The following is a 144,179-nucleotide window of genomic DNA, read 5'->3' as shown; positions in this document are numbered from 1 at the left end:
CACTTAAGTGCTAAATCTGCAACTTCATCAGCTGCAACTAAGGGCTTTGGACATAAACCTCAATGTCCCCTCAAACACTCATGACATGTATGTAAAACATAAAATGCAGCACAAAGGAGCCACCCTCAGCCATGGTAACACATCTGGTTTTAATTTTCTCCATCATAAGGTCACACAAAATGAAAGCAAAACATTTTTCAACCATAAACAAATAATAATTCCCAAATCTAGGGCCAAAGCACCAGTGAGAAACCCATGGTGTGCCGAAGGTGCCTTATACTTACATTTACGGGTGCTACATCTTGATGCTGCCCCATCGCTCGGAATGGCTTCTGAGACAGCCTGCTGACTCTGCTGTCCTCCTGGCCTCGATGACCTTTGTGGTCGTCCTCTGGCCCATGGAGCCATCGAGGGCAGCAGACGGTTCTTGGCCACGGGACCTTGAGGCTCCCCTTCCACCATCTCATCACCGTGAATAGGACATGTGTTGGAGTTCTGAGTTGCATCCCCTGCAGGTTGCCCCCAGACTAGTTATGTGCGACTAAGAGCAACACATGGTATGGAGGAGAACTCATCTCCTTGTGAACCACTCAGGCTGATGTAAGCATGGGCACTATCTGCTTGCCCACCCAGTGTACGAGAATGGCCAACATGATTCAATGCAGTCACGACATTAAGACTTCGGGGGGGGTGCCTCAAAGGCTAAGGCTACCTGCTGGGTTAAATGCCCAATGCTAACATGGTACTCACCCTTCCAGAGCGCAACAAATCGTTGAAGTGCTTGCGGCATTGGATCCAGGCACGCCGCACCACGTCGCAGGATCTCACCACCTCCGCCACCTGCTCCCAAGCATGTTAGGTGATGTGGGGGGGCCTCCTCCTCCCATCCTGGGAGACCAACACCTCCCGCCGTACTGCCACCTCCCCAAGGAGGGCAGCAAGGCAATCATCAGAAAAGCAAGGGGCACACTGGCCCCTCTGCTGGCCTACCTTGCAGCCTGCCCTGCTCCTGCGGCAGACCCTGCAGTCTGCCCTGCTCCTCTTCCCTTCCCTCCAGCGTGCCCTGCTGGGCAGACCCTCTGCGGTTGCATCTCCAGCTGGCCATTATGAGCAGCCTACAGGAGGCTGCCAGGCCTTCCTTTAAACAGACTGCCGGGCCACCATTGGACCCAGCAGTCTGTGCACGCCCACCGCCGCCCACACACTCCCGCTATTCATGGGAATCAGAAATGCGCTAGACTGACCTTAATTGGCCCACCCGTGCAAAATGGCGGCGCAGCCTCAACCACGGGCGCCGATCGGGTCCGCACCCACCCGTGTCCGCTCCTGCTCCGCCCACCCGCCAAACGGAAAATTATGCCCTAAGTCCCAAACTTTTAAAATAGCTCGAACCTTCTTGTCAGCATCGGAAACTCTGGGCAGGGTTTTGTCCTTGGCAGGGGTGCTCAACGGGGGCGAGCAGGGGCAGTCTGAAAGCTGACTGGTGACCGCGACCAGCGGTTTCACACTGGTGGGCCAATTACGGCCCACCCAGCATCAAACATGAGCGGCAGTGCTCAGCGCTGCCTGTGAGGGGGGAGGGGAGGCGTGCGAGCTGGCTGAGCATGTACTTCGCACATGCACGCGAATGAGCGCTTCATAATCTCCCTGAGGCACAGAGTTGCCTCAGGAAGATGAAGAAATATTTTTAAATAATTTTAAAAATAAAAATGTAATAAAACATGTCCCCTCATGCGTCCCTGTCACATGAGCAGGGACATGTTTTTAATGAAAAATTAAAGTTTTTACTTTTATTTGCTTTTGGAAACCCCATCCCCTCCCCCCACTTTGGTTGAGGTTTCCAAAAAAATACAAAGGCCGCTTGGCCTTTCCGCCTACCTGCCAACCATTAGGTTGGACAGGAAGCAAAAACTTTAAATTAATTGATAACTTAATGGCCTTAACAGACCTTTTAATTGTCGGTGGATGGGCTGCCGGCTCCGGTGCGCGCCCACCAACCAAACTATCATGTGACTGCGCCTTGACGTCAGCACACTTGGCCAACGAGGGTCATTTCACACTCGAGCAGGTCAGGCCCGCACCAGGCCACTGAGCGAAAATTTCTGTGCCCTCTTTCTGACTCTGACAAGACAAAAAATTACCCACTTACCTTCCTCTGATTTTACTGACCAACCTTTCAAAGGAGGATTCTGCAGAAGTCACTGAGTGCAGGAAACCTCGGAGGCATCAGCGAAAGGAATCTGCGTGGAAGGTCATGCCCCATTTTATAGCCCTAGCTGCTGTATTCTGGTAAGTAAAGTTTATTGGTGTATTAGTGAATCGGGATAAAAAAATCGCTACCAAACACAATTCGAAAATGTAAAAATCATGGAAAGAGACAAATCTGTCACATTAAACATGCAGAGACATATCGGATAACATTAATTGAATTTCTACTTTACCGCATGAACTAGGCAATTAAAATGCTCCAGCCTCAGATGTTGTAAAATAATGAGCCAGTCGATGATTGAGAAAGGTTATATTGATTAAAGGAAGAGTTATTCTAGGAAATTGCCATCATAAGATAGTAGCGCAAAATGGGCCATCCATTAACAATACAGCGTCGGAATAAACTTGTAACAGGAGGTCTAAAAGAGAATGCATTCACGATGAGAATACCTATTCTGGCTGCCTCACTATTAAGTCAGTTGTATACTTGTTCATGGTCATTCGCCCTTAGATTAGATTTCTCCTTTCTCATTATCAGTATTAATAGACCCTTCTGACCTTATTCTATCCTCAGATATTATCTGACCCATATAATTAATTAATTAAACCTAAAACATTATAGATTATTAAAAATAGCATAACTAATAGTGTAATACCTCAAGCTGTCAAATTGTCTTCCTTGGTCTTATCAGGCTTGGACACCCGGTGTCACATCATCTCCCATCACGATAGGCAATTGTCAGATTGTACCAGTGTCAGAGTTTATTTAAAACCTTTAACAAAGAGGACTGCTTATAGTCACTCTCTACACTTCCTCTCAATAACTTCCAAACATGCTGCAGTGGGGCGTGTGTGCTGGGGCCAGGGGAGGAAATAAGTGAGAGGACTGGGGGAAGAGAGAGTTTCCAGAGCACAAGGCCTGAATTTTACCTTTGGCGGGCATCCGCAATCAGTGGTAGGGGTCAGGAAACGGGCCCCTGACTGCGATCGGCTCCCGACCACGATTTCACACTGGCTGGCCAATTAACAGCCAGCCAGCGTGAAATGCGTGCTGAAAAGCTCAGCGCTGCCGGGGTGAGGGTGGGAAGAGGGTGGGCGATGAAGTTTCCGTGGGTGCAGCTGAGCACTGCGAGAAAGCTCCCTGAAGACAGACAGCTGCCTCATGGAGCTGCAGACCTGAAAATGCTAAAATAAAGGTTTAAAAAGCTGCAGAAAAATGCATCATACTCAATCACCTGAAAATAAAGGTGACAAAAATGCTGTCCACAGATGTTTATTTTTATTTTATTTCATAACGCAAATTTCATCCCGCCCTTGGATGAGGTTTGATGAAAAATGCAAAGTCCGCCTGGCCAATTCACCCGCCCGCCAACTGTAAGGTAGGACAGGCCATGAAAAATCAGAGATAATTGCGCCATTAATGGGCTTAATTGCCCTCTTAATTGTCAGTGGGCGCGCTTCCAACTTTTGCGTGCACCTACCAAGCAAAATATCGCGTGAGTACACGATGATGTGGGGACACTTGCCCGACGTCTTCTCGCGAGATTTTACACCTGATCGGGTCAGGTCCGTGCTCGCCCGCAGTTGTAAAATTCAGCCCCAAGACCTTGTTTTATTTTTTCTCACCCCTCAATAGCCTTTCTGGATCACTGGATTTTAAGATCTTCAGAGGGTTTCGAGGGGTAAGTGGGTAAGGGGGCAGGGTGGTGAGGTCAGGGGATTGGGGAGTCAGGGGCTCAGGGGGGAGGGAGGGAGTTGGTGGGGTAGTCGGAATGTGTGTTGGAGGTAAATTCAATCATGGCTTTCAAAAGGAAATTGGATAAGCTTCTGAAGAGAAGAAACTTGAAGCGCTATTGGGAGAGGGCGGGAGAGTGGGACTAGCTGAATTGCTCTTGCTGAGATCCAGCTCCGAGACAATGGGCTGAATAGCACCCTTCTGTGCTTTAAACATCGGGGCTGAATGATACATCCCGCGGGCAGGCACACACCCGATCCGATCGGGTGTAAAATTGCGCGAGAAGACATTAGGCGAGTGTCCTGGCGTCATCGCGCACTCGCGCGATATTTCACTCAACGGGCATGAGCCAAAGTTGGAACATGCCCGCCGACAATTAAGAGGGTAATTAAGCCCATTAATGGCGCAATTGTCTCCACTTTTTCATGGCCTGGCAGCCTTTGCATTTTTCATCAAACCTCATCCAAGAGCGGGATGAAATTTCTGTTATGAAATAGAATAAAAATAAATATTTGTGGACAGCATTTTCATCACCTTAATTTTCAGGTGATTGATTATGATGCATGGACACTTTTTTTGCAGCTTTTTAAACCTTTATTTGATCATTTTCAGGACTGCAGCTCCATGAGGCAGCTGCCTGTCTTCAGGGGGCTTTCTCGCAGCGCTTACCTGCGCCCACGGAAACATCCTCGCCCGCCCTCTTCCCACTCTCACCCCAGCAGCGCTGAGCTTTTCAGTGAGCATTTCCCGCTGGCTGGCAAGCATGAAATCGCGGTTGGCTGCCGATCGCGGTCGGAGCCGCCGATCATGCATGCCCACCAGAGATAAAATTCAGGCCTCCATAATTTTACGATAGGGGAAACATGTAGCCACATTGTACATGGAAAATCAAGCCAACCTTTATTTTTGCTGTGTTATTAACAGTATCAAATTAAGTATTCTTAATCTAGTTTATTAAATATGACATTCTGTTTTGGTGGAAGCTCAACGAACGTATTACAGGCTTAGGTGATATCACAAGGTGGAAATGCACCTTCATGATGAAGCTTATTGAAATTCACTGTCAGACCAGCCGAACCTGTTATCTAAAACTGAAGTCCAAAAAGAAACCAAAATTGGTGCCCATAAAGCCCACTTTTCGCGCTCCAAAATCTGATATTTTTTTCTGAAGAAGTGCCATAGGGACTTGAAACATTAACGCTGTTTCTCTCCACAGATGCTTCCAGACTTGCTGAGTTTTTCTAGAATTTTCTGTTTTTATTCCAAAAGAAACCTTTGCTACCTTTAACCAATGTTTCACCTTGGCTCAGTGGTAGCATTCTTATTGCCTCGGAGTTAGATGTATGTTCAAGCCCCACTGCAGAGACTTAAGTCCATAAGCTACTTTATTTGAAAGAGAAGTTAAACGGAGACCCCACCTGAACACTCAGGTGGATGGAAAGGTTCTTATGGTGTATTATTTATTTAAATGCTATTTGTTGGTTGCCATGTTTTCAACAATACGACAAGTGCTTTCACTTCCAACGTACTTCATTGCTGCAAAGAGCATTAGTTTGCCTAATCATGATGTAAATGTAAGTTATTTCATTACCCACACTATATTGAGGATTTTAAGATTAATTTCAGTTTGCAAGATTGGGGGAGCTATATAATTCAGTTGGCAACTAAATTCTTCCTAGAATCTTTCCTATTTCCATTAGCGATTAAATGTATATCTCTATTTTAGAGAGGGTTAATAACTATCATAAGTGGAAACAAGTGTTAAGCAGTCTGGCACTGTTCAGCTGCTAAATTGATGATTTACATGTGACTCACTTCACAGATGTAGAACATTTGAACAAGATTTTGAAACAGGGTGAGTCAATCTTTCCTTCCATTCTCTTTAACAACATTTATAATCATAAATCTTTTCCATTTATTCTGCCTTAATTGTTTCTCCCTAATATTACAGAATATGGGCGTGTATGCCAGCAAAAGAGAATTCTTCTATGTACGTACAATACCACACAGAAAAGCTTTGCTGTAATCTGTTTTTATTGTTCAACCAACACTCAAGGGATCTGGTTACTGGATGTGGTGACTTCAATTATACCCTCAGCCCTTGGCTAGATTGATTACCAGGGGGATGGAATAAAACAGTGTGAGGTTGCACCCTAAACCACACATCTGTGTCATTCAATCTGTTTGATTCTGTCTACCAGACACAGAATCCACAAGACAGGAATTAAACCCTTTTACATCATCCTTAAGAGACTTGCCCCAAAACATTACTTATTCCTAAAATTTAACCAGAAATATTTTAATTCTTGACTGCATTTTGGTGATCCCAATCAAAGCTGTGATGTCCTCAGGTCCAGACAATGCAGGCTGAATCAGAGTGAGTTCTATTTCACTTCTACCCCATTTTACAGCATGAATGGGACAGTATTAAGATGACAATTTTTTAAAAAAAACCTTAGTGTTGACATCCTACCCACCACTCACCCAGAGTAGTTCCTGAGCAGTCTACGATTTAGGCAGCCAGCCCACCTGCCCAAAATAGATGAGAGCTTTATTAAAATATTTAAATCAGGTTCTTAAATTTGTTTAGGCCCCCATACAATGCGGATCTCCCACTGGGCGGAGCTTGCAGTGAGCCTGCTCCAACCCATGTTCCTCTGGGCTGCATAACAATTATCCTGCCTACTGCTGGTCTCCCTGGTCAACTTGACCCCCTTGGGGGAGTCACTGGATTTCCCTCCCAGGCTGACACTGCTGGCATTAATTAAAAAAAGGACTTTCTGTGTATGAAGATTTTTTTAATTGGGTGATAGTAAGAGAATCTACCCTGTGAGATAAATATTTTACAACAATGGAACAGCTTCAGCAACTGTTCATTGGTATTCCAGCAAAACGTCAATGTCCTTACCTGAATTAAAAACAAATCTGTCAGGAAGCAAAAATTACACACTGAAATCAACTCAGAGTTTGCCTGTCTCTATAAACAAATTATAGACAGATAATAGCCAGATTTATCATAAGATGTCCCTAAATGTCAAATGCTAGAGTAAAGCCAATTATAGGATGACATTTATCCTGCTGGCAAAAAATAGGAAAATTCATGTTTTTCTCCATAATTAGCGACTCACTCACAGAGCTACATTCTCAAAAGCAAATGTTTCAAAATTACACATTTCTGCAATTTTTTAAATGGGTCACTAATTATGGGCAAATCATTTTTACAATTTTGTAATGAGGAATTTTGATTACATTCAAAGGATGACAGAAGGATCCTAGAATTTCTAATAAAAATTATGTGGATTATTAGAGTTATTAAGGCCAGATGATTAGTAAAAATCTGATATCCAAAAGTCTCACATAAGATCATTGTAAAAAGCTTATTTGTCATCACTCCTGTCGACCTGCAGTAGATTATTGTTTGAATGCATCAATGTCATTGCATTCCCCAAAATGTTTTCTCGGGTTTATCATGTGAGGCAGTGACAGTAGTTTCCAATTTGGAAATGTACTACCCGCCAGATAATTACTCTGCTGAGGTGCTGATTGAAGCAATATTATCCAAGATCGAAAAAATGGCTAAGCTGGCTTATGTATATTTTGCAAATTACACACTTAAATAATTCAATAAGCTGAAGGAAGAATATTGCCTTGACAATCTTGATGTATATTGCTATTTCCAAGTCCAAACTTTACCTTGCATTAATAAAAAAATAATCTGTGCACACAGAAACTTCCTTTTTATTATTCTATAATAGCAATAGCAAAAAGCTATTCTCCAAGTGGTGTGGATTAGTCATGAACATGCACAAGTTAGATATACCCTCGATTAATGATATTTTGGAAGGAGGAATTAAGTGAAATAGTGGTAGTTGAAGTGAGGGAGGACATGTGGGAGATGATCCATTCAGTCTAAAAGAAATGCAGCTCAAAATTGTGAATTGTAGCTATTATCTCTTTGCAACAATTCATTACAATTTTATAGCTTTCCATGGATTATATTTCATATTGCACCTCCGCTTTCTGTGATAACCAATTGAATTACATCATCAAGTTTCATCCACATTTGCTTCATAAAATGCATTCCACATTGCCTTAAGAATTCCAGACTGAGTTATCTCTAAGAGAGAGGCAGTTTTATAAATACAAGCATGTATTTGAGGCTACTATGACAATTTATTGAAGCCAGTGATGGAAGTACTTTATTTGCTTTGATTAAGTAGACTGTAAATATAAATACTCTGTGTAATTTATATTCCACTGTCAACCTGCAGTACATTATTGTTTAAATGCATCAATGTCATTCCTTCTGCCATAAAATGTTATTAAAAAATTCTCAAAACATGACAGATTTTTTTAATATTGCAGAAGTTGCCCATAATACATCACTTGAATATAGTCCATGAAGTGCAATAAATGTACTTTACAGCATGGACTAAAAGAACAAAGTGTTGACAGAGCAGTCAGGGAGCTGATTCACGCCTATGAGTTCAACTGCTGCTGAAGGTTAATATTGTGTCAGGGTGTGAATAAGGCAGTGTTCTCTCTTAAATAAATGATTGAAGTACTGTGCATCTCATTGCAGAATGCCTGAGAGTCAATTCTCACCCTTGTTCTAAGCTGTCGGTTAAAAATCGTCAAAGTTTGAATCAAAAGCAAGTTCTGCGTCTTATTTGTACTGGTGGCTTGGGTCAGATTTGCTGTGAAATGTACTAAAAACTGGAAAATCTTCTTCTATTAATCAGTGTTCAGCCAAATTTCATGTACTGAGCAATTCAACTAATTTTCATATACCTTGAAGACTTCACTGCAGTTTGTCCCTTGGGATGAGTTTACAATACAATACTTCTACTTCAGGCTATTTTTTACTTCTTTATTTGGCCATGGCTTTAGTGTTTGCTTTGGTTTTCTTTATTCTTGTTGGAATATACATACTTTCTATGTTGCTTATGATAGTCTTAAAATGTTCAATTATTCTTGCGTTGTTTACTTCAGTTTCTATGTAGTGATGACTCCTGATATTAAGAAATTGCAATATTTTTATTATAATGATGCCTTCGGACTTGGGTCACCAATTCTGTGGACACATTCCAGTAAGTTTTCTCATACGATGTTCCACCTCTCTTATGCTCTCCCATTAGTCTCTCAATACATCTAGCCCTGCGGAGCACTGCCTTGCCCCCTGCAAATTGGAAAGGCTCCTGATTGGGCGATAATTGACTTTTCCCAGCTCCAACGATTTTATCACTGATCAAATATATTTGGCCGGGATTTTCCAGCCCCGGGACTGGAAATTCCCATCCGAAGTCAATGGACTTTTGGCTGGTCCATCAAATTTTCCATCCCACCCGCAATGATTTCCACCACGGATGGGACTGGAAAATCCTGGTCTTAAGTGTTCAAAGAAAGTTTTAAAAGGCATGGGCCTTTTTGATGTCTCTATGCTTTTTCCTACCAGCTATTTGCAACAGTGTACCAGAGAATAATCTTTAATTCTTGGGTACTCCATGATGATCCTGGATGGCAGGCAAACCTACTCCAGAGGACTAAATTGCCACAAAGGGAAATTCTGCATCGAAATTGCTGCTGATAACAAAAGTAAAAACCATGGCAGCCATTGCTATTATTTTTGGGGTGCATTTGAACTGAGATATCATCTTGTTTGTACAGGCTGGTAATTTGGTTTTTAGAGTGCAGGCCTGGTAAGGTTTCCCTGATAAATAAGAACATAAAAGATAGGAGCAGGAGCAGACTATGTGGCCCTTTGAGCCTCCTCCAACTTTCAATATGGTCATGATTGACCTGCCTCAACTCCACTTTCCCGCCCACTCTCCTTATCCCTTGATACCCTCAGAGAATAAAAATCTGCCTAGCTCAGCTTTGAATATACTCAACGATGGAGCATCCACAACCCTCTAAGTAGACAATCCCAAAGATTCACAACCCTCTGAGTGAAGAAATTTCCCCTCACTCAGTCCTAAATGATTGACCCCTTATCCTGAGACTGTGCTCCGTTCCACAACCAGGGGAAACAACCATTCAGTGTCTACTCTGTCAAGACCCTTCAGAATCTTGTATGTTTCAATGAGATCACCTCTTATTCTCCTAAATTCCAGAAAACATAAACCCAATTTCCCCACCTCTCATCACAAGGCAACTCTCTCATCCCAGGAACCAATTTAGTGAATGTTCTCCAAAGCAAGTATATTCTTCTTTAACTATGGAGAGAAATCCATACAATACTCCAGGTGTGGTCTCACCAAAGTTCTAGGAAATTGTAGCTAGACTTCCTTATTCTTGTACTCTAATCCCTCCCCATAACGACCAATGTGACATTTGCCTTCCTAATTGCTTGCTGTACCTGCATGCTAACTTTCTGTGTTCCTGTAAATGTGCACCTAAGTCTCTCTGAACATCAACATTTACAAGTTTCACTCCTTTTAAAAAATATTCCGTTTTTCTATTCTTGTTACCAGACTAATAACTTCACACTTCCCCACATTATACTCCATCTGCCATCTTGTCACTTAATCTGTCTATATCTATTTGAAGCTTCCTTTTATCCTCCTCACTGCTTACTTTCTCACCAAGCTTTGTATCATCAACAATCTTGGATGCATTACACTTGGTCTCTTCATCTAAGTCATTAATATAGGTTGTAAATGGCTGAGGCTCAGCACTGATCCTTTCAGCACTCCACTAGTTACAGTCTGCCAACCTGAAAATACTCATTTGTCCCTACTCCATTTCCTGTCCATTCACCAATCATCTCTCCATGTTAATATATTATCCCTAATTCCATGTATTCTTATTGTGCGCATTAACCTCTCGAATGGAATCTTATCAAATGTCTTTTGAAAATACTACATCCAATGGCTCCCCTTTAGCTACCCTATTAGTTACATCCTCAAAAAACTCTAATAAATTTATCAAACATGTTTCCCTTTTGTAAAACTAGTTGACCCAGTCTGATCATACTATGATTTTCTAAGTGTATAGTTAACACTTCATTAATAATAGATTCCAATATTTTCCCAAAGACTGATATCAGGTTAACTAGCCTGCAGCTTCTTGTTTTCTCCCCCGCCCTTTTCTTAAATAAAGGTGTTACATATGTTAACTTCCAATCTGATGGGACTGTTCTAGAATCTAGGGAATTTTGGAAAATCATGACTAGTGCATTCACTATCTCTGCAGCTGCCTCTTTTAGAACCCTAGGGTGTAGGCCATCAGGTCCCAGGGATTTGTTGGATTTTAGTTCCTTTTAAGTTCTTCAACGCAATTTCTCCACTGATATTAATTACCTTAAGTTCCTCGCTCTTATTAGTTCATTGGTTACCCTCTAAAGAACACTCAAAATATTTGTTCAACATCTCTGTCATTTCCTCATTCCCCATGATAATTTCAGCTGTCTTTACCTCTAACAGACAAATGTTTACTTTAGCTACTCTGCTGCTTTATATATACTTGTAAAAGTTTTCACAATCTGTTTTTATGTTCCTGGCTAGTTGAATCTCATATTCCATGTTGCCCCCATTTACTATATTTTTGGTCACCCTTTGCTGGAGCTGGATTTTCAAAATGGTGTTGAGAGCCTTACATTCAGTTGAATTCTAGGACCTGACTCCATGCCTGAACTGCATTGCTATTGTGATGCTATTTTTAATTGTAAATGGGCTGATTGGGCATGAGGTGAGCTTGGCCTAATTAGAGGCACTGAGCACCTCTAGGAGGTGAGAGCTGCCTGTCTGGCGCCAGCAGCAAAGCCAGATGGCAGCCATGTCAGGGTCTGCTGCTGCCTTGCTGAGGAGAGCAGGCAGCTCATCAAAGGGCTAGGAGGATAAAGATGGAGCAGAGGGGCCTTGGACACGAAGTTGAGGTACAGTGCTCGACCCGGTGCAAGATGACCCCTCAAATTTCAAATTCTTTGCCACATTATAAGCATTTCCTTTTAATCCAGTACTATCCTTAACTTCCTTAATCAGCCACAGATGGATCTTTTTTGCTGCGTTTTGTTTTTAATGGAATGTATTTTTATTGTACATTTTGAATCACTGTATCACCATTCCTACAGACCTGTTAGCCTTATATTAGTAGTTGGGATAATACTAGAATTTATTATAAGGGTTGTGATAAATGGACATTTAGATAATAATGATCTGATTGGGCATAGTCAACATGGATTTATGAATGGGAAATCATGTTTGACGAACCTGTTAGAGTTTTTTGAGGATGTTACTAACAGAATTGATAAAGGGGAATCAGTGGATGGAGTATACTTGGATTTTCAGAAAACTTTTGATAAAGTCCCCCACAGGAGGCTGGTTATCAAATTTAAAGCACATGGGATAGGAGGTAATATACAGGCATGATTAATGATTGGTTAACAGGCAGAAAACAGAGAGTAGGAACAAATGTGTTATTCTCATGTTGGCAGGCTGTGACTAGTGGAGTACCACAAGGACCAGTACTTGAGACCCAACTGTTCATAATATATATCAATGATTTGGATTTGGGGACCAAATGTAATATTTGCAAATTTGTGGATGACACAAAGCTAGTTGGGGATGTATGTTGTGAAGAAGATGCAAAGCAGCTTCAAGAGGAATTGGACAGACTTAGTGGGTGGCATTTTCCATGCCCGCTTGCGTCGGGCATCATGGCGGATGTGAGCGGACAATATGGTGGGAAGACCAAAAATCGATTTCACACTGTCGCTAAACATGTTTGCAACCATCCGCTCCACCCATCAGTGGCGAGTTGCGTCTCCGCCAGATGTCGGGAACTTCATTGTAATACATCTGCATATCATTATAAGCCCAGCTTGCCAGAATCATCTTCCCATGTTGGATCATCCGAACACATTGGTGTGACTGCATTCCACATGTTTCACAACAGCATTTTTAAGGCATGCAACTGGCGAGCTACACTTCGTGGGGAACCCGGAGGTGAGTGCACAGTAGCGTTACACAGCACTCGCAAGGATCACCTGTTGAACCTCAAGATTGAGGCACCGTGCATTCATGCAAGGGCACAGACAAGTCACTTTTTCTCAGCTGGCTGACAGTGCGATGCCGGGGCACAGGCTGCACTGCGGTTGAGGCGAGATGGTGGGGGGCAAGGGCTGCACTGTGGTTGGGGCGTGTTGAGCAGGGCAAGGGCTGCACTATGGTTGGGGCGTGTTGAGCAGGGCAAGGGCTGCACTGCGGTTGGGGCAAGTTGTGGAGGGCAAGGGCTGCACTGTGGCTGGGGCGTGTTGAGCAGGGCAAGGGCTGCACTGCGGTTGGGGCAAGTTGTGGAGGGCAAGGGCTGCACTGTGGTTGGGGCGTGTTGAGCAGGGCAAGGGCTGCACTGCAGTTGGGGCAAGTTGTGGAGGGCAAGGGCTGCACTGTGGTTGGGGTGTGTTGAGCAGGGTGAGGGCTGCACTGCAGTTGGGGCAAGTTGTGGAGGGCAAGGGCTGCACTGCGGTTGGGGCAAGTTGTGGAGGGCAAGGGCTGCACTGTTGTTGGGGCAAGTTGTGGAGGGCAAGGGCTGCACTGCGGTTGGGGCAAGTTGTGGAGGGCAAGGGCTGCACTGTGGTTGGGGCAAGTTGTGGAGGGCAAGGGCTGCACTGCGGTTGGGGCGGGTTGAGCAGGGCAAGGGCTGCACTGCGGTTGGGGCGTGTTGAGCAGGGCAAGGGCTGCACTGCGGTTGAGGCAAGTTGTGGAGGGCCACGATTGCACTGCGGTTGAGGAGATTTAAGGGGAGTAAGGGCTGCACTGTGTTTGAGGCAAGTTGGGGGGTGCAAAGACTGCACTGCAGTTGATGATGTTGCATAAGCACGTGCAAGGGTGGAGTGGGAAGTGGCCAAGCATTAGGGAAACCTTGTATAATGTGACCATTCTCCGCAGCTGAGACAGTTCAGACACAGCCACATTGACATGCTTGGAGTCGGGCCTCCAGCTTATCTGCCCAGTCAAGTAACGCAGAGGCATGAAAGTGCCACCAAATGCTCCAGAACTTTTCACCTCTCAAGAGCATTTTAGTAGACTGCAGAACAACTGGGCACATTGCACAATCTCCTTGTGAAAGCTGGCCATGGAGCAGTCACTGGTGGAGGCGCTCACAGCCCCTTGCAATGTCATCATCCCGGTTCGGACCAGCCTCCCCCATGGTTCAAGCTAACAGTGCAGCCTTGCAGCGTGGGTTAGGAGAATTCCTGCACCTGAGCTAAGAGCACAGCATGCAGACCAATGGGCAAAGCTGCCGCCAATCGGTCAGGTGGAGAGGGGTGGAAGTGAGTGGGGTTTCAGGCAGCTGTGCAGCAGTCTCTAGGATGCAATGAAGGGCCTTCATGCTTAATCAAACAAGGTTCTTAGAGCACCCAAGCTAACCCACGCTTCTCTTTCATCCTGCAGGAGGAGTACATCAGAGCATGGAGCCTGGTGACCTAGCTGTATGCCTAATGGCTTACAGAGATCAGAGACGAAGGAGAAGAGAGTGACAGAGGGAGGAGCAGCATGTTCAGAAATAAGAGATGGCTGGGGCTCCTGCTCATGCCGCTGAAGAGCCACAGTGAGCCATCACTGGTCAGCGCCTAGCTAGATCCAAGGGCTACAGACGGTGCTTGTCATTCCTGCAGATGACCAGGAACCAGTGTTGCTGAAGACTGCGCATGTCCAGGGAACTGTTCAGTCACATCTGCCAGCTACTGCAGGATTGAATGCCATGGGGACATGGAGGGCATCGACTGCCAGTGGCCATGAAAGTGACAGTGGCACTCAATTTTTACACAAGTGGCTCCTTTCAGAGCTCCACATGTGGCCTCTTAGGGATTTCACAAGCGTCCACTCACAAATGCATCCATGGGGTCACGGATACCATCCTCGCAAAGACACAAAACTTTGTGCATTTCACCCGGGACCAGGAAAGCCAGGTCAACTATGTCGACCGTAAGGGCTTCCACTCGCTGAATGTTCAGCTGGTGTGCAACCACCACAAGCGCATCCTGCAGGTCTGCGCATGGTTCCCAGGAAGTGGCCACTATAAGTCAATGCCCTCCATGTCCCCGTGGTGCCCAATCCTGCCACAGCTGGCAGACGTGACCAAACAGTTCCCTGGACATGCACAGTCTTCGGGGGCACTGGTTCCTGGTTATCTGCAGGAAAGAGAAGCGCTGGGTCTAGCTAGACTCCTACATTCTTAGCAGGTCTCAGATCCCTGGCATCCTCCAGGGCTCACAGAGGATCTACGGTTGGCTCCTCGGGGACAAGGGCTACCCGCAGAGAATGTGGCTGATGACATCCGTGCGGTGGCCTCAGATTATAGCAGAGCGAAAGTACAAAGTGACTCATGCTGCAACTTTCACCTTAGTAGTACAAACCATCAGGATGTTGAAAATGAGGTTCTGGTGCCTGGACCGGTCTGGTGGAGCCCTGCAATATAGTCCACAAAGAGTGTCACACATCGTCGTCACCTGCTGCGCTCTTTACAACCTGGCGCTGCGATGGGGAGAGGAGCTGGCTGAGGAGTTGGAGGAGCTGCGCATCTCATCCGATGAGGAGAACATCGACAGGGATGAGGGTGTGGAGGTCGTCGAAGGCCAGGATGCCGGTGATGAGGTCATCGCACTGGCCAGATGAGGCAAGCGCGCTTGGGAGGCCCTCATAGATGCTAGATTTGTGAAGGATGATGACAACATGCAGTGAGTAGACACCATTGATCCTCACATAGAATTTGTGAATGTTTGACTCCAGTCTGGCTGGTGGCAGTTTTCTTGAGCTCTATGATTAGGGTCATATCATGGAGACGCAGCTGTGAACCTTTAAATACACTTGACCCTTTGTTTGCCTTCAGCACCTGACCCCTTCAGGTGCACAGCGTCACCAGTCACATATGCTGACAAGATGGGGGCCAGCCCCACCTCAAAGGTGCTGACAGCACACAGAGAGAATGATGGAACTCTGTGATGCCTGCCCACTACATTCTGGCAGCAATGACAAGCTTCAAGGTGCAGGCATCATTAATGTGTCCAGGGAGTGTAAGGCTGGACCATCACTTTGGTCTGAAGGTTACACACTGCACAGGGTAGAAACCCTGGTCTGAGACACCTGCCTTTATCTTGTGAGGGAACCAAGGTTTCACATCTGAGTGACATGAACATTGCTCATCATAACAAGGAGCCATATGCAGGGAGACATTCTTGGGAGTTTATTTACAATAGTGAACATTATGTACATGTGATTAACACCCATGCCCAGGCTGTGCAACTACATCTTCTTCATCTTCCTAACCCTGCTGTTACATCTTGGTGCTCTCCGGACAGCGGAGGTGGAGGCAGCCTGCTGACTGCTACGCCCTGTCTGTAATGACCTCGGACCTCGTTAGGTGTCCTCTGGAGGGCCGAGATCTGGAGGGCCCCGGCCTGCTTTCAGGGTCCTACAATGTGGCAATGGCACCCTCCTTGGCCTGTGGAGCTGGAGCTGCTGGGGTCACAGGAAGAGGGGATTCGGATGGACTGGGTGCTCCAGGAGTCACCTGGGTAGATGGCCCCAGGGTGTGCACCTGCTGATCCTCCTCCTTGTAGGTGCTCGAGGACCCCAGGCTGACTCCTTGAGGAGAAGGGGTAGCTGGAGTAAGATCAAGCTGCCTTACACCCCTCTCGTGTTGACACTGTTGGAGGCCAACTATGGCATCAACAATGGAGTTGAGCTTGCGCAGCAGTGTAGTACTGATGTCCTGGATCAAGGTCTCTATGGTGGCCGCCTCCTACCAATGTTGACCTCGGTGCATTGCAATCCCGGCGCTATCAGTTCAGACTGAAGGCCGAATGGACTCCTCCATTGTGCCTTGCAAACTGAAGAGTGCAGTGGACACCCCTTCCTGATGTTCCCGAGCTTGCCTTTGCAGCTCCAGCAACTGAGGTATGACAAGTCCAGGGGCTCATCATGTGACTCGGACTCAGCAGATTTCTGGCCTCCTCTGAGTGCCGGACACCTGGGAATTCCCTGTTGTGGATCAGACAGTGTGATGTGTTCACCAGCTTGTGACCCCGAGGCTACTCTCCAACTAGCTCCCATTGAGGTGTGTGTCTCTGTGTTGGTGGAGGGTGTGTAGGTGAGCGCTGTGATGGGTCTTCAATTGGGGTTTCAGCAGATTCCTTTTCTGAATTGTCTTTGGGGCTTGAATTGAGGACCGGGGTCATGGACTCTCTTGGTTGTTTCCCAGATATGCCTGCGAAAGAAAGGAGAGATAATTATTGCATGGCAGTGGCCTGTGAGAGAGAACACATCACTCAGAGAATGGTTGTCTGATGGATGTTGTGATGTTGGATCCTCACTTGGTAGAGCAGTGCCGACCTCACCATCAGCACAGGACCCGTCTTCGCCAGCCAGCTGGATGACTCTGGGCTGGATTTTGCCGTCAGTGAACAGGGGGGCGGGGCCCCCTCTCCGATGTGCAAAATGATGCTGGATGACGTCGGGTGGTACCCCCGACATCATCCCACCCCATTTAAATTTTCAGGAAGGCAGGGGCGCAGCAAAATCAGCTGTGCACCCGCCGACCTGTCAATGGCCAATTGAAGCCATTGACAGGATAATTAAAACAATTAAAGGGCCTGCCCGTCCAACCTTAAGGCTGGCAGGCAGGCCGGGAGCCCCAGCGGGCTTCTGAAAAAACATGAAACCTCATCCACCGGCGGGATGAGGTTTCATGTAGGGTTTTAAAAACTTTAATAAAGTTTCAGTGAAATTTATTAACATGTCCCATCTCGTGTGACATTGTCACATGAGGGGGACATGTTAAGGATTTTTTTACTTATCTATTTTTAATGTTTGAACAAGTGGAAGCAATCTCCCTGAGGCAGCACTTAGCCTCAGGGAAATGTGCGCTCTTTGGTGCACATGCGCGAAAGAGCGCACTCTCGCATTTGGGGAATCCGCCCCCCCCCCGCCCACACAGGAAGTGCATAGCACTTCCCACCGGGCGTCACGCTGGGTGGGCCTTAATTGGCCTGCCCACTTAAAATGGCGGTGGGGCCCGCTTCTCCGGCGGTGATCGGCTCCCCGCCCTCCGGAGATTGGGTCGGGCCCGCCCGCCTGACAGGCAGAAAATTCTGCCCTCTATTTTCAAAGACCGTGAGGACTTTGATTTCGGGCATTCCTCCACCGGTCCACAGCATCCCTCTTTTGTTGTGGACCAGCTTGTCCTGCATGGACAGAAATAGAGAGAGTGTAAGCAGGACGCCATCTAGGCCAGAAGATAAGTATGCCTGGCACCCTGGCTAAGCAGGTTAGGCCTTTATTCATTAGAGTTTAGAAGAATGAGGGGCGATCTTATTGAAACGTACAAGATTCTGAGGGGGCTTGACAGGGTAGATGTTGAGAAGGTGTTTCCACTAGTGGGGGAATCTTGAACTAGGGGACATAGTTACAGAATAAGGGGACACTCATTTAAAACTGAGATGTGAAGGAATTTCTTCTCTCAGAAGGTAGTGAATGTCTGGAATTCTGGACACCAGAGAGCTGTAGAGGCTAGATTGCTGAAAGTATTTAAAGAGGTGATAGATAGATTTTTGAAATATCAGGGAGTTGAGGGCTATGAGGAGCTGGCACATAAGAGGAGTTGAGGCCTGGGGCAAATCAGCCATGATCTTATTGAATGGCGGGCAGGCTTCAGGGGCTGAATGGCCTACTCCTGCTCCTATTTCTTATGTTCTTATGTGTGGGTGGTAAGTGGTGTCATGGATGGGATGAGGACAATGACGGTGTGTGTGAGAGAGTGAATGGTGATGTCCCTTGAACTGGTAGTGAGTGCGTTCCCTGTGGGTGCGTGATGGGTTTGTGAGTGTGTGAGTTGAGAGTAATGAGAAGAGTGACTTACTCTGGTTAAATGGAGGAGACCATTCATCCTCTTGCAACACTGGGTGACTGTCCTCTTTTACAGGGCATTGGCACTGATCACTGCTGCCACCGCTTCCCAAGACAGATTGGTGATGTTGCTGCCGCTCCTACAGACAGACCGGGGCTAGGGGACATCCCGGCGGGCCTCCTTGGAGTCCAAAAGGGTTTTCAGAGACACGTCACTGAATCGGGGGGCTGCAATCTTCTTGCCTTTCAGGGCCATGTCTTCTGCGCAGCAGTCCTGGGCTGGAAGCACTGAGGGATGTGGAGCAGCTGCATTTTAAATATGGGGCTTGGTGTGAGGAAGCGGCAAGGTGACAGTGTGGCGGGCCTGTTTCCCGGGAATGCATGATTAATGAGGCGGGTTTGCACAATACAGAATACAGAAAAGCCACCATTGTAGCCAGCGGGCAAATATTCTTTTTCCCACCCACTACCACATTTAGTGCAAATCTGGGATGATTCCACTCAGTGAGTGGGCATGTACATTGCAGCTGGAATATAATGTGGAAAAATGTGAGGTTACCCACTTTTGTAGGAGGAATGGATGTGCAGAGTATTTCTTAAATGATAAGAGATTAGAAAGTGTTGATGCACAAAGGGACCTGGTTACCCTTCTCAATAAGTCACTGAAAGCTTAATATGCTTTAGCAATTAGGTATATTAGACTTTATTGCAAGGGGATTTGAGTACAGGAGTAGCAAACTCTTGCTTCAATTGTACAGAACCCTGGTTAGGCCACACCTGGAGTAGTGTGTGCAGTTTTGGCCCCTTCATGTTAGGAAGGATATTAATTCCATAGAGGGAGTGCAACAAAGATTCACTAGACTTGTTTCGGGGATGGCAGGACTGTCTTATAAAGAGAGATATGGGAAACTGGGCTTATATTCTCTAGAGTTCTGAAGAATGAGAGTTAATCTCATTGAAAGCTACAAAATACTTAAAGACAGGGTAGATGCAAGTAAAATGTTTCCCCAGGTTGGGGAGTCTAGAACCAGGGAATGCAATTTCAAAATAAGAGGGAAGCCACTTAGGACTGAGATGAGGAGAATTTTTTTTACACACAGGGTTGTGAATCTTTGGAATTCTCTCTCCTAGAGGCTATGGAAGCTTAGTCATTGAGTATGTTTAAAGCAGAGATTGACAGAATTCTAAATATCAATTACATAAAGGGATATGGGGATAGTGTGTGAAAAGCATTGAAGTGGATGATCAGCCACAATCGTATTGAATGGCGGAACAAGTTTGATGGGCTGAATGGCTTATGCTTGCCCTGATGTTCCTATGATTTTATGGCAGATAGCTGAAGACAGGGAGAGCAGGGATTGTGTAGACAAGACCATCACTGCTGTTGTTTCAGTTGTGCTAGAGTCAACTAGATGATTTAAAGGGATGGAGAAGGGAGTCTCTGGGTATTCTGTACCATCAAAACTGTTGTGAGCCTACCTGGGGAAATTCTGCAAGGATGTGCTGTTTGGGTGTCAACTGTATCCAGGAACTTCAAATGGAATACAGTGTTGGTGAAAGCGACACAAGGGCCAAATCCATTGAATCAGGAGTGAGCGATCCTACTTACTGGAGGCCGAGTTGAGTGAGGAGTGACTGTGAGGTTGCACATGGTGCCACATTTGTGTAGGAAGTGATGCAGGCACTTGTAGCTACATGAGGTGTATCTTTGCTATATCGACTCATTCATTCTCTGCCCAAAGTCAGGTCCTTGGCTTATTGTCTCCTGAAACTTCATCCTGAGTCATTTTCTTGGCAGTTTTTGTCAGTGGTGGTTTGCCATTGCCTTCCACTGTCAGGGGCAGGATGTGGAGGCAGGTTGCCACTCTACCTCAGCCAGAATGGGAATCGAACCCCTCCCTGCTGGCATTATTCTGAACCACATGCTAGCTGTCTAGCCACATGAGCTAACCAGCCTTGACAGATCAACTATTTAAAGTGAAATTTATCCTTTTATTTGAAATATCATTCACTTGTCAATTACTGTTTGAAATGTGTTGATTTTAGTTGGTTCGGTTTTATAAAGTGTAATCTTGTCCATTGGTTTTCTTTCCATTGATGTAATTGGGATTCCTTTCTTTTAAAAAGTTTTTGGTCTCTACTGAGATCGTAACATAACTTTAAGCTTCTTTTTGGGATTGGAGTATATTGCTCTCAAGTTTAGTAAGGAATTATGATTGCTTTTCCCTAGAGGATTTTTTACTAGATTAGTTGTTACACAATGCTAAATCTAAAATATTTTTATCCCTAGCTGGTTCTACAATGTATTGTTCCAAGAAATTGGCACAAAAGCATTGTACAAACATATGTTCCAGACTAATTTTGCCATTTTGCTTTGGCCAGTCTATATGAAGATTAAAGTCCCCTAGCAATTATTATATTGCTTTTCTTACAAGCTCCAATTATTCCCTGATTAATGTTCTGTCCACCATATAATTACTCTTAGGGATCCTTTAACCTACTCCCATTAACATTTTATGACTCTTGTTATTCCTAATCTTGGCACATACTGATTCTACTTCCGGATCTTCTGTGCCAATATTCTCTCTTACAATTGGCCTGAGGCCATCCTTTACTAACATGGCTGCTCCGCCTCCTTTTCCATTCTGCCAGTCTTTTCAAATTATTGTGTACCCTGGAATATTTATTTCTCAATCTTGGTCACCTTGTAACCATGGACAGGGGTTTTGTTTTTCCGTTGAGAGCCTGACCTTAAGGTCAATTGGGGGTCTTGACCCCGCACTGTGGTGGGATCAGTGACCTGGCAATAATTTCCCCTGAGTTGACCAATTAATGGCCAGAGGGCCCACTCATTGCCCACTTAAGGACAATGGGTGGGCTCATGAAGCTGGGGGGCCAATAGGAGGCCGTGCAGCACAGAAGGAGCTGCATTCTGACATTGCAGATAAGGGAGAGCACGACTGCTTCAATCTTGAGGCACCCCTTCAGCAACTTTTAACACTAAACACTGAATTAAAAAATGGTCATACCTGATGGGCTGCCATTGTGGAGGGGGAACCAGCTGTAGCCAGGTAGACTGGGAACACTTCAAAGCCTATCAGGAGCATTGGACCTCCAGGTCTACCCCAATGCCAGGGGGAACGACAAACTGACTGGAAAATTCCAATCAGCCTCTGATAATTGGCCTTAATTGGCCTTCAACCTGCCTTAATTGGCACCCGCCACTTGTGGGTGGGTGAGGTTTCTGCCTTCGATCCTACCTCGGGCCTCACCAACCTACTCATTGCTGACACATCTGTCCATGGCAGTATTGGCAAGAGTGACAACTGCACAGTCGTCGTGGAAACAAAATTCCACCTTCACACCGAGGATACCCTCCATTGTGTTGTGTGGCACCACCACTGTTCTAAATGGGATAGATTTTGAACAGATCTAGCAACTCAAAACTGGGCACCAATGAGGTGCTGTGGGCCATCAGCAGCAGCAGAATTGGATTCAACCACAATCTGTAGCCTCATAGCCTGGTGCATCCCCCCACTCCACCATTATATCAAGCCAGGAGATTAATCCTGGTTCAATGAAGAGTGCAGGAGAGCATGACAAGAGCAGCACCAGGCATACCTAAAAATGAGGTGGCAACCGGTGAAGCTATAACACAGGACTACTTGTGTGCCAAACAGCATAAGCAGCAATTGATAGACGAAGCTAAATGATCCCTCAACCAACGGATCAGAGCTAAGGTCTTGCAGTCCTGCCACATCTAGTCATGAATGGTGATGGACAATTAAACAACTAACAGGAGGAAGAGGCTCCACAAATATCCCCATCCTCAACAATAGTGGAGCCCAGCACATCAGTGCAAAAGGCAAGGCTGAGGCAGTTGCAACCATCTTCAGCCAGAAATACTGAGTGGATGATCTATCTTGGCCTCTTCCTGAGGTCCCCAGCATTACAGATGCCAGTCTTCAGCCAGCTCGATACACTCCACATGATATTAAGAAACAGCTGAAGGCACTGGGTAAGGCCATGGGCCCTGGCAACATTCCGGCAGAAGTCTTGTGCTCCAGAGCTTGTCGCGCCCCGTAGCAAGCTGTTCCAGTACAGCTACAACACTGGCATCTACCTGGCAATGTGGAAAATTGCCCAGATATGTCGTGTCCACAAAAAAACAGGACAAATCCAACCTGACCGATTACTGCCCTATCAGTTTACCCTCATTCATAAGCAAAGTGATGGAAGGTGTCATTGACACAGCTATTAAGCGACACTAACTCAGCAATAATCTGCTCACTGATGCTCAGTTTGGGTTTTGCCAGGGGCACCCAGCTCCTGACCCCTTTACAGCCTTGTTTCAAACATGGACAAAAGAGCTGAATTCAAGAGGTGTGGTGAGAGTGACTGCCCTTGACATTAGGGCAGCATTTGACCGAGTGTGACATCAAGGAGCCAAAGCAAAACTGGAGTCAGTGGGAATCAGGGGTAAAACTCTCCGCTTGTTGGAGTCACACCTTGCACAAATGAAAGTGGTTGTGGTTGTTGGAGGGCAATCATCTCACTCCTGGTACATCACTGCAGGAATTCCTCGGCCCCACAGCTGCTTCATTAAAAACCTTTGCTCCATTGTAAGGGGGCGTGAGAGTCTCTCCGGAATCTCACTTAGTTTCGGAGCCGTACTCTGGAAGTAACAGGTATGTGTGATAATGCCAAGTAATGTGTTAATGATAATTACAATAATAATAATAGGACAATTACAATTGGTAATATAAAAAGAGAAAGAAGTAACTCCCAAAAGGAGCAAGGCACATATCAGGAGTGTGATGGAATATTCTCCACTTGCCTGGATGAGTGCAGCTCCCGCAGCACTCAGGAAGCTCAACACCATCCAGGGCAAAGCAGCCCACTTAATTGGAACCCCATGCACTAGCTTAAACATTCACTCCCTCCACCAATGACACACAGTAGTAGCAGTGTGTACCGTCTACAAGATGTACTGCAGGAACTCACCAAGGCTCCTTTGACAGCACCTTCCAAACCCACAAACTCTACCATCTAGAAAGACAAGGGCAGCAGATGCATGGGAACATCACAGCCTGGAAGTTCCCCTCCAAGCCACATGCCAACCTGCCTTGGAAGTATATCGCTGTTCCTTCACTGTCACTGAGTCAAAATCCTGGAACTCCCTCCCTAACAACACTGTGGATGTACCTACACCACATGGACTGCAGCGGTTCAAGAAGGCAGCTCACCACCACCTTCTCAAAGGCAATTAGGGATGGGCAATAAATGCTGACCCAGCCAGTGACGTCCACATCCCATGAACAAGTAAGAAAAAAGCTTGAGGGTGGAATGATGCTGACAAACCAGCAGGCTGGCCAGTGATGTGAAGTTACTCAGACACCCACCTCAATTTTCACCTCATATCTCTGTAATGGTGATTAAATCTCAACCAATTATCTCTATTTGTGCCACTAGTTTATCTGTCTTATTATGAATGCTTTGTGCATTCAAGATAGCAAGGAAGGTTGGACACATACAATAACAATAGTTACTTTGAGAAACTGCAAAAAAATTTGTAACAAAACTAACTTCATCGCTGAAAATGATTCCACAATAGTATGATTAATTTCAAACCAATTTCTCAATTAATCCTCTCCTACTTGCTTCTGCCTGATCCTCAATTCTCTCTAGAAGTTTTCTTATAGCTCCAAAGTTTTCATCTTTTCTCTTAACATTTGTTTTTCTATTGGCCTTTCCCCAAAAAAACTGACATTGGAGAAATATGCTGTGTATAATGTATGTTGAATAACTTTGTAGTTGGGGCAAGAAGTTTTGCTTCTAGTTCTTTTACATTTCTGTACAGTAAGCCACAGTAAGTATTAGCCTGCATTACTGGGTCAGAATTTACATGGGATAACTATAGAAATTGCATATTGTTGCTACCTATCTAGTGTCTTTTGTCCTCTTTAATGCTGAGCATATGGCTAATCTTATCATGAAAACATGTGGTTTCAGTAGTTTCATTGAAAGGTAGTTTATTACAAGTTGAATTTTTGTTGCATGCTCATCCAAAACTCTGCTTGGAGGGCATGATATTTATAGAATTCCTGGTGTGATATTTGTATATCAGTGAGAACTCTGCAGTTACCTATCCCTGTCCATTGTACAGAGTTGAGATGTGCAGAGCAGAATATAAAATGGATTTGAAGGCAGAATTCGAAAACTGAACTTAGGATGAATGGTAATTGCAGCACAATTAATTGCTGAATGGAGAAGTATGTGTAAAATATGTATAAAATAAAATATATATAAAATATCTATGATGGATCGATGCTTTCAAAGTTGAACGCTTCAGGTGGAATAATTCCAGAATTGCACTAAATGCATGGGTGTGAAAAACGACATCTTACCCACCAGCCACAATGGTGTGTTTTCATGCCGTATTGTTCGCTTCCCACCTCATTACTTCCTGCCACAGGAAACACTCTGTCTCACTGGTGGATGGCCTCTGAATTGTCCGACACGCTGTTACCTCACTGTTTCCTCATGCCGGGTACCATATCTAAATTGCAGCCACACACACAGTTCTCAATGCTTGCAGCCCAGGACTGCTCCAGTGAAGACATGGCCCTGAAAACCAAGAGGAGTTCAGTGACCTGTCAACTGGAATGTCTTTTGGAGGCCCGCTGTGATGTCCTCCACCCTCCCTCTGGCCACAGGAAGTCCAGCAATCTCACCACTCCAGCTTGGGAGACGGTGGCAGTGGTGATCAGTGCCAATGCTGCACAGAAGAGGTTGGTCATCCAATGCAGAAAGAGGATGAATGATTTCATCCATGCAGGGTAAGGTGACCATCTCATCATTCTGAACTCACACATTCACAAGGCATCATACGTTCACTGGCATCTCACTCACTGCCAGCTCAAGGAGCATCACCGCTCACTCTCTCACACACAGCCTCACATCTCCATTTGGCTTCATCTCTGGAGGCCGCCTCCTCAGACCTCACCATCTTGAGCCACTTGCATAGATCAACACGTGCCCCCACAAACACCCTGGGATACAGCTCTCATCCTGCAGCCTCTTCACTTGCCTAAGGCCACTTCTCCCCCATCCCCTAGCAAACCCTAGTCCTGCAGCTATTGAAAAGCCACCCCTGCTGGTCTGGTGCGTAGAGACCACCCATGAGGCCCCGTAAAAGTGATGTGCTGCCTGTGAAGCCTGGCGCTGATGACTGCGAGTGCTGCCCAAAGCAAAGTAGGCAAACAAACCTCAATGTCCTGAGCGAAATGCAGCTTGCCATGCAATCATGCCAACGTGCCCGAATGATCCAGTATGGGGGGATGATTCTGGCGAGCAGGGCTTATAATGAGATGTTAAAGTATTGAAATTAGGTTCCCGACATGCAGCAGGAAGAAACACGGACCGCCATTGATGGGCGGAGTGGACAATCGCAAACTGGTTTCACGACAGCATAAATCTGATTTTTGACCTTCTTGTCATATTGTCCAATCATGCCGCCAAACACGCCCACCGCCAACGGGAACGGAAAATTCCAGCCTTTGAAGAGTTTCACGCAATGGCTTAAGTTTTGGTATAAACTCAAAAGAACACTTTTAAGGATAAGGACACCCAAAGTCAATTTTTAAATTAAAGTTCTATTTTAAAAAAAACTTAATTTGCAGACCAACCAAATCGCTAGATGCAAAATAGAGGGTTCGGTCACGGAACATGAACCAGCTGGATCACTATAAGTGAGTGAACAAACAAATCAGATGGCTAGATGAGAAATAAAACTCAATGTTTCTAATAATGTACATTAAAAATAGAGAATCATTAATTAAAATATTAAAGTGACAGAAGGGATTAATAATCCAACAGAAAATGTTCACATTTGTAAATTCAAAAGGGTGCTTTGCTTTCCTCTGAAAGTATTCACTCTGGATTGTTGTACATTTTTCAAGCTTAAAAGGCTAAAGATATAAATGTCAATTACTACTAAACCATAAATCAAAGATTTAAGATTGGAAATTTAAAGACAATCCACGTTCAATATTTGCACTAAAGAGCCAGAAAGTTAGCAACATCTTGAATGATGGTCCTCTGAGAAAAACCTATGCAAAATGATATAGTAATAGCAGATGAAAGAAGCATTCCAGTACACCAAACAGCTAGATGCCTGATGGTCTTTAAGGAAGTCTCAAAGAAAGACCACTGATTCAGTTAACTAATTATAACATCGAGCACTTTATTTTTAAGTATGCCAGTATGCATGTGTTGTGTAAATTAACTTATCACCAATTTGAAGTAAGGTGAGCTTTAAGGACGAAAAGTAAAATGAATGCTGATGTTTGCAAAGGCAAAAAAAATTGGTACAGAAAATGTTGGAGTTTGTGTATTAATGTTAGGCAGAGTTCCCTATTTGCTTTTCAAAGGGTAAAATAAATCTTCTATTCTCACATATAAATATTAATTTAAAAAATCAATCATTTTGAGACTTCGAAAAAGTCATAGTGAATTCATCTCTCTTGGGTACATTTATTTTTGAGTAGTTGAGTAAGGGACATGCGTGGGTGACTGCTCCTTCAATGTACCATATTGTGGAAATGAGGTAACATCACACAGCAAGTATGACAATGTTATGAGGTTAGATTTATTTAGTCTAATGCTGGGATTTTCATTTATGCATTCATACAATTAATACCTTCGTTTGGGCTCCAGTTGAAGTCTTGTAATTAAATAAAAACAGAAAATGCTGGAAAAACTCAGCAGGTCTGACAGCATCTGTGGAGAGAGAAACAGAGTTAACGTTTTGAGTCTGTATGATACTTCTTTAGAAGTCTTGTCATTGTTAGCAGAGAAGGGATTTCATATAGAGGTATAGATTCTTTTAAGGCAAGCAAATAATGCGAGTTTTAATTAAACAATTAAGTGGTTCTGGAGGCATGTTTGCTACCATGACTAGTAAATGCAATTCACAATTAACAACTGCTGCACATCTTTAAACTATTTTCTTGATACGAATGCAGAGAATTTTTACACAAAATAAACTATCATTGCAACTACTGATTATAATGTCACTCTTATTTAATATTGCTAATCATTCAGACTTGCTCATTAATGTTGATCGGTACCAGGTGTTTGCAACTCGAGGAACTTCGGATCCGAGTTAAGGAGCTGGAGTCTGAGCTGCAGACATTGCGCCACATCAGGGAGGGGGAAAGTTACCTGGACACTTTGTTCCAGGAGGCGGTCACACCCCTCGGATTAGGTCATTCAAACTGGGACTGTGATCAGGGACAGGATGGTGTGAGACAGGTTTGGGGGCCCAGGGGGCAGCATTCGAGGAGCCTGAGCCCCTGCAACTGTCCAACAGTTATGAGGATCTTGTAAGCTGTGTGGACAAGAGCGGGGACTGCAGGGAGGATGAGAAAACTGTCCATGGCACCATGATACACGGAGACATTCAAGTGGGTAGAGGAAATTGGAATGTAGTGGTAGGGGACAGTATAATTAGGGGGATAGATACTGTTCTGTGTAGCCGTGAGCGTGAGTCCCGAAGGCTGTGTTGCCTGTCCGATGCCAGGGTTAAGAGCATCTCCTCAGGACTGGAGAGGAACTTGGAGTGGGAGGGGAGGGATCCAAATGTCGTGTTCACATTGGAACCAACGACCCCAATAGGACTAGAAAGGAGGTTCTGTTGAAAGAATTTGAACAGTTAGGAGCTCAATTAAAAAGCAGAACCTCCAAGATAATAATCTCGGATTACTATCTGAGCCATGGGCAAACTGGCATAGGGTAAATAAAATCAAGGAGTTAAATGCGTGTCTCAGAGATTGGTGTGGGAGGAATGGGTTTCAGTTCAGGGGGCACTGGCATCAGTACTAAGGTAGAAAGGAGCTGTTCCAATAGAACGGGCTTCGCTTGGCCCATGATGGGACCAGCGTCCTGGTGAACTGAATAACTAGAGCTGTAAAGAGGGCTGTAAACTAAATGGAGGGCAGGGGGTGGAGAAGGTGAGGGGAGTGGAGTGAGGGAAGGTCCTGGAAAGGGTATACATTGGCCTACGAAGCAAAAGGATATGGCAGCCTTCCAGGACAGCTATTTAGGTAATGATACCCAGAGTGTGACAGGAAGGGACAGAGTGTACAAACATTAAAAAAAGCAGCAAATAGGGTCAAAGGGGGAAATATAGTAAAAAGACAAAATTAACGGCTCTTTACTTAAATACATGTATTATTCGGAACAAAATAAATTAATTAAGGGCACAAATAGAGGTTAATGAGAATGATCTTATATCATTACGGAGACGTGGTTACAAGGAGATCAAAGCTGGGAACTAAATATTCAGGAGTATGTGACATTTCGAAAGGACAGGCAGGAAGGAAAGGGTGGTGGGGTAGCTTTGTTAGTTGGAAATGGAATAAGTGCGGTAGCAAGAAAAGATCTTGGATCGGAAGATGTAGAATCCATATGGGTAGAGGTAAGAAATAACAAGGGGAAGAAGATGCTGGTGGGAGTAATCGATAGGCTCCCTAACAGTAGCTATGCTGTAGGACAGAGAATAAATTAGGAGATAATGAAGGGATGTAAAAAAGGCAGTACATTAATCATGGGTGACTTTAATCTTCATGTAAATAGGGGAAATCAAATTGGCAGAGATAGCCACGAGCAAGAATTCATAGAGTGTATTTGGGACAGTTTCCTAGAACAATATGTTGTGGATCCAACCAGGGATCAGTTTACTTTGGATCTGATAATGGGTAATGAGGCAGGTTTAATAAATTATCTCAGAGTAAAAGATCCCCTAGGAAACAGTAACCATAATATGGTAGAATTTAGCATTCAGTTTCAGAGTGAGGAAGTTGGGTCAGAAACAACTGTGCTAAACTTAAATAAGGGTAACTACAAAGGAATGAGAGCAGAGTTGGCTGGAGTGGACTGGGAAAGGAATTTAACAGAAAAGATGGTTGATGAACAATGGCAGACATTTAAGAAAATAGTTCATGACTCACAAAGATATATTCCAGTGAGGAAGAAGGATTCAAGGAAGGGGATAAACCAGCCATGCTTAAGCAAGGAATTTAAGGATAGCATCAAATTAAAAGAAAAGACATACAATGTGGCAAAGATTAGTGGTAAACCAGAGGGTTGGGAAAGATTTAAAAATCAACAAAAGATGCCCAAATAATAATAGAGGGAGAAAATAAACTTTGAGGGTAAACTAGCAAGTAATATAAAAATGGACAGTAAGAGTTTCTTTAAATATATATTAAGGAAGAGAGAGACCAAAGTGAACATAGGCTTAGAGAATGTAGCTGGGAAAATAATAATGGGGAACCAGGAAATGGCAGAGGAGTTGAATAAATACTTTGCAGCAGTCTTCACGGTAGAAGACACTAATAGTATTCCAATACTAAATAATCAAGGGGCAAAAGATGGGGAGGAAATAAATACAATAACTACCACTAGAGAAAAGGTACTAGGGAAACTAATGGGCCTAAAGGCCAATAAGTCCCCTGGTCCTGATAGGTTGCATCCTAGGATATTAGAGGAAGTAGCTACAGAGATAGTGGATAGGCTGGTCGTAATCTTCAAAGAATCCTTAGATTCTGGATAAGTCCCAGAGGATTGGAAAACTGCCTAATATAACACCCTTATTCAAAAAGGGAGGGAGATAAAAAAAATAGGTAACTATAGGCCAGTTAGCATTACATCTGGCATTGGGAAAATGTTAGAGCCTATTATAAAGGATGTAATAGCAGATCATTTAGAAATATAAAGTCTAATCAAGCAGAGTCAGCATGGCTTCATGAAGGGGAAACCATGCCTGACTAATTTATTAGAATTCTTTGAGGAGGTAACTAGCAAGATAGGTAAAGGGGAACCAGCAGATGTAATATATTTGAATTTCCAAAAGGCATTCGATAAGTGTACTTAATAAGATAAGAGCCCATGGTGTTGGGCATATATTAGCACGGATAGAGGATTGGCTAATGAATAGAAGGCAGAGAGTTGGGGATAAGGGGGGCATTTTCAGAATGATACTCTGTAACTAGTGGAGTACCAAAGGGATCAGTGCTGGAATTATTTACAATATATATTAATCACTTAGATGAGGGAAGTGAATGTACTATCACCAAATTTGTGGGTGATACAAAAATAGGTGGGAAGGCAAATGGTGAGGATGACACAAGGGGCTGAATTTTCCCCCCATTGGGGGGAAGTTGATGGGCGGGCGCACTTCCGATCGGCACCCCCGATTGGAGGTGCGCCGCCATTTTACGTGGGCGGGCCAATTAAGGCCCACCCAGCGTGACGTCCATACAGAAGCACTATGCACTCCCTGTGCGAGTGTGCGGGGGGGGGAATTCCAAAATCAAAAGTGTGCTCTTTTGCGCATGCGCACGAAAGAGTGCACTCATCTCCCTGAGGCTAAGTGCTGCCTCAGGGAGATTGGCTCTAAGTGTAAAAAAGATAAAAATAAAACAATAAAATTTCCCTCACATGTCTCCTCATGTGACAATGTCTCATGAGTTGGGACATGTCCATAATTTTTACAAAATCTTTATTAAAATTTTTCAAAGCCTACATGGGTTTCATGTTTTTTCTAGTTCCTGCCGGGGCTCCTGGCCTGCCCATTAAGGTTGGACGGGCAGGTCCTTTAATTGCTTAATTGACCCTGTCAATGGCCTCAATTGGCCATTGACAGGTCGGCAGACGCACAGCTGATTTCGCTGCACTCCAGCCTTCCTGAAAATTTAAATTGGGCGCGGTGACGTCAGGAGTTCCCCCCAATGTCACCGCGTGTCATTTTATGTGTCGGCGAGCGGGCCCCGCCCCTGCTCGCTGACTCATAAAATTTTGCCCAAGGAGTCTACAGAGGGATATGGACAAGTTAAGTGAGTGGGCAAAAAAGCGGCAGATGGAATATAATGAGGGAAAGTGTGAGGCTATGCATTTTGGCAGGAAGAATAGTGGAGCTGAATATTATTTAAATGGCAAAAGATTGCAGAAGGCTGCAGCACAGAGGGATTTGGGAGTCCTTGTGCATGAATACCAAAAAGCTAACATACAAGTTCAGCAGGTAATAGGGAAGGCAAGTGGAATGTTGGCCTTTATATCAAAGAGAACAGAGTATAAAAATAGGGAAGTCTTGCGAAAACTATACAAGGCACTAATTAGACCACACCTAGAATACTATTAACAATTTTGGTTCCCTTATCTAAGGAAAGATATACTGGCATTGGAGGCAGTCCTGGGAATGTTCACTAGGTTGATTCTGGGTATGGAGGGATTTTCTTATGAGAGGTTCAGTAGGTTGGGCCTGTACTCATTGGAGTTTTGAAGAATGAGAGGCGACCTTATTGAACCACATAAGATTCTTAGGGGGCTTGACAGGGAAGATGCTGAGAGGTTGTTTCCCCTTGTGGGAGAGTCTAGGACCAGAGGGCATAATCTCAGAGTACGGGATCGCCCATTTAAGAGATGAGGAGGAATTTCTTCTCTCAGAGGGTAGTGAATCTGTGAATTCTTTACCACAGAGGGCTGTAGAGGCTAGGTCGTTAAGTATATTCAAGGCTGAGATAGACAGATTTTTAATCAGTAAAGGAATCAAGGGTTATGGGGAAAAGGCAGAAAAGTGAAGTTGAGGATTATCAGATCAGCCATGATCTCACTGAATGGCGGAGCAGACTCGATGGGCCAAATGGCCTACTCCTGCTACTACATCTTATGGTCTTATGCTTAAATACACTTTGTAACTGTAAACAATATTGCTTTAGGAGCCCATATTTGTTGTTGCACTTGTCACTTGCAACTAGAAGCTGGAAAAAGCAAAGCACAGCAGGAGCAAGATTTTCCCTTCGTTGGGCAGGCACGGCAGACTGGCCTGGGAGCGGCCGTGAAACTGACCGCTGCCTGCGATCAGGCCCCGGCCACGATTTCACACTCGCGGGCCAATTAAGGCCTACCCAAGAGTGAAACGCAGCTCCGCACTGGCTGGGAAGGGCCAAGCGGGCGGGGACCTGCTGGCCGCCAGGTCCACTGGCAGCCTGGAGGCTGGTTTAAAAGCAGACCAGGCAGCCCCTGGAAGGCTGCCACAGAGAACGTTCCCTCTGCCGGCACGATGCACCCGAGTGCAGCTGGACATGACAGGCAGGATGGCAGGTTGGGTGTGCACTCAGTACCCTGCCTCTGTAATCAGTATCTCGCCATCCTCCTGGAGGAGGTGCTGCCAGGACGGACACCTTTGTCCCCGGGGATGGGAGGAGGAGGCCACCGCGCCTCACCAAGAGGGCATGGGAGGAGGTGGCATTGCTGGTCAGTAGCCATGACGTGGTGCGGTGTTCCTGGGTCCATTGTCAGAAGCAATTCAATGACTTGCTGCACTCAGGAAGGGTGACTACCATGTTGGCATGGGTCAGTGTGCAGGTGTGTTAAGGTCTGGCCGTCCCCCCGTGGACTTCAGGGGTGCTAGAGTCTCAGTGGCAACTGCCAATCATGCCGGAGCTGGCCAAGGGGGTGAGCCCTGGCTGCTTGGACTGAGTGCCTTGTGGCTCAAGGTCCATGACTCAGATGTGCCCTGCAAGGTGCTCCTCAGGTGTGGTTGGCTGCAATGGCGCTGCATATACAAGTGGACTAATCAATGCTACTCTGTTGTTTCTGGAGAACGCAGCCCACAACAATACAGAAAGGTCACGAACCAGCGGAGGCCGCACTAGCCTCCTAATCATCTCAAGGTATGAGCAAGACTCCCTGGAGCCACGTACAACCGGGCATGAACAGGCGAGGGTGCCAAACAAAGGTAAGAGTGCAGTGCACATAGGTGAGAATTTCAGCTTGTGCAACCATTCTAGTGTAGTCTCTTCATTGATGTGAGCCTCGAACCTGGAGCCCCTATTGATCATTAAAAGATGAGGGCACCATGATTCTTCACCATGGACGTCCAATCCCTCTACATCTCCATCCCCCACCAGGATGGTCTAATGGCTCTCCGCTTCTTCCTCAAACAGAGGCCCGAACAATCCCCATCCATCACTACTCTCCTCCATCTGGCTGAACTTGTTCTCTCACTGAACAATTTCTACTTAAACTCCTCTCACTTCCTCCAAATAAAAGGTGTGGCTATGGGTAGCCGCATGGGCCCCAGTTATGCCTGTCTCTTTTTGGGGTATGTGGAACATTCCTTGTTCCAGTCCTGCTCAGGCCCCCTCCCACATCTTCGGTACATCGATGACTGCTTTGGTGCCACTTCATGCTCTCATCTGGATTTGGAAAAATGTATTAATTTTGCTTCCAATTTCCACCCCTCCATCATTTTCACATGGTCCATCACTGACACTTCCCTTCCCTTCCTTGACCTCTCAGTCTCAATTTCTGATGATAGACTGTCCACCAATATTCATTACAAGCCTACCAACTCCCACAGCTACCTTGACTACAGCTCCTCACACCCCGCTTCCTGTAAGGACTCCATCCCATTCTCTCAGTTCCTTCGCCTCCATCGCATCTGTTCTGATGATGCCACTTTCCAAAACAGTTCCTCTGACATGTCTTCCTTCTTCTTTAACCGAGGTTTTCCACCCACAGTGGTTGACAGGGCTCTCAACCGTGTCCGGCCCATCTCCCGCGCATCTGCCCTCACACCTTCTTCTCCCTCCCAGAAACATGATAGGGTCCCCCTTGTCCTCACTTATCACCCCACCAGACTCCGCATTCAAAGGATCATCCTCCGCCATTTCTGCCAACTCCAGCATGATGCCACCACCAAACACATCTTCCCTTCACACCCCCGGCGGCATTTCGCAGGGATCATTCCCATCGGGACACCCTGGTCCACTCCTCCATCACCCCAACACATCAACCCCCTCCCACAGCACCTTCCCATGCAACTGTAGAAGGTGCAACACCTGCCCCTTTACTTCCCCTCTCCTCACCGTCCAAGGGCCCAAACACTCCTTTCAAGTGAAGCAGCATTTCACATGCACTTCCCTCAATTTAGTCTACTGCATTCGCTGCTCCCAATGCGGTTTCCTCTACATTGGAGAAACCAAACGCAGACTGGGTGAACGCTTTGCAGAACACCTTCGGTCTGTCCGCAAGCATGACCCAGACCTCCCTGTTGCTTGCCATTTCAACACTCCACTCTGCTCTCATGCCCACATGTCTGTCCTTGGCCTGCTGCAATGTTCCAGTGAAGCTCAACGCAAACTGGAGGAACAGCACTTCATCTTCCAACTAGGCACTTTACAGCCTTCTGCACTAAATATTGAGTTCAACAACTTCAGACCATGAACTCTCTTCTCCATCCCCACCCCCTTTCCGATCCCCCTTTTTCCAATAATTTATATAGATTTTTCTTTTCCCACCTATTTCCATTATTTTTAAATGAATTTCCATCCATTGTTTTATCTCTACCTTTTAGCCTATTTCGATACCCCTCCCCCCCCACCCCACCCTCACTGGGCTATCTGTACCTTGCTCGTCCTACTTTCTACCCTTAATGTCACCATTAGCACGTTTCTTAGTTAATATTTCAACACCTCTTTGTCCTTTTGTCTATGACATCTTTTGGCTATTTCCACCTATCACTGGCCCTCTATCCAGCTCTACTTGTCCAACTCCCCTTAAACCAGCTTAAATTTCACCTCTTTTCTATTTTTCCTTAGTTCTGTTGAAGAGTCATACAGACTCAAAACGTTAACTGTGTTCCTCTCCGCAGATTCTGCCAGACCTGCTGAGTTTTTCCAGGTATTTTTATTTTAGTTCTAGATTTCCAGCATCCGCAGTATTTTGCTTTTATCGATGATGCAGATCTCCACTTTCTCACCAGGGTGCCTGGCAGGCACAGTGACAGTGTGATGACTTTAACTAATGACATGTCCTTGTTCTCCCTTTTAGATTTGCCAGCAGGTGCCTGATCTCCAGACCCCAAAGGGCCATCCCTGACACCGCAAGACCATCGGGCGACATTTGCGCCTGCATCACACCCGCTCTCTGAAGCAGGCACCAGCGCAGATACCATTACCTCGGTGGACAATAGAGCAGCGCTTAGTGCCTCATTGCACATTGTGAGGGCACTTCGCAATCGCTTGAGGCGCCGGCAGTCGGGGGACTGCTGGGGATCAGGACGATGTTCAGTCGAAGGCTGATGATGAGCCTCTGGAATCATCCATTGGGTGGCAGATGCTGGATGTCCAGCGAGATGTGCGAGAGGATCTGGCAGAGACCCATCAGGGTCTGCATGCCATGGTCTCTGTTGTGGAGGGGTCCATGTGGAGCGTAAGCACTGCGTTGACCCTCATGGCCAAGCGCACTGCTTCCTCCATTGAGAGAGTGGTGACTCTCATGGAGAGGCAGCTCCAGGGACAGAATGAGGGGTTTCTGGGGTTGCGCTTGAACCTGCAAACCTTCACACAGGCACTGACCTCAGGTGATCAGTATCAGTGTGAGAGATGGATGAGGCACCCAGTATCCCAGCTAGGTGCCTGTCGATCAACGGTGTGCAGGAAGGTCCACAGAGATCTCACATTGGTGCACGAGCTGCCCGTCATCTCTGCGGGTTCTTCTCAGGGCGCTCTGGATTATGGCAGTGGCTCCTCCGTCCACCCCGTCAGTGAAAATGGCATCTGATGAGGCTGCGGCGACTGAGGAGGTGCCAGCTATGGCACTAGCCACTTCTTTCCAGTTGGGGCCAGCACAGGCTCCACTGGCCAGAGGACGACCGCCAAGGTCATCAAGGCCAACAAGGCAGTAGAGTCAGCAGGCTGCCTGCAATGCTGATGCCAGTAAGGGGGAGCACCAAGATGTAGCACTCACAAACGTAAGTTAAAGGCACTATGAGCACAAGAGGGACAGATCATGGGTGATTTTATGTTAATGTTTGTTTAATTTAAGTATACTGGTTCGATGTTGAATACCAGAAACGTTTCTGTTAAGATTATTGAATTGTCAGAATGACATAAATTGTGTTTTTGTCGTCAATACCTGAGTATGCTTCACTTTTTTTCATTGGTGTGGGGAATGCCAATAGGTGCTGCTGGATGTGGGTGGCTCTGAACTTTATTGTGCAGGCACTGAGTGTTCTTTGTGTTCAAATGAAAGGGCCCTTTCAGACATCTGGGATGGAGGCGACAGCCCTGGCATGTGTTTGAAACTGATCTTTGGTAGCCTAGCTGAAGGAGTGTTGGATTAAGGCGTCCCTGGTATCCCTGCCTCCCTGCAGATTACTGAGGTCTGGCTCCAGGCCCTCAGCATTCTCCTCACCGTGCTCATCTTTGGAGTCGGCTCATCATCTGTGGCATGTGCAGCTGCATCAAGATCCCCTCCCTCTAGTGGGTCCCCCCTTGCCAGAGCCAGATTGGGGAGAGCGCAGCGTGCAACCACTATCAATGACACCCGCTCTGGGGGGTATTGTAGTGCATCCACTGAACGGTCCAGGCATCGGAAGCAAATCTTCAGTAGACCTATGGTCCTCTCTACCACTGCCCTTGTGGAGGCATGACTCCTATTGTAACGCTTCTCTGCCTCTGTTCTTGGGTGACAAAGAGGCATCATGAGCCACCTCTTCAACAGATAGCCCTTGTCACCCAGCAGCTATCCATCCAGTCGGGCTGAAGCATTGAAGAGCCCTGGCACCTGGGAGTGTCTCAGGATGTACATGTCACGGGAGTTGCCAGGGTACCTTGCACAGACTTACAGAATGTGCAGCCTGTGGTCACACATTATCTGCACGTTCATGGAGCGGAATCCCTTCCTGTTGATGAAGACACCCGGCTGACCCGCTGGCACCTTGATCACCACATGTGTGCAGTCGATTGCACCCTGGACACGGGGGAACCCAACAATCGCTGCCAACCCTCCTGCTCACTCAGCCTGGCTGGCTTCTTCCATACAGTAAAAAATAAAGGTCAGTGCCCACCTGAGCAGAGTTTCTGTCACCAGCTTGACTGCTGATTGAGAGTCTCCACACAGATCCCCCACCAGCCCCTGGAAAGAGATGGAGGCGTAGAAGCTGAGGGCCACTGTCACCATCAGAGCCACTGGCATGGGTTGTCCACCCAAACAGTCGGAGCTGATCTCAGGCCTGATCATCTGGCAAATGGAGGTCATACTCTCCCTTGAGAGGTGGAGCCCCCTTTGGCTTTGCACCTCAGACATATTGAGGTAGCTGCATCACTGCCTTTAAACCCTGGCAGCAGGATAGTGGTGTCTTCTGCGGCCCCTTCCACCTTGGACTACCAGTAGCACCCCTTGTGCCTGAGCCTCTCCTCCCACAGGTCCCTCCCCGGGAAGCTGCATTGGGACTCGTTGCCTCCTCTCCCTTCTGCCCATCTCTTCCTCCTCAGAGAAGGTGCCTCCAGCAGAGAACACAACCCCCATTACCCTGATAAGGGAAGGCTGTCTGATACCTGGAAGGGTCCACACGGTCTGAATCCTCCGGGGGCCTGGCAGACAGTAATGAGTCCTGAAATGAAGCCTAGAAATACTAAGAATGAAGGCCCGAACAGAGATGAAGCTGACAAGTACCAATAGGCAACCAGCTGCAAACTAGCATCAAAACTCCTCACTACTCACACTGGCAATGCTGCTGACTCTTTTTATCCCGTCCTTGGATGAGGTTTGTGAAAATGTCGGCTGGCTGCCTGCCCGATTTGCCCGTGCGACGAACAGAAAATTGCACGGGCAAGGAAAAATCACAGTCAATTGGACAGTTAAGAGCCTGAAGCGGCTGCTTAATTAATGGCGGGCGTCGCTCCAACGTGCTCTCCGAACGAAATATCGTGCAAGTGCGCGACGACGTCGGGACGCTCACCCGACATCATCGCGCACTATTTTATTCCTGTTAGGGTTGGGCAGGTGTCTACCCACAGGATGAAAAATTCTGCCCCAGATGTTCAAAATCAGAAACAGATAGCTTTGGAAAATCACAGCAGCTCAATCAATATCAATGCAAAGAACTGATAAGTTTACACTTTAGGCTTCTTCAGGTTGGAATTTAGGCTGTAAAAACCCAGGGTGTTGTGAAGAAGCCTGAAATAATCCCCTGGAAAGTTGCACGGACCCAGTTGCTCAGCATTTCCACCAAATCTGAGAGTTCCTGGGCAGCTGTGGATGGGCTTTCCATACTCCCTACAAGGCAAAGGACATGAAGTGGGCTACCCCTTGGGCGGAGCTCGGGACAGGATATCCTAGGATTGCCTGCCTATCCTAGGAGTTTCCACTTCCCTGCCTTTGGTGGGACACAACAAAAGCAACATCAGCTTGCACTTAACATAGCAAGATGTCCCAAGGTGCTTAACAAGAGCGATATCAACAACAACATTTTTGACACCGAAGCACAGAAGGAGACATCAAGACAGGTGACCAAAAGTTTAGTCAAAGAGGTAGGTTTTAAAGAGCACCTTAAAGGAAGAGAGAGAAGGAAAAAGGGAAAAAGATTCAGGGAGGGAATTCCAGAACTTAGGCCGAACCAAACAGTGGACTGGAGGCTGGGATGCCAGACACCTGCCTCCAGATAGGGCAACGGCCTGGACCAAGATAAAATGTATAAACATATAACATTGAGATTGTCCCTACCTGCCCAAACATGGCTATGCAGCTGACCCTCCTAATGCTGTGGGTATCTCAGGCCCCTTGCAGAATAGGTACTCTCCCACTGACTCCACAAATTCCAGTGAGGTCAGTATTAGAAGTCAATGGCAGGCATCTTCCCAACATAGTTGTCAGGATTTCATTTCATGGATAAAAGCAAAATACTGTGGATGCTGGAAATCTGAAACAAAAGCAAAAATACCTGGAAAAACTCAGCAGGTCTGACAGCATCTGTGGAGAGGAATACAGTTGACGTTTCGAGTCCGTATAATTCTTCATCAGAACTAAGGAAATAGAGAAATGAGGTGAAATATAAGCTGGTAGAGGAGGGGGGGTGGGGGGGTGGGTGGGACAGGTAGAACTGGATAGAGGGCCAGTGATAGGTGGAGGCAAAGAAGAGATTGCCAAAGATGTCATAGACAAAAGGACAAAGGGCCGTCAACACCCCTTTGTCCTTTTGTCTATGACATCTTTGGCAATCTCTTCTTTTCCTCCACCTATCACTGGCCCTCTATCCAGTTCTACCTGATCCACCCCCCCACCTCTACCAGCTTATATTTCACCTCATTTCTCTATTTCCTTAGTTCTGATGAAGGGTCATACGGACTCGAAACGTCAACTGTATTCCTCTCCACAGATGCTGTCAGACCTGCTGAATTTTTCCAGGTAAGTTTGTTTTTGTTTCATTTCATGGATATTCATGGCCATGGTACTTTATTATCCTTCTGATTACTGCCAAATCGTTCTCTAGCCTAGTTTATTGAGGCCTGCTGTGTTTGCCCCTGTGTAGCTGATACTGATAAAAACCTTAAGTTTACCTATTTAGAGGACGTTTCAGAAAACTCTGACTTTAAAATCAAGAACTAATTGTTTTAGCTGTTGATTTACCCTGATAGATTTATACCTTGTTCAATGGTTTTACTTTTTCTTCTCTAAACGAGGTAAAATGAATGTCCTATCTAGAATGACGTATATTAGTGCTCCTCAAAGTAAGGAATTCTGTGCTGTGAAATGAAAATGCTTTGACTTCTTGTAACCAGTGTTACAAGCAGGCACCTCTAGCTCAGAAATATCAAGATAAAATTTGGTCAACTCTGTCCTACTAAAGGGATAGAAATTCTATGCGTCAATATTTTCCTAAAGAGATATACGTTAACACAACCAAGGTAATCCCATACTCTTGTTAATTGTTTGGTGGTTTTCACTAATTCCTACCTAAATATCACTTAGCCAGGAGCCTAGGTTATTATTATATATTTTATTATTAATTATTATTATTATTATTACTCAAATTGCTCTCTTTGTGAGATTGCACTTGCAGCACTGGGTTGACATTCCAGTCATTTCATGTAAGACTATTATAGCCACCAAACAAAGGCCCATCTCCCGCGCGCTTGCCCTCACACCTTCCTCTCCCTCCCAGAAGCATGATGGGGTCCCCCTTGTCCTCACTTATCACCCCACCAGCCTCCGCATTCAAAGGATCATTCTCCGCCATTTCCGCCAACTCCAGCATGATGCCACCACCAAACACATCTTCCCTTCATCCCCTCTGGCAGCATTCCACAGGGATCGTTCCCTCCGGGACACCCTGGTCCACTCCTCCATCAGCCCCTACACTTCAACCCCCTCCCACGGCACCTTCCCATGCAACCGCAGAAGATGCAACACCTGCCCCTTTACTTCCCCTCTCCTCACTGTCCAAGGGCCCAAACACTCCTTTCAAGTGAAGCAGCATTTCACTTGCACTTCCCTCAATTTAGTCTACTGCATTCGCTGCTCCCAATGCGGTTTCCTCTACATTGGAGAAACCAAACGCAGACTGGGTGACCATTTTGTGGAACACCTTCGCCCTGTCCGCAAAAATTACCCAGACCTCCCTGTCACTTGCCATTTCAACACTCCACCCTGCTCTCATGCCCACATGTCTGTCCTTGGCCTGCTGCATTGTTCCAGAGTTCAGAAGCAGGAGCAGGTGTGGTCGGGCGCACCTCCGATCGGCTCCCCCAGTCAGGGGCGCGCCGCCATTTTACTTGGGCGAGCCAATAAAGGCCCGCCCAGCGTGACGTCCGCTCAAAAGCGCTGTGCGCTCCCTGTGCGGGTGGGGGGGATTCCCTCAGCCAGGAGTGCGCACTTTTACGCATGCGTGCGAAAGAGCACACAGGTCTCCCTGAGGCTAAGTGCATCTTAGGGAGATCGGCTCGGAATTAAAATTTTTAATACAAATGATAAAAAAATGTTCCTGACATGTTCCCTCATGTGGCACTGTCACATGAGTTGGGACATGTCCATAACTTTTATTGAAAGATTGGATAAAAGTTTAAATACCCCCATGAAAGCTCATCCCTCCCGTGGATGAGGTTTCATGCTTTTTCTGAAGCCCACCAGGGCTCCCGGCCTGCCCGCCAACCTAAAGGTTGGACGTGCAGGTCCATTAATTATCTTAATTAGTTTTTCACTGGCCTCATTAGACCGTTGACAGGTCAGCGCATGTGCAGCTCATTTGGCTGCGCCCTCGCTGATCTGAAAATGGAAATGACACGGGGTGATGTTGGGAGTTCCACCTGATATCATCCTCCGTCATTTTACGCGTTGGCGAGCGGGTCCCGCCCCCCCCTGCTCCCCAACCAGAAGATCCTGCCCAGAGACCCAGAATAAATGGATAATTTTTGGGGTGGTATGATAAAACTAAGGGAATGCTGCAAAGATCAATATTTGAGCTTCAGCTATTTACAACTTATTTCAGTGACTTAGATGGGGGGATCAAATGTAATGTATCTTTGTCTAACACATTTACCCCCTACTCTTACCCCATCACTTGCCGGCAATTCTCTGACACCCCCTCCCACCTTACACTTGAGTCCAATACCGTTTTAAATAAATAGGTCACTCTTCACCTTTAATGCCAAACAACATGCAAAGAGATGCAAAAGATAAGCAAAATGAAAGAAACATTTGAAAATAAGGGTGTTTACAAATTTGGTGAGATGCTTCTTTTCTTAAATCTCTTGCAATATCTCGGTATGATGAAAGTGGTTTATACACACATGTTATCAAAGAATGGTTTAAGATTTTTAGATTATCCACAGTGGTCATGTACTTCTTTTGGTTTTCATTAAGCTGTGGGCCACCAGGATGTTAAGCACTCCCAGGTCATACATAGCAAAGTCAATTAAAGAGTGATGTTTCTGAACCTTTAATCTGAATCTTAGATGACCCCCACAGACCAATAGCAGACATTTTATGACCACTCTCTGTATGTTTCATAATTTATGCCAAATTCCTGGATTTATTTGCTTGGGAAGCTCCTTTCACTGAGGATCATGCTTGCTGACAGGCAAAAACATTTCATCCTATTAGGCTGGCCTCCGGAAAAGGCAGCCACATTCATTTACTAAACATCTAGTCCCTTATATAAACAATAATTGACATCATTTTTATGAACATACAAAGAAGACTCAGGAGTAGGCCCCTCGAGCCTGCTCCGCTATTTGATAAGATCATGGCTGATCTGATATTAACCTTGAGCAGAATTTTGCCCTCGTTGGGCGGGCTCGGCGGGGGTGGGCAGGAGGGGTCGGGGATCCAGCTGCCACCCGCGATCCGGGCCCGACTGCAATTTCACGTTGGTGAGCGTGAAACTCATCATTGGCCAGGAAGGGTCAAGCGGGGGCGGGGGCATGTCGGCCACCGGGTTCAATGGCGGCCCGGAGGCCTGTTTAAAAACGGCCCAGGTGGCCCCAGAAAGGCTGCCAGGGAAGGACATCTGTCTGCCGCTACAAGGATGAGTCCAGAGTGTCAGCAAATAACAGGCGGGAGGGCAGGTTGCGGGGGGCACTTGCCCCCCCGTTTTTCCGACAAGTGCCCCGCTGCCCTCCTGGAGGAGGTGGCTGCCAGAAGGGACACCCTTGTCTCCAGAGATGGGAGGAGGAGCCCACGGCATCTCACCAAGAGGGCATGGGAGGAGGTGGCAGCCCAGGTGAGCAGCCACGACATGGTGCGGTACACCTGGGTGCAGTGCCAGAAACGCTTCAATGACCTGCTGTGCTCAGGGAGGGTGAGTACCATGTTGGCATGGTTCAGTTTATTATTGAATTATTTTGGGCTGGCCATCCCCCCCCACTCCACCCCCCCCACCCCCGTGGAGCTCAGGGGTGTTAGAGTCTGAGTGCTAACTGTCAATCATGCCGGAGCTGGCCAAGGAGCTGAGTCCTGGTTGTTTGGGCTGAGTGCCTTGCGCCTCGAGGGCTACAATTCGGATCTGCTCTGCAAGCTGCTTCTCAGCTGGGGTTGGCCAGCCTGCAATGGCACTGCAGGTGGAGAGTGAACTGATCAATGCTCCTCTGTCCTTTCAGAAGACATCCCATAACAATATTGAGAGGTCGTGGACTGGACGGGGGGCCCCCACACCTCCTCATCCTCTCCCGCTATGAGCAGGAGGCCTTGGAGCTCGAGAGGTGCCATGCACCTCGGTCAAGCGGCCACGGTGAGGCTGGGCTGTCAGGCGAAGGTAAGCGTGCAGCGCACTGAGGGGAGAATTTCGACTTGCGCAACCATACTATTGCAGTCTATTCATTCATGTGAGCCTCGAACCTGGAGTCCCCATTGATCATTGAAAGACAAGGGCACCATGATGTAGATCTCCATTGTCTCACCAGGATGCCTGGCATGCAAAGTGACAGTGTGATGACTTTAACTAATGAAATGTCCTTCTTCACCCTTTTAGGTTCACCAGCAGGCGTTCGCTCTCCAGACTCTGAAGGGCCACCCCTGACACTGGAGGACCACCATACTCCCCAAGCACTTACGTCATGCCCGCTCTCTGCAGCAGGCACCAGCGCAGATACCAGCACCTTGGTGGGCATTAGTTTGTCGAATAGTACATTGGTGCACATTGGTGAGGGCACTTCACACTTGCCTGAGGTGCAAGCGGAGGCAGCGAGTGCTCAGGGCGCCAGCAGTCAGAGGACTGCTGGGGATCAGGATGATGCTCAGTCGAAGGCTGATGTTGAGCCTCTGGAGTCGTCCATTAAGCAGCAGATGCTGGACATCCAGCGGTGTGTGTGTGAGGACCTGGTGGAGATCCATGAGGGGATGCGTGTCATGCTCTCTGTTGTGCATGACACGCATCATGCACAATGCTGCCGGGGTGGGGGCGTGAGGAGGCCGAGCACTGAAGTCAGCGTGGGTGTGGGGGAGCACGCAATGAAAGCTGCCTGAAGGCAGAGAGCTGCATCAGGGAGCTGAAGAATTTAAAACCAATCAATAAAGATTGAAACTGCAGAAAAAAATGTCCACACATCAGATTCACTTACATGAAAATATAGATGATGAAAATTCTGTCCAAACATTTTTATTTTTAAAAATTAATAGCGGAAACCTCATCCTGTCCTTTGATGAGGTTTCATCAAAAAGGCAAAGTCCGCCTGGCAGATTCACCCGCCCACCAAGCATAACATTAAACAAGCAGTTAAAAATCGCCATCAATTGCTACTTTAATGGCCTTAAAAGGCCTCTTAATTGTCGGCGGATGTGCTGCTGACTCATGTGCGTGCCCACAGACCGAAATATCGCGCGAGTGCGCAATGACTTCGGGACTTTTGCCCGATGTTATCATGCAGTATTTCACGCTCGAGTGTGTCGGGCGCATGCCTGCACACCAAGTGGAAAATTCTACCCCGTGCTTTTGAATAGTATGTATTATCTTTCTTAATTTCCTGATATTTGTTTTGCTTGAAGTCACTGTAACAGTATCTGACAGACTTTGCTCAGTTCTGTTCTTTTCATAAATGACAACTGTTAACACAGTTCAAACAGTAATCTGCATTTTGGCAGCTTGGCGTAATGTGTCAACATTTGCTGCCACAAACTAGAGTAACTGGGCCCACTATGCCCTGCTCCTCCTGAGCCTAGTGGCTATTTCATGAGACAGATGCTGCTCCACTCCAAGCACTTTCAGCACAACAGCACAGATTGCCATCTGTGTGTTGTGTAGACCAAAACTTACAGGTGAATAGAGCTTCTCATCTCCTGTATATAGAGGACTGGTGCAGGGAACAGTGCAAGGAAGAGGCGCGGGGTTGCTGTCAGGTGCATCAATCAATGGGCTTGGGTAAATACAGGACTGGAGTAGGAAATGGATGCCAAGAAGATGGGACGGGAAATGAGAGAATGCAATGAAGTGGAAGAGAAAGGGGAAGGATGCATATCAAATGAGGCCAAAGCATGTGGTCAAGGTGCTGGTGGGAAGGTGGTGCTTGGCATGGGACAAGGGGAAGGGAATGGAAGAGAGTGGAAGGGAGAAGAACACCTCTCTTCCATTATTTAGCTTATTTCTACTGGTTTCTGATCATAGCCAGAGCATTTCTATCAATGGCTTCTCTCTACACCTCTTCATTACATTAGGAGACACCCAAGGATCTGCCTCATCTATATGCTACCATTCACAATGCATTCACAGACAAGGAATCAGATTTAACAAATACACCAATGAAACTAAACTCTACATCTCCATCAATTCTTTAGATCCCTCCATGGCACCTGTGATATTAGACTGGTTGTCCAACAACATCTTGCCATGGATGAGCTGAACTTTTCTCCAACTAAACATTGGGAAGACTGAATTTATTGTTTTTAGCACCAGCCACAACTACTGTACCATTGCCACTGATCGCATTCCCCTCCCTGACCATTGTCTCAATCTAAATCAGGTTGTTCATAGCCTTTGAGTTCTAACTGACTCCGAACTCAGTGCTCAACCCCATATTCTCTCCATCACAAAACCTATAGCATTACCCTCCTCCCCTATTCTGCCTATCTGCTGCTGAATCATTGATTTAAGCCTTTCACACCATCAACATTGACTATTTCAATGCTTATCTGTCTGACCTTTCATCCTCCACCCTCCACCAGTTTCAGTTTCCAAAATTTTGCCCTCTCTCTCTCTCTTTATCTTGCACCAAGTCCTGCTTGCCCAGCACCAATGTTTTCACTGGTCTACCTTGGCTACAGTTTCCCTAAAGTTTCAACTTTAAAATTCTCATCCATGTGTTTAAATCTCTTCATGGTCTTATTCTCTATAATCTTCTCCAGTGCTGCCCTTCCCCCGTCTGACCTTTTCTTTTCTCTCACTCTCGCATCTGAAGTGAGGCTTTTGAGTCATACAGCAATTATGGGGTTAAAATGATTCTCGAATGTTAAGCTTATTAAGTGCAAAAGCAACAGCAACAAAGCAACTTTATTACAGACGTGTGAGCCACATGGTTTGTTTCAGTAAACAATATCACAAACACATCAGTGACTGTTTCAGTGCTGCTTCATGCTCTCGTCTGGACCTAGAAAAATGTATTAATTTTGCTTCCAATTTCCACCCCTTCATCACTCTCACATGGTCCATCACTGACACTTCCCTTCCCTTCCTTGACCTCTCTGTCTCAATTTCAGGTGATATACTGTCCACCAATATTCATTACAAGCCCACCGACTCCCACAGCTACCTCAACTACAACTCCTCAAACCCCGCTTCCTGTAGGGACTCCATCCCATTCTCTCAGTTCCTTCGCCTCCGTCGCATCTGTTCTGATGATGCCACTTTCCAAAACAGTTCCTCTGACATGTCTTCCTTCTTCCTTAACTGAGGTTTCCCACCCACAGTGGTTGACAGGGCCCTCAACCATGTCTGATCTATCTCCCGTGCCTCTCCTTCCCAGAACCATGATAGAGTCCCCCTTGTCCCTACTTTTCACACCACCAGCCTCCGCATTCAAAGGATCATCCTCCGCCATTTCCGCCAACTCCAGCATGATGCCACCACCAAACATATCTGCCCTTCACCCGCCCTGTTGGCTTTCCGTAGGGACTGTTCCCCCTGGGACACACTGGTCCACTTCTCCATCACCCCCAACACCTCAACCCCCTCCCACAGCACCTTCCCATGCAATTGCAGAAGGTGCAACATCTGCCCCTTTACTTCTCCCCTCCTCACTGTCCAAGGGCCCAAACACTCCTTTCAAGTGAAGCAGCATTTCACTTGTACTTCCCTCAATTTGGTCTACTGCATTCACTGCTCCCAATGTGGTCTTCTCTACATTAGAGAGGCCAAACGCAGACTGGGTGACTGCTTTGCGGAACACCTTCGGTCTGTCCGCATGACCCAGACCTCCCTGTCACTTGCCATTTCAACACTCCACCCTGCTCTCATGCCCACATGTCCGTCCTTGGCCTGCTGCATTGTTCCAGTGAAGCTCAACGCAAACTGGAGGAACAGCACCTCATCTTCCGACTAGGCACTTTACAGCCTTCCGGACTTAACATTGAGTTCAACAACTTCAGATCATGAACTCTCTCCTCCATCCTCACCCCGTTTTGATCCCCTTTTTTCAAATATTTATTTTAAAATTTTTTATATATATTTTTTTCCCACCTATTTCTATCATTATTTTTTAAAAATTTATTTCCATTCATTGTTTTATTCCCACCTTTTAGCCTATTTTGATCTTTTCTCCCACACCGTCCCCTCCCCACCACCCCCACCCCCCACCCCCACTAAGGCCATCTGTCACTTGCTCATTCTGCTTTCTACTGTTAGTTTCACCATTAGCACCTCCTTTAGCCAGTATCACCACCATCAACACCCCTTCGACCTTTTGTTTATGACATCCTTCGCAATTTCTCCTTTGCCTCCACCTATCACTGGCCTTCTATCCAGCTTCACCTGTCCCGCCCCCCCTTAAACAGTATATATTTCACCACATTTTTACTTCTCTTTAGTTCTGAAGAAGAGTCATGCGGATTCGAAACGTTAACTCTGTCTTTCTCTCCACAGATGCTGTCAGACCTGCTGAGTTTTTCCAGCAATTTTTGTTTTTATTTCAGATTTCCAGCATCCGCAGTATTTTGCTTTTATCACAAACACATCTCCTGGGGACATCCTGCTGGATGATTGGTGCTCAGCACCCACTTTGACCCTGTAAGTCTGTCCTGGACAAACACTAGTGCTAATGTTATTTCCACAACTGAAAACAATGGAGCCTACCAAGGTGAGCTACCCCTGGCTCCAAGGCTGATCTTTATGTGGAGGACTCCTCTCCTTCCGTGACAGGAGTGAATGGATGTTGTCTGATGCCGTTTGGTTCTGACAATGACCTCCTCCATTTCTTAATTAGATTACATGATGGTGGTTATCCCGTTTCATTGTTGTGATGTCCTGAATTCCAGTCCTTCTTAATAGTATCAGTTCTGTTGTAGGTGGCACTGTGATTGTAACCCAATTAGAGCAGTATATAAACTGTTTGAAACTCTGTATTGTTGGAGAAGTCCCCTGGTTTACCAGTAGAGATTGTCCCCCACCAGTTTGTAAAATAATAAAGGCTAATTGACGTTTGATAGAATTGGATAGATGGGGAGGGAACTGGATTGTAAACAGGGGAAGTGGACGGAAAGGGTAGAGGGAAGTCGATGTCAATGAAGAGAGAGGTTAAAGGATAGTAATAGAGGGAAGGAATAGAGGGTAATTAAGGGGAGAGTGCCAGCAGAAACTGAGAAATTGGAGAAGCGAAGTGCCAACATGAACTGGGTGGTAGATAAAGAGTGCCAGAGAAGGTAGTGAAGAATACCATCTCAAATGAGAGTGGAATAAAAGTACTATTTTAATTAGGTTGGAGGGGGATAAGTATAGCAGATTCATCTATCAAGGGAGAAGGAGAAGAGTGTGTGTCTCTCTGAAAGGGTGGAGAGTTGGATCAGGCATATTTATGTACTGGGTTTAGAGATGGTACCATGTCTTTGTGAACTTGTAGAGTTGTGGAGGGTTGGATATGGGACAATGATTATTGAGTAAGATATTCTACTTGGCCTATTGAAAATCCCAATTTTTTTTTTAAAGCTCAAATCTTTTGTGATGCTCAATTACTCAAAATTAACTAGACAGCATCACCTTTAATATAAAAATATTTCTATGGAGCTTAGTGCCAGGTCTTCTAAACATGGTGCCAGACTCCTATACATGGTGCCAGGCTCCTAAACATGGTGCCAGACTCCTATACATGGTACTAGGCCTCCTAAACATGGTGCCATGCTCCTAAATATGGTGCCAGGCTCCTAAACATGGTGCCAGACTCCTATACATGGTACTAGGCCTCCTAAATATGGTCCCAGGCTCCTAAACATGGTGCCAGACTCCTATACATGGTACTAGGCCTCCTAAACATGGTGCCATGCTCCTAAATATGGTGCCAGGCTCCTAAACATGGTGCCAGACTCCTATACATGGTACTAGGCCTCCTAAATATGGTACTAGGCCTCCTAAACATGGTGCCAGTCTCCTAAATATGGTGCCAGGCTCCTAAACATGGTGCCAGACTCCTATACATGGTACTAGGCCTCCTGAATATGGTGCCAGGCTCCTAAACATGGTGCCAGGCTCCTAAGCATGGTACTAGGCCTCCTAAATATGGTTCCAGGCTCCTAAACATGGTGCCAGACTCCTATACATGGTACTAGGCCTCCTAAATATGGTGCCAGGCTCCTAAACATGGTGCCAGACTCCTATACATGGTACTAGGCCTCCTAAATATGGTGCCAGGCTCCTAAACATGGTGCCAGGCTCCTAAGCATGGTACTAGGCCTCCTAAATATGGTACCAGGCCTCCTAAACATGGTACCAGGCTCATAAGCACGGTGCTAGGCTCCCGAACATGGTGCCAGGCCTCCTAAACATGCACATTAATTTAATGCCTGCAGCATTTGGATTTCTACCACCAGGTTTCTTTCCTTATTAGACAAGTGAAGGAATATAGGCTTCAAAATTCATGCAGTTTGTGTCCTGGGTGCACATAGGCACTGCTTGCACCACTGACCTGTCAACGTTAGGTTTGGGACAGTAAGAAAATCCCAGTTTGACAGTGTCACAAGTATATCCTGAAAACAAATAATAGTTAAAAAAAAATTTAAAAACCCTTGCATTTATATTGTCCCTTTAACATATAAAATGCCCCAAGTTCTTCATGCCAGGACATGTAGGAAATATTCAGGCAGATGACCAAAAGATAGATTGAAAGAAGCATGTTAAAGGAGGAGAGAGAGGTAGAAAGGAGATATTTAAGGAGAGAATTGCAAAGTTAGGGTCCTGGCATCTGGAGGCACAGCTGCTAATGTTGGGCGATTAAAATCAGGGATGAGCAAGAGGCCAGAATTGGAGCGGGAAATGACCTTAAGAGTTTTTTAATACTGGAGGAGGTCACACAGACAGGCAGGAGTGAGACTATGGAGTGATTTGAAAAGTAGAATGAGAATTTTGAAATCAAGGCATAGCTGGACCGGGAGCCAATGTCAGCCAGTGAGCGCAGAACTAATGGCTGAATAGGACTTACTTCAAGTGAGTTAGGATTCAGTTTAGCAGAGTTTTGGATGAGTTAAAGTTTATGAAGTGTGGAAGATGTGAGGCCAGCCAGCAGAGCTTTGGAGTAGTCGAATCTAGAGGTAATAAAGGCATGGATGAAGGTTCAGCAGCGGGTGAGCAGCTGGCAGAGACAGTTGATCTTACAAGGGCGGAAGTAGGTAGTCATGGCGATTGAAAGGGTATGGGGTCAGAAGCTCAGCTCAGTGTCAAAACAGGGCGGCAAGGTTTTGAACAGGCTGCTCAGCCTTAGACAGTGGCCAGGAAGAGGGATGGAGTCAATGGCTACGGAATAGAATTTGTGGTGTAACTTCAAGACAATGGTCTTGGCAATGGCTTTCCCAATATTTTGTTGGAAGAAATTTCTGCAGATGTCGGACAAAGAGCATGACAAGTCAAAAGTAGGGGAGGTGTTGGGAGAGGTGGTGGTGAGGTAGATCTGGATGTTGTCAGTATATATGTGGAATCTGACATTGTGTTTTTGGATCATGTCATTAGCACCACATCGGATACAGTACTAGGGAGCTCCCCATCAGTGGGATAGCAAGCAACACAACTCATCAAAAATATGTGCTGCCAATGTCACCATCCTTCTGATCACAGAATGAAGAAACACAACAGTCCTGAACTTCCTCAGGGTGGCATTCAGCGTTGGATTGCCACTCCGTACCCAATTTCTTATCTTAATTTTTTTCTGATCCTATCTCGCCCAACCTTCTGACTCAGGCTAGGTGAGACCCAGGGAGTTCAACATGTATTCAGAGCCCAGTGGCGAAGTCCAGCAGGGCTGAAGCGAAGGAGGCCATGTCCCTTTTTTACAACACTAGCTGTCGTAAATCAGGTAAGTTTAAAGGTTTCGACAGGCCAGGGAGAAAGTGTGTGTCTAAGATAAGTGGATTGAATTTGAGGGTTGGGGGAGATTGGAGGTCAGGAGGGGGATCAGAGGTCGGGGGAATTGGAGGTTGGGGGGATCAGAGGTTGGGGAGTGGGCAGAGGCCAGGGGCTGGAGGTCAGGGGGTCGGAGGAAAGATCAGGGAAGGGGATTGGAGACAGGAGGTCGGAAGGGTTGGTGGGGTTGTTCAGGCCTTGGGTTGGGTCAGGTCGGGCTGGGCCCGGGGGCGGTTGTGTGGAGGGTATCAGGCCTCGTGTCAGGTCAGATCGGGTCTTAGTGGGAGTGGGGGTTGGGCCTTGGGTCGGGTCGGGCCTCAGGGCAGGGTGGGATTTGCCCTCAAGGATGGGTGAGGGGGAGAGTGTCAGGTCTCGAAGGAGGAGAGTGTCAGGCCTCAGTAGGGATGGTCAGGCCTTGGGTCAGATCCAGATGGGCCTGGGGGGATGTGGGGAAGTGTGTCAGGCCTCGGGGTGGTAGGGGGTTGGGCCTTGGGTCAGGTCTGGTCGGGCCTGAGGGTGGAGGCGGTGGGTGGGGGTGAGTGTCGGGCCTGCTGGGGGAGAGGAGTCCCATGCAGGTGGGAGCAGTCCCATTGAGGGTAGAGTCGGGGTTGGGGGGGAGGCTGGAGTCCCGTGGCAGTGTAGTCGGGATGTGGGGGGGCACCCCTGACGGGTTAGGGGTGTGTGGGAGTCCCTTGGGGCATGGGTAGTTGTGGGGTGGGGGGAGTCCTTTGGGGGGGAGGGGCGGAGTTGTGGTGGGAGTCCCATGTGCGGGGTAGTCGGGGGTGGGAGGAGTCCCCTGGGAGGTCAGGGTTTGTGGGGAGTGCCATGGGGGGTCAGTCGGGGTCTGTTCTTTTTCTGGAGAACTATTGATGCAACCCAGTGGGAACCATCCGAAGTTTGCAATTTAAATTGCATTCTCATATGGTTCCCTATGCAGGCAATTGCCCAGGGAAAATTTGTGCTTCTGGACAATTGCTGTGCAAACCCTGCCCTGGGAACTTCCGAAGGGGATTCCCCAGCATATCTTTGGGGTAATCCCCAAATCCAACACTGGGGAGCTCAGAAGTTAAGGCCCAATGAATTGTGATGTTGTGATGCCACCAATTGGTGATGTGAAGAATCATGAGAACATAAGAAATAGGAGCAGGAGCAGACCATTTGGCCCTTCAAGCCTGCTTCACCATTCAATAAGGATCTGATAGTGGCCAGAAGTTCACTTTCCTGCCATCACCCATAGCCCTTGCCTCTCTTATAGTTCAAAAATCTGTCTTAACTCACCCTTGAATATATTCAATGACCCAGCATTCACTGCTCTCTTGAGTAGTGAATTCATAAGATTAACAGCCCCTGAGAGAAGAATTTCCTCCTCATCTCAGTCGTAATGAGAGGCCCCATATTTTGAAACTGTGCCCCCTAGTTCTAGATTCCTCAATGAAGGGAAACATCCTCTCAGCACTTACCCTGTCAAGTCCCCACACAATCTTGTATGTTTCAGTAGGATCACCTCTCATTCTTCTAAACTCCAAAGAGTATAGGCCTAACCTGCTCAACCTTTCCCCATAAGACAACACCTTCATCCCAGGAAACAACCTAGTGAACCTTACCTGAACACATCCCAATATGAGTATATCACTTCTTAAATAAGGAGACCAAAGCTGTACGCAGTACTCTAGCTGTAATCTCATTAATTCCCTGTACATTTGGAGCAAGCCTTCCCTACTTTTATATTCCATTCCCCTTGAAATAAAAGCCACTGTTCCATTTGCCTTTCAAATGACTAGCTGTAATTGCATGCTAACTTTTTGTGATTCATGTACAAAGACACCCAGATCCCATTGTCCCACAGTACTCCATAATTTTTCAGCATTTAAATAAAATTCTGCTTCGCTATTCTTCCCACCAAAATGGACAAACTCACATTTTTCTCCATCTGCCAAATTGTTACGCACTTACTTAACCTATCTATATCCCTTTGCAGACTCTTTGTGTCCTTCCCACAACTTGCTTTCCTGCCTAGCTTTGTATGTTCAGCAAATTTGGCTACAATATGCTCGGCCCCTTCATCCAATTCATTATTATACAATGTAAATAATTGAGGGTCCTACCACTGATTACTGAGTCACCCCACTAGTTTGCCAACCATAAAAGGACCCATTTGTCCTGACTCTCCAGCCTGAAATGTCCAGGGGGGGTTGTGGTTGTGGAGGATGGTGGTGGGTGGACACGTATTGCTTGTCGCCTCTCCGCTGGAAGAAATGTCGGATGCCAGTCAACCCATGTTAAACGAGTCTGCCTCACAGCAATAACACGTGGTGAGAGGGGGCCGTCTGCCCCTCAGTGGCAGGAAGCCCTTCCCTCCAATCAGATTGGCTGGCAGCTCTAGCATCCCAGCAGCACCAGAACTCAGTAGTGGGCAATGCCATGGTTGCAAGCAGACCCACGGATGAAGAGGACATGGCCATTAGCGAGAGGTAAGTCTGGGGTTTTGGCTGAGGAAAGTTTGGGGAGTCTAGGGAAGGGGTTGAGGGGGGTGGGAGGTAGGTTTTGGAGGCCAGACAGGAAGTAACAAAGAGTGGGTATCATTTTGGGGGCCCCCAATGCATACAGGACATCTCCCCAGAGGAAGTACCCCCCCCTCCCAACCGCTTTTTAAGCAGTTTTAAAAAAAAACCCAGCCTGCCCACAGCCACCAGCTGCCCACATCAACCATGTTATAGTGTGGGCAGCATATAATTCGGGTCAACTGACTTGGTATCAAGCTCAATTGACCCTCAATTATTTATTTAGAAATGTCAGATGGGCTGCCGATTTCAGGACCTGCCTACCTATTATGGGTGACATCTTGGGGGTGGGCCACAACATGGTGGGCTTGCCAAACCTCATATTTTACATGCCCCCCACCAAAAACACACCCAGTGGGGGAGATGGGGGGGGCCCTCTGTTAGTTAGCCAATTCTCTATCCATGCTAATATATCACTCCCAACACCATTAGCTCTTATTTTGTGTAGTTTTATGTGGCACTTCATCAAATGCCTTTTGGAAATCTAAATGCACGACATCTACTGGTTTTCTATAACCTGCTTGTTACATCCTGAAAGAACGCCAATAAATTTATCAAACACGATTTTCCTGTCATAAAACCATGTTGACTCTGATTGTATTATGATTTTCTAAACGTACATACAAACATAGAAATTAGGAGCAGGAGTAAGCCATTCGGCCCCTCGAGTCTGCTCCACCATTCAATAAGACCATGGCTGATCTGATTGTGGCCTCAACTCTACTTTTTGTTATGGCAGACAATGGTAAATGCCAAGCTGCCCAAATCCCAAAGGGAAACCAGAAGCAGCTGCCACAACTATTTGTAATTTGTACTTATTTCGAGATGTGGGCTTTGAATTCAGTAAAAGAAGCCACCAAGTCTTATAGGTTTCTTTCAAACTAAATTAAACCTTCATTAATAGAAGAAATGATTTTGAGCACATACATAGACCTACAAGTTTCTACTATGATAACTTCTAAATCCCCTAATTAACCTAATCACCAGTTACACCTCCATTAAGGCAACAGTGAGGCACAGTTTTCCTATGGTGGTTGGGCTGGGCGGGGCTGGGCGGGGCCGGGCGTGGAGCCAATCGTCGCCTGCGATCAGCTGCGTGCCGCCATTTTACACAGGTGGGCCAATTAAGGCCTGCCCAGCGTAACACGTGGCCGGTAGTTCACAGCGCTACCAGTGTGGGCGGGGGTAGGAGGGAGAGTCGGGGCCTGGGCTCTTTCGCGCATGCGCGTGAAAGAGTGCAGCAATCTCCCTGAGGCACAGAGCTGCTTCAGGGAGATTGAATAGATAATAAAACAGTTCAATAAATTATGTAAAAATTTATTTAAACATGTCCCCTCATGTGACAATGTCACTTGAGTTGGGACATGTTTGTAAAAGTAGGAAAATTAATTTATTGATTTTATAAAAACTTCAGGAAACCTCATCCCACCCGTGGATGAAGTTTCCTGAAAAACGCAAAGGCCGCTTGGGCTTTTCGCCTGCCGCCAACCTTAAGGTTGGACAGGCAGCATTCTTAACAACTTTAATTACTTTCTTAATGATCTTAATAGGCTGTTGACATTTCGGTGGGCGACAGCCAACTCCGGCGCGTGCCCGATGACCAAAATATCACGATGGCGCGTGATAACGTCGGGACGCATGCGTGACATCATCACACGTCATTTTACGTGTCAGCGTGTTGGGCCTCACCCCTCGCATGCCAACCGGAAGATTCTGCCCATTGATTTTAAAAGACCCAGGCAAATTGACACACAATACCCTGAACAGTCGAATTCAAAGTGAGATTTTCTCAGCTTTAGTTCTTTGTAGAGAGTAGCTTGAGATTTAGATGCTGGAGGTTTTTCACACTTGTGTTAGATCTTTGAATGCCTGCCCTTACACACAACTGTCATTCCTTTACACATATTTTCCCCTTTGAATGCAAATTCCCATTGTTTCGCTATGTCTTTGGACTTTACCTCTCTAATAATAAAATATACCATAGCACCAATTTTACCAGTAACCTTTGGGAAAAGTAAACACACTGGCCAGGATTTTTAACCTTGTTGGGCGGGCGCGGCAGATGGGCCCGGGAGTGGTCAAGAAGCCGGCCACCGCCTGCAATTTGGCTTCGACATCGATTTCATGCTGGCTGGCCAATTAACAGCCAGCCAGCGTGAAACACGCATTGCAGCGCTGCTGGGGTGGATGAGCACGGAAGTTCGCACATGCGCGTGAGTGCCCACAATGAAAACTCCCGGTGGCACAGAACTGTCTCAGGGAGCTGAAGATTTAAAAACACATGTCACATGAGCAGGGACATGTTATGAATGAAATTTAAAAATTTTTATTTAATTTTTAATTGCTGTTGGAAACCTCATCCTGCCTGTCGATGAGGTTTCCTAAAAAAATCCACCATCTACAAGGCACAAGTGAGGTGAAATGAGAATGACTGCCCTTGACATCAAGGCTGCATTTGACTGAGTGTGGCAGCAAGGAGCCTGAGCAAAACTGGAGTCAATTGGAAAGGGAGAAAGATGCTCCACTAGATGGAGCCATACTGAGCACAATGGAAGGCGGCTGTGGTTGCTGAAGGTCAGTCATCTCAGCTTCAGGATATCATCGCAGGAGTTCCTCAGGGTAGCATTCTTGGGCCCAACCATGTTCAGCTGCTTCATTAATTACCTTCCTTCCATCATAAGGTCAGAAGTGGGGATGTTCGCTGATGACTGCACAATGCTCAGCATCATTCGCGACTCCTCAGACACTGAAGCAGTCCATGTCCAAATGCAGCAAGACCTGGACAATATTCAGGCTTGGGCTGACAAGTGGCAAGTAACATTCGTGCCACACAAGTGTCAGGCAATGACCATCTCCAACAAGAGAGAACCCAATCATCGCCCCTGATGTTCAGTGGCATTACCGTCACTAAATCCACGACTATCAACATCCTGTGGCTTACCATTGACCAGGAACTGAACCGGGCTAGCCATATAAATACCGTGGTTAAAGAGCAAGTCAGAGATTAGGAATCGTGCAACGAGTAACTTGCCTCCTGACTCCCCAAGGCCTGGTCCACCATCTACAAGGCACAAGTCAGGAGTATGATGGAATACTCCCCACTTGCCTGGATGAGTTCAGCTCCCACAACACTCAAGAAGCTTTTCACTATTCAGGACAAAGCAGCCCGCTTGATTGGCATCGCATCCACAAACATTCACTCCCTCTACTACTGACACACAGTAGCAGCAGAGTGTATCATCTACAAGATGCACTGCAGAAATTCACCAAGGCTCCTTCGACAGCACCTTCCAAACCCGCAACCACTACCATCTAGAAGGACAAGGGCAGCAGATAGATGGGAACACCACCATCTGGCCCCTCCAAGTCACATATCGCCGTTCCTTCACTGTTGCTGGGTCAAAATCCTGGAACTCCCTCCCTAACAGCACTGTGGGTATACCTACACCACATGGACTGCAGCGGTTCAAGAAGGCAGCTCACCACCACCTTCTCAAGGAATGGGCAATAAATGCTGGCCCACCCAGCAAAGCCCACATCCCGTGAATGAATTTTTAAAAAAATGACAGCCGCCTGAAGGACCACGTCAGTGTTACTAAGAGCTGTAAGATTCCTCAACAGTTTCCACATAAACTAGGACCCTCTTCTCGTTTATAGAAAACACCAAGGCTGTATCTGGCTTCAACAGAATCCTATCTACTCCCCTCAGAAGGGCAACTCCAAGTGAGTTAGTGATTCTTGGTACTGTTTTCCAAGATGGTTGTCATTCTCTCCCAACTCTCCTAGAGCTATTTTTCGGCATTCAGCATGAATACCGCTCGTGCCTACCATCCTACCATTACCTAGTAATTACTATGCATTTTCATCTAACTGGTTCATTAAGACATTGTATTTGCTCAGCATACTCCACCAGCTTTCCAACCCTTCGTGCGGATGGATGCTTCTAACAGCCTGTTGGAACAGGCACTAATTTGGTATAATGCTCTCTCCAGACTGAGGCTCCTCTGATGGAGAGCACCTTACTTGGCAGTCATTGCTACTAGCTCAGATGAACTATTTTGTTAATGATAAACAGATGTCAGCCTACAGAAAAATGATTTAGAGTTATTTTCATGTTATTATGCATCCTTGTAGATGTTCACAATCTTTTGACCCGTGCTTAGTTTCCTTAAGGGCTCTTTGACCTCACAATGCATTGCACCATAACATATGTTTGCAGCAGCCATCGATTGCATGGAAGAGTCTGCAGATATCACATTAAAGTTATTTAGCTTTTGCATAACAGCTTTCCTTCTCTCCTTAACTGGATGCTATTTAATGGATGAGCAGCCAGCAGGGTTAAAAATAGTTTGTTCGACATTTCAGCCTTAGAGGCAAGGAAATTATTGACCACGTCATTGCTGTTCAATCCATCCTACCAATATGCACACAGACCTAGCCCCAGGCTTTGTGTTGGCAATAGAAGGTGAAAATGCACAGTGTAATCACACTCATTAATTAATATAGTGGAATGTCAAATGTGACCAAATTTGTTCTATTAATAGATTAACTATGACCACATGGATTGTAGTCTAGCTATTCATCCAGTATAAACTTTTGTGATTTAACAACGGCTTGTAGCCTTATGACCAGAGTTGTCAACATTGGGCAGATCTCATGTGTGACATTCCTTGCCATTAGTCAGCTCCATACCAAAAATGTCACCAAGCAGTAAAAATGTAAATGTAACTGAAAGTAACTGCATCTATCATGCAGATCACAGAAGATGGCTTTGAACTGATTTCATTGTTTTGTCTGGCTGTCTCTAAGTCACCACTTTATTTCAGTTATTCTTAGAGTGACCAGCTTCTCATGGTAACTATGGGAAGAACACACAGGCAATAGCAGGCTAGGAGCAGCATTCTGTCTCCATTTTAATACTCATAGACAGAAATCTCCCTTACTCAATTTATAACAATGAAAATATTTAAAATATGGCACTCTGCTGCATCATAGTAAAAATTGAGTGGATGCTACGTTCGGTCCAATATAATAGTGGCAATCATACACTCTTTGCTTTCTGTTCCTTTTTTTCTCTCTCCTTTGTCTTTCTGGTTGTGATATTTGTGACTACTTTTCTTTCAGCAATTTAATGAAACTGTTTCATTAGTGCTATAGACGTTGGGATGGTCCATAATATTTCCTATTCTTTTCATTCTTCAGCAATACTGCAATCCCAATCATGCATACAGGCACATTGATAAATGATAGCATTATGATGGATGTGATATTAATTTGTTGAACATGTTCAGTTTTTCTGTACTGCCCGTGATTAAAGGGTGCTCAATTCTTAACTCGCTCAAGCAGAAAATGGGTCCTGTCTTGTCTTACTTAATCTAATACTAACACTTAAATGCACAGGATTTCTAAATAGAATGAACTGATCATACGTCAAGGCATACAAGATTCTTGGCTTTATAATAGAGGAATAGAGCACAAAAGTAAGGAAGTTATGCTAATTGAACCTTTGTAAAACCTTGGTTAAGTCTCAGCTGAACTATTATGGCTAATTCTGGGCACCGCACTTCAGGAGGGATGTCAAGGCCTTCAAAAGGGAGCAGAGTTAATTCACTAGAAAGGTGCCGGAGACAAAATATTTCAGTTACATGGAGAGGTAGATTAGAGAAGCTGGGGTTGTGCTCCTCAGAGCAGAGAAGGTTAAGCAGATATCTGATAGTAGAAGTGTTTAAAATCATAAAGGCCTTTGTGAGAGTATATAGGAGAAACTATTTCCTGTGGCATAAGGTTTGATAACCAGAAGACACTGATTTAAGGTAATTGGCAAATGAGCCGGAGGCAAAATAAGGAAAAATAATATTATGCACCGAGTTATTATGATCAATTATGTGCAATATTATGTACTGCCTGAAAGGGTGATGAAAGCAGATTTAGAAATAACTTTCCAAAAATTGGATAAACACCTAAACTGGAAAAATGCAGGGATTGGGATCAGTTGGATAGCTCTTTCAAAGAGCGGCCACAGGCACAGTGGGCTGAATAGCCTCTTTTTATGATCATGTTATGATTTTATTAAATTTTATATTGCTGAATTTGTAATAACTTGCCTTTCCCCTCCACCACCCCCACACTCAAATGTTACTGCTGCAATATCTATCCCCTGAATATAAAGAGAACCTCTGCAGGTTTGTCCATGGATTCCATAGCCTATACATTAGTACATCTATCTGTGAACTTTACTGACCTTTTCTGTGAATATCCTTGGGTCTGAATCATGCAGGTTGCACCAAAGTATAGACAGCTATGGTTAGCTTACTTCATCCAGGAAGGAAATTTCAGTTTGTTTCACTTATTAGTCTCATGATCAGGACTGACCTAGAGAGTGAGTTAGCATTCCCCAATATGGTATCTTGTTACGAAGCTATGTCACTCTATCTTTTCAACTTTCAACTGACCGGAACTTTTGCAATTTGAATTGAGACAGAGCAAAAATGCAAGGTCACATTCCAAGGAAGGTGAGAAACTGACAAATCACCTTCAGGGAATTGTGAAGAGAGAGGAATTTCCTATCATTCAGGCACCAATCGAACCTCGTAACTGTCTAACGAAGAGGTATTAAAAATGCAAAATACAGGGTATTGAAATGATGGCTGCCACAGACAGACCCACTAAAAGCTTACACAATGGGTGAAGTATTTCAAGACATGGCTGCCAGCCACTGGGGAGAGATTGCAAGTGACACAGGCGGTGTCCAGAAAGCCTTCAGCAGAGGAAACAAGCTGAGGGCTGCTTGCTTTCTCCCTCTCTCTCTTTTTGGAATACACCAGTTCGAGAAGCCAACTCAACCAGAAATCTACCAGCAAATTGAGAACGTCTTCTACACTTGACCACATCCAAGAAATCAGCTACCCTAAATAGGCTGCAACATTTAAAAATCTGCGCCTCAAGGGCACTTAACCATATATTCTTTTACTTTTTTTATTGGAATCTAACTCCTCTTATTTCTGATACCTGTGGGTGTGTTTGTGTGTGTGTGGTGTGAGGAATCCATATGTCCAGGAACTATACGTGTTTTTAAAAATTGGAAGAGCATTGGAATATCAGGACACTTTTTGGGAGCTGACCTGGGTTTTTTTTTAGAGGGTTATAAGTTCACTGTGGACTATGAGCAGGCTGCTTTTTCCAAGAAATCACATGGTTTCAGCTAAGCAACCAGCAAGACACCTGGGGAGATAAGAGCTATGTGTTTATTTAAACTGAAATTCCTGGAGAAAAAAAAATTACTGTTTTGAGATGCTGGAAAACTCTTGATTTACTGGAAACCACCTATCTATGAAAGGGGTTTCTGTTTTGGGACTTGTGTTTTGAACTCAGATCATGTTTTGGGAGCAAACCAAGAAGGAAAGTTGCTTAGCTCTCTCTCTCTCTCTCTCCCTGCCTTGCCTGGAGTTCAGTATGTGTGTGTTCACTTTCAGCCAGAAGAGTCTCATCTCAGTGTGGCTCATCAATATTTGAAAGCCTTGGTAAAAGTAGGGAAAATCCCAAGATATTCTATGAGTATATCAATGGAAGAGGATAACCAGGGAAAGAGTAGGGCCATAAGGGACCAAGGGGGCAATCTATTGGTGGAGCCAGATGACATCGCTAGAGTGTTGAATGAATACTTCACATCTGTTTTCACCCAAGAGAATAAGGATGAAGGTATCGAACTCGGGGGGAGAGAGACTGTGAGGTTCTTAAGTAAATTGATATAGGGAGTGACAAGGTATTGGAGGTGTTGGCAGGCTTAAAAGTAGACAAATCTCCAGGTCTGGATGATTTGTGCCCCTGACTGCTGAGGGATGCACGGGAGGAGATCGCGGGGGCTGTTACCCAAATTTTTAATTCCTCTCTGGCCACGGGGGAGGTGCCAGAGGACTGGAGAACAGATAATGTGGTTCCGTGATTTAAGAAGGGTTGTAGAGATAAGCCAGGGAACTACAGGCCAGGGAGTCTCACGTCAGTGGTAGGGAAACTATTGGAGAAAATTCTGAAGGAGAGAATCTATGTCCACTTGGAGAGGCAAGGTTTGATCAGGGATAGTCAGCATGGCTTTGTCAGAGGGAGGTCATGCCTAACAAATTTGATTGAATTTTTTGAGGAGGTGACCAGGTGTGTAGATGAGGGTAGTGTAGTAGATGTAGTTTATATGGATTTCAGCAAAGCCTTTGACAAGGTCCCACATGGGAGACTTATAAAGAAGGCAAATGTACATGGGATACAGGGTAATTTGATAAGGTGGATTCAAAATTGGCTCAGTTTTAGGAGACAGAGGGTGATGACAGATGGTGAAATGACATTTCATTTCAACACACCACCCTGCTTTCATGCCCACGTGTCTGTCCTTGGCCTGCTGCAATGTTCCAGTGAAGCTCAACGCAAATTGGAGGAACAGCACCTCATCTTCCAACTAGGCACTTTACAGCCTTCCGGACTTAACATTGAATTCAACAACTTCAGATCATATACTCTCTCCTTCATCCCCACCCCCTTTCCGATCCCCCTTTTCTCTATAATTTATAATTTTAAAAAGTTAATTTCCATCTATTGTTTTATCTCCACCTTTTAGCCTACTGCAATCCCTTCCCCCTACCCCAGCCCCACTAGGGCTATCTGCCACTTGCTCGTCCTGCTTTCCACCCTTAATGTCACCATTAGCACATTCCTTAGCTAATATCACCACCGTCAACACCCCTTTGTCCTTTTTTCTATGACATCTTTGGCAATCTCTTCTTTGCCTCCACCTATCACTGGCCCCTGTCCAGCTCTACCTGCCCCACCCCCCTCAACCAGCTTATACTTCACCTCATTTCTATATTTCCTTAATTCTGATGAAGAGTCATTCGGACTCGAAACGTTAACTGTATTCCTCTCCGCAGATGCTGTCAGACCTGCTGAATTATTCCAGCTATATTTGTTTTTGTTTCAGATTTCCAGCATCCGCAGTATTTTATTTTTATAAAACTATCCTGCACTTCTTAAAGGCAACCTTCCCCTCTTAAAGATAAGCTAAATTCAGGCTACAATGGCTTGTGGAACAGTCTCTGGAAGGCTTTGACGGAAGGAAGAAGGCTGATAATGGAGAACACAGAGAGGACTCCCAAATTCTTGGATGCGGCACTGGAGGCTTAAGTAATGGAGGTCAAAAAGAAGGATGAGGCCATGTTTCTGTAGGAGGCCAGGATTCTCTCAAGGCACATCCTGCAAAGGGAGCAGGTGGCCAGGGAGATCAATTCCCGGAGCCTTGCCTTGAGGACCTGGCTGCAATGCTGTTAAAAGTATACAGGTGATCAAGGTCACTGAGTGCATCATCAAATGATATCTATGCCCACCAAAAGATCAGCCATGGTCGTATTGAATGATGGAGCAGGCTCAACAGGCCACATAACCTACTCCTACTTTTATCTCTTATGTTCTGATGTCGAGGCTATCAACTTCTCATGCTGTTCAATGCACCACAGCGCTATCACTTGCCCATTAGGACTCATGCCTAACATTCAGGTGCTCCGCCTCACCCTCCCACTTAGCAATGCTGCCAGTCTAACATGCACCTTTTGCAACTTCCACATACCTCTAGTTATTCAGCTATGGCAGGGACATCACCGACAAACTGCAACAGACTTACTAACATTCAAGTGCAGAGCTTGGAGCACATCATTTCCAGCGTAGAAATAGTGGCCAGCTATAGTGATATCACATGTGGATCCAGCAGTGATCAGCATCTGGTGGCCAATGTCTCAGCTTCCATTGTAGCACAGGCAGAAGTCACCCAATCTCTCAATGCTGCAGTGGAAGCTCAGACAGAGGTCTTGCTGCTATGCAAGCTCAGCTTGGTGCCTTGCAGGATCAGACTGCTGCCGTCATGGATGGCAGTACTCAAATGAGCATGCAGGCTCTCTCAATGGTTCAACAATCTGTCATCCATCAGATTACTAGGATTCCTGAGTTACCGTCCCCCTCTCAGAATGACAGCATTCATGCTTCCACCACTGTCACTCTGCCAGAGCCCTTAGTGTTGCCTTTCAGCCTGCTAGCTCAGACTGCTGCCACCAATGCCGAGGTCGTGCAGTCCGAATCTGGACCCTTAAGGCCTAGAGCTGTTTAAAAGAATCCTGCAAGGCCACCAGCTGTTTCCCCGACTGAAAGCATTCGACCAGCCGTGCTGCAACCAGAAGGGTGAATAGTTCAGTTTTGTATTATTAGATTTGTTGGTGGATAAATTACTTATGGAATTTTTTTTTGGTGATGGCTTTTGGCCAAGAGGATACTGAAATGATATCAAGTGAATTAACCGGTGAGGAATTGTGGAGTAACAGTGATATGTGGGGATGAGACTTCAGGGAAACCGGAAAATAAGGGGTCTCCCACTTAAGATGGAGATGAGGGGTCTCCCACTTAAGATAGGGATGAGGAAGTTTCTTCTCAGAGGGTCATTAATCTTTGGAATTCTCTTCCACAGAGAGCAGTGGAGGCTATATTCAAGGCTGAGCGAGACAGATTTTTGATCTAGATGGGAGTCAAGAGTAATGGGGAGCAGGCAGGAAAGTGGAGTTAAGGCCATAATCAGATCAGCCATGATCTTATTGAATGACAGAGCAGGCTCAATGGGCTGAATGGCCTACTCCTATTTTGTATCATTATGAAAGCTAAAGGCATATGAGGCATTCTTTTTGACTGGGATCTTCTACTTCTAGGCTCTGCTCTTCATGATTTTCTGAAGCGCCCAGGAGACTATTTAATTTTCTCTGGATGTTGGCTTGCCCATTTCAGCAGCTGTAGTGAATGAAACATTACAGAAGCACTTGTCTTTCCTACCACCCAGAGATGGACTCTCAATGAAAAGCACTATGAGCATCATGAGGCTGCCCCGAATGCATGATTAGTTTAATTCTAGTGAAGCCAAAGGGGCCATTTTGGGGTTGAAGCAGTGGCTGGAAGTCCCACTACCCCCCTCTTTCAGCAGGAATCTCAATGATAGGGAAAATCCAAGCTTGAGTGTCTCCATGAAACAAAAACAAAAGTTGCTGGAAAAACTCAGCAGATCTGAAAGCATCTGTGGAGAGAAAGACAGACGTTTCGAGTCCGGATGACTCTTCTTCAGAACTAAAGAGAAGTAGAAATGTGGTGAAATATATACTGTTTAGGGGGGGTGGGACAGATGAAGCTGGATAGAAGGCCAGTGATAGGTGGAGGCAAAGGAGAGATTGCAAAAGATGGCATAAACAAAAGGTCGTAGGGGCGTTGATGGTGGTGATACTGGCTAAAGGAGGTGCTAATGGTGACATTAAGAGTAGAAAACAGGATGAGCAAGTGTCTCCATGAACATGTGTATCAATTTTTAGTATTTAGCATTAAGAAAAAAAATGCCTAAACAGCAACATGATACTTTATTCAGAGAAATTATTGGGCAAATAATAATCTCACAAGTGTTCAGTTGATATTTTTCCAGTTATTCAAATTTCAAGGAAATTACGATTTGTTTTGCTCTTAGGATAAATTGGAGATGCGAGGATAAGTTTTACTTAGTTTTGAGTTTTTTCTGTTGACGGTTATGGTGAACATTACTCCGTATTATAATAGTGGGATACAATGTTTTGGTTGAATAATAAATGAGACAATTTAAGAATATTTAATTCCCAGGAAATGCAAAGTAAGCTGTGTAATGAATGTGTTTTTGCTATCAGTTTTATTTTTCTTTAGGGATGACATTTACAATTGATAAGCAACCATTGTCCAACTGCCAGACTTTTAAGTTGGGCACTAACATTCATGAAAATGCACTGATTTCAGATACAATTTTACCAAATGCTTTTAATCAATGTTTTTACTGTGAATCTCCTACTTATATCCTCACTGTACCATTCTATTCTCCTTCAGTCATGGATAGGACAGTCTGAGCAGTAGAATTCTTGACAGGAGAGGCAGTGGCGTAGTCACTGGACTGGTGGTCCTGGGGACCCAGGTTCTAATCCCACCATGGCAGATGGTGGAATTTGAGATCAATTTTTTAAAAATCTGGAATTAAAAGTCTGATGATGGCCATGAAACGATTGTCATAAAAACCCATCTGGTTCACTAATGTCCCTTAGGGAAGGAAATTTGCCATCCTTAAATGGTCTGGCCTACATGTAACTCCAGACCCACAGCAATGTGGTTGACTTTTAAATGTTGGGATGGACAATAAATGCTGGTCCAGCCAGCGGTGCCCACATCCCATGAACAAATAAAGACTGCTCCTTCATGGTTTTACAAATTTGCCTTCGATGGGTGATGGAACTTGCTGCTGTCTTCCTCCCACAATGAAATGCTTTACTTTGAAAGTGCTCCATTTAGTGAGTGAAGATTATGGATGTCAGCAGTACCCACAAATGGTAGCGACCCGTTGCCACAGACAGAATGTATTTGCTCTCTTATTGTCGGTGATTAGTACGTTTTGGTATGGAAAGATGTGTACCTTTTCTTACCCTTAGAGTGTGTATTCCAATTAAATAATTCAGCAGCAAATTTTTATGAGTTTTAAAATAAAGAAGGTTATTTATTCTCAAATATTTGCCCTGAATTAACACAATATCACACACTTGGTCTCATGTACATACACACAAACAATTGCACTGGATAAAGATAATACACTTTAATAGGTTACAGTTAATCTAGTCTCTGGTTTATGATCTCCGGTCTCCAATGTGCCAGGCCTGTGGTTTCTTGAATGAATTTAATGATTTAAAGCTGAAGTGAGGGTCTTGTAAAGTGAAGGGTTCACAGCAGGTTGTGACGTTTCTAGTAGTTGAATATCTAGCAGGTTGGTTCTCAGGTGAACTTTGAAACAGGAACAGGTTAAATACTTGGGCTGCTTGATGACTTGCAGCTGGTTTCAGAATCTGGTTCTTAGACTGGCTGACAACTGATGGTTCTTATAAGGCATAGATGACGCTGCCTTTTCTGTACTTGCTGCCTCTTTGGTGTTTCTCTGCAGACTATCCTGGTCTTTCTGAGTCTTTATATAAACCTCGTTACCTCAAGCCAATTTCAATCAACATGACCAATACTGACAATCATCCAAAGCTATCACTACATAATAGGAGTTAGCTGGTGGTCTTTCACATTTAATTTGTCGATAACTGGTCTTCTCAGCTTTCTTTTGTTTTGGAGACAGAGTCTAGGAGTCCGCTGACTCTCTTTTAAGTAATCTTCAAACAATGGCAGGCGTGAATTCCACAGATAACATTCGTCATATATCCATTCCAGGCAGAGGCCCCCATCTATGGTTATTGATTCAGAACTTTCTGGAAGCTTGATAGTCCACGTTGAATGAGCAAAGGTCACCTGACCCCTTCGCAGCCATCAGTTCATCAGTGTCCATCTTAAACAAATAAAAGATAGTTCTAGAAGTTTCCATACTCAATCCATGTGTAAAGTTATGAATATGACATGCCTTTACTGGGGATTACACCCATGTTTAAATTCAGTCTGACTCAAAGTTAAGAGTTCAATATACAGGGGATATCTGAAGCCATTTTTCTTTTAAAAAATATAGATCTCCTTCAAGGTATCATAACATTGTTTCTTGAGCTAGGTAGAATTTTGCTTTCATTAGTGAAAAAACCAATTTATAATTGGTCTAGTAAAATTATTTAATTCACAACTTCATAATAAAAGGCAACACAATGTTCAAGGTGCAAACATCTCCAGTATTTACTGTTCTTGTAAAAGCTCAAAAACTAAAATCTGTAGTTGTTTTTCTTCTGTACTTGTAGGAGTTTTGGCTTTAAACTACAGTCACTATAATTATTTTCCAATTATAATAATCAGTACAATTACTGCTCATCAACACAATCATGCAAACATTAAATTGATGTTTCACTAAGCTTAAGTCATTTTTTCATCCATGTTATACTTAAATGTTAAGTGCTAAATTCTATCATAATTATAATTTAGTTTATCTTTAACCTTTATTGCATGAATAGGTTTACTGACAAATGAAAGCTTGAATGATGATTGATGCTGTACAGTTGAAAATCTAGACACTTTAGACTTCGACTAGCATGAACAATAAATTCCATTCTTAAAGGAAATGGTTTACTTAATTTTTAAATCATACTGGCTTGAAATATTTATTCTTCCTACTTAAGAATGGTTATGATCCTTTTGGATTAAAAATCTGGTCACGTTGGACCAGTTTCGAATCAATGAGAATCATTTCTGGAAACACTGCATACCAACAGCTGTAAGGTGGCTAAACTAAATTAGGTTGAGATCCCATTTGTAATATCAAAGCAGGTTGGACAGAATCAGCTCAATCAGTGTACAGGATCCGGGAATTTAAAATATAGGTGAGTTATGTTCAAAACCATTTACACTTGTATTTTCCACAATCTTTTACATAGGTTCAAGATTCAATTTGCCCAAAATGGCTCCCCCCACTGCCCCAGAAAAGTGTCCACAGCCAAAATTACGAGATTCCACTGATCTCACAGGTTTGGGAAGGCTCTTCAATTTGCACTCATTTTCTTAGGGACACAGGCAATATAGCAGGCAAGATTTTCATATCAAAAATATTTATTTTATTTAGAAACTGACTGGCATACAATGAAGCTATTTAATGGTTATAGCTTTCATTTTAAATCAGCTTACTCACAGGTAGATGATTGGCACCCTTACTAAAAATCTCTATTTTAGCTAATCCCCATCTTTACTTGAATTAACAAAACTGCACCAGGTTACCACCCTTAACTATATCAAGAGGTACTTATTAAATGGTACAAATATTTTTACATTCTATTACCCTATCTGCTTGTACTGGTTCATGGAAGTTTCTCTGTTTGAGATTATGTAAATTCATTTTAGCAGAAATTTGAACTGTACCCTAACCAGTGCAATTTCAACCACACATGAAAGCAAAAACTCTACCCCAGTATGTTTTAGTACTTAGTGCTTGACTTTAAATAGTCTTTTCTTTTTAAACTGTCAATATACATTTAGTTTACACACCAAAAAAACTTAAGATATAAAACTTTAGAACCTTGTATTGTGAAGCAAAGGCAAAAGCATGGTACAGTCCAACTGAAAACAATAACCTATCTTTTTCTTGCTACACATTGGCATTTTCTGTTTTTACAGCAGAATGAATGGTTACCCATAATCACTGCAATTTAATTATTTCAATGACAGTAATTTTCCAGTAGCCAACTATAGCTCATCATTTTATAAACTAGCAGTAATTGTGTCACAATCGTTCATGCCTCAATGTATTTTCAACAGTTGATACAGCATCTGCAAAATCAGGGCACACTTGATATTTGATAAAGATAGAAAAGGATATTTAGCATAGCATTTGTATACAAAATCCACAAAAGTTCATATATATTTGATTTATTAACCAAGTATTCAGTTTAGTATATTTCTCCAAATGCTGTATACAGCATTAAAAATTTACAGAAACAATGTTCTGTAGCTAGCTCAAAACAAAATTTAAAGACCCTTTTAATGTAAGAGAAATTCTTTACCAAGACTAATGGTACAATCCATTGACAATGTTAATATTCATGTAAATGTTATTCATCAGGTTAGTAAAACAGAATTTGAAGTTGACCTACTGCTAACATTTTCATTGGTTAATTTTATATTTTCAATTATTATAGCTATAAAAATATGTTCAGGTAGTTGTGCTACAAACATTTTAATTGAAAAAAATAAACCCTCTGATTTGAATGATGCTGAGACAAAGTACAAAGCCTATTTGTAATAATCAGCTGGCACAAAAAATTGTGAATCCAATAGATATGTTTTAATTTTTTTCAACTCCTACCTTTATGTTCAACTAGGATAAGCTCAGGTTATGAGCTGGAAGAATATATATGCACATCAGTGAAACCACATTATGATGCTCATTTTGTGCCTTGAAGTGCAGACCCTTTCTTGGTATATTTCCCCCAAAGTACAGCAGCCAAGACAGTGTTGCACTGACTTGCATTTGTAGAGCATCTTTCATGACCTCAGGGCTTTGCGACCAAATAAGTACTTTTTGAAGTGCAGTTATTGTCATTATGTAGGAACTGCAGCAATCACTTTTCAAACAGCATGCTCCACATGTTTTTAGAGAAGCTGGTTGAGGAATAAATATTGGCTGGGACATCAAATATTTGGGACTTCAGTTAGTAGGGTATCTTCATGACACACTGAAGAGGTCTTCCACATAAATGAAGGTAAATTACCAGCCTTGGGTAGATAGACTTTATTTTTCAATGGGATAGAATCCATTTCCTACCAATGAGCTTATTAAATAGGAATGTGGACCTTTCAGGCAACTCTAATATCCATATTAATAGAGTATCCAGAAGGAAGGCATGCTAAGTAAGTGAAATCTGAACAACACATCAGTATTCCTCCTTGTGATATCACATGCATGAGCTTGGCTGATATCCAAGATCAAAAAGGTCTCCTAAACAGGCCAAGAAAGAGTAAAGATTATTCCATTAGTGGTGCAGTAGAATGGGGTGATAGAAGTGTAACCTCTCTATGTCACTGTGGATAGGTGGGAAAAGCCAGATGACAAGTCATCCCAAATCAGTCCTCCCACTTAGCTCAGAGTCATTTTGGTGCAGCAATGGGGTCACAGCATGGTCCTTTTCATCTAAATGTATATACGCAAAAATAGGTGGCAGGTCAGAAGATTGGAAAAAGTATGAAGACAGCAAAGAATGATAAAAAGATTAATGAGGGAAAAATAAGAGTATGAGAGAAAGCTAGCTAGTAATATAAAGACAGATAGTAAGAGTTTCTATAGATATTTAAATAAGTTAATAAAGTAAGCATTGATCCTTTAGAGAATGTGTCTGGGGAATTGATAACAGAAAGTAGGGAGGTGGCAAATGAACTAAACAGGTATTTTGCTTCAGTTTTCACTATAGAGGACACAAGTAACATTCAGAAATAGCTGTAAATCAGCAAATGGAAGGGAGGGAGGAAGTGAGGAAAATAACAATCATCAGGGAAGTGGTATTGAGCAAATTGTTGGGGCTGCAGGCTGACAAATCCCCAGGTCCAGATGGACTTCACCCTAAGGTCTTGAAAGAAGTGGTGAGATAGTTGATGCACTGGTTTTACTTTTCCAAAATTCCCTTGATTCGGGGAAGGTTCCATTAGATTTGAAAATAGCAAATGTAACTCCTTTTTCAAAAAGGGAGGGAGACAGAGAGCAGGAAACTATAGGCCAGCTAGCCTAACATCTGTCATAGGGAAAATGTTAGAAGCTTTTATTAAATATATTATAGCAAGGCATTTAGAAAAAATCAACACAATCAGGCAGAATTGACTTGGCTTTGTAAAAAGGAAATCATGTTTAATTAATTTATTGGAGCCCTTTGAAGGAGTCATGTGCTGTGGATAAAGAGGAACCAGTGGGTGTACTGTACTTAAATTTCCAGAAGGTATTTGATAAAGTATTACATCAAAGGTTATTGCAGAAAATAAAAGCTCATGGTGTATTGGCATGGATAGAAGATTGGCTAACTAACAGGAAGCAGAGAGTTGGCATAAGTGGGTCTTTTTCCAGTTGGCCGGATTTGACAAGTGATGTGCCATAGGGATTAGTGCTGGGGCCTCAACCTTTTACAATTTATATAACTGATTTGGATGAGGGACCAAAGGCACGGTTGCTAAATTTGCTGCATAAAGATATGTAGGAAAGTAAATTGTGAAGAGGGCATAAGGAGGCTACAAAGTGACATGGATAGGTTAAATGAGTGGCAAAGATCTGGCAAATGGAGTATAATGTGGGCAAATATGAAATCATTCATTTTGAAAGGAAGAATAAAAAAGATTATCTAAATGGAGAGAGATTGCAGAACTCTATTCAGAGGGGTCTGGGTGTCCTAGTGCATGAATCACAAAAGGCTAGTATGCAGGTACAGCAAGTAATTAGGAAAGCTAATAGAATGTTATCATTTATTGAGAGGGGAATTGATTACAAAAGTAGGGAGGTTATGCTTCATTTGTACAGGGCATTGGTAAGACCACATCTGGAGTACAGTACTGGCCTCCTTATTTAAAGAAAAATGTAAATGCATTAGCAGTTCAGAGAAGGTTTACTAGACTAATACCAGGAATGGGCGGATTGTCTTATGAGGAAAGGTTGGACAGGTTAGGCTTGTATCCACTAGAATTTAGAAGAGTAAGAAGCGACTTGGTTGAAACCTTTAAGATCCTGAGGGGTCTTGACAGGGTGGATGTGGAGGGGATATTTCATCTTGTGGAAGAATCGAGAACTAGGGGTCACTGTTTAAAAATAAGGGGTCGCTCATTTAGGATAGAGATGAGAATTTTTTTCTCTTGAGGGTTGAGTCTTTGGAACTCTCTTCCTCAAAAGGCAGTGGAAGCAGAATCTTTGAATTTTTTTTAGGTAGAGCTAGGTATATTCTTGATTAACAAGGGGGTGAAATGTTAACGGGGGTAGGCAGGAATGTGGGGCTGAGGCGGAGCAGACTCGAGGGACCGAGTGGCCTTCTGCTCCCAATTCATATGTTCTTGGTTCTCACAAAAAGAAAATCAATCAAGGCTACTCAGTCAGTTAGAGTCTGGTGCTGAATTCTAAAGGGGTTGCAGGAGTAGAGGGACTTGGAGGTATGTGCACATAAACCTTTAAAGGTGTCAGTGCTGGTTGTGAAAGTGGTTAATAAGATAAACAAGATCCTAAACTTTATAAATGATGGCATGGAGTGCAAAATCAAGGAAGTTATGGTGAACCTTTATAAAACACTGGTTTTGCTTCAAGTGGCACATTGTGCGCAATTCCGGGTACCACACTTTTGGGGAAAGAAGGGGCAGTGGAGAGGGTGCAAAGGGAATTTACAAGAATGTTTCCAGGAATGGGGGACTTTGATTGCATGCATGGATTGGCGAGGGTGAGACTGTTTTCCTTGGAGGGGAGACAGTTGAAAGGAAATATGTTGGAGGTGTTCAAGATCATAGGAGTCTGAATGGGGTGGATGGAGAGAAGCTGTTCTGGCAATGCAGAGAACAGTGCAGTGCTCAATCAAAAAGGATGACTAGCTTCATGAGAAGTTTTGCATCATGACTGGCTAAAGCCATCAAAACAGAATTGATTTTTGTACCTGATTTCTGGGTTAAATAGTATACGTATTCTTAAAGGGTTAAGAAATGTTCTCAGCTTGAGCCTACAGCATAGTATTTTGGGATGCGTTTCTAATGAGTATCACATCCTGCAAAGGGTTCCTTTTGCACGTTCTCATTTAATTAGGAAGTTCAAATTCCAGAGAGCTAACTTTTGAAAAACTGTTTAACCCAAGTACAAATAGAGAGTCAGATGTTTAATGAGGCTGTGATGATGGAAGAGCAATTGGCAAATATCCTGGCAGCCACATGAGTCTAAAGGTAAGTAGCAGTAATTGCTAATTTTGATTTTGGACATGAAAGCAGATAATTTTTATATAATGTGACACATTAGCTGCATGAATAGGTAAATAAGAAGTCCTTATATTAGGGATGAGCTGATAGTGACACAGAACACCGGAGTGTGATTATGCAGGTAAATCAGTTGGCTGAGCACAATGTTCATTAAACAACAAGGAATACTTCTGAATTTCTTCTTAAAGTGCAGATCAGGTATGAGGCAGAGGGTTGCTAGTTAAAGTGCTAGAAGTGGAAACCTGGTTTCTCCCCATCTGTAGGGGTCAGTTCTATAATAAGTGAACATGGCTTCATTCAACAGCACTAACCTGAGCTCAGGACTGTGTTTAACTGGAAGAACTCCTCTGAATTCTGGAGGTTTAGATGGTCTTGAGATATGGTTTAAATGCCACAACAATTAAGTACTGCCACAATCCGATGATCAAGAAAAATAGCAATTGGTGACTTTGACCTGGAACCTTAACTGGCAAGGCTGAGGTTAGAGATGAAGCAGAAGAATAATCTGTACCTGGAGGTGCCTTAATAGATCTGCCGCTTGTACAGGTAGCAAGCTGTTAAAAGCTCTAGAGCTAGATCTAAACTATTGATTTGAAGGTCTCTCAGCACCAGTAGATCGAGGATGCTTGTGAAAATGCACTGAATCACTGAGTTCAGTGTTTCTCTGAACTTATACCAAGTGGTTAGAGTAGCTTTTATTTTTAACAATCAGCCTTTCCAAGTTCTTTGTGCATGATTGAAACAGACTTCACATGTGGCTGTATCATACTTCCAGAAGTAGGATTGGAACTGGTCTCAGAGCAAGAAAACTGTTTACTTAAGAGAAAGTGGGAGAATTTTTAAAAAAATCAAATAGACTCAAACACAACTTAACGTGGACTTAAGATGCCAATGGAATGTAGAAGATACAAAATGAAGGGTGTGGTTTTTATTTACAAAAGAGTTGAAACCATATGTGTTAGCATTCTATTAATAGCAGTAGCAACTGATGTTTATTTCAAATTAGGTTTCAAAGTGTGTTACTACTCAAAAATCCTTGTAAGTTAACTTATAAAGGTCACCATCATTTGCCCAAAAAAACTCCATAAAAGTAAATTACAGAAATTTCATTGAAAAGTATTGATCAACATTAAGCAAACATTCTTTCAAAGTTCTCATTCCTAACCTACTTTGCACAAAAGGGACAAAAAAAAAAATCAAACAAATCTTCACAGGAATTTCTTCAGGTAGGTAGTCTGTAAACACTTTCCTAGTTTGTGCACATCAGTGTATATTCTGTACAAAATGACAGAATTTTGAATCTATATAATGCACTGATATGCAACATCTCTATAATATCAACACTGCAGTGAAATATTTTAACAGACTACTGTAAAATACCAATATCTAACATTAGTGCTACAAACTACAGTAATAATTTATATTGTTCTGCAGATGTTGAAGTCTTACTACCCCTGGGTTCTATATTAGTCACCAGCTATTTTTTAAATTTGAGAGACTGGATATTTTTATTCCAGGACTCTGATTCTAATTTTAAAACAGGGGTCAAAGTTGGACTTGGAAAATACAGATCTCAGGTTTCTTTTTAGAAGAGAAATTCTAACCCCCATATTGTTTCAGTCCAAACTCAGATTAATGGTCATATGTACAAAAGAACTGGGAAAAATTCATCATGCTTTTTCAACCCTAAAAAGACTATATAATTGTCACTTATGACAGAATTAAAAAAATACATTCTCCATTTTCATTTATAATTATAGAAACAAATATTTACCTTATTAAAATAGTGAATTTTTCAATAAGATAGTGGAGCTACAAAACTACTGTACAGTAACTTACAATACAGCTGTACACAATACATAGATTTAGAGCTCATTATGGTAAAACAAGATGCAGGCAGTTTCTTGATATTGCTCTGTAGTTTTGGTTTTCTTGCAGGGTACACTCTTAGGATTGACTGCATTTACCTGTAAATGAAACAGAAAACAACTTTTTTTGCCTTCCAAGTGCAAATGCAAAGAACACTTATCTAAATAATGTGATGTGTTTGTATAGGCTAAGACTGGTTGTTAATACTGATTCTTATTCTAGGTACCGTAAGTTGAAAAGTGCTCCATTCTCTGGCTAACCTTCACCTCGATGAAAGCAGAAATTCGAAAAGCAAATTTAAGAGAGTCACAAAATGCATACTGTATTTGTCAGTTGAAGACTTTGGTGCCACATCTGTATCATTATTGTGCACCTTTTTCTAATAGAGTAACTAACTGGCAGGTATTATCCAAATAGAAAACCCATTTGGAAAACTGACAAAAAATCTGAAGATCATCAATACTACTTGCATTCATTTTAGTTGAAATACTAGAAGGAAATTACATTTTTTATATTAACTCCAGCTTTGAAATGAGTTCTTGTTAAGAAAGTTCAGTTAGTAAAAAGGATTTAGAGTTCAGCATCGATAAGGTGAGACAACAGAATTGTCTGTTCGCTTTTGCCTTGTAAAGACACCCGTCATAGATCTGTAAATATTAGGGCTGAGTCAATTTATGGGGAGTTATTCTTCTAAAAACAAGCCCATCAATTATACAAGGTAATATTTTGAGTGAAAGAAAGGTATAAAAAGATGGGCACCAGAACAGACACTTAAACTCAAACATTTTTGGGCCAGCCAGCCCTGGAACTCAAAATCTATGATGCAGCAAATTATTTGATACACAGTACTGTAAGTATTAGTAATGGTTATTATTGTATGTGTAGTTGTTGGTAATATTTGTCATCGGCGTACACATATTTCCTATGGAAGTCAACAAATGACTTTGAACCCAAATATGTGTTAGGGAATAACATTATCAGCAAACATTTCTATTTCCCAACACGGGCATAGGCAGGCAACAGATGCTTAGTAAAATATGAACAAACACATTTTAAAAATAGGAAAAAGAAACATACATCTTAAGAGTAGACATACAAAGGGGTATTGGTGCCACAGATACATGGATCATTAAAAGGTATTAAATCAAAGTAAATAAAGCCACCAAGTAGGAAAATGAATCTTTGGTGTTACATCTAGAACCAAAGAAGACAAAACACATTGCTTAGGCCATAACCGGAAAACTCTGCAAGTTTGGGTACCCTGCTATAGGAGGGAGTTTTTAAAATCGTTCAACATCGAAAATGTTGGCATCACTGGCTAGGCCAGCATGTGTTGTCCATCCCTAATCCCTTGTTTGGAGGGCATTTTAAAGAGTCAACCACATTGCTGTGGGTCTGGAGTCACACATGGGCCAGACCAGGTAAGGACGGAAGATTTCCTTCCCTAAAGGACATTAGCGAACCAGATGGGTTTTTATAACAATAGACAACAGATGGTCATCATCAGACTTTTAATTTCATACTTTTATTGAATTCAAATTTCACCATCTGCCATGATGAACCCAGGTCCCCAGAGCATTACCCTGGGTCTCTGGAATGCTAGTCCAGTGACAATACCAATACGCCACCACCTCCTACAGGGAATTCAGAACACACGGCTTAGATTCACTCTTACTTATACCAGGGATGAGGGGTTACGGTAATGATGTGATACCTAAATTAGGATTTCTCTTCATTAGAGTTGAAGGGTAATTTGAAAGAGGATAAGATTATGAAAGGTTTTAAGAAGCTGATAGACTACTTAAATTTGTAGGCAAGATATTAATAGGGTGCAAATTAATTAAAGGGAAAGCTAAAAAGAAAATTGTGACAAACTGTGGCTGAAGCCTTTAAAAGGACTGACATGAAATTCAATTTTTTAATATTCTTTCAAGAGATTAGGGGGTCACTGGCAAGGCCAGCATTTGTTGCCCATCCCTAATTGTCCTTGAACAGAGTGGCTTGTTGGCCATTTCAGAGGGCAGTTAGGAGTCAACCACATTGCTGTGGGGTCTGGAGACACGTGGGCCAGACAAGGTAAGGATGGCAGATTTCCTTCTCTAAAAAAGGACAGTAGTGAACCAGATGGATTTTTACAACAATCGATAACAGTTTCATGATCATCATTAGCTGTATATTCCAGATTTATTAACTGAATTCAATTTCCACCACTTGCCATGATGGAATTTGAACCCAGGTTCTCAGAGCATTAGCCTGGGCTTTTGGATTACTAGTTCCGCTGCCATTGTCTGAAGATTTGTGCTCCAGAACTTGCCATGCCCCTAGCCAAGCTGTTCTAGTACAGCAACAACACTAGCATGTATCCAACAATGTGGAAAATTGCCCAGGTATGTCCTGTACACAAAAGTAGGGCAAATCCAACCCGGCCAATTACCACCCCATCAGTCTACTCTCCATCAAAATGATGGAAGGGGTCATCAACAGTGTTATCAAGCAGCACTTGCTCAGTAACAACCTACTCACTGAAGCCCAGTTCAGTTTCCACCAGGGTCACTCAGCTTCTGACCTCATTACAGCTTTGGTTCAAATATGGACAAAAGAGCTGAACTCCAGAGGTGAGGTGAGTGTGGCTGCCCTTGACATCAAGGCTGCATTTGAGCAAGTGTGGCATCAGGGTGTCCCAGCAAAACTGGAGTCAATGATAATCAGGGGGAAAACTCTCCACTGGTTGGAGTCATACCTAGCATAAAGGAAGATAGCTTTGGTTGTTGGAGGTCAGTCATTTCAGCTTCAGGACATCACTGCAGGAGTTCCTCAGGGTAACGTCCTAGACACAACCATCTTTAGCTGCTTCATCAATGACCTTCCTTCCATCATAAGGTCAGAAGTGGGGACATTAGCAGATGATTGCACAATGTTCAGCACCATTTGTGACTCCTCAGATACTGAAGCAGTCCACATGCACGTCCAAATGCAGCAAGACCTGGACAACATCCAGGCTTGGGTTGACATGTGACAAGTAACATTTGCACCATACAAGTGCCAGGCAATGGCCAACTCCAACACGAGAGAATGTAGCCATCACCTCTTGACATTCAATGGCATTACCACTGAATCCCCCACTATCAACATCCTGGGGGTTACCATTGACCAGAAACTGAACTGGACTAGCCATATAAATAGTGTGGCCACAAGAGTAGGTTAGAGGCTAGGAATTCTATGATGACTAACTCACCTCCTAACTCCCCAAAGCCTGTCCGCCATCTTACAAGGCTCAAGTCAGGAGTGTGATAGAATACTCTCCACTTGCCTGGAGTATTGTTGAAGCTGCACTCAAGAAGCTTGACACCATACAGGACAAAGCAGCCTGCTTGATTGGCACCACATCCACAAACATTCACTCCCTCCACCACCGATGCACAATACTAGCAGCACGTACCATCTACAAGATGCACTGCAGGAATTCACCAAGGTCCTTAGACAGCACCTTCCAAACCCACAACCTCTACCATCTAGAAGGACAAGGGCAACAGACACATGGGAACGCTACCACCCTCCAAGTCACTCACCATCCTGCCTTGGAAATATATCACCCTTCCTTCACTGTCGCTGGGTCAAAATCCTGGAAAACTCTACTTAACAACACTGTGGGTGTACCTACACCACATGGATTGCAGTGGTTCAAGAAGGCAGCTCACCACCTCCTTCTCAAGGGTAAATTGAGATGGGGAATAAATGCTGGCCCAGCTAGCGACGCCCACATTCCATGAATGATTTTTAAAAAATTTACCACTACGCCACCATCTCCCCTAAATGCAGTAGTAACTGATCTTTAATTACATGAAACATTAATTGTCAATTGCATAAAACAGATCAGCTTTAAAGGTATAAGGAGCACACACAGAGTAATATTAGGTCAGTAAGTTCATGGAGAAAAACAATGTAGATGAGATGGGTTAAATAGTCTGTTTCGCTGTTTTAACATTCTTTGAGACTGTTGAATATAGAAAACCATGGGCTGGATTTTACAGGGTGCGATGGTTCTGGGCTCCACAGCTAAAATGTCAGGGGAAGTCCACCCACGATCCCAACAGCTGTCCCGGAACAATTTGATGCTGGGAGCAGTTTTAATTGCTTTAGGGAGAGACTTCCATTCCTAGCTTGGTAGCCAGTCCCACCTTAGAGCGCTGTTGGCCAACTGGATGTCGGGAAGCTCTGTAGTTCCAATAGTAACACTGGGAATGGTGGGCCACTGCTGGGACTACAGCCACAGAGCCAGATAAACCCGGGATTTTTTGGGGGTGTGGGAGGTGGGGTTCTCACCGAGGCCTGTTCCGGCAAAGGTGATACCCCCCTCTTCCCTGACACCAGCCAGCACAGCTAAAATTGCTGGGCTTCCCACATGGCGTGGGCCCCCCCAGCCCACCACAAGTAAAATAATGATGGCGGTGGGTTGAGGCCCTCAAGTGGCCAATTAATATGATGAGTTCAGAAAGTTATTAGGTGTAACAATTATTAGTCTATAAAATGGCAACCACACAAATTTTAAAAACATGAAATTACATTTACGGCATTTTTTATTACGTGTTTGTATCAATTTTTAAAACATATTTGTATCCTAAAGTGTAAAGAAAGTCAATAAATCAAGTTGAGGTACAGTTCCACAAGGGCAGAGATGCTAGCCATCAGTGTTTTAACAAGGACAGTCAGCATTTGGGCCTACAATTTACTTTGTCCCTGTTCGACTTTAAAAAAGGAGTACACACATATTTTCAAATTTTGAGATGACCATTTTATAGACTAATAATTTCTACATCTAACAACATTCTAAAGTCATCATATTCACATTTTGAAATCAATAATTTTCTCTACTTTTAAGAGGCAGTACACGGGGTAGGAATTTACACAAAATAGTTGAAGCACAAATGCAAGTGCCAGTAGCAAAGCTCCCAGCTCCTCATCAATCTTCTTCCACCTTTGACAAAGTTAGTTGTCACAAGGACATCTCACTCAACATTCTCAGTTGTGATCACTACAGGAACCCAATACTTTCTACATAAATCATCCTTTGTGATAGAAACAACGCACAAAAAGGAGTGGAGAAAAAAGATAACTCTGACATGCAACAACATTAAATGCTATTCAGAAATGCCAAATGTTAGGATCTTGCATTCTTGCTGTCACATTTATGATGACTACAGGAAAAAATGATTGCATTAGTCAAATCATCATCACTTATACAGATTTACACATCTCTGGTCCTGGTCTAGTGACATGACAAACATTCACCAAATCAATTTCTAATCAAAACACAAAGATCAACTTTCACACAAGCCATGTTAAACTGATTAACATTCTGAAAATAATTTAGTACATTTGAGTGATATTTAACAAAATATGCCAATAAACCCAATAATAGTACATGAAAGGGTATTTCCTGAAATTTATTACATGCAAGTTTTTAAAAAAAATAATTCACTGGATGTGGGCTTCGCTGACTGGGCCAGCATTTATTGCCCATCCCTAGCTGCCCTTGAGAAGGTGGTGGTGAACTGCTTTCTTGAACTGCTGCAGTTCATGTGGTGCAGGAAGGGGGTTCCAGAATTTTGACCCAGCAACAGTGAAGGAACGGCAATATATTTCCAAGTCAGGATGGTGAGTGACTTGGAGGGGAACTTCCAGGTGGTGGTGTTCCCATCTATTTGCCGCCCTTGTCCTTCTAGATGGTAGTGGCTGAGGGTTTGGAAGGTCCAAGGAGCCTTGGTGAATTCCCGCAGTGCATCTTGTAGATGGTACACACTGCTGCTACTGTACATCTGTGGCGGAGGGAGTGAATGTTTGTGGATGTGGTGCCAATCAAGCAGGTTGCTTTGTCCTGGATGGTGTCAAGCTTCTGAGTGTTGTGGGAGCTGCACTCATTCAGGCAAGTGGGGAGTATTCCATCACACTCCTTACTTGTGCCTTGTAGATGGTAGACAGGCTTTGGGGAGTCAGATGAGTTACTTGTCGCATGATTCCTAGCCTCTGACCTGCTCTTGTAGCCACAATATTTAAATGGCTAGTCCAGTTCAGTTTCTGGTCAATAATAACCCCAAGGATGTTGATAGTGTGGGATTCAGTGATGGTAATGCCATTGAACATCAAGAGGCGATGGTTGGATTCTCTCTTGTTGGAAATGGTCATTGCCTGACACTTGTATGGCGCGGATGTTACTTGCCACTTGTCAGCCCAAGCCTGGATATTATCCAGGTCTTGCTGCATTTGGACATAGACTGCTTCAGTATCTGAAGAGTCGTGAATGGTGCTGAACATTGCGCAATCATCAGCAAACATCCCCACTTCTGACCTTATGATGGAAGGAAGATCATTGAAGCAGCAGCTGAAGATGGTTAGGCTGAGGATACTACCCTGAGGAACTCCTGCAGTGATCTCCTGAAGCTGAGATGACTGACCTCCAACAACCACAACCACCTTCCTTTGTGCTAGGTATGACTCCAACCAGTGGAGAGTTTTCACCCCTGATTCCTGTTGACTCCAGTTTTGCTGTGGCTCCTTGATACCACACTCAGTCAAATATGGCCTTGATGTCAAGAGCAATCACTCTCACCTCACATCAGGAGTTCAGTTCTTTTGTCCATGTTTGAACCAAGGCTGTAATGTGGTCAGGAGCTGAGTGGCCCTGGTGGAACTCAAACTGGGCATCAGTGAGCAGGTTATTGCTAAGCAAGTGCCGCTTGATAGCACTGTTGATAACCCCTTCCATTATTTTACTGATGATCGAGAGTAGACTGATGGAGTTATAATTGACCGGGTTGGATTTGTCCTGCTTTTTGTGTACAGGACATACCTGGGCAATTTTTCACAAAGCCAGGTAGATGCCAGTGTTGTAGCTGTACTAGAAGAGCTTGGCTAGGGGCGCAGCAAGTTCTGGAGCACGTCTTCAGTGTTACTGCCAGAATATTGTCAGGCCCCACAGGCTTTGCACTATCCAGTGCCTTCAGCCATTTCGTGATATCACATGGAGTGAATCCAACTGGCTGAAGACTGGCATCTGGGATGCTGGGGACCTCCAGTGTAGGCCGAGATGGATCATTTGCTCAGCACGTCTGGCAGAAGATTGTAGCAAATGCTTCAGCCTTATTTTTGCACTGATGTGCTGGGCTCCCCATCATTGAGGATGGGGAAGTTTGTGGACCCTCCGCTTCCAGTGAGTTGTTTAATTGTTCACCACCATTCATGACTGGATGTGGCAGGACAGCAGAGCTTAGATCTGATCCGTTAGTTTTGGGATCGCATAGCTCTGTCTATCATAGTCCCCACACTATTTATCACATATAGTAGGATGCTACATCCTCTTCACTATTATAATTACTGGAAACAGTGATATTTATCCTTAAAGCCTCCAGAACATATGGTTCTGGTTCAGTTATGATAAGTTTATTTGGAAACTTATTTGATTTAAAAAGATGCACTTACAAATGATAAGTTTTATGAATTGATCAATAGCTTCTGTAAGTCATAATGATAAAATTGAAGATAAAAGTCTTTTCAAAATCAAGGTAGATGAATTTATCCCCATTATATGCGTCTTACTTACTACAATACCTACTGACTTGAAATATCGATTTGAAACCAAAATAAACATTTTCTATTACTGACATGCAATGGATATTCATTACAACTACATAATTTAAATATTTTATAGCATATTTATTTTAATTTCCACATTTAGAAAAGTGGCTGCATAAGTTTTGTCTGGGTGACAAGCTCCAGAAAGTAATCTGTGCTTGTATTTTCTTTATAGCTGAAGTTGCTCAGTATGTAGCACAGTAGAAGGAAAGTAATTCTTAAGACAATACTTTCCCACAGGGAGTACTCTTCCCTTTTATATTTACTAAAATATATCCTTAGAAAAAAAACCACATTTTTTTTAGCAGCTGAGGCACATGATTTTGGGCCTCCACCCCTTGCTATATTATTCAGTGACATTTGGAGCATCGTCACAGAAAACTGTGGCCAGCTGGCTCTCGACTTCACTCAGATCAAAGTGCTAATCCAAAATGGTAGGGCACACATACTAGATCAACAACTTATATAGTTCCTTGAATTAAATTAAACAACCTAAAATGTATTATAAAGCAAATTCTGACAGATGGTCAAAAGCTTGACCAAAGAGGTAGGTTTTAAGGAGCAGCCTGAAGGAGAAAAGAGAGGTAGTGAGGTGGATGCTCGAGAGGCCGGAATTATATAAACTCAGTTATCTCAGAGAGTGAGGGGCTGTAGGAGATTACAGAGATAGGGAGGGGCGAAGCCATGGATGGATTTAAAAATAAGGATGAGAATCTTAAAATCAAACCGTTGCTTAAGTGAGAGCTCGTGTTGGTCACCAAGCATTGGGGTATTAGGTGACTGGGGCATGGTGCAAGTAAGCACACTGGCAGCATGATCTTGGATGATCTGAAGTTTATGATGGGTAGAATGTGGAAGGCATTGGGACAGTCAGATCTAGAGGCAACAATAGGCATGGGCAAAGGTTTTAGCAGAGGAATTGAGGCAGGGGCAGAGTCATGTGATGTTATAATGTGGAAATGGATTGTCTTAGTGATGGTGTGGATATGTGGTTGGAAGCTCACTTTGGGTACAAATTTGAAACCAAGATTGTTTTATTCTGGTTCAGCCTCAAGACAGTTGCCAGGGAGAGTGGGATGGAAGCAGGTGCCAGGGAATGGAGTTTGTAGCACTGAATGAAGGCAATGGCTTCGGTCTTCCCAATTTTTAACTGATAGAACTTTCTGCTCAGCGAGTACTGAATATCGGACAAGCAGCGACAGTAGTGGTAATGAGGCGGATCTGGATGTCATCAACCTACAGTGAAAACTAATGCTCAAGAGGGACTTAAGGTATATGCGAAATAAAGGGGTGGGGTGGGTAAGCGTAGATCCTTGGGGAATACTGCAATAATGGTACAGGAGCAGGAAGTGAATCCACTGCAGGTGACACTGACTCCAGTTAGATAGATACGAATGGAACCAGGCCAGTGCAGAACCTCTCCCCTTTATGCAGCTGAGTGATGTTGCAGTAGGATTGTATGTTCACCCATGTCTGCTGCAGGCAGATTGAGAAGGACAAGGGGAAATTGACTGCCTTTGACACAATCACATAGGATGCCATTTGTGAATTTGATAAGTGCAATTTCTGTACTATGATAAGCAAAAACCTGATTAGAGGAATTCAACATGGACTTCCAGGAAAGATAGGTCTGGGAGGTGACAATACATTCAAGGACTTTGGAAAGGAAAAGGAGGTTGGAGATGAGGTAGTTTGCAAGGGCGGTGGTGTCAAGGGTTGGTTTCTTTGAGCAGAGAAGTGATGACTGCAATTTTGAAGGAGAAAGGGATAGTACCTGAAGAGAGAGAACTGTTAAACTATAACAGCTAATATGGGGGCTAGGGAGGGACACTGTGTGGTCAGCAATTTAGTAGGAATAGGACGAGGGAAGTCTCATGAACAAGATGAATTCTGAGGGCACGAGGGGAAATAGGAGAGGAACTAGAGAGCTATATGATTTCCAGGCTAGGGCAGAGTGGAACTTCAGCCAAGTGAGCTAGGGGAAGGGAAAAGCAGCTAATCAGATGGTCTCAATAATGAAGAAGTGGTGCATGAGCTCCTCATGTTTATTGTTGGAGGTGAGAGCGAAGGAGACAGGGAGAGGGGTTTCAGAAGATGGTTTACAGTAGGAAAAAGAAGCCAGAGGTTACCTTTACAGTGTTAGGGTTGCAGAGCATCTTCTATGGTTTTATGAAACAACTAAATGTTTTCAAAAAAATACTCTATTTTAATTTTCTGAGGATATTAAAATTCTGAGTGAAGACCCAATTTCACATAGATGTAAACATTTTACAATGATCTAGAAGCACAGATGTGAATCACAGGCTAACAGAGCTATGAATAGTATATGCAAAACACTAGGCTTCACTTGTAGAAGAAAGGAACCTCAAAAAGTTACATTAACTGATATGGAATCATCATTAGAGTAGACAGAATACTGCTCACAGTTCTGGTTCCCATATTACAAAAAAGGATAAAGAAGCACTGGAGAAAGTGCAAAAGAGATTTACAAGAATGATCCCACAACCAAGAAGATACAACTGTCAGGAACTACTGAAAGGCTAGGGTTCTTTTTTTCCTTGAAAAGAGAGGACCAAGTGGTAATTTGAAAGAGGCCTTCAAAATTATTAAGGGGTTTGAAAGGGTACACGTGGAGACGATGTTTCCACTTTGGAGGGGATTCGGGGGTGGGGGGTGGTGGAGGTGAAGTTTTAAAAATCATTAAATTTGCAATTTGGTACTTCCACTGACTGGGGAAATTCCAATTAATGTAATAAATGTGAAGGCTATTAAGTCTTATCATGCACCTCAGCACTGATTGCTCCCAGCAGCAGAAGTGAGCTTTTCACATTCTTTTGTAAGAGGTTGAGGAAAATGCAAACCACAAATCTATATGCTAATTAATGTTGTGGTAAGTGTATTATCACCATCATAGAGCATATGCACTCAATTTGCAAGCTTTTATTTTGTAGAACTTAAGTTATCTTTGTAGCAACATCTAATGCTTTAATGGTAAAGACAGTATTATTAATTGAACAAAATTTTACATATTGGTATTACTGTGTATGTTAATTTATTGGTTAGGTACCATTCAGGCCAGTAACAGGGCTCCTAGCTTCACAGAATTATTACAGTGCAGGAGGCCATTTGGCCCATCGTGCCTGCACCAGCTCTCTGAGCATTTTATTGGTGTCAATCTCCTGCCTTTTCTCCCGTAACCCTGCACATTGTTTCTATTTAAATAATCATCCAATGCTTTCTTGAATGCCTCAGTCAAACCTGCCTCCACCACATTTCCAGGCAGTGCATTCCAAACCCTTACCACTTGCTGCATGAAAAAGTTTTTTCTCGCCTCGCATTTGCTTCTTTTACAAAACACTTTAAAACTGTGCCCTCTGATTCTCGATCCATTTACAAGGAGGAACAGTTTCTCCCTATCTACTCTGTTCAGACCCCTCATGATTTTGAAAACTTCTATCAAGTCCCCTCTCAGCCTTCTCCTCTCCAAGGAAAACAGTCCCAACTTCTCCAATCTTTCCTCATAACTGAAGTGTCTCATCCCTGGAACCATTCTCGTAAACATCTTTTGCACTCCCTCCAATGCGTTCACATCCTTCCTATAGTGTGGTGCCCAGAACTGTACACAATACTCCAGCTGAGGTCTAACCAGTGTCTTATATGTTCATAAAACCTCCCTGCTTTCATACTCTATGCCCCTATTAATGAAGCCCAGAATACTGTATGCTTTAGAAACAGCTCTCTACACCTGTCCTGCCACCTTTATTAACTGATGTACATATACACTCAGGTCTCTCTGCTCCTGCACACCCTTTAGAATAGTATCCTTTATTTTATCCTGTCTCTCCATGTTCTTTGTACCAAAGTGCATCACCTCACACTTCTCCGCATTGAACTTCATCTGCCACCTATCTGCCCACTCCACCAATGTGTCAATGTCCTTTTGAAGTTCTACACTGTTCTCACAGTTTACAATTCTCCCAAGTTTTGTGTCATCCGCAAACTTTGAAACTGTCAACCCCTGAGGAACTCTACTACAAACCTTCTTCCAGTCCGAAAAATACACATTAACCATTACCCTGCTTCCTATCCCTCAGCCAATTTGTATCCACATTGCTAGTGTCCCTTTTATCCCATGACCTATAACTTTCCTTACAAGTCTGTTGTGTGGCACTGTATCGAGTGCCTTTTGGAAGTCCATATACACCACATCAACGGCCTTTCCCTCATCAACCATCTCTGTTACCTCTTCAAAAACTCCGGCAAGTTAGTTAGACACAATTTTCCTTTAACAAATCCATGCTGACTCTTCTGAATCAATCTACATTTTTCCATGTGGCTATTAATTCTATCCCGATTATTCTGATCATTATTTTTCCCCAAAATGTTCCTGCAGTGTCTTATCATATACAATCAAAAACTAAACAATCTAAAACATGGTGTTATTTTGTTAAATATAGGAAATAGGAACAGGAGTAGACCATTCGGCCCCTTGAGCCTGCTCCGCCATTCAATAAGATCATGGCTGGTGTTCTTGTGTTTTGATTTCCACATTCCTATCTAACCCCGATAACCTTTGATTCCTTTGCCTAACAAGAATCTATCCACCTCTGCCTTAAAAATATTCAATGGCCCCGCCCCCATATGCATACTGCCCATTTCCCAGCTCATTAATTCACAATATATGCTGAGCTAACAGCCTTATTCTAGGCACAGGCAACCTATTACTCCACAGGAATGATCTGTTCTGCTGATAGCAAAGGGGCTTGTGTGTTCCAATAATGTGGGAACCATTTAGCTCCATGGAGAATAAACAATAAGCAAGGTGTTTGAAACATTTAAAACTTGTTTGGATATAGTTTCATTATTAAAAAATGTGAAATAATGTTTAAGCCCATAAATTGATTAGTTAATTGTTTTTTTCAGCATTACTGGTGTCAATTTGGCTCAGCTGTTAACACTCAGAGTCAGATGGCTGTGAGTTGAAGCCTCAATGTGAATTTACAAAGGTGCAATCTGTATCCTAACCTGCATCAAGTTCCATTTACCCATAATCCCCGTGCATGCTTACCTACATTGGTTCACAGTTCAGCAATTTAAATTTCTCATCCTTTTGTTCCAATCCCTCCATGGCTTCACTTGTTTATATCTCTGCAACCTCCAAAAGCTGTGTGTTCTTCAAATTGTGGTCTATTATGAATCCATTCTCTTTGCCCCTTTGGCAGCCATGTCTTCAGCCATTTAGACACTAAGCTCTGGAATTACCTCCCTGTCTCTTCACCTTTACAACCCTGCTTAAAATTTACTTTTTTGACCAAGCCATCACTTGGAACATCTCCCTCCTTTAGCTCATTATCAATATTACGTGCCTCTGAAGCACCTTGGGACATGTTTCAATGTTTAAAAACTTGCTGTATAATTGTACATTATTGCTAATTATTAAAAAAAGGCGGATTGCATTATCACATAACACATCTCACCTTGCAACCAGAATTTAAAGTGTGCCCAAGAAAGATTATATAGAAAAATCTATTCAAACAAGAAACCTTGCATTTGTAAGCCATTCCCACTTGGACTAATTTGTTAAAATCACATGTCCTTCATGCAACTAATAAATCCCTTTGAAGGGCCTCCTCGGCCATATAATGATATACTGAAAATGGTGGAGCCAGCTGATTCAACATCTGGAACTGAAGCTTTTTTTTAAGTAATATTAAAGCAAAATACTGAAGATACTGTAAATCTGAAATAAAAACAAGTGCTGAAAATATTCAGCAGGTCTGGCAGCATCTGCGAAGAGAGAAACAGAGTTAACGCTTCGAGGTGAATATGACTTTTTTTTCCAGATGTTTAGTTCTGTATTTATCTTTCCTTCCCTAAAACCTGTGTGTGCGCTACACTGCAGCATGAGTTAAGCTGCTGCATTGTGCTCGAGAGAATTTCAATACAGAATCTGGAAACCTACTGATGAAGTCATGGTTAGCAAGAAAAAAAAAAATGAAGATAAACAATAAAAGAAAAATAAATATAAGCAATATGGTATTTAACTTAATAAATCAGTGTTTCGGAATGAAATATAGCAACTATCTTTTCAACTTATTTTGCAGGCTTGGAATACTACATTCGGCATTAAATTGTCAATCCACTTGTACATAAACTTAATGAGAATATCCAGAGTGGTATAAGTAACTTCTTTCCAAGTTGCTGTTCATTTCTGAGTCTGTCAATAATATAGACCATCATACACAGTTATACAAGTTGTGCTTATTTGTCAGGATGGGTCTTGAAATCAATTGCAGGAATTATCCAGGACAGTTACAGGCTACAGGACAGCCTTGTCCTGGCAGCTAACTCTTCTACAGTTACTTCTCTTTCTTAATAGTAGCCACTTTATTTTTTGTATTTAAGCTCTCTGTGCCATTTTCCTGTTTTATATTGAGTGGTGATGCTCACTATTCTTGCCACCTGCCTGGCAAGGGCTTATAATTATACGGGTCAGTTGTCCAATTCTCCCATATACTTTCAACTTTATTTAGCTTTGTTCCAAGTTTGATCCATGTTGGTTGCGGGCAGCGCATAGGAATCCTAAGTGATTCTACATTGCACTTGTTGTGCTGTGCCAATTAAAAGTATGACCCAAAAGGGCTTTAAAAAAGATACAAAGTAAGGAGAAATATAGGCCTGGAATTTCCAGCCAGTGGCAAAAGAACACTGCTCACCATTCACCTCATTGACAACAGCCCCCAAAAATTGGCTTTAAAGCAGAGACTTATCATCAAATGGTGACTGGAACTTATCATCAATTGTCAAGTCATCAATTTAGGATTAACAAGGATGTCATTGACAACTATTTCAGATAAAGTGATATGTTACGTACCATCCCAGTTAGAGATGGGCAATAAATGCTGGCCACTCAGTGATGCCCACATCCTATGAAAGGATAAAAAAAAAGCTTTTCCATCTCAGGGGACCTGTGATGTGAGAGAGCAGGACAAAAAAAAATTGAAACTCTGCTCCTCACTGGGACAGATTCCAAACCAGGAACTATAAACTTAGAAACATAAATTAGATTTAAATGTGCAGAAAACAAAAGAAAAATTAGGAAATAGAAATAGGATTAGGGGAGAGAGACAAGAAACAAATAGTAAAAAAATTAAATTATTTTGCAGAATTTCCAACGGTAAATCAATGAACGTTGAAAGGCTCAATGTTATGACTGTAAAAATATAAGCTTTTATTTTCTTCAAGGTTAAAAGTGTATTCAAAATTCAAAAACGTTTGGTTCAGCAAAAAAAAATTCAATCCTAATATCCCTTTTAATATCCTTTAAAATGGATATTCATTACTTTAATCACAATGCCTAGGCAGCAAATGTAAGCTATGATAGGAAAAATGCTGCACAATTAGCTAAGGCTAAATTGATACTGAGAGAAAGATTGGCCTAACTTTAATCTACAAGTTGTGATCTCTATTCAGAACCTAGCTTTTGCATTCACATCTGATCTGAACTTGTGTCAACAAGTGATAGGGATGGCCGAAACAGGTGGTAATCCTCCAGGAAATTTTACTTGTCACCATTATTCTATAAAGTCTATAGGTTGTCTGATGGAATATTATTGCCTCTTGTCAGGTTGTAGAGAAGGTCTTGCTCTTGTCCATGGATACAGCACAATGCAGTCAAACTCAAAACTATGCAGATCAGAGGATTTCATGAAAGCGATTTAGCTTCAAGAATCCAGCCAATTCCCTATCTAACCAAGATCTACCCTCCAATTCTACAAGACTCTACCATATATAGCAACCTAGGGTGAGGTAACTTGTCTATGTGGACTTTTTAAAAGCTTTTGACACTGTTTACCTGATTGTCATCATCAAGTGGACTGACAAGTGGCAAGTAACATTCGCACCACACACACAAGTGCCGGGCAATGACCATCTCCAACAGGAGAGAATCCGACCATCACCCCTCGATGTTCAATGGCATTACCATCATTGAATCCCCCACTATCAACGTCCTGTGGGGGTTACCATTGGCCAGAAGCTGAACTGGACTAGCCATATAAATACAGTGGCTACAAGAACAGGTCAGAGGCTAGGAATCATGTGACAAGTAACCCACCTCCTGACTCCCCAAAGCCTGTACGCCATCTACAAGGTACAAGTCAGGAGCGTGATGGAATACTCCCTACTTGGCTGGGTGAGTGCAGCTCCCACAACACTCAAGAAGTTGACACTGTCCAAGACAAAACAGCCTGCTTGATTGGCACCACATCCACAAACATTCACTCCCTCCACCACCGATGCACAGTAGCAGCAGTGTGTGCCATCTACAAGGTGCACTGCAGGAATTCACCAAGGCTTCTTAGACAGCACCTTCCAAGGCCATGACCACTCCCATCTAGAAGGGCAAGGGCGGCAGGCAGATAGATAGGAACACCACCACCTGGAAGTTCCCCTCCAAGTCACTCTCCATCCTGACTTGGAAATATATCGCCGTTCCTTCACTGTCACCGGGTCAAAATCCTGGAGCTTCCTTCCCAACAGCACTGTGGGTGTACCTACATCACATGGACTGCAGCGGTTGAAGGCAGGAGCTCACCACCACCTTCTCAAGGGCAATTAGGGATGGGCATTAAATGCTGGCCCAGCCAGTGAAGCCAGCATCCCATGAATGAATAATAATAAAAAAAAATCAACCTTGTAACTTCTTTTCCAGCAGCCATGTTGCATTCCTACCAATAGACTCTTCCCTGTCAAGTTGGTCACACAGAACATCAAATGATTTCAATTTAATGGGCCATAATTTCCTGGTTCTAACTTATTGCCCTTTTGGAATATCAGTACAATATTAGGTTACCTCCGGTGATCAGGATGATCCCAGACTTAACGATCTATTGAATTTATGAGCGAGGGGTTCCTTTAGCACAGCTTACATTTAGGTCTGTTGAGGAGTCATATGGACTCGAAACGTTGACTGTGTTCCTCTCCGCAGATGCTGTCAGACCTGCTGAGTTTTTCCAGGTATTTTTATTTTACATTTTGTTAAGCTACTTGAGTATACACCAACTGGATGAGCAGCTCAATTTGATTTGACACTACTTATTCTCTCCAGAAATAGTTCTGCATCTATTTTAACTTATAATACCAGAGACCCACAAAATATCTGCAGTGCAACTAGTATCTTTCATTGCAAGAGTGCTTCTTTAAATCCCCATATCATTCAATCCTTCCCATATCATCTATGTATTGTCTTACCCATCCCATTCATCCCTTTATCATCCCCATCCCAGCTCTCCCATGCCATCCCATCCCACATTCCATACCTCATGCCACTCCCTTCACACCATCCCACCCCCAAGCCATTTCCCCCCCTCCAATCCACCTCTTGTGAGTGCTTTATGTTTGATGAGGTTGTTCTGCAAAACTCTGTTATTCCATGTCTGTGTGGTCAATTATATATTTAAAATTTTTTTGTAACATTTGGGTACTGAGTGTACTGAGGCACTGCACCCCTTGACCTGATCAATCAACATAGCTTGGACAGACAAACCTGAATTATTACTATAGGATACTGTTAACTACACAATAACAGCAACTGAACACAGTGTACAGGATTGAAGATTTAAAGTATTGGCCATGACCTGGAAGTCGATCTGAATTTGTCCTAAGGAATCCTTTAACAGGCCTATGCAACCTTTTATTTCCCTCAGCTTCTTAACACAACTAAAAAAGTTGTTTTAAAAATGCTGTGTAATACACCCTAGATTAAAACAGTTGACAGGTGACTTTATGGGAAATGGTCAAAAGGCAGACTTCAGCAGAAATCTTGTACAGCTGAGAGCAGATGACTTGCTTTGTGTAAACAGGGAGATAAATAGCTCCCAGAGATAAGAGGAACAACAATGCCTTGAATCCTAGATAAGACAATTGGGTTCCAAGGCTATTATCATGTTTTCACTGCTTGGCATGGGAATGCTGATTCCCTGAACCATGGACAGAGTTTGGGAAGCCAATTGTTTTGAGCATTTGACATGGCTTGGGCAGGCACAGATGGTTCAATTGTCTTTTGTAATTGGCTCATTCAAATGGTAGCTAGGCAATGACTGGGTTAAATCAGTCTCCAGAGACTTTGATGTGTAAAAAAAACATAAGATCAGAGACTTGTACAGGTTTACATATTACATTGACTGGTGCCACAGCATCGGAGGCAGACCATGCAACATTTATGTGGAGACTGTGCTTCTACCCAGAGTGTAACGGCAATGCTGTTGCACTTTGACACTACTGCTCAGACATTAGCATGTGTCAGATCTTATTTACACTGAATAAAACATAACCAATGTCACTAATAAAGGCTATCACCTTGTATCATTTCAGAGTTTGGGAAAAAGGGTTAATTGATTCCCTGAAGCCCGATTTTCGAACATGCTTAAGAATACAAACTACACAATGTTCATTTACATAGCAACTTTAAATAGGGGAAAAACATCTGAAGTGTAGACAAAAATGGATGCCGCAAATCTCCAAACGCTGCCCTCCTGTTTGGAATTATGTCCAAACAGCATGTAAAGGGTTCCTTGTGTAGAGAAATTCAAATGCTGATGAACTGATATGCTGAATCAAAAGTGTATTTCAGGCTGCTTGGCAGAGATAATAACTTATGGGACGTCTGTCACTTGTCTGTTTATAACTTAATTTCCTGAAGTCTTTGCATTCCCAATCACAACCATGAGTCATCAGTCTTCATTAAATTTGTGGCTAGCTCACCTTGTTGCTATACAACATAATACACTTGGCAAAATAAAATAAACACAATCACAACATTGATGAGATGTTCATTTAAAAATTGTTAAATTCAGCTCAGTTTGAACCCGCTTAAATTTTAATTGTGCACTTTATGCATTTGTACAATTGTACAAGGGGGATGCTCATCACTGTCTGCTTTGAACATTCAACTTGTTTCTCTCCCAATAAAAGCGGGAAATAACTTATATTAACATCTTTTTGTTAATCTTCAGCAAGCTAAAGAATGCTAATGCTGGCACATCTTTCCAATTGAGGTGTGCAGGGTCAAATATGTCCTGATTAGATACAGCATAGGAAAGTGTAACTTTGCCACAACCATGAGTTTTACAGATCTCCTTATTGTACCAATGTGACATTTCTTTTGCCTGTACCTCAATCGACATGGCTCCTCAGAGAAGGCATGTTATGAGCAGTTGCATGCTCTGGGCCCACGAAACCAGTCATTGGATTGAGACTGACCAAAATCTATTTACAATAGGCTAATACAGCCTGAAAACTTAAGGCTCATCCTGCCAGCCTGTCCTGGCTCAAATGCACATTCCAGAGGTCAAAGGTCAGTGTGCCTCGGTACACTCAGTACCCGAATGTTACCAACATTTTTTAAAAATCTAACTGGCCACACAGATGTGGAATAACAGAGTTCTGCAGAACAACCTCATCAAACATAAAACACTCAAGAGGTGGAATGGAGGGGGTAAAACAGCATGGGGGGATGGTGCGAAGGGAGTGGCATGAGGTATGGTTCCCCAAGCGGTGGATTATTTTTGAAAAAGCACTTATTCTACCAACTGAAATCGCAGGATGCAGCTACACACAAGCAAGTAAACTAGCAACCTTTTAAAATGTTCTGCCGTTTTGCCATTTTCCAGTTGTAATTAACTGATCTTTGCTACAATGTGTAATTCTTGATGATTATCAGTCAAAAAGCCAGCATTTCAGCTAACCTCAACCTCAACTGGACTCATCAACTGCTCTGTGATTAATTACCTGGACAGTCATGTATATCATAGGAGTTGGAGCAGTTTTCCACAATCCTAATTCCTACATAATAAAGTAATTAAAAGGAAATAAAAATATGAATTAAAATACTTGAGTGTGAATACTGAAGTAGATACATTAAGACTCAGTTATATGGGAGGGGGTGGAATCAAATAAATCAGCACTGCATTATTTGCTCACCTTTCAGACTACCTAATTATAGCCCAATATCGCATGATAGTTTGTCTTCCAGTGAGCTAGAATGTTTCCACTTGTGGGGATTCCAAACGAGAGGTCATATGTCTAAGAAAATCACGAATAAATTTGATAAAACATTCAGGAAAAACATTGTTATCCAGAGTGGTAAATGTGGAGCACACAATCACAAGGAGTAATTGATGCAAAAGGCATTAATGCATTTAAGGGGAATGTAGATAAGCACATTAGGGAGCAAGGAACAGAAGGATATGCTGATGCATCAAAAGGGCATAAACATGGGTATAGACCCGCTGGGATGAATGGCATGTTTCTGTGCTCTAGACACAATGTGCAAGTTCAACTCTTTCAATCATTATTCTGCACATTTTAAAAGAAAGACACTGTATACACCCATAATGTGACCAGAAGGTTGGTAACCTGCTATTCCAGATGTTCCAATAACAACTAGACAAAAGTCCTGTATATTTGAAGAAACAAAATACAATTATAATTTAGGTTTGTGATTCACTTCCAAGATTTTTACATTAGCAAATGTGGGGCCTGCAGCACAATTTTAACAAAAGGGTTCTACAATAGTAATACTTCTGGGACATAAAGATAAACTGAGTAGCTATCAACTACATAATTTATCTGACCTACACAACAGTAGAATGTGAATGAATTAGATTACCTGCATTTTCTGCAGATAGATGCATTGCTTCTGGCGAAGTTCTTTCCCCCCCAGTGGAAAAAGCTGAGTTTCTACTCAGCTTTTTATATATTTATCACATATATATCACAGCTGGATATTTGGACTGGTTTTCTCAGCTGAGCTGCACTGGATAACTTGAGTCTAATCCTGCTAATTCAAAGTCATTTAATACAAATTGCCAATTAATTAATTATTAGCACCAAAGTTTTGCTGTGCTTCATTATTTCAATTATTTAATTAAAATGTTTTTGATAATTTGGCTTTTAAGCACAAAAAAATATTGACAGTGATAATCTGTAGATACAAAATGTAGTTAATGGAGTCACACATATCCTCAAAGTCCAAATAGAGTACAAAGCTCTAGCATGAACTCCATTGCAAAGCTAATCTTGTAATTAAAAAAGTTATCTCAGTACTTAGAGCTAGTGATGCCTTTGTTATTTTAAGACGCAAATATTAATATCCTGTTAAATAAAATTTGACTTGTGCCTCTTTTTAACCAATGAGCAAAAATTTCCGTAAAGGAACTCTGAACCCAACTTTTCACCAGATTAAAGACATTAACAGTACACAAACTTCTTCATTAAGAGAAAATTTGAAGGCCTTCTATATCACATATATTTTACATCCTATATCTTCTTGCTTAATGCTAGACTGCAAAGTACTGCTGTATCTTCAATTAAAATTTGTAAAACAATTAAATGATTTGCAATTTTAAAATCCTTTCAGCATAATAAAACTATTTACAAGCCTCAGGTACAGTTTGTAATTTTTCATCGAATCAAACTCAAGTATTTTTTCTTGAATAATTAGCTGTGTCAAACTCAGATTCATGGGTCAGAGGGACCCTTTGAAATTTATCTATGACCACATAAATCTATAGAAGACATTATAGAGTTCATTTCAGATTTGCCAGACTTCAGCAACTCAGCTTGAAAAAGTCAGCATACCCTTATTAAAAATTTGCTCAAAAGATGTTCTATTAAAAATATTTACAAATAATTTACTATAATTAGGTTGAGTGTAAAGGACGTATTACCCCTATCAAAAAGAGGGAAACACATGAATTAGAAGGAGTAGGCCACTTGGCCCCTCAAGCCTGCTCTGCCATTCAATTGGATCAGGGCTGATCTGAATGTAACCTCAACCCTACATTCCTGCCTACACTCGATAACCTTTCATCCCCCTTGTTAATCAAGAATCTATCTAGCTTTGCCTTAAAAATATTCAAAGGCTCTGCTTCCACTGTCTTTTGAGGAAGAGTTCCAAAGACACTCAACCCTGAGGAAAAAATTCTCATCGGTCTTAAATGAGCGACCCCTTATTTTTAAACAGTGACCCCTAGTTTTAGAGATTTTTTTCTCCCCAAATTTTTTAAAAATGTTGTCCTTTTCCTGTTTATGTACCTTTCTCCTCTTCCTCAAGCACATTAATTGTTAAAAAAATAATAATTTGCTCCCTTGGTGGCTCAGTAAGTTAATAGGACCAAACCATGCAGCCTATAGAAATTTACAAGACAGAAGGATGTCATTTGGCCCATCGTGCCTCTGTCAACTCTGTTAGCGCAGGACATTTAGAAAATCATAACACAAACAAAGTCAACATGGTTTTGTGAAAGGGAAATAGTGTTTGACTAATTTATTAGAGTTCTTGGAGCAAATAAATAGCAGGGTGGATAATAGGAAACCAGTAGGTGTGGTATATTTGGATTTCGAAAGGCATTTGATAAGGTGCCACCTTACTGCACAAGGTAAGAGTTCATGGTGTTGGGGGTGATATATTACCCTGGTTAGAGTATTAGTTAGCTAATGGAAGCAGAGAGTCAGGATAAGGATAAGTGGGCAGTTTTCAGGTTGGCAAACTGTAACTAGTGGAATATCATGGGGAACTGTGCTGGAGTCTCAACTATTTGCAATCTACATCAATGACTTGGGTGAAGAGACCAAGTATATGGTAGCTAAATTTGCAGATGATAAAGATTAGTGGGAAGGCAAGTTGTGAAGAGGGCATAAAGAGCCTGCAAAGTTTTATAGGTGGTTAAGTGAATGAGCAAACATTTGGCAGATGGAATATAATGTGGGAAAATATAAGCTTGGCCACTTTGGCATGAAAAATATAAAAACAGAGTATTATTTAAATGGGGAGGCGCTGAAGAAATCTGTGGTACAGGGGGTTCTTTGCATCCTAGCACATAGATCACAAAAAGCCTGGATGCAGTTACAGCAAGTGATTGGGAAGGCAAATGGAATGATGGCCTTTATTGCAAGGGGAATGGAGTATAAAAGTTGTGAAGTGTTCCTACAACTGTACGGGCCTTAGCGAGACTGCGTCTGGAGTTGTATGCACAGTTTTGGTCTCCTTACTTAAGGATGTATATAATTGCATTGGAAGCAGTTTAGAGATGATTCACTTGGCTAATTCCTGGGATGAAGGGGTTGTCTTATGGGGGAAGGTGGAGCAGGTTAGGCTTATTTACATTGGAGGTTGGAAACATGAGAGGTGATCTTATTGAAACATAGGGGACTTGACAGCATGGATGGGACGATGTTCCACTTGTGGGGGAGTCTAGAACTAGGAGGCAGAGTTTTAAAATAAGGGGTCTCTCAATTAAGGTGGAGATGAGGAGGAATTTCTTCTCTCAGAGGTTTGTTAAGACTTTGGGATTCTTTTCCCCAGACAGCAGTGGAAGCTGGGTCATCGAATGCACTGAGTTACAGATTTTTGATCGCCAAGGGTTCTGGGGAGCAGGCAGAAAAGCACAGATAAGGTCACAATCAGATCAACCATGATCTTGTTGAATGGCAGTACAGGCTTGAGGGGCCAAATGGTCTACTCCTGCTCCTATTTCTTATGATCTTAATCCAAAAACCAATTTCAGTGCTCCATTTACTTCCCAAAGCTCTGTACCTTTCTCTGCTTCAAATATTTGTGTACTTACCCATGAAAAGATGCAGAGATTTCTGCCTCAGCACTGTATTTGAATTTGGGACCTACCTAAATTGAAGGTGAGAGCAAAGAGACGGGCTAGGAGGAATTTCTTTAGAGTTTTTGCAATAAAGGATTGTTCTCCATGTGAGCGCCACTTGGTGGAATCACTGAGGACTCAGAATGCACTTTGGGCATTGGACTTCAATGTCCATCACCAAGGGTGGCTCAGTGGCACCACTATTGACCAAGCAGGCTGAGTCATGAAAGACATCTTTGTTAAACCAGCCCTGCAGTAGGTGGTAAGGGAACCAACAAGAGGGAAAGACCTACTTAACCTAGTGCTCACTAATCTGTCACAGATGTATTTGTCCATGACAGTATTCACAGGAGTGACCACTGCATAGTCCTTATGGGGAAAAAAGTCCAGTCCTCATATTGAGGAAACTCTTTGTTGTGTTGTGCGGCATAATCAGCATGCTAAGTGAAACTGATTCAGAACTGATCTAGTAGCTCAAAACTAGGTATGCATTGGGCGCTGTGGACCATCAGCAGCAGAATTGCATTTATCATAATCTTTAACCTCATGGTCTGGCAGGTCCCTTACTCTATCATTACATACTAGCGTATGAAATAGAAGAAGTAGGCCATTCGGCTTCAAGAGCCCGCTCCACCATTCAATAAGATCATGGCTGATGTAAACCTCCTCTGATTCACCTCCAATGCATTTACATCCTTCCTTAAACAAGGAGACCAAAACTACACAATATTCGAGATGTGGTCTCACCAATGCCCTGTATAACTGAAGCATAACATCCTTACTTATGTGTTCAATTCCTCTTGCAATAAAGGAGAACATTCCATTAGCCTTCTTAATTACTTGCTGTACCTGCATACTAACTTTTTGTGACTCATGCACTAGAGAACCTAGATCTCTCTGCACCTCGGAATTCTGCAGCCGTTCTCCGTTTAAGTAATATTCTTTTTTATTCTTCCTGCTAAAGTGAACAACTTCACATTTGCCCACATAACACTATCTGCCAGATTTTTGCCCACTCACTCAATCTATATCCGTTTGCAACCTCCTTATGTCTTCTTCATAACATACTTTCCTACCCCATCTTGTCATCTGCAAATTTAGCTTCCATGCCTTCTCTCCCCTAATGTAAGTCATTGATATAAATTATAAAAAGTTGAGGCCCCAGCACAGCCTGTGGGACTCCACTCGTCACATCCTGACGTTACATTCAAGCCAGTGGACCAACAATGAGGAGAGTAGGATAACATGCCAGTGGCAACATCAGACATAGCTAAAAATTAGGTTCCAACTTGGTGAAGTTAAATAGGAGGACTAGGTGCATGCTAAACAGCAGAATTGACAGTTAAAAAATCCCATAACCAGTGTGTCATATCAAAACTCGAAGACAATTAAACAACCAACGGGAAAAGGAGGCTCCATGAATATCTGCATCTTCAATGGTGGCAAAGGCCATCATGTGAATGCAAGAGACAGGGCTAGGGGTTTGCATCCATCTTTCGCCAGAGGTACTGAAAGCATGATCCATCTCGGCCTCACTGATGTCAGATTTAAGCCAATTAAATTCACTCCATGTGAAATCACAGAATGGCTGAGGGCACTGGATACACCCTGGCAGTAGTGCTAAAGACTATGCTCCAGAACTAGTCATGAACCTAACCGAGATATTCCAGTATAACACTGGCATCTACCTTAAAGCAGAAAACTAGGTATGCCCTGTCCACATAAAGCAGGACAAATCTGATCTGGCCAACTACTGCCCCATCAATCTACTCTAAATCATCAAAGTGATGGAAGGGGTCATCAGCAATGTAATCAGGTGTCATTTACTTACCAATAACCAGCTCACTGATCCTCAGTTTGGGTTTTGCCAGGACTACTCTGTACAATGCATCATGACAGTCTTTGTCCAAACGTGGATAAAAGAGCTGAATTCCAGAGGGGAGGTGAGAATGACTGCCTTTGCAATCAAAGCAGCATTTAACCAAATGCAGTTTAGGTGCTCCCAAAATGCTGTCAGGGAGTTCTAGGACTTTGACCCAGTGACAGTGAAGAATCAGCGATATAGTTCCAAGTCAGGATGGTGTGTGGCTTGGAGGGGAACTTGCAGGTGGTGGTGATTCCATGCATCTGCTGCCCTTGTCCTGCAAGGTGGTAGAGGTCGCAGGTTTGGAAGGAGCCTTCGAGAGTTGCTGCAGTTCATCTTGTAGATGGTACACACTGCCATCTCTCTTGTTAGAGATGGTCATTGCCTGACATTTGTGTGGCATGAATGTTCCTTGCCATTTATCAGCCCAAGCCTGAATGTCCAGGTCTTACTGCATATGGACACAGACTGCTTCAGTATCTAAGGAGTCGCAAATGGTGCCGAACATCGTGCAGTCATCAGTAAACATCCCCACTTGTGACCTGATGATGGAGGGAAGGATAACAGCACACAGTCATCTCCCAAACTGCCCTCCAAGTTACAAACCATCCTGGCCTGGATATACATATCCATTCCTTCATAATCACTGGGTCAAAATCCTGAAATTCCCTATGGTTGCAGAGATTCAAGAAGGCAGTCCACCATCACCTTCTCAAGAACAAATAGGGATGGGAGTAAATGTTGGCCTCGTCAGTGATGCTTGCACATCAACAAAAAGATACTAATCTTACACACTAGGTGCTCCAGCATCTTCTAACAATCACCACCATTCAACATGTACAGGTATTTATATTGCAACGGGCATGTAACGCAGAGCAATCTAGTACTATTATAACTTAGCTGACACAGCAAAGCAATATTATTTATAAAAAACACCCTCACAAATTTATACAACATCTTTCATGACTATTGGACTAAAACTTAAAGTATTTAATTGGCTTTAAAGTACTTATTTTAAAGTGTAATCACTGTTGTAATGTAAGAATCACAGCAACCAATTTGCACACAGCAAGCTCCCACAGACAGCAATGTGATAGTTATCAATTAATCTGTTTACTGCCGATAGGAATCTGGTAACTCTCAGAAAATAACAGCTGTTTGTGAGACACAGGCAGAGAGAGACAAGGCAGATACTACCACAGAGAAGCAGGATGCCTGTAGGAATTTGTTTTTTGTTCGAACAGAAAGGAATAGAACGGACGGACTTGAGATATAAGGAACCACGAGTCAGAGGTGGGTCTTGCTGGTGGAATCTGGATCTGGAATACTCAGGGTAAATGGAACAACTTTTGAAAGACATTGGAAGTTACAAACTAGCACAACAGGGAGAACTGAGCCTGCAGGAGACTCAAGAGTAACAATGGACTTGTTCTTGTAATGCTACACATCTGCCAGAACTGCAGTGTACAGCGAAAGGGGTGGCAAGACATTTCTTGATTGCTTTAGTTAGTTAATGCAAAAGTACTTTTCCTTTAGTTTGATGTAAGAAATGTTTGAGTTTCTTTGATTCTAGTTTGTTTATTGTAGTAAAAGTCTTAAAACTTAACCTTTGGTTTTTTGGAAAATTCATCACTTTTTAAAGGTTATCGGTTTCTACAGGAATTGTACAATGCAGTGTCCAAATCAGTACCACACTGGGGTGTCAGCTTAAATTTGGGTGCTCAGGTCCTGGGGTGGGACTTCAACCCATAACCTTCTGACTCAGGGGTGAGTGCACTACCAACTTGAGCCATAGCTGATTCTAAAATACAGCTTTTTACTTTTTTTTTTACACAGAGGTAATACAAACATACAAAATAGGAGCAGAAGTAGGTCATTCCGCCCCTTGAGCCTGCTCCACTATTCATTAAGATCATGGCTGATCGGTTTGTGTTTTGAATTTCACATTCCCATCTACCCCGATACCTTTAACTCCCTTGCCTAACAAGTATCTATCTGCTTCCACCTTAAAAATATTCAATGACTCCGCCTCCACCACCTTGAGGCAGACAGTTCCAAAGTTGCACAACCCTCAAAAAAATTCTCATCTCTTCCTAAAAGAGCAACTCCGAATTTTAAAACAGTGACCTCTAGTTCTGGACACACCCACGAGATGAAACATCCTTTCCACGTCCACCTTGTCCACACCGTTCAGGGTCTTATATATTTCAATCAAGTCAGAATCACAAGTCACCCCCCACTCTTCTAAATTTCAGTGGAAGCAAGCCCAGTCTGTCTAACCCTTCCTCATAAGACAAAACACTCATTCCAGGTGTCAATCTAATAAACCTCTTATGAACCACCTCCAACACATTTACATCCTTCCTTGAATAAGGAGACAAAAACTGTAATGACTTTGAATTCACTGTCTATGACTGTGGTGAAAGTGGAATAATGGAAACATAGAAAATAGGAACATGAGTAGGTCATTCAGCCCTTCGAGTCTGCTCTGCCATTCAATATGATCATGGCTGATGCTCTATCTCAATGCCATAATATTACTATTACTATCTCCCCAAACCCCTTGATGCCTTTAGAGTCTAAAAATCTATTTCCTTCTTAAATATATTCTGTGACTTGGCCTCCACAGCCTTCTGTGGTAGAGAATTCCACAGGTTCACCACCCTCTGAGCGACAAAGTTTCTCCTCGTCTCAGTCTTAAATGATCTACCCCGTATCCTGAAACTGTGACCCCTTGTTCCAGACCCCCAGCCAGAAGGAACATCATCCCTGCATCCAGTCTATCCAGCCCTGTCAGAATTTTATATGTTTCAATGAGATCCCCTCTCATTCTTCTCAATTCCAGTGAATACAGGCCTAGTTGACCCAATCTCTCCTCATACAACAATCCTGCCATCCTAGGAGTCAGTCTGGTGAACCTTCGCTGCACTCTCTGTGGCAAGTATGTCCTCTCTTAGGTAAGACGACCAAAACTGCACACAATACTCCAGGTATGGTCTCACCAGGGCCCTGTACAGCTGCAGTAAGACATCCTTGCTTCTGTACTCAAGTCCTCTCGCAATGAAGGCCAACATACCATTTGCCTTCTTAACTGCTTGCTGCACCTGCATGCTTAACTTCACATTTATCCACGTTTTACTGCATCTGCCATGTATTTGCCCACTCACTCAATTTGTCGAAATCACCTCGAAGCCTCTTAACATCCTCCTCATCACTCACATTCCCACCATGTTTTGTGTCGTCAGCAAACTTGGAAACCTTACATTTGGTTCCCTCTCCCAAATCATTGATATATATGGTGAATAGCTGGGATCCAAGCACTGATCCCTGTGCTACCCCACTAGTCACAGCCTGCCACTCTGAAAAAGACCCATTTATTCCACTGTTTCCTTTCGGCTAACCAATTCTCAATCCATGCCAATATATTACCCCCATTCCCATGTGCTTTAAGTTTGCACACTAACCCCTTATGTGGGACTTTATCAAAAGCTTTCTGACAATCCAAATTCACCACATTCAATGGTTCTCCCTTATCTATTCTGCTGGTTACGCCCTCAAAAACTCCAGTAGGTTTGTCAAACATGATTTCCCCTTCATAAATCCATTGACTTTGTCTAATCCTGTTGATATTTTCTAAGTGTCCTATTATCACATCCTTTATAATAGACTAACATTTTCCCTCCTAGATGGTCTGTAATTCAGTTTCCTCCCTCCCTCCTTTTTTAAATAGTGGGGTTATATTTGCCACCCTCCAATCTGCCTGGGACTGTTCCAAAACCTACAAAATTTTGGAAGATGACAACCAACGGGTCCACTATTTCCGTAGCCACCTCCTTTAATACCCTGGGATGTAGATTATCAGGCTCCGGGGATTTATCGGCATTCAGTCCCATTAATTTCTCCAGCACTATTTTTCTAGCAATACTAATTTCCTTCATTTCCTCCTTCTCCCTAGACCCTTGGTTCCCTAGTGTTTCTGGGAAATTATTTGCATTTTCCTCTGTGAAGACAGAATTAAAGTACTTGTTTAATTGCTCTGCCATTTCCTTGTTCTCCATTATAAATTCTCCTATTTCAGACTGTAAGGGACCTACATTTGTTTTCACTAATCTTTTTCTTTTTACATGTTTATAGAAGCTTTTACAGTCTGCTTTTATGTTCCTTGCAAGTTAACACTCATACTTTATTTTTCCCCTCTTTAATCAATGTCTTGGTCCTCCTTTGCTGAATTCTGAACTGCTCCCAATCCTCAGGCTTGCTACTTTTTCTAGCAACTTTATACGACTCCTCTTTGGATCTAACACTATCCTTAATTTCTTTTGTTAGCCATGGCTGGGTCACTTTCCCTTTTGTGTTTTTGTGCCAGAAAGGAATGTATAACTGTTGCAATGAACACATTTGTTGCTTAAATATTAGCTAGTGCCTGTCCACCATCATGTCATGCCTTTAAATGAAGTTTCCCGATCTACCTTAGCTAACTCACGCCTCATATCTTTATAGTTTCCTTTGTTTAGATTTAGGACCCTAGTTTTGGATCAGACTACTTCACTTTCTATCCTAATGAAGAATTCTATCATGTTATAGTCACTGTTGCCTAAAGGACCCGCACAACAAGATTATTAACTAATCCCTTCTCATTACACAATACCAAATCTAGGATAGCCTCTTCCTTGAGGTACTGGTCTAAAAAAAAGATCTCCAGGAGTTCACCCATTGCTATTAATTTGCCCAGTCTATACGTAGATTAAAGTCACCCATGATTACTGTAGCACCTTTGTTACATGCTTCTCTAATTTTCTGTTTAATGCCATCCCCTACCTTACCACTACTGTTTGGAGGCCTGTAGACAACTCCCGCTGATGTTTTCCGTCCTTGTTGCTTCTTAGCTCCACCCAGACTGTTGCTGCTTAGCTCCATTCAAACTGATTTTACATCTAGATCTTCTGAGTCAATGTCCTCTCTCACTATTGCACTGATTTCATCCTCAACTAACAACACCACCCCACCTCCTTTTCGCCTGTCCTTCCTAAATATCACGTAGCCTTGGATATTCAGTTCCCAGTCCTGGTCACTCTGCAGCCATGTCTCTGTAATCGCAATCATATCATACCTGTTTACATCTATTTGCGCTGTTAATTCACCTGCCTTACTGCGAATGCTCCGTGCATTCGGATACAGTGCCTTTAGGCTTGTCTTTTTAACATTTTTACATATGTTTTTTTGTACTATGGCCCTATTTGCTACCAGCCCTCATTTCCTCTGCCTTCCACTTTTGCTTTCTACTTTTCTGTCTCTCATTCCTATCTTTGTTTCACTCTCTTTTGTCTCTCCACTCAGGTTACCATCCCCCTGCCAGTCTAGTTTAAACCCTCCCCCACAGTGCTAGTGAATAGCCTGGCGAAGATATTGGGGTGCAACCCATCCAGCTTGTATAGGTCTCATCTTCCCTAGAATCGATTTCAATGCCTCAAGAATCTAAATCTCTCCCTCCTAGACCATTTTTTCAGCCACGCATTGATCTGGTCTATTCTATTCCTGATCTCGCTAGCACTTGGCACTGGGAGTAATCCGGAGATTACTACCTTTGAGGTCCTGCTTTTTAATTTATTTTCTAGTTCCCTACATTCTGCTTTCAGGACCTCATCCCTCTTTTTACCCATGTTATTGATACCAATATGGACCAAAACCTCTAGCTGTTCACCCTCCCCCTTCAGAATGTCCTGCAGTCGCCCAATGCCATCCTTGACGTGGCATCAGGGAGGCAGCATACCAACCTAGTGTCATGCCTGCGGCCATAGATAGAATCCTCTAATACTATTGCTCTCCCACTCTGTCTAGCGGACACCCATTCCTTTTCTGCCTGTGCACCTTTACCTGCGGTGTGACCACCTCACTGTACGTGCTATCCACGAAGATCTCATCCTTGCGGATGCTCCACAGTGAATCCAGCCACAGCTCCAGCTCCAAAACGCGGATTTTGAATAGCTGCAGCTAAAGACACTTCCTGCACATGTGATCACCCTGGACACTGGAAATGTCCCTGACTTCCCACATTACACAGGGGGAGCATTTAACTTGGCCGAGCTGCCCTGTCATGACTTACCTTTAAATTACTCCCTTTACTTTTACTTCCCCTAGTTTAGAGAATATTAATGACAGAGGAAATACTCAGCAGGTCCTACTTACCAAGGCCACTGCTCTTCTTTCTAAGGCAGAAAATGATTGCTTCCTTCCCTCTTCACTGAACTCGCTCTTTCACCAAGCTCTAACTTAAGCACTCTAATGTAGCCCAAAGTAGCACTCTAGTGCAGCCAAACTAATCAATGATTTGAACAGGAAATTGGATAGGCACTTGAGGGAAATATACTTGTAGGGCTATGAGGATAAAGCAGGAAATAGGACTAACTCGATTCAGCAAGAGAGTTGGCATGGATTCAATGGGCTGAATGACATCCTTCTATGCTACACTGACTGTGACCTCAGGTGCCAGGAACCTTACAACATCAGGATAGATACAACAACACAGAAAATATGACATATGGCATTATCTAAAAAGGTGCTGGTAACATTACACAGTATGGTCATATAAGCAATATTCTACCATCAATCCTGATACTTGAAAACTGGTTGCCTAGCAACATATTTGCTAGCAGCAGGTACAACAGGCAGGCTCAAAAAATTCTACGGTCTGATCAGTTCTTTGTCTTTATTTACACTTAAAATAGGTACCTAAATTATACCACAAACCTGTTTTATTTTAAATGGTTTTCAAGAGATATCTTGGGAAGTATTTTGGTCAGAGCACTAAATGAACTAGGTTTAGTTGGACTTATTATGTAGCTTATAGATCAGTATCAGGCTTGAAGAGATTGGTATGGTTTAAAAAACGGTCGTTGCTTGCAGAAGTTGTGCTGCATTTATAGGTTAAATGTATATTGGTTGCAAGAGGGACCACACACATTTGAAGTGGAAAGAAATAACATTTCATGGAAACTACTAAGAAGGTAAAACAAGGATTGTAGTATGCTTCAGGGGCTGTAGTAGAGTTTGTAGAGAGAAATGTTCTCTTGTAAAATACAAGGAGTAGTTTATTTACATATGTGAATGGATTGTACAGGCTGTAGAATAGTCTTAATCGTGAGAAAAAAAAAATTCTAAAGACGTTTTGGTACTCACGTTAAGTACATTCAGCAGATTGATTGCTAAATAGGGGAGGAAACATGGAAATTGTGGGGTAGGGGCATAAATTACTTTAAATACAAGTACCGACTTGTGCAGATAGAGTAAAGAAATAATTTTAAAATCTGTCATTGAAATATATTGTTGCTTTTAAGTTAGTCTTACAGCCTGTGGAGACTGTTCATTTAAAATTCCCCAATCACCAGGGAGTTCCTCTCTTTACTTCAGTTACTAGAATATCAACAGGTATCCCTATGGGTCTTACCTCCCCACTCCTGATCATGGCTCCAATCCTGCCGGTGCTTAACGCTAACCAGATCTTGTTGCTCCTTCCAATCATGATCGTAGAATCACAGAATGGTTACAGCAGAGGTGGCGGCCATTTGGCCCATCGTGTGGGTGCTGGTTCTCTGAAGGAGCAATTCACCTAGTACCACTTCCCCATCTTCCCATGCCCGTAGCCCTGTATAATTCTTCATTTTCGGATAATAACCCAATTCCCTCTTGAATACCTCCTTTGAACCCACCTCTACCACACTCTGAGGCAGTGCATTCCAGATCTAACACAAAGGTCTATAGCTAAGACCAGTTAGTCAGAAGGTCCTGGTTTCAAACTCTACTCACGAGACTTGAGCACACAGTTGAGATGAACAATTCATGGCAGGGGTGAGACAATCCTATACTGTCTGGAGGTGTCATTTTTAAAATTGATTTTTTTAAAAACTCCCTTGTTCAGTGATCCAAAACCAACTGTATCACCCCTACCACAACATGGCTGAGATTAGCTAAAATCAGCAGATTAATAATCTAACTACAGGCTTTCCAGGCCTGTTCAACACAGTTTTACACCAAACAGTGCTTTTATCCATTGAGTAATTTGAAGGAAGGAGCAGTGGGTGGGGGTTGGGGGTTGGTGTGGTCTGAAAACCTTAAGGAGTTTTCAAAAAGAATTCATGAGTGCAGTATCCCTGAAAATATTGCTATTATTTAATAGGGTAAATTTTGAGAGTCCTTGCATACATTAGAAGATTTGGGTTTAACTGTTTGATTTCTCACCTTGGGCAAGGTAGTGGGTGCTTGGGGAGAAAAAAAAACTAACCTAATGTTTGAAAATTATTTAATTCAACTAGAAATCCCTTGGGCCCTGAGTTTACCCACCCAGAAGCTGGGAATACTAAAAGAATACATACATTTGGTAACCTCTTCATGGTTTTGACGCATTACATATCAATTTGGTTGATTCTACATTAAGGGAAGAATTTTCCCCTCATTGGGGGAAGGGGAGGGAAGAAATGCGGGAGCAGGTGCGCCTCCGATTGGGGGCCCCGATCAGGGGCACACCGCCATTTTACATGGGTGGGCCAATTAAGGCCTGCCCAGTGTGACGTCCGCCAGGGAGCGCTATGTGCTCCCTGTGCAGGCAGGGGGATTCCCTCAGCCAGGAGTGCACTCTTTCGCGCATGTGCACAAAACAGCGCACTGATCTCCCTGAGGCCAAGTGCTGCCTCGGGGAGATCAGCTCAGATTTAAAACTTCTACTAAACACGTTTAAAAACTTTTCCTTGCCACGTCCCCTCATGTGACACTGTCATATGAGTTGGGAAATGTCAATAAATTTTATTGAAACCTTTCGTAAAGATTTGAATACCCTCATGAAACCTCATCCCGCCTGTGGATGAGGTTTCATGCTTCATCCGAAGCCCGCCAGGGCTCCCAGCCTGCCCGTCAACTTAAGGTTGGACGGGCAGGTCCATTAAGGACCTTAATTCATTTTTAAATGGCCTCAATAGGCCGTTGACAGGTCGGCGGCTGCGCGGCAGACTCGGTTGCGTCCCCACCGACCAGAAAATGGAAATAACGCGGGGTAACGCCAGGAGTTCCACCTAACGTCATCCCACGTCATTTTACGCGTCGGCAAGCGGGCCATGCTGCTGCTTGCCGACTGGAAGATCCTGCCCCCAGTTTATGCATTTGGGCTTTGGCTAGCTGAAAGCAATGCTTTGAAATAGGATTAAACTGAAATCCAAAATTACTTGTAACAGGTCAAGAAGAACGGTTATGAAACCTACAACATAAAAGACCAATAGAAACTGAAAACTAAATATTGTCTTCTTATTGTTGTAATATTAAACATGCCAGGAAGTCCGAGGTAGAATTTAAAAACTAGCTCTGTAGAAAAAGTTGTTTAACAGAGGTACAAGGACTGTCACTGTGAACATTCCAATTATGCACTGGAGTGCTGCTTTGGGCTGCAGTAGAGTGCTTAAGTTGGAGTTTGGTGACTGAGGGAGTCCATGAGGAGGGAACAAGGTGATCCTTTGGGTACCGTGAGTACGGTTGGGTAAGTATTTACTACTTTTATCACTTATAGTTTTTAAGGTCTTATTTTGTAGTTCATCATTTGTAAGGGCTATATTCTGTAACAACGAGGAGCAGGGAAGAAGGGCCCTAGAGTAATTGATATTATTTGATATTAAGTATCTTCCAAAAGGTTTAATTTAATTTAAAGGGCTAAGTCATGGCAGGAGAGCTCAAAGCTGTGGTATGCTTCTCCTGCTCTATGCGGGAAGCTGGGAACATTTCCAGGTCCTGGGGCCAGCATGTGTGCGGGAAGTGTCTCCAGCTGCAGCTCCTGGAAGCCTGGGTTTCAGAGCTGGAGCGGCAGCTGGGGACACTGTGGGTCATCTGCGAGGCGGAGTGTATCGTGGTTAGCACGTATAGAGAGGTGGTCACACTGCAGGCTGAGGCCACAGGCAGGAAGGGAACGGGTGACCAGCAGGCAGAGCAAGAGGACTAGGCAGGCAGTGCAGGAATCTCCCGTGTCAATTCCCCTGCAAAACAGATATATCGCTTTGGATACTGTTGAGGGGAATGGCTTCTCAGGGGAAAGCAGCAACAGCCAAATTTGTTGCACCACAGTTGGCTCTGCTGCACAGGGGAGGAGTAAAAAGTGTGGAAATGCAATAGCTATAAGGGATTCAATTGTAAGGGGAATAGATAGGCGTTTCTGTGGCCGTAAATGAGGCCCCAGGATGGTATGTTGCCTCCCTGGTGCTAGGGTCAAGGATGTCTCAGAGCGGCTACAGGACAATCTGAAGGGGGAGGGTGAACGGCCAGTGGTCGTGGTACACATTGGTACAAACGACACAGGTGAAAAAAGGGATGAGGTCCTAAAAGCAGAATATAGGGAGTTAGGAAGCAAGTTGAAAAGTAGGACCTCAAAAGGTAGTGATCTCAGGTTTCCTACCAGTGCCACGTGCTAGTCAGAGTAGAAATAGCAAGATATATCGGATAAATACGTGACTGAAGAGATGGTGTGAGGGGGAGGCTTTTCAGATTCCTGGGACACTGGGACCGGTTCTGGGGGAGGTGGGACCAGTACAAACTGGACGTGTTACACCCGGGCAGGATCGGGACTGATGTTCCAGGGGGAATATTTGCTAGAGTGGTTGGAGAGGGTTTAAACTAAAATGGCAGGGGGATGGGAACCTATGCAAGGAGTCAGAGGAGGGGGAATCAAGGACAAGAACAAAAGACAGAAAGGGGAATAAGAAAAGTGATAGGCAGAGAAATCAAAGGCAAGAATCAAACAGGGCCTCAGTGAAAAATAGTGGGAATGGGACAAGTAATGTTAAAAAGACAAGCCTTAAGGCTTTTGTGCCTTAACGCGAGGAGCATTCGCAATAATGATGAATTAACTGCGCAAATAGACGTAAACAGATATGATATAGTTGGGGTTACGGAGACATGGCTGTAGGGTGACAAGGGGTGGGAACTGAACGTCCAGGGGTATTCAGTATTTAGGAAGGGCAGACAAAAAGGAAAAGGCGGTGGAGTTGCATTGCTGGTTAAAGAGGAAATTAATGCAATAATGAGGAAAGATATTAGCTCAGACAATGTGGAATCTGTATGGGTAGAGCTGAGAAACTAAGGGACAAAAAATGTTAGTGGGGGTTGTATATAGACTCCCAAACTGTAGTGGTGATGTTGGGAATGGCATTAAACAGGAAATTAGAGATGCATGAAATAAAGGAACATCTGTAATTCTGGGTGACTTTAATCTGCATATAGATTGGGAAAATCAAATTAGTAACAATACCATAGAGGAAGAATTCCTGGAGTGTATACCGGATGGTTTTCTGGACCAATACGTTGTGGGACCAACTAGAGAACAGGCTATCCTAGACTGGGTATTGTGTAATGAGAAAGGACTAATTGGCAATCTAGTTGTGCGAGGCCCCTTGGGGATGAGTGACCATAATATGATAGAATTCATCCTTATGTATTAGAAATACATACTTTGGTTCTGTCTTCACAAAAGGAGGACACTAATAACATACCAGAAATGTTGGGGAACACAGGGTTTAGTGAGAGGGAGGAACTGAAAAGAAATCAGTATTAGTAGGGAAATGGTGTTACGGAAATTGATGGGACTGAAGGCCAATAAATCCCCAGGGCCTGATAATCTACACCCCAGAGTACTTAAGAAGGTGGCCCTAGAAAGAGTGGATACATCGGCAGTCATCTTCCGAGATTCTTTAGACTCTGGAACATTCCTACAGGTTGGAGAGTAGCTAATGTAACCCCACTATTTAAAAAGGGAAGTAGAGACAAAACTGGGAATTATAGACCAGTCAGCCTGATGTCGATAGTGGGGAAAATTCTAGAGTCCATTATAAAAGATTTAATAGCTGAGCACTTGGAAAATGGTGGCAGAATCGGACAGAGTCAGTATGGATTTACGAAAGAGAAATCATGCTTGACAGATCTACTGGAATTTTTTGAGGATGTAACTAGTAGAGTTGATGAGGGAGAGCCAGTGGGTGTAGTTTATTTGGACTTTCAGAAGGCTTTCGACAAAGTCCCACATAAGAGATTAGCGTGTAAAATTAAAGCGCATGGGATTAGGGGTAGTGTATTGAGATGGATAGAAAATTGGTTGGCAGACAGGAAACAGAGAAGGAATAAACGGGTCTTTTTCCAAATGGCAGGCAGTGACTAGTGGGGTACCGCAGGGATCAGTGCTGGGACCCCAGCTATTCACAATATATATTAATGATTTAGATGAGGGAACTAAATGTAAAATCTCCAAATTTGCAGATGACACAAAGCTGGGTGGGAGGGTGAGCTGTGAGGAGGATGCAGAGATGCTTCAGTGTGATTTGGACAAGCTGAGTGCGTGGGAAAATGCATGGCAGATGCAGTATAATGTGGATAAATGTGAGGTTATCCAATTTGGTAGCAAAAACAGGAAGGCAGATTATTATCTGAATGGCCATAAATTAAGAGAGGGGAATGTGCGAGACCTGGGTGTCCTCGTACACCAGTCGCTGAAGGTAAGCATGCAAGTGCAGCAGGCGGTAAAGAAGGCAGATGGTATGTTGGCTTTCATAGCGAGAGGATTCGAGTACAGGAGCAGGGATGTATTGCTGCAATTATACAGGGCCTTTGTAAGACCACACCTGGAGTACTGTGTGCAGTTTTGGTCTCCTTATCTGAGGACAGATGTTCTTGCTATAGAGGGATTGCAGTGAAGGTTTACCAGACTGATTCCTGGGATGGCGGGACTGACATATGAGAAGAGATTGAGTTGGTTAGGATTATATTCGCTGGAGTTTAGAAGAATGAGGAGGGGGGATCTCATAGAAACCTATAAAATTCCAACAGGACTAGACAGGGTTGATGCAGGAAGGATGTTCCCGATGGTGGGGGAGTCCAGAACCAGGGGTCAGAGTCTAAGGATACGGGGTAGACCATTTAGGACTGAGATGAGAAATTTCTCTACCCAGCGAGTGGTGAGCCTATGGAATTTGCTACCACGAAGTTGTTGAGGCCAAAACATTGTTTGTTTTCAAGAAGGAGTTAGATATAGCTCTTGGGGCGAAAGCGATCGAAGGATATGGGGAGAAAACAGGAGCAGGTTATTGAGCTGGATGATCAACCATAATCATAAATGAATGGCGGAGCAGGCTCCAAGGGCTGAATGACCTACTCCCGCTCCTATTTTCTATGTTTCTATGGATTTGTTTAGACTACTTTAAAGACAATCGACATAATCTTCATGATATGTTGAAACTGTTTTGTATGAAGTCAGATGAGGTATGTGGGATGTAGTTGTAGATTATGAAAGTGAAGGATCACAATTGATTGGAAATTCATTGTATTTTAAAATCTACAAACCAAACTACTGGGAACCAAGCTACAGAAAATTTGTTTGCCCAATATGAAATATACATTTTCATCCCATAGAGAGAAATCCCACTTAGCTAGGTCCAGAGAGCTCAGGTGTAAGTTAGCAAGCGGCAAGATTTAAGTGTGTGCAATAGAACTGCTGCAGCTTTAACGCTAAAACCACGAGAGTTTACTGATACAAATTAGTAGCCAGCATTCAAACATTTGTCAAGTCAAACCCACCCACATTAAGATAGCGGTGTGCTGACTTACCTGAATCGGAGTGGAAGGAATGTCAGTCTACAGTAGGTCTATCTCTTCAAGCCCCTCTAGTGAGCCAGGTAGAATGCTCAATTACCTATGCTGTGGAGATCTGTGGCCTGCCTGGTTTAGATACAGGGTTATTATTCACACTCAGTTTCAATATTCCATTGCCTCAGCTTTGTTCTCATAAATAAGTGACCTGGTTTGAAAGCAGAGGGGAATATATCCAAGGCTACAGATGCCAGAAAAGTACAGTGAAGAAAACAAAAGTGAAAAGGGCAGATAGATTGAGTGGGTGGAATGACACCAGATGCAGTCATGTAATGTAAGGTAATCTACTTTGGATATAAAGAAAAGCAGATGGCAAAGCACTAGGGTGTGGATGAATAGGGGGATTTAGGTACCCAAGTCAGTAAAAGCTAGTTCTCAGCTAAAATCAAGAGTATAAATTCAGTTACACAGACTACTAATCAGATCTCATTTGGAATATTTTACTCAGTTTGGGACACAGCCCATACCCTTGTATAATAAATGCATTATTCTCAGTTTATTGCTGGATATCCAACTTATATATTCAAATACATTAAGTTTTACTGGAAAAATTGTTGATCACCTATTGTGTTGTTCATAGACAAAAACGTGAAAGTACTTTCAACTATGAATTGGTAGAAAATCTGAATTCTACCCAATTTTCTGATAAGCAGCATGTAATAGTGGTTATGAATTACCATAAACAGACAACCCTAATTGAACAAATAGCCTTGCTTTTATATTTTGATTCAAGGTTGGTTTAAAAAAACAGGTTTTACACCCAGCATGATAGAGGGAAAATTATTAATCCCGCTGAATCATGAAACATGAAGAGGGCTTTAAGTGAAAGTATACAACGTGTCACATTGTGTTCTACAATTTGCAGCGCATTATCAAAACTTAATTCAAATGGTACCACCTGCTAATCCTGGACTATTAAAGAATGCTATTAGGGGACAAGTAGGAGGAGAATAGGATAGATGAAGAAGCACATGTGGAGAAAAATACTGTCACCAATGTAATAGGTCAAATAGCTCGTTTAAATCCTATTACATTCTATGATTCCAAATTTTGGGAGAATGAAACAAAAGCATTTCCTCACTTTCCAACTGTGCCAGAGAATTGATGCCAACAGACTAAGAACAGCTTGTGTACATGTATATGGCATCCCAACGTTTCACAGGAGCATCATCATACAAAATTCAACACTGCGCCATGTAAAAAGATACAAATGAAGGTAACAAAAAGCCTGGTCAAGGAGATAGGTTTTAAGGAGCGTCTTTAAAAGAGGAAAACAAGATGTGGAGGTGGAGAGGTTTAGTGAGGCAAGTTCAGAGCTTAAGGCCTTGATAGCTGAAAGAACAGCTGCCAATGGTGGAGCAATTAAAATCGGGCATATGCAAGGGGCCAGAATTGGAGAAGCACAATATCTGGGTTGTAGGGCAGAAGGAGGTAAGAAGGGGAAAGGCATGGAGAGATTTCAAAATGAGGTGGAAAATTTTACAAGTAGGGGTGTTGCTTAACTGGGAGTAAATGCAGGTCTGTAAACACAAAGTGAATGGGACTTGATGCGAGTTAGGACATGGGCAGCAGAATTTTCGATGGCCTTAAGTTTGAGGGTAGGAGTATGTTGGGATAGTCAAGTCTACAGGTAACAAATACATGGATGAGGGTTTTAGCAGCAGATAAACAAAGTCAACGCTTTGGAGGTGGGAATGGGCAGTTTTAGTAATGGAATGGATATGTGGCCCATCTCGGGGTCAAATACTGCACCAAGGTTGTGAACAATTTAGTTCAGCTCCAGACTGTTGCTCCATGTCAGAATTAGCTTTCTTGAAATTCTACATTCATCTGGGGTTTCAGACAGAGTTCTAGAAGTGGATTTCCCATAAGCTTTTTTTTAAATATCAAGACATAAAAAGGAAGTTCTTTGAAATTCTCTTCCATTTCCTGGAATGGATGGAGTAAATGTTCATAGGAAATAGCTTGTGATTTTCAATTTCTGGTCACTCAACTGGAGCACTCACTTAGTTATTCAATCAAGTTAAGTGAGCTATTCCACTTGACTACTTAGTGTTTCACACTATTAGTAAATTACTGCACAATTTCACTAGTGCACTTCACAAACAATTTCATAATGCTAGAGTGCCAGAATGGAGTTTTCAACTGAATAGATCTATTGAAGTATTGGCACTTGATTGCTCCATGTCTTTCATGTATGTGCTGAAGCATTTTTTAATTTATACAATTTGAAGTACAATTTTATGTACATCTGTTTGATTAGGCAAAACATAGAAACAGAAAATAGGAGCAGGAGTAGATCATTCGGCCCTTTGAGCCTGCTCCGCCATTAAATATGATCATGGTTGATCCTCTAACAACACCATACTCCCGCTCTCTCCCCATTACCCTCGATGCCTTTAAAGTCCAGAAATCTATTTCCTCCTTAAACATATTCAGTGACTTGGCTTCCACAGCCTTTGTGGTAGAGAATTCCAGATTCACCACGCTCTGAGTGAAGAAGTTCCTTCTCATCTCAGTCCTAAATGGTCTATCCTGCATCCTGTGACTGTGACCCTTTGTTCTAGATCTCCCAGCCAGAGGAAACATCATCCCTGCATCTAGTCTGCCCAGTCCTGTCAAAATTTTATATGTTTCAATGAGGCACTCTCTTATTCTTCTAAAATCCAGTGAATACAGGACTACTCAGCCAAATTTCTCCTCATATGATAATCCTGTCATCCCAGGAATCAGTCCGGTGAACAGTGGCTGCACTGCCTCTATGGGAAGTATATCCTTTCTTAGGTAAGGAGACCAAAACTGTACATAATACTCCAGGTGTGGTCTCACCAAGGCCCTGTACAGCTGCAGTAAGACATCCTTGCTCCTGTACTCAAGTCCTCTGGCAACGAAGGCCAAAATACTATTTGCCTTCTTAACTGCTTGCTGCATCTGCATGCTTGCTTTCAGTGATTGGTATACAAGGACACCCAGGTCCCTTTGTACATAAACATTTCCCAATCTATCACCATTTAAATAAATACTCTGCTATTCTGTTTTTCCTACCAAAGTGGATAACTTCACACTTATCCACATTATACTGCATCTGCCATGTATTTTCCCATTCACTCAACTTGTCTAAATCGCCTTGAAGGCTCTTAACCTCCTCACCACTCACATTCGCACCATGTTTTGTGTCATCAGCAAGCTTGGAAATATTTTGGTTCTCTCATCCAAATCATTGATATATATTGTGAATAGCTGAGGCTCAAGCACCAATCCTTGTGGTGCCCCACTAGTCACGGCCTGCCATTCCAAAAAATACCCATTTCTTCCTACTCTGTTTTCAGCCTGCTAACCAAATCTGAATCCAAGTCAATATATTACGCCCAATCCCACGTGCTTTAATTTTGCACACTAACCTCTTATGTGGGACTTTATCAAAAGCTTTTATCAAAAACAATGATAAGTGATCAGTTTTTCTTTTTCCATTAATTGGAGTCTTGCATATGGTTACATTATGATTTTGGACACTAAACTAAGAGAGCCAACTAATTTACTAACTTCATAGATTGTTGTTTTTTTTTCATTAAAGAGAGCATATATTTGATTAATCACTCACCTTCTTGAATGATGTACATCAAATAATGTATCATCCTCATCATCATCATCTTGATCTAAAGGCCTCATTTCCATGTTTTCTAGATTTGTGTTCAGTATACCATACTTGCGGTTTTTTCTGTTAATCCTTCTCATCCTAGATTAAAATGAAAAATTATTGTAAACATCTCATATAGATCACAAAATAGCAGTTAATTTTGGCTATATTGTTAGCATCAAATGGATGTCATAATACAGGACATTTACCAGTGATAGCTCTTTTAATTCTGCAGAGCATTTTGGATATTTGACAGCAAGCCCCCTGTGCTGCTATGGCATCACCAACAGCCAGGCAACAAATGACACAATGTACTTTGGGGACAATTCAGACATGCAATTCAGCTCAGTTTAGGCTCAACCTCAATGTCTGGTATTTTGCTCCTTTGTTAGTAAAATTGCACTAAACATTGTACTAATGTAATATCTCTATGTAAATAACATTTTTCCAGAAAGACCTCACAAGATTGATTGTCTGATTTTCAATAAGTGTATATAATGCAACTTCTGCAAACATACAAAGGTTCTGACAAGTGTAACTAACTGTCACTGAAGTCTAGAAGAGCGTTATCCAGGGCTGCCATTTACCTTAATTGTCTGTCTTAGTCCCTTGCTTACTTTCTTGAGCTTTAGTGATATTCAAAATAAAAACTGATATTTACAGATTTCTCTCAATTTAGGCTTTTGGTGGTGGTGGTGGTGGGGCGGGGGGGCTTCAGTTGCCGTTCCCTCACAATTTTCTCTTAATTTACTGCTAAGCATAGAAATGAAAAACTGAATATGATGCTTTTTATTTTTAAATTAGCAGGACATAAGATTAACGTATTTTCTGGACCATCAATGCGTTCTAATGTGCAGAAAAATGCCTAGGAGAAAATTTGTAGGACTCAGGCACTCAAGATTGAATTGCTGAGCTCCACACAACTGGAAGTGGACACAGTATGGTATAGATTCACAATTATAAACATGGCTTATAACAAACCCTTGGATTTAACAATTTTAGTGGCAAGATCTGATGTTGTCAGTAGAAAACTGCCTAGCTCAGACACAGTAATGCGGCTTAAGCCGGGCTAATAGAAACATAACATAGTAGCGCAAATCTCACATTACATATCCAGTCATCGACTGATAGGACAACCCACCATTTTCTCACAAACCACATGAAGCAGTGGGTCTGAAGAGGCAAATGAAAGCAAGAATGGGAGTATGAGGCAGTTGGCCCAGGGCACTGTCTTAAAAATCAAATAGCATTTGCACTCTTATTAGCTTCAAGTTTGCTTGCATCCTAGCTACATCCTCAAAATTCTTGCACGTCTAAAGCCTACCCGCCTCCCCACACTACCTCTTTTTACATGTCACCTTAGCAAAACCTCCCCCAGTGTAATCTACAAAACCCCCTTCACTTATCCCCCAAGCTCAGAACTTCCTCCATTCTTCCAGTAAAGAATTTGTCCAGGTGGAAAAATCCCTCCCAATCTCAGATACCTGACACTGTTCCCCAAAAGGCCACATTATGATTCCACATCCTGGTTTGGAATTTCCTGATATGATCACATTAGATAATCCAACTGTTGTATGAGTATCACAGAAGTAAACCAGCAACTATGATATTCGATGGGAATCCCTGAGATGAGCAAAAGTGAGCCAGAGTAGACAGTTGACTCATGGAACAACCCACATTTAGGTCATGAGATGTATTATATCTTTACTGGAAATTCAACCTACCAAGATATAAAAAGTATACACGCACAAAAAAATGTAAATATGCAAATTAAAAGTGCTGCACAAGGAAACAGTTTAATTTTTCAAAAAAAAATACAGCCACTCACTATGTCAAACATGGTATCCTTACCAAATTTTAGCCCTGAATACAAATATATTATGTTTTTGGGATCTATGCCAAACATTCTGTTCCACATCCTTTTCCCCCCCCCAACAATAAACTACCGTAATTGTGATTCAAAATTAAGAGCTACGTCACCCATGTATGAAAGGGACACGTTGAACTTTAACTGTTTAAGCTTTGTCATGTTTATACATCATTTCATACTTGACAAGATTACTGCCTTTAATTTCTCCTATTCCCCCATTCTATAATAAAATTAACAGATGCTTCAGCAAATCAAATGTGGTGTTTTAACCTTTAAACTGCCAGCAGATTCAGGGAAACCGATGGGTTTTCACGACAATCAACAATGGTTTCATGGTCATCATTAGACTAATTCCAGATATTTATTTAATTCAAATTCCACCATCTGCCATGGTGGGATTCAAACCCAGGTCCCCAGAGCATTACCCCTGGGTCTCTGGATTACTAGTCCGGTGACAACACCACTATGCCACCTCCCCTAAAATCTTTTACTCACAGAAGTTGCTGGAAGTGCAAGCTTGTAACTTTGCAGTGAGGGCAACAGTGCATCTGGGACAAAAACAAAAATACCTGGAAAAACTCAACAGGTCTGGCAGCATCTGTGGAGAGGAGCACAGTTAACGTTTCGAGTCCAAATGACCCTTCAACAGAACTAAGTAAAAATAGAAAAGAGGTGAAATATAAATTGGTTTAAGTTGGTGCATCTGGGACCTTGGTGAACAAAGGATAAACCTGTGGATCTCCTTAACCAATGAAATTATAAGATTAGAAATAAACAGGGCAAGGACCGAGGAGGAGGATGAATTTGAGTGGGTGAATTCAATGTCAAATCAGATAGAGAAATAAAGAGAAGGAAAGAAAGGATTAACAGAGAATGAAAAAAAGAGACAAAGGAAAATTAAAACTGTAAATTTCATTTTTTAAATTTCCAAATAATTATAACCTGAAGGAATAAGACCCCATACTTTTAGTTGTTCACTTTCAGGGCAAGAAAGATTGAAAAGCAGTCATTAATAATTGTCATTTAGAGGGTACTAATAATAAGATATGCTATTAATTATTGGGATTAACTTTATGGCGTTTTTAATGGGCAACTAGTGTGCAAATACAGCAACTTCATCAAAATCACAGGGAAGGGCGAGATGCTGTTCTCATGAAACTAACAGCTTCTTCTTCTTATCATGTCCACGGACAGTCTATACATGGCCCAGCCAGAACTGGACACATTTTTGCGCCTTGCTGTTGAATTCGGCAAGATCTGCCACAGTGCAAGGTTTCTCTAGCGATAGGCATTGCAGGAGATGTTGCATAGTCTGTGGCTCAGTTCCACATTCACAAGTTGTCGGGCTGGTTGTATATCCCCATTTGCTTAGTGACTCCTTTGAACGACCTACACCAGTCCTAAGTCTGTTAAGGCACTTCCAGGTTGCCTAGTTGCAATTAGCTCCTGGGGGAAGGCTTTCATCCGGCAGAATTTCCACCGCTGGGGGTTGTTCGAGACTGGCGAGCCGGTCTTTCCACAAGGCGATGCGGGCTTCAGATGGGGTGATTGTAATGGAACAGCACTGTTCATGAAACTGTTCCTTGACTTTAGGCGGCTGGTTGTAGGTGTATGACCATGGAGAGGGTGCCTCTCATCTGATGTTTGACGGAGTCGCTATTTCTTACTGGCTACCGTTCTTCTTATATCAGGGGGAGCAATACCCGCCAGGATATATAGGCTGATGGTGTTTGTTGGTTTCAAACAACCTGTGATAAGTGGGCAACTTGCATTCAGAACGGCATCCATCTTCTTAACACGAGTAGATCTTTCCCATGCAGGGCAGGCGTATTCGGCAGTGGAATAGCAAAGAGCAAGTGCACTGGTTCGCAAACTAACAGCGAAGCAGTGCAAATGCAAGCAGGTTGACAGGACAAGGGATAGTTTACCATGATCACAGTCACAAAGGATGTTATTTGTGACTTTGACAAGGGCTATTTCAGTATTGTGCCAGGAGCAGCAACCTGATTGGGGGGATTCAAAAATAGAGTTCCAGGAAAGATGCCATAGATTTGAGAGGTGACAGCAATTTTAAGGACTGAGAGTAAAGGAAATTTTACGATGGGACAGTAGTATGCAAGGACAGAGGGGTCAAGGGTAGGGTTTTTTCAGATGGGTGATTACGGCAGATTTCAATGTGAGCCGGACAGTATCTGAGGCAAAAGAATCATTGACAATATCAGTTAACTTGAGGGCCAAAGAGGCAATTTCCGTGGCCAGCAGCTTGGTGGAAATAGTGCCAAGGGAACAAAATGTTGGTCTAATGGATGAGATGAACTCAGAAACGGGAGATAGAAGAGAAGATAGAAAAAAAGACAATTAGAGCTCAGATAGGACAGGGGACAACCTTAGGGAAAATTTGGCCTGATGAAATAGGGGAAGGAGGAAATTGTCAATAAGATTAAGACTATTAGTCAATGTAGTTCTTGCACTTATTGGCAAAACTCTCACCACCAAAAGACAGTGAATACTAAGGCAATTAGTGCTTTCAAGAGAGATACATTTTTGTTAGGTAAGGGTATCAAAGGATGTGGATTAAACAGGTAAATGGGGTTTAGGTGCAGATCAGCCATGATCTCAGTGAATAGCTCAAGGGGAAGAATGGCCTACTCTTTCCTATTCCTTACAAAAAGGAGAAAAGACTCATAGTTTATATTGTGTCGTTCACAGCAACTGGACGTATCAAAACGCTTTACAGCTGATGAATTACTTTTGAAGTGTAGTCACTGTTGTAATGTAGGAAATGTGGCAGCCAATTTGCATACAAGAAGCTCCCACAAACAGCAATGTGATAAAAACAAAAAGCTAAAAGCTACTGCGGATGCTGGAAATCCAAAACAAAACAAAAACAGAATTACCTGGAAAAACTCAGCAAGTCTGGCAGCATCGGCGGAGAAGAAATCAGTCAACGTTTCGAGCCTCCATGGCCCTTCGGCAGAACTGCAGCATAGTTTCAACAAGGGAGAAATATAAATTGGTTTAAGGTGGGTGGGGGGCGGGGGGGAAGAGACACATTGAGGGTGTGGTGTGAGCAGATAATCAAAAGATGTCAGAGACAAAAGGGTCAAAGAGGTGTTGAAGGTGGTGGTCTTTGTCTGAGAAAAGTGCTAATTAAGAATGGAATACAGGATATTCAAAGTACAGCTCTAGTGGGGGTGGGGTGGAAAGACTAAAGGTTTTAGTTTTAGATTTAAAAATAATGGAAATAGGTGGGGAAAGAAGAATCTATATAAATTATTGAAAAAAAAGCGGGTGGGGGGGAAAAGAAACGGGGTGGGGATGGGGGGAGGGGGAGTTTAAGATCTAAAGTTGTTGAATTCAATATTCAGCCCAGAGGGCTGTAAAGTGCCTAGTCGGAAGATGAGGTGCTGTTCCTCCAGTTTGCGTTGGGCTTCACTGGAACAATGCAGCAAGCCAAGGACAGACATGTTGGCAAGAGAACAGGGTGGAGTGTTAAAATGGCAAGCGACAGGGAGGTTTGGGTCTTTCTTGCGGACAGGCCGCAGGTGTTCCGCAAAACGGTCGCCCAGTTTGCGTTTGGTCTCTCCAATGTAGAGGAGACCGCATTGGGAGCAACGAATGCAGTAGACTAAGTTAGGGGAAATGCAAGTGAAATGCTGCTTCACTTGAAAGGAGTGTTTGGGCCCTTGGACGGTGAGGAGAGAGGAAGTGAAGGGGCAGGTGTTGCATCTTCTGCGTGGGCATGGGGAGGTGCCATAAGTGGGGGTTGAGGAGTAGGGGGTGATGGAGGAGTGGACCAGGGTGTCCCGGAGGGAATGATCCCTACGGAATGCCGTCAAGGGGGGTGAAGGGAAGATGTGTTTGGTGGTGGCATCATGCTGGAGTTGGCAGAAATGGCGGAGGATGATCCTTTGATCTCTGTGTTTAATTGACTGCCACCTCTCTTCAAAAAAATGCCCTCTTGGAAGAAGTACGGTTCTGTCCTCCGACAGGATTTCCGACTGTCTCTTCTGCCCTGCTCACCTTCATTGCTTTCCATTTCTCTCCTGGTGTTTGACAAGGTGTTTACTAAAACCCGCTTTCACAGCCATATCTCCTTTCTCAGTGACTGTCTCCGTCTCCGACTCACCCCACGTGGATTTCAACTGAAATTCCATCCCTCTCGTTTCGAACCCACCCAGGATTACAGGTATCTCCGGGACATAAAACGTTTCTCGGACTGCTGTTCCCGTCGCATTCTGAGATCCACACTCAGTGCCATGCACCGCCATATGAACACACTCGACCTCTCCCTCCAGCAGCACCGCCGCACCCTTTTTCAAAGCTGCGCGTGCCCCCAGTTTCATTTTATTCTTCGCCTCATCCGTCGCCTCAACAAGAAACTTTTTCTCTTTCTCTCAAGTGCTAAGGAACGCAAGCTCCAACAACTCATCGACTCCAACACCCATCTGGGACCCTCCACCCCTGCTTGTCCCTCCGTCCTCACCCCATCTTCCAATCCCAGCCCCAGCCGCGTATTCACTATACCCCCTGACCTTCCCCTCTCCGATGCTGAACGTTCAGTGCTCAGCAAAGGACTTAGTTTCATACCCTTACGCCCTCATCTCAATGAATTTCGGGCTCGGCATGATGCTGAACTCTTCTTCCGCCGTCTTCGTCTCCGTGCTCACTTCTTTGGGCAGGAGTACTCTCCCCGTTCAACGGATCCTTTTACCCACCTCCAATATTCTCCCTCCACTTGGACCCCTCCCTCTGGATTCTTACCTTCTCTTGATCTTTTCATTGAGAACTGTCGGCGTGACATTAGCCGTCTCAATTTCTCTGCTCCTCTCACCCATTCTAATCTGTCTCTCTCTGAACTCGCTGCACTCCGTTCTCTCAGGTCCAACCCCAACATTGTCATCAAACCCGCTGACAAGGGTGGTACTGTTGTTGTCTGGCGCATTGACCTCTACCTCGCGGAGGCTGAGCGTCAACTCGCAGACGTTTCCTCCTACCTCTCCCTGGACCATGACCCCACCACAGAACATCAAGCCATTGTTTCCAGGACTGTCACTGACCTCATCTCCTCTGGAGATCTTCCTCCCACAGCTTCCAACTTGATAGTCGCCCAACCTCGGACGGCCCGCTTCTACCTCCTACCCAAAATCCACAAACAGGACTCTCCTGGCAGACCGATCGTGTCAGCCTGTTCCTGCCCCACGGAACTCATTTCTCGTTATCTTGACTCCCTTCTCTCTCCCCTTGTCCAGTCCCTTCCCACCTACATCCGTGATTCCTCTGACACCTTACGTCACATCAACAATTTCCAGTTCCCTGGCCCCAACCGCTTCCTCTTCACCATGGATGTCCAATCCCTCTACACCTCCATCCCCCACCAGGATGGTCTGAGGGCCCTTAGCTTCTTCCTTGAACAGAGGCCCCAACAATCCCCATCCACCACTACTCTCCTCCGTCTGGCTGAACTTGTTCTCACACTGAACAATTTCTCCTTTAACTCCTCTCACTTCCTCCAAATAAAAGGTGTGGCTATGGGTACCCGCATGGGCCCCAGCTATGCCTGTCTCTTTATGGGGTATGTGGAACATTCCTTGTTCCAGTCCTACTCCGGCACACTCCCACAACTCTTTCTCCGGTACATCGATGATTACTTCGGTGCTGCTTCATGCTCTCGTCGGGACCTGGAAAAATTTATTAATTTTGCTTCCAATCTTCACCCCTCCATCATCTTCACATGGTCCATCTCTGACACTTCTCTTCCCTTCCTTGACCTCTCTGTCTCAATTTCTGATGATAGACTGTCCACCAATATCCATTACAAGCCTACCGACTCCCACAGCTACCTCGACTACAGCTCCTCACACCCCGCTTCCTGTAAAGACTCCATTCCATTCTCTCAGTTCCTTCGCCTCTGTCGCATCTGTTCTGATGACGCTACCTTCAAAAACAGCTCCTCTGACATGTCCTCCTTCTTCCTTAACCGAGGTTTTCCATCCACGGTCGTTGACAGGGCCCTCAACCGTGTCCGGCCCATATCCCGTGCATCCTCCCTCACGCCTTCTCCTCCTTCCCAGAAACATGATTGGGTCCCCCTTGTCCTCACTTATCACCCCACCAGCCTCCGCATTCAAAGGATCATCCTCCGCCATTTCCGCCAACTCCAGCATGATGCCACCACCAAACACATCTTCCCTTCACCCCCCTTGACGGCATTCCGTAGGGATCGTTCCCTCCGGGACACCCTGGTCCACTCCTCCATCACCCCCTACTCCTCAACCCCCACTTATGGCACCTCCCCATGCCCACGCAGAAGATGCAACACCTGCCCCTTCACTTCCTCTCTCCTCACCGTCCAAGGGCCCAAACACTCCTTTCAAGTGAAGCAGCATTTCACTTGCATTTCCCCTAACTTAGTCTACTGCATTCGTTGCTCCCAATGCGGTCTCCTCTACATTGGAGAGACCAAACGCAAACTGGGCGACCGTTTTGCGGAACACCTGCGGCCTGTCCGCAAGAAAGACCCAAACCTCCCTGTCGCTTGCCATTTTAACACTCCACCCTGTTCTCTTGCCAACATGTCTGTCCTTGGCTTGCTGCATTGTTCCAGTGAAGCCCAACGCAAACTGGAGGAACAGCACCTCATCTTCCGACTAGGCACTTTACAGCCCTCTGGGCTGAATATTGAATTCAACAACTTTAGATCTTAAACTCCCCCTCCCCCCATCCCCACCCCGTTTCTTTTCCCTCCCCACCCGCTTTTTTTTCAATAATTTATATAGATTCTTCTTTCCCCACCTATTTCCATTATTTTTAAATCTAAAACTAAAACCTTTAGTCTTTCCACCCCACCCCCACTAGAGCTGTACTTTGAATATCCTGTATTCCATTCTTAATTAGCACTTTTCTCAGACAAAGACCACCACCTTCAACACCTCTTTGACCCTTTTGTCTCTGACATCTTTTGATTATCTGCTCACACCACACCCTCAATGTGCCTCTTCCCCCCCGCCCTCCACCCACCTTAAACCAATTTATATTTCTCCCTTGTTGAAACTATGCTGCAGTTCTGCCGAAGGGCCATGGAGGCTCGAAACGTTGACTGATTTCTTCTCCGCCGATGCTGCCAGACTTGCTGAGTTTTTCCAGGTAATTCTGTTTTTGTTTTGTTTAGCAATGTGATAATGATGGATTATCTGTTTTTCAGATGTTGACTGAGGAATAAATATTGGCCAGAGATAACTCCCCTGCTCTTCTTCAAAATTGTGCCCTGGAATCTTCTACACCCACCTGAAAGGATTGACAGGGCCTTGGTTTAATGTTTCATCTGAAAGATAGCACTTCTGACAGCATAGCACTCCCTCAGTACTACACTGAAGTGTCAGCTTAGATTGTGCTCAAGTTATGGAGTGGGATTTGAGAACCCACTAGAATGCTACCAACTGAGCAATGGCTGACCTGAATGATCCTGAGCTGTAACATCAGGATAGTATATTATTTTGAAGTGGCTGTCAACAACACAGCCGACCTTCCTCATTGTTGTGGGCTCAATGACAATTCACAACTACTGACACTGCAGCTAGCCTGCATTACCCTAATGACACCATACAATTCAGGGATAGCGAGTTTCAAGATTAGTGGTTAGTGTCAAGTGTTAGGGAGGGGTTAGTGATTATTGTTGGTACTATTTTTCTTATTATTACCAACAGCAGATACCATTGCTTATGGGTCATTCTTGTGGTTTGTATATTCTTAGCTTTACTCAAGAAAGATCTCGAGCGTGCAATGTCTAATGTTGGCAGCTCTCAATAAAATTATTCTACTTAAAGGGTGGATGACTGTGTATATAACTGGTGATTGGAGAAACTGCTTGTGTCATTTTGCCTCTTCCCATATCTATCATTGCAATTAAGTTCTGACCCTAAATCTCAACATAAAGCCTGTTACCATCCAAGTTATTGGTGGTTAAAAACAGCATTTCACTTGCATTTCCCCTAACTTAGTCTACTGCATTCGTTGCTCCCAATGCGGTCTCCTCTACATTGGAGAGACCAAACGCAAACTGGGCGACCGCTTTGCAGAACACCTGCGGTCTGTCCGCAAGAAAGACCCAAACCTCCCTGTCGCTTGCCATTTTAACACTCCACCCTGCTCTCTTGCCCACATGTCTGTCCTTGGCTTGCTGCATTGTTCCAGTGAAGCCCAACGCAAACTGGAGGAACAGCACCTCATCTTCCGACTAGGCACTTTACAGCCTTCCGGGCTGAATATTGAATTCAACAGCTTTAGATCTTAAACTCCCCTCCCCCCATCCCCACCCCGTTTCTTCCCCCTCCCTTTTTTTTCAATAATTTATATAGATTCTTCTTTTCCCACCTATTTCCATTATTTTTAAATCTACAACTAATACCTTGTTAGTCTTTCCACCCCACCCCCACTAGAGCTGTACCTTGAGTATCCTGCCATCCATTCTTAATTAACAATTTTCTTAGATAATATCACCACCTTCAACACCTCTTTGATCCTTTTGTCTGTGACATCTTTTGATTATCTGCTCCTATCACTGCTTGCTTGTCCCCACAACCACCCCACCCTCAACTTCTCTCTCCCCCCCGCCCTCCACCTTAAACCAGCTTATATTTCACCTCTCTCCTAACTATACTTCAGTTCTGTTGAAGGGTCATGTTGGACTCGAAACGTCAACTCTTTTCTTCTCCACCGATGCTGCCAAACCTGCTGAGTTTTTCCAGGTAATTCTGTTTTTGTTCAAGTTATTGGTGAACCTGCTATGTTTCCAACATTTCAGAGACCCAAAGTATTCTATAGACATATAAATAGTAAATAGGTGGCAAAAGGTGGAGTAGGGCTGATTAGGGGTCAAAAAGGGAATTTACACATGGAGGAATTTAGGGCGACTGACATAGTGGTAATGCCACTGGACAAATAATCCAGAAGCCCAGGCTAACGTGCTGGGGACATGGGTTCAAATCCCGCCACAGCAGCTGGTAGAATTTGAATTCAGTCAATAAATCTGGAATACAAAGCTAGTCTCAGTGATGGTGACCATGAAACTATCATCAATTGTCGTAAAAACCCATCTGGCTCACTAATGTCCTTTAGGGAAGGAAATCTGCCATCCTTACCTGGTCTGGCCTACATGTGACCCCAGACCCACAGCAATGTGGTTGACTCTTAACTGTCTTCTGAAATGGCCCAGCAAGCTACTCAGTTCAAGGGCAATTAGGGATGGGCAACAAATGCTGGTCTTGCCAGTGACACCCACATCCCATGAAAGAATAAAGAAAAAAAAAGGCAGGGGAATAGCTAAGGTACTAAATGATAAGTCACCATGACCAGATGAGATGCGTCCAAGGATACGGAGGAAACAGTGTGCAGAGGCGCTAGCCACAATTTTTCAGTCTTACTTAGACTCAGGGGTGATGCCAGAGGACTGGAGAATTGCAAATGTAACAGCCTTGTTCAAAAAAGGGTGTAAAAGAAAAGCCCAGCAACTACAGGCCAGTCAGTTTAACTTCCCAGGTGAGGAAACTTCTGGAAACAAATTAATAGTCACAAGGACAAGTATGGGTTAATTCAGGAAAGCCAGCATGGAGTTAAGGGTAAATCGTGTTTAACTAACTTGCTGCAATTTTTTTTTAAAGAGATAACAGAAAGGGTTAATGAGAGTGGTACACATGGACTTCCAGAAGACCATAAGTCATAGGAGCAGAAGGAGGCCATTCAGCCCACTAAGTCTGCTCCACCATTTAATGAGATCATGGCTGATCTGACAATCCTCAACTCCACTTTCCTGCCCTGTCCCCATAACCCTTGATTCCCTTACTGATTAAAAATCAGACTATCTCAGCCTTAAATATGCTTAATGTAGCCTCTACAGCCCTCTGCGGTAAAGAATTCCACAGATTGACTACCCTCAGAAGAAATTCCTCCACATCTCTGTTTTAAATGGGCGCCCTCTTACTCTGAGATTATGTCCACTGGTCCTCGACTCTCCCACAAGGGGAAACAACCTCTCAGCATCTACCCTGTCAAGCCCCCTAAGAATCTCATGTTTCAATAATGTTGCCTCTCATTCTTCTAAACTCCAATGAGTACAGGCCCAACCTACTCAACCTCTTCTCATAAGAAATTCCTTCTATACCCAAGATCAACCTAGCGAACCTTCTCTGGGCTGTCTCCAATGCCAGTATATCTTTCTTTAAATAAGGGGACCAAAACTGTTCAAAGTATCCTAGGTATGGTCTAACTAGTGCCTTATATCATTTTAGCAAGACTTCCCCATTTTTATACTCCATTCCCTTTGAAATAAAGGCCAACATTCTATTTGCCTTACCTATTACCTGTTGAACTAATATGCTAGCTTTTTGGGATTCATGAACAAGGACCCCCAAATGCCTCTGTGCTGCAGCCTTCTGCAGTCTTTCTCAATTTAAATAATATTCAGCTCCTCTATTCTTCCTGTCAAAGTGCATAACCTCACATTTTCCCACATTATATTCCACCTGCCAAGTTTATGCCCACTCACTTAACCTTCCAATATCCCCTCTGTAGACTCCTTGTGTCACCCTCACCACCTGCTTTCCCACCTATTTTTGAGTCATCTGCAAACTTGGCAATAGTACAGAAGACATTTGATAAAGTGCTACACAACAGACTTATAAGCAAAGTTATAGCTCATGAAATAAAAGGGACAGTAGCAACATACATACAAGATTAGCTAAATGACAAGAAACAAAGTAGTGGTTAATGGATGTTTTTGCTCTGCAGAAGGGTTTGTAGTGGCATTCCCCAGGGGTCAGTGTTGGGACCCTTGCTCTTCCTAATATATTTTAATGATTTTATGTACAGGGCACAATTTCAAAAATTTCAGATGGTACAAAATTTGAAAGCATCGTAAAGTGTGAAGATAGTGAAGTTGGTAGAATGGGTGGGGTGGACAAGTGGCAGATGAAATTAAATGAAGAGAAATTTGAAGTAATTCATTTTGGTAGGAAAAACACAGAAAAACAATATAAAGATAAGTCTAAATGGGATGAAGGGGCAAAGGGACCTGGATGTATATGCCATAAGTCATTGAAGATGGCAGGAGAGGTTGAGAGCATGGTTAATAAAGTATACAGTATCCTAGGCTTTATTAATAACAGCATAGAGTACAAGAGAAAGGAGGTTATTTTAAACTTGTACACAACACTGGTTTGGCCTCAACTGGAGTGTAGTGTCCAGTTTTGGGCACATGACTTTAGGAATGATATGAAGGCACTGGAGAGAATGCAAAAGAGACTCAAGAATGGCTGCAGGGATGAGGAAGTTATGTAGATAGATTGGAGAAGTTGGGACTGTTTTCCTTGGAGTAGAAGGTTGAGAGGAGATTTGATAGTGTGAGGGGTCTGTACAAAGGGATAGGGAAAAACTGTTCCCACTGGTGGCAGGATCGAGAAGCAGAGGCCACAGATTTAAGACAATTGGCATAAGGAGCAATGGAGACATGAGAAGAAACATTTTCTTGCAGCAAGTGAAGATCTGGAATGCGCTGCCTTGAGACTGTGGTGGAGGCAGGTTCAACCAAGGCATTCAAATGGAGATTGGAAGAAATAATGTGCAGGGTTAAGGATAGGGAGGGGGTGGGAGAATGGCACTAGGTGAATTGCTCATTTGGAGAGCTGGCATAAATAGGATGGGCTGAATGACCTCCTTTCGTGCTATAACAATTCTGTGATTTCCTATTATGGTAGGCTACTGGTTCTCCTCGGTTCACTGAGCTGTCATCGAAGTAATAACAATAAACAGGGTCACTGTTCCACCTGGGAACCGCTCCCCCTCACCTGATGGTTCTCACCACGAAGTAGATGACGACCAGGGCGGTGACAACGACCAGCACATACAGGGCCCGCTGGATCATCATGGTCTGTTCCGCAGAGGTCTCATGGTACTTGCCACCCTTGGTCTCGCCCCTCGCCTCCTGCCCGGTGCTATTGCTGCTGCTGTTGGCTTGGTGACCCGGGACGGTGCCGGTCCTGTTTCCTTGCTGCTTCATGGACTCTCGCGTACCCAGCACCGCATGTCCAGCCCACATCAGAAGCCAAAGCCAAAGCAGCCGAGGCCCGCACAGCCTCCGACACATAACAGAAAGACGGCCGAAAACTCAGTGTGAAGCCGGCCTTCCACCGCGGCTCCGACTAAAGCCTCGGCCTCCCGCCGTTAATGGGCGGGCGCGAGCGAGCGGTGACGTCAGCGAACCCGGAACTGGCGCCGATTGTTTGTTTCACCTGAGAATTCCACACGTGGAGGGAGCACGGGGCGAGCTGCCCGTCCACCTCAACACGTCCCCGTCCCGGAGTGAGCACGGGGCGGGCCGCTGTATCTCAACACATCACCGTCTGGGAGAGAGGACAGGACACAGCAATGCAGTTGACTCTTATATGCCCTCTGAAATGGCCTAGCGAGCCACTCAGTTGTACCAAACTGCTACAAAGTCTCAAAAAAGGAATTAAACCCAGTATCAACCTCGGCACCGGATACAATTACACCAACTCTGTCCTGTTGACCCTGCAAACTCCTCCTTACTGATTTTGGGGGGGGGGGGGGGGGGGTGGCTAGTGCCAAAATTGGGAGAGCTATCTCATAGACTAGTCAAGCAACAGCCTGACATAGTCAGCCTCACAGAATTATACCTTACAGATAGTGTCCCAGACGCCACCATTACCATCCCTGGGTATGTCCTGTCCCACCAGGACAGACCCAGCAGAGGTAGCGGCACAGTGGTATACAGTTGGGAGGGAGTTGCCCTGGGAGTCCTCAACATTGAGTCTGGACCCCATGAAGTCTCATGGCATCAGGTCAAACATGGGCAAGGAAACCTCCTGCTGATTACTACGTACCACCCTCCGTCAGCTGATGAATCAGTACTGTTCAATGTTGAACATCACTTGGAGGAAGCACTGAGGGTGGCAAGGGTGCAGAATGTACTCTGGGTGGGGGATTCAATGTCCATCATCGCGACTGACCGTGCTGGCCGAGTGCTAAATGACATAGCTGCTAAACTGGATCTGCGGCAGGTGGTGAGGCAACCAACAAAAGCGAAAAACATACTTGACCTCATCCTCACCAACCTGCCTGCTGAAGATGCATCTGCCCATGACAGTATCGGTAGTAGTGACCACTGCACAGTCGCTGTGGAGATGAAACCCCACCTTCATATTGAGGATACCCTCCATCGTGGTGTGTGGCACTACCGCCTTGCTAAATGGGATAGATTTCGAACAGATCTAGCAGCTCAAGACTGGGCATCCATGAGGTGTTGTGGGCCATCAGCAGCAAAAGAATTGCACTCAAACACAATCTGTATCCTCACGGCCCGTCATATCCTAAGCACCAAGTGATAGACAGAGCTAAGCGATCCCATAACCAATGGATCAGATCTAAGCTCAGCAGTTCTGTACATCCAGTTGTGAATGGTGGTGGACAATTAAACAACTCACTGGAGGAGGAAGCTCCACAAATATCCCCATTCTCAATGATGGGGAAGCACAGCACATCAGTGCAAAAGACAAGGCTGAAGCATTTGCAACAATCTTTAGCCAGAACTACCAAGGGGATGATACATCTTGGTCTCCGGTCCCCGAGAGGTCCCCTGCATCACAGAATGCAGTCTTCAACCAATTCAATTCACTCCACGTGATATCAAGACTGAAGGTACTGGATAGTGCAAAGGCTATGGGCCCTGACAATATTCCAGCAATAATATTGAAGACTTGCTGCACCTCTAGCCAAGCTGTTCCAGTACAGCTAAAACACATCTATCTGGTTATGTGGAAAATTGCTCAGGCATGTCCTGTACACAAAAAGCAGGACAAATCTAACCCAGCCAATTACAGTCCCATCAGTCTATCTTCAAACATCAGTAAAGTAATGGAAGGGGTCATCAACAGTGCTATCAAGCGGCACTTGCTTAGCAATAACCTCCTCACTGACGCCTAATTTGGGTTCCACCAGGGCCACTCAGCTCCTGACCTCATTACAGCCTTGGTTCAAACATGGACAAAAGAGCTGAACTCCCGAGGTGAGGTGAAAGTGGCTGCCCTTGACATCAAAGCTGCATTTGACAGAGTGTGGCATCAAGGAGTCCTAGCAAAACTGGAGCCAATGGGAATCAGGGGGAAAACTCTCCGCTGGTTGGAGTCATACCTAGCACAAAGGAAGGTGGCTGTGACTGTTGGAGGTCAGCCAGCTCCAGGACATCACTGCAGGAGTTCCTCAGGGGAGTGTCCTCGGCCCAACCATCCTCAGCTGCTTCATCAATGATATTCTTTCCATCATAAGGTCAGAAGTGGGGATGTTCGCTGATGATTGTACAATGTTCAGCACCATTTGTGACTCCTTAGATACTGAAGCAGTCCATGTCCAAATGCAGCAAGACCTGGACAATATCCAGGCTTGAATTGACAAGTGGCAAGTAACATTCGCACCAAGTGCCAAGCAATGACCATCTCCAACAAGTGAGCATCTAACCATTGCCCCTTGATGTTCAATGGCATTGCCATCACTGAATTCGCCACTATCAACATCCTGGGCATTACTAATGACCAGAAACTGAACTATACTAGCCATACAGTGGCTACAAGAGCAGTTCAGCGGCTAGGAATCCTGCGATGAGTAACTCATCTCCTGACTCCCCAAAGCCTGTCCACCATCTACAAGGCACAAGTCAGGAGTTTGATGGAATACTCCCCACTTCCCTGGATGTGTGTGGCTCCGACAACACTCAAAAAGCTCGACACCATCCAGGACAAAGCAGCCCATTTGATTGGCACCCCATCCACAAATGTTCACTCCCTCTGCCACCAACACACAGTAACAGCAGTGTGTACGATTTACAAGATGCACTGCAGGAATTCACCTAGGATCCTTAGACAGCACATCCCATCTAGAAGAACAAGGGCGGCAGATAGATGGGAACACCACCACCAAGTTCCTCTCCAAGTCACTCACAATCCTGACTTGGAAATATGTTGCCGTTCCTTCACTGTCGCTGGGTCAAAATCCTGGAACTCCCTAACAGTGCTGTAGGTGTACCTACACCACATGAACTGCAACGGTTGAAGAAGGCAGCTCACCACCACCTTCTCAAGGGCAACTAGGGATGGGCAATAAATGCTGGCCCAGCCAGCGAAGCCCACATCCTGTGAATGAATAAAGAGAAGGCTGCTGTTCTGCAATACATCCGGGTCTAGGAGAGAGCACAGGGCAGGCTGCTGTACTGCAAGATACCCCTGTCCAGGAGACAGGACATGGCAGGCTGCTGTATTGCAATACAGTACATTCCTGTCCAGGAGAGAGGACAGGCAGGCTGCTGTACTGCAATACATCCCTGTCCGGGAGAGAGCACAGGACAGGCTGCTGTTCTGCAATACACCCCTGCCCAGTAGAAAGCATAAGTTCTTCCCCACAAGTAGCTAGTCTACCTTGGCCAGATCCTGCCTTATTTTACTAAAATCCGCTCACCCCCAATCCAAAACATTTTTTTGCAACTTGTCTATTTCTTTGCCCACATCAAGCTTAAATTGTACCATGTTGTGGTCGCTATTGCTAAAATGCTCCCCCCCACCACCTCAGCCACCTGTCCGGCTTCATTCCCCAGAATTAGGTCCAGGACTGCGGCGTCCCTTGTTGGACAATCTACATATTTACCTAAAAAGTTCTCCTGTACACATTTCAAGAAATCCACTCCATCCAAGCCCTTAACATTATGCCTATTCCAATTAATGTTGGGAAAGTTGGAATCACCTAATATAATTACCCTATTGTTATTGTTTTTACACACCTCCGCGAATTGTGCACATATTTGCTCCTCAATTTCCTGCTGACTATCTGGCGGTCTATAATAAACACCTAACAATGTGGCTGCCCCGTTTTTATTCCTAAGCTCTACCCACAAAGCTTCATTCGATGCCCCCTTCAAGATATCCTCTCTCCTTACTGCACTAACTGACTCTTTAACTAATAATGCAATGCATCCTCCTCTTTTACCCCCTCCCCTGTCTCACTTGAAGATAATATATCCCGGAATGTTGAGCTGCCAATCCTGCCCCTCCCTCAACCACGTCTCTGTGATGGCTACTGTATCACAATTCCACAATAAGGGTGTCAATCCTCACCCTTAACTCATCCGTTTTACCTGTAATACTCCTGGCATTAAAGTAGGGGCCATCCAGCCTTGCCTTACTCCCTTGAAACCTAATGCAGCTGTACTCCCTCTGACTTGATAGTTTCACTGTATTATGATGTGTCCCTATTCTGCTAACATTCTGTATCCCCTCCCCCTGCCGAATTAGTTTAAACTCCTCCCAACATCACTAGCAAACCCGCCCGCAAGGACGTTAGTCCCGCTCTGGTTCAGATGTGGACCGTCCCACTTGTACAGGAGCCACCTTCCCCAGAAACGGTCCCAGTGATCCAGGAATCTAAAACCCTCCCTCCTGCACCAACTGTTAAGCCATGTATTCATCTGCGCTATTCTCCTATTTCCGTGCTTGCTAGCATGTGGCATTGGGAGTAATCCAGACATTACAACCCGAGAGGTCCTGCTTTTTAGTCTACTGCCTAACTCCCTGAATTCTTGATGCAAGACCTCATCCCTCTTTCTCCCTATGCCATTGGTACCAACATTTACCATGACCTCTTCCATATCAGCTACCCCCTTCAAGATACCCTGCAGCCGTTCAGTGACATCCCGGACCCTGGCACCAGGGAGGCAACACACCATCCTGGAGCCATATTGATGGCCACAGTAGCACCTATCTGTTCCCCTGACTATAGAATCCCCTATTACTATTGCTCTTCCTCCCATCCTGTAAAGACAGGCTGCTTGTGGTGCCAGAAGCTTGGTTCTGTCTGCACACCCTGGAGGAACCAATGCCCTCATCAGCCTCCAAAATAGAATACCGATTTGCGAGTGGGACCCCAGGGGACTCCTGAACTATCTGCCTGTTTCTCTTGGACTGCCTGGTGGTCACCCATTCCCTTCCTTTCTCAAGTCCCTTCAGCTGCGGTGTGACCACCTCGCTAAACCTGCTACCCACGATTCTCTCAGAATCCCGACATAGCAGAGAGTGGAATTTGATTTTAATAAAAATCTGGAATTAAAAGTCTAATGATGACCATGAAACCATTGTCGATTGTTGTAACAACCCATCTGGTTCACTAATGTCCTTTAGGGAAGAAAATCTGCTGTCCTTACCTGGTCTGGCCTACATGTGACTCCAGACCCACAGTAATGTGGTTGACTCTTAAATGGCAACTAGGGATATGCAATAAATGCTGGCCCATCCAGTGAAGCCCACATACCGTGAATTAATAAAAAAAAGATATGGCTCTCTGTTGCCAAGAGTGTGAATCCTGAAGGCCACTGTTAAGGACATCTCTTCAGGGCTGGAGAGGAACTTGGATTGGGAGGGGATCAATCCACTTGTCCTGGTTTACATGGGTAACAATGACATAGGTAGGAATAAGAAAGAAGTTTTGCTGAGGGTATATGAGCAGCCAGGGCTAAATTAAAAAGCAGAACCACAAAAGTAATAATCTCTGGGTTACTACCTGAAGCATGAGAAAACTAGCATAAGGTAAGTAAGATCAGAGAGTTAAATGTACAGTTCAGATATTGTGGGAGAAATGGGCTTTGATTCATGGGGAACTGGCACCAGTACTGGTGAAATAGGGAGCTGTGCCACTGAGACAGCCTTCCGCTGATCCGTGCTGGGACCAGTGTCTTGGCAAATCATAAATCTAGGGCCATAGAGAGGGTTTTAAACTAAATAGTGGGGAAGGGGGAGGGTTCATGCGAGGGGAGAGTTGGAAAGTGCAGGGTAACAATACAGGTAATCATAACCAGAGAGTGACAGGAATGGACAGAGCGTACAAATATTACAGTGCACCAGAGAATAAGGGCAAAGTAGGAAAAATGCTAAAAAGACAGAATTTTTGGTCTTTTTCTGAATGCATGCCGCATTTGTAACAAGATAAATGAATTGACAGTACAACTGGTAGTAAATGTGTATAATATTATAGCCATTACAGAAATGTGGTTACAAAGTGACCATGGCTCGGACATGAATATTCAAGGGCATTTGACATTTCAAAAGGACGGGAAGAAAGGAAAGGGAGGTGAGGTAGCTCTGCTAATTAGGGATAAGATCAGTACGGTAGTGAGAAATGATCTTGGTTCAGGGGCTCAAAACATAGTATCAGTTTGAGAGCGATAAGAAATAGCAAAGGAAAGAAGTCACTGGCGGGAGTAGTTTATTGGCCCCTAACAGTGGCTACACTGTTAAACAGAGTATAAACCAAAAACAATAAGGATTTGTCAGAAAGGTGCTCCAATAATCTATTTTAATTTTCATGTAGCTTTGACAAATCAAATTAGCAAAGGCAGCCTGGAGGATGAGTTCTTAGAGTGTACTCGAGACAGTTTTTTGAATAATATTCTGGAACCAACCAGGGAATGAGCTATTATAGACCTAGTAATGTGTAATAAGAAAGGATTAACTAACAATCTCATAGTGGAGAATCCTCTAGGTAAGAGTGATCATAACATGAAAGAATTTCACATTCAGTTTGAGAGTGAGAAATGCGGGTCTGAAACTAGTGTCTTAAATAAAGGCAATTACAAGGGTATGAAGACAGAAATAAGAACAAAAAATTCTGGAAAAACTCAGCAGGTCTGGCAGCATCTGTGGAGAGAGAAACAGAGTTAATGTTTTGAGTCTGTATGACTTCTTCAGAGCTAAAGAGAAGTAGAATATGATGGATTTTATATTGTTTAAGAGGGGGCAGAGTAAATGGAGTAAGATGGGTCAGGGATAGGTGGGAGCTAAGGAGAGATTGACAAATATGTCATGGACAAGACAAAGGGAGTGTTAACAGTAGTAGTAAAGACAAAAGAAGGTGCTGCTGGTGGCATAAAGATAAGGGCAGAATGTGATAATAGCAGATTAATAGTCAGCACTCTGGAACCGCACAATATAGAAACCAGTGACAGATGACCCTATGTAGGGTTTGTGGCGGGGTGGTGGTGGGGGTGGGGGGGGGGCGGGGGGGGGGGGTAGGAAAGAAAGAAGTGAATACATAAATAAAAATAAAAATTTAAAAATAAAAACAAATTGGATTTAAAAAAGGGGTAAAGATGGAGAAAAGAGATCATGGTCTGAAAGTTGTTGAACTCAATGTTAAGTCCAGATGGCTGTAAAGTGCCTAATCGGAAGATGAGGTTCTGTCCCTCCATTTTGCGTTGGACTTCACTGGAACATTGCAGCAGACCAAGGATGGACATGTGGGCATGAGAGCAAAACAGTGTGTTAAAATGGCAAGCAACAGGAAGGTCCAGGTCATGATTGTGGACTGAGCAAAGGTGTTCCGCAAAGCGGTTGCCCAGTCTGCATTTAGTCTCCCCAGTGTAGAGGAGACTGCATTGGGAGCAGCGAATACATGAAGGAAAGTTGGTTAAAGTGGAATGGGAAAATACTTGAAAGGTAAGGTGGTAGCTAAGTAGCGGCAGGTCTCAACAAAGGTATATTCCATTCAAAAAGAAAGACTACAAGATGGATGCATCATTCATGGATAACTAAGAAGGTTAAAGGATTCTTTCGAAGTGAAAGAAAAGACTTGCAATGCTGCAAAGCTTAGTGCTAACCCACAAGATTGGGAAAACTTTAGAAATCAGCAAAAGATGACTAAAAGAATAAAGAGCAAGAAATTGTACTATGAGGGAAAACAGGAAAGAAATATAAAACTAGACTAAAAGCTTCTATAAGTACACAAAAGGAAATGAGAAGCTAAAGTGAGTGTTCGTCTCTTAGAGGGTGAAACTGAGGAATTAATAATGGGAAACAAGAAATGGAGAGACTTTGAACAAGTATTTTCTATCTGCCTTTGCAGTAGAGGACACAAAAAGGATCCCAAAAATAGTAGAAAAGCAAGGGGCAAAAGGGAGAGAGCAACTTAAAACAATTGCGATCATGAGAGAAAAAGTACTAGGAAAACTAATGGGCCTAAAGGCCCCTGGACGTGATGGCCTGCATCCCTATGGTCTTAAAAGAAGTGGCTGAAGAGACAGTGGATGCATTGGTTGTAATCTCCCAACTCCCCGAATGCCTGGAAATGTCCCAGTGGATTGGTAACTGCAAATGTAGCACAACTGTTCAAGAAAAGAAGGATAAAACAGGAAACTCTGGGTAAGTTAGTCTAACATCTGTTTTTGGGAAAATATTAGCGTCCATTATGAAGGAGGTAGTGGCGGGACATTTCTAAAATCATAGTACAATCAGGCAGAGTCAACAGGGTTTTGTGAAAAGGAAATTGTATTTGACAAATTTATTAGCATTCTTTAAGGATGTAACAAGCAGGGCAGATAAAGGGGTGCCAGTAGTTTGGTTAATGAACAGAAAATAAAGAGTCAGGATAAATGGGTTATTTTCAAGTTGGCAACTGTAACTAGTGAAGTGCCACATGGATCTGGGGCCTCAACTATTTACAATCTATATTAATGACTTGGATGAAGGAACCTACTGTATTTTAGTCAAATTTCCGATAATACAAAAATACACAGGAAGCAAGTTGGGAGGAGGATACAAAGAGTCTGCAAAGGGATATAGATAGGTTAAGTGAGTGGGCAAAAATTTGGCAGATGGATTATAATGTGGAAAAATGTGAGGTTGTCCACTTTGGCGGGAAGAATAGAAAAGCAGAATATTATTTAAATGAAGAAAGACTACAGAATTCTGCAGTACAGCGTAATCTGGGTATCCTGGTACATGAATCACAAAAAGTTAGTCTGCAGGTACAGCAAGTAATTAGGAAGACAAATGGAATATTGGCAATGGAGATGGAGTACAAAAGTCAGGGAGTCTAGCTACAACTGTACAGGGCATTGGTGAGACCACAGCTAAAGTACTGTGTATAGTTTGGGTCTCCTTATTTCAGGATGGATATACGTTCATTGGAAGCAGTTCAGGAAGGTTCACTAGGCTGATTCTTGGGATGAAGAGGTTATCTTATGAATAAAGGCTGAGCAGGTTGGGCATATGCTCATTGGAGTTCAAAAGAATGAAAGGTCATCTCATTGAAACTTAAGGTTCTGAGGGGGCTTAACAGGGTGGATACTGAGAGGATATTTCCCATTGTGAGGGAATGTAGAACAAGTAGACCTAGTTCAAAATTAAGAGGTCTACCATTTAAGGTGGAGATGAGGGGGAAGTTCTTCTCTCAGTGGATCATTAGAATGATGGGCAAAATGGCCTCCTTCTGTGGTGTAACCATTGTATGATTTTATAATTTCTGTTCAGCAGAGAGGATGGGATAGGACAGGCTGCTGCATTGCAATAAATTTCTGTCCAGCAGAAAGTCCCTTAATGTATTTATTGTAATGTGTTCAACATTAAGAATTTTTCAGTTGCTTTACTTTTACGTATGAAGACATTTTTGAGAGCTCTTTGGTCTTTTAACTATGGAGATGAATAGAAAAGATCAATTCCTGCTTTTGGTCTATTCCCACTATGCATATAGAGTGTTAGCCTACAACCCTTAGGTATGCACTGCACTGTGGGCCTTGGCCCTTCACTTTACATCAAGGCAGGGATAGGCATGTTATTGTCTGTGATTTCTGCTCCAAATAATGATGGAGTGAATCTATGGAATGTTTACCATGCTGTTAAATTGTAGTTTTGTCTGGCTGTAGAGCCCAGCAACATTAACAACTTGGCCAATAGGTTCAAAAAAGCTCAGTGTGTGAACAGCTTTTCTGATATTTAAGAATAAGTTACGCTGGTTTTGTATCTTAAGCAAATGTCGATAACTTGTATTAAAGGGAGAAACAGAAACGTGTGAGTTTGAAGGGAGAGATGTAAATGTTGAAGGGGAAAAACTGGTATAACATTTTTAACAGTCACTTCTCTAAATTATTCCTCAACCAGTTCACACAACTGTTTCCTCCTAAGCCCCTTTCCTACCCCTCTCTGATTCCATCCAACACCTTACCTTTTAATACAGCCTCTCATTCATTTTGCGATGTGGATATCACTGGCTAGGCCACCATTTATTGCCTATCCCTAGTTGCCCTTGAGAAGGTGGTGGTGAACTGCCTTATTGAACCGCTGCAGTCCATGGAGTGTAGGTACGCCCACAGTGCTGTTAGGAAGGGAGTTCCAGGATTTTTACCCAGCGTCAGTGAAGGTACGGTGATATATTTCCAAGTCAGGATGGTGAGTGGCTTGGAGGGGAACTTCCAGGTGGTGGTGTTCCCGTATATTTGCTGCCCTTGTTCTTCTAGATGGTAGCAGTCATGGAATTGGAAGGTCCGAGGAGTGTTGGTGAGTTCCCGCAGTGCATCTTGTAGAGGGTACACACTGCTGCCACTGTGCGTCGGTGGTAGAGGGAGTGAATGTTTGTGGATGGGATGCCAATCAAGTGGGCTGCTTTGTTTGGGATGGTGTCAAACTTCTAGAGTGTCATTGGAACTGCACTCATTCAGGCAAGTGGGGAGTATTCCATCACATTCCTGACTTGTGCCTTGTGGATGGTGGACAGGCTTTGGGGAGTCAGGAGGTGAGTTACTCAGCACAGGATTCCTAGCCTCTGGCCTGCTCTTGTAGCCACAGTATTTATATGGCTAGTCCAGTTTTGTTTCTGGTCAATGGCATGTTGATAGTCGAGGATTCAGTGATGTTAATACCATTGAATGTCAAGGGGCGATGGTTAGATTTCACTTGTTGTAGATGGTCATTGCCTGGCACTTGTGTGGCGCGAATGTTGCTTGTCACTTGTCAGCCCAAGCCTGGATATTGTCCAGGTCTTGCTGCATTTGGACATGGACAGCTTCAGTATCTGAGGAGTCACGAATCATGCTGAATCTTATGCAATCATCACTGAACATCTCCACTTCTGACTTTTTGATGGAAGGAGGGTCATTAATGAAGCAGCTGAAGGTGGTTAGGACTAGGACACTACCCTGAGGAACTCCTGCAGTGATGTCCTGGAACTAAGATGGTTGACCTACAACAATCACAACCATCTTGCTTTGTGCTAGGTATGACTCCAACCAGCAGAGAGTCTTCCCAGATTCCCATTGGCTCCAGTTCTGTGAGGACTCCTTGATGCCAAGCTTGGTCAAGTGTTGTCACGATGTCAAGGGCAGTCACTCTCACCTCACCTCTGGAGTTTAGCTCTTTTGCCCATGTTTGAATCAAGGCTCCAATGAGGTCAGGAACTGAGCAACCCTGGCAGAACCCAAACTGAGCATCAGTGAGCAAGTTATTGCTAAGCAAGTGCCGCTTGATAACACTGTTGATGACCCCTTCCATCATTTTACTGATAATGGAGAGTAGACTGATGGGATGAGAATTGGCTGGATTGGTTTTGTTCGAGTTTTTGTGTACAGGACATACCTGTGCAATTTTCCACACAGCCAGGTGGAAGCCATTGTTGCAGCTGTACTGGAACAGCTTGGCTAGAGTCTTCAGTAATATTGCCGGAATATTGTCAGGGCCCATAGCTTTTTCAGTATCCAGTGCCTTCAGCCATTTCTTAATATCACATGGAGTGAATCAATTTGGCTGAAGACTGGCATCTGTGATGCTGGGAACATCCGGAGGAGGCCGAGATGGATCATCTGGGCACTTTTGGCTGAAGATTGTTGTAAACGTTTCAACCTTGTCTTTTGCACTGATGTGCTGGGCTCCTCCACCATTGAGGAGAGGGTAATTTTGGAGGCTCCTCCTCCAGTGAGTTGTTTAATTGTCCACCACCATTCATGGCTGGATGTGGCAGGACTGCAGAGCTTAGGTCTGATCCATTGGTTGCGGGATCGCTTAGGTCTGTCTATCTCAAGCTCCTTACACTGTTTGGCATGCAAGTAGTCCTGTGATGTAGCTTCACCAGGTTGGCAACTCATTTTTAGGTATGCCTGGTGCTCTTCCTGGCATGCCCTCCTGCACTCTTCATTGAACCAGGGTTGATCCTCTGGGTTGGTGGTAATGGTAGAGCGGGGGATATGCCAGGCCATGAGGTTACAGATTGCATTCGAATACAATTCTACTGCTGCTGATGGTCCACAGTGCATCATGGATGCCCAGTGTTGAGTTGTTAGATCTGTTCAAAATCTATCCCATTTAGCATGGGTATCCTCAATGTGAAGACGAAACTTTGTCTTCACAAGGACTGTGCGTGGTCACTCCTATCAATACTTGCATGGACAGATGTATCTGCGACAAACAGATTGGAGAGGATGAGGTCAAGTACGTT

The 144,179-nt window shown here is 43.7% G+C and overlaps 1 protein-coding gene across 3 annotated transcripts; it reads right to left on the bottom strand.

Moving 5' to 3' along the window:
- Positions 1–66,765: 66,765 nt before the first annotated feature.
- Positions 66,766–132,373, bottom strand: LOC144694995 (membrane protein FAM174A-like). 3 transcript variants are annotated; one of them, XM_078565842.1, is made up of 3 exons: positions 131,714–132,373; positions 117,968–118,102; positions 66,766–67,621 (listed from the first exon to the last, which is right to left on the bottom strand). In XM_078565842.1, the coding sequence occupies exons 1-3, from the start codon at positions 132,010–132,012 to the stop codon at positions 67,603–67,605; spliced, it is 453 nt and encodes a 150-aa protein (XP_078421968.1). In that variant the 5' UTR covers positions 132,013–132,373; the 3' UTR covers positions 66,766–67,602. The 3 variants fall into 3 exon arrangements, with proteins under 3 accessions (XP_078421968.1, XP_078421976.1, XP_078421958.1); XM_078565850.1 differs by lacking the exon at positions 66,766–67,621 and adding an exon at positions 74,597–75,650; XM_078565832.1 differs by lacking the exon at positions 66,766–67,621 and adding an exon at positions 95,190–95,265.
- Positions 132,374–144,179: the final 11,806 nt, after the last annotated feature.

Source organism: Cetorhinus maximus, chromosome 2 (assembly GCF_964194155.1).
Source record: "Cetorhinus maximus chromosome 2, sCetMax3.hap1.1, whole genome shotgun sequence".
In the NCBI taxonomy this organism is placed as follows: Eukaryota; Metazoa; Chordata; class Chondrichthyes; order Lamniformes; family Cetorhinidae; genus Cetorhinus; species Cetorhinus maximus.
Note: the sequence above shows the minus strand (reverse complement) of the source record. Positions and strands in the feature narration are given on the sequence as shown.

Excerpts from the sequence above, each read along its gene's own strand:
- LOC144694995 (XM_078565832.1), bottom strand. The coding sequence starts at position 132,012 with ATGTGTCGGAGGCTGTGCGGGCCTCGGCTGCTTTGGCTTTGGCTTCTG. Across the intron at positions 118,103-131,713 it reads TTCGTGGTGAGAACCATCAG|GATGAGAAGGATTAACAGAA; the intron begins GTGAGGGGGAGC and ends ATTTTAATCTAG. Across the intron at positions 95,266-117,967 it reads GATGTACATCATTCAAGAAG|ACATATGACCTCTCGTTTGG; the intron begins GTGAGTGATTAA and ends TGATTTTCTTAG.